The 144,179-nt window shown below is 40.1% G+C and overlaps 1 protein-coding gene across 7 annotated transcripts; it reads right to left on the reverse strand.

Moving 5' to 3' along the window:
- Positions 1-61,102: 61,102 nt before the first annotated feature.
- On the reverse strand, positions 61,103-117,350 carry TRIM36 (tripartite motif containing 36). Of its 7 annotated transcripts, none has more exons than XM_024247636.3 (10): positions 115,767-117,286; positions 99,285-99,519; positions 81,709-82,034; positions 79,115-79,261; positions 75,798-75,893; positions 71,896-72,149; positions 71,532-71,656; positions 68,371-68,658; positions 65,013-65,310; positions 61,103-61,608 (listed from the first exon to the last, which is right to left on the reverse strand). In XM_024247636.3, the coding sequence occupies exons 1-10, from the start codon at positions 115,827-115,829 to the stop codon at positions 61,254-61,256; spliced, it is 2,187 nt and encodes a 728-aa protein (XP_024103404.1). In that variant the 5' UTR covers positions 115,830-117,286; the 3' UTR covers positions 61,103-61,253. The 7 variants fall into 7 exon arrangements, with proteins under 7 accessions (XP_024103404.1, XP_054411802.1, XP_024103405.1 ...); XM_054555827.2 differs by having other exon boundaries at positions 81,709-82,067; XM_024247637.3 differs by lacking the exon at positions 115,767-117,286 and adding an exon at positions 105,417-106,169.
- Between the last annotated feature and the right edge of the window lie 26,829 nt (positions 117,351-144,179).

The raw sequence follows: 144,179 nt of genomic DNA on the forward strand, positions 1-144,179 counted from the left end.
CTCTAGTTACTACCACTGCTAAATATCAGTATCAGAAACCAATACCAGCCAGGTGCAGTGCTCACATCTGTAACCCCAGCACTTTGGGAGGCCAAGGCAGAGGGATCACTTGATGCTAGGAATTTGAGACCAGCCTGGGAAACATAGTGTGACCCCATTTCTACAAAAAAATTAGCCAGGCATGGTGGTTCATACCTGTAGTCTCAGTTACTCAGGTGGCTGAGGCAGGAAGATCACTTGAGCCCAGGAGTTCAGGGCTACACTGAGCTATGATTGTGCCACACTGCACTCTAGCCTGGGCAACAGAGTGAGACCCTGTCTCAAGAATAAACAATTATTTTTTTAATAAAAATTTTAAAAAGAAACTAAGACAGGCACAATGGCTCATGCCTGTAATCCCCACACTTTGGGAGGCTAAGGCAGAAGGATTGCTTGAACCTGTGAGTTCAAGACCAGCCTGGGCAACATAGGGAAACCCCATCTCTACAAAAAAGTAAAAACTAGTCGTGTGTGGTGGCACACTTGTGGTCACAGCTACTCGGAAGCCTGGGAGGTCGAGCCTGCAGTGAGTGGTGATTGCACCACTGCTTCACTGCTTTCCAGCCTGGGCAACAGAATAAGACAGGAGTGAAGGGAAGCAGGGAGAGAGAGAAGGAGGGAGGGAGGTGAAAGAAACTAATACTGAGCCCTAAATATGGTATACATTCCCTCAAGGAAGCCAATAAATCACTTGTTGACAAGTTTATTTCCTTACACACTAGAGAAACAGTGATTCATCTTTACTGGGATGGATGTGTAGTCCAGATAAGATTTGCCTTCTTTGCCTATACTGCCTGTATAAACACGATTATTGGAGGGTTCATAGAGTATGTGACTTACCAGTAACAGGTCCTATATAACATCTACTTGGACTAAGGGACCCACTTTATAACAATGAAACAATGGGCACATGTTCACAGGATCCATTGGTTCTATCATTTACCACTCCAGCCGGAAGGCTGCCAGTGTGACAGAACATTGGAATAACCTGTTAAAGACACAGCTATTGTTCCAGCTTGGGAATGTCACCCAGTTGAGGTGTAGTCCTTCAAGATAAGATATAAACATTGAATCAACACACACGTGGTTAGTGTCCTGAGTAGTTAAAATACATAGGACTAGAAATGAAGGGGTATGAGTAGGAATAACCCCTGATATGGTCTGAATGTTTTTGTCCCCCAAAAACTCTTACATTGAAATCTTACACCTTAAGTTGATGGTATTAGGAGGTGGGGACCTTTGGAAAGTGATTAGGTCATGAGAGTGGCACCTTTATGAATTGGTTAGTGCCCTTATAAAAAAGGCCCAAGAAACCTAGATCATTTCTTCCAACATGCAAGTTTACAGTAGAAGTTGCAGTGTGCAACGAGAAGAAGGCCTTTGCCAGAACTCAATTATGCTGGTAACATGATCTCAGACTTCCAGCCCCCAGAACTGTGAGAAATACATTTCTTTGGTCTGTAAGCCACCCAGTGTGTGGTATTTTGTTATAACAGCCCAAATGGACAACCCCTCTCAGCATCACTTCCAGTGAACCACTTATGTTTTTTGGGATTCCTCTCCTTACCACTTTAGATTCTGAAGGGTTAGAAATTTTAGTCTACGGGCATGAAATATACACAACAGAGTTCTGCTAAACCTAAAGTTACCACTGCTTCCTGATCATCTGGGGATCCTCTATAGAAGTTAATAGACTAGCAGGCATAACTGATGAGGATTGTGATGAGGAGACATGGTTGCTGCTATATAGTGGGAGCAGGGAGAATGTCAGTGGATCACTGGGGTGCCCGTTAATGTTTCCATAGCCTTCCAAGTGCAAGATCACCAAGGAGACAGACTCACCAGGGAAGAAGGTCTGATCATCCCATTAGGTGAGCAACCTAGACCAGTAGAAACATTAACTAAAGAGGAGGGGATTCCAGAATGAACATTCTGTGAAGGAGAGGATGAATATCCCCACAGCCTGGGAACAACTGCAGCAGCATCCCACCAACCACCCTGCTGTTACATCCATCCATCAGGGGTATGATTAAGGCCATTTTAAAGAATTAGTGACAGAGTGAACTTAACATGGGCACGTTAATAAGCAATACAAGGGATGTGCTGTGAAAGATGCACTCATGTCCTGCCCATATCCCCTTGATACACCCTGGAGGTCATCTGAAGACAACTCCCTTACTGTCCACTGGCTTCCTGTGCCTCTCAGCCCACGGGCACTCTCCAGCTCAGGAATGTGCTTGGCTCACACATGGGGCAGGCTGGAAGTACCAGGGAGTTAATGCCTCAGAGACTGTCAACCAGAGTTGAAATTGATAATGATCCAGCTTTCTCACCTCTTGGTGGGAAACGTTGGGATTATTTTCCACAGTTTCTTAGAGGGATCTTAGTAAGACTGAGCTCCAGTCACCCTCAAAAGTAACCCATTATTAGTACAGCCTTAATGGCTTTCTTCCTTTTCCTGTCTCACTTCCCCACTTTCACCCACCGCATCCTGGGATCACCTTCTTATTCAACTTCTTACACCCAAATCCTTGACTAAAGTCTACTTTTGGGGGAAACCCAGGCTAAGATAAAAAGACAAAGAAAATTATCATATTTTCCAACTAACAGAATAATATGTGGCCAATGAAAATATGTACATAGAAATACAGAAAGACAGATGGTTTACAATGTTAACTGAAAAACAATTGTTTGTCTATTCTAGTTACAACTACAAGTAAGTAAAAACAGATCCTTGTGGATGGAAATATACAGGGATGATCATCACTTTGTTGGGGCTGAGGAAAAACATTTTTTAATGAGGGAGAAATTAGAGTGTTAAAGTGCCCAGGGTTCAAGTGAGATAAGCATGACATTACTCCCTGTTATGTTTGGACTTTTGTGCACAGCATTGTTCTCAGCAGTCACAGATCTGCTGGTTGTAGCAAGATCACCACCATCCTGAGTACTGCCAATTATTTTCCCCAAAGCTGCTCATTTACTCACAAAGGAAGGGAAAGCTCAGCTGATTCTGGCTGTGGCTGTAGAAAGCCTAGATTGGAGAAGCCAGACTAGCAATGTGCAATGCTCATAAATTAATCCTGGTTTGGAAGAAAAGCTTGACTTACAGGTTGGGATATTCAGTAGCAAAACCCTGTACCCCACAAACTACAATTAAGTATAACCTGTCTTCTGAGTCCAAGGGGACTGAAAGTGACTAAGCCATAAGAATGACCTTATATGGCCTCTGGCATTGGAAATTTTCCTTTTTACTGAGAAAAAACAATTAGCATATGCCAATGGCCAGACCATAAATGAAAAACATTTAATTATTTACCATATAAAAGTATAAAGCATTTGGGGGGAAACTATACTACAAAAAAGAAAGACAAATCTGGGTGTGGTGGTGTGCTCCTGTAATCCCAGCTGTTTGGGATGCTGAGGCAGGAGGATCACTTGAGCCTAGGAGATAAGAAACCAGCCTGGGCAACACAGGGACACCTTGATCTCAAAGAAAGAAAAACTCAAGAGCTAAACAAGAAACTGGGGGGAAAAAATCTTGCAATATATATGGCAAAGGGTTAATATCCTTAATAAATAAAAAAAGAAGACAGATGGTGAATAATCTTTATTCATCAGCTTCACCAACATATTTGCCCTGAACAGGATTGTCAGCTCTCAGTAGATATCTGGAACTCTATGCTGACTTAGGAGGAAAATTTAAATGCTCTACTGGTAAAAAGAAGTCAGCATTTGTCAGTGGCAGTAGAACTGCTAGAAACTGTAGAGAAATCCGGGAAAAGCATGGCTTCATTTCCATGTTTTTACACTGAGCAAAATGAGGAAAGGAAAGTGTCATATTGGGGCTGAACTGGCACATTTAAAATATAGAACAACTTATAACTCTGTGTTCTGGGGCTTCCTGAAAGTTAACAAAGATCTAGCAAGCTACAGGGGAAATAAATAATAGGAGAATCATTCAATAACGGCTATGTCTTTAATAAAGCTAATGTTTTGACAATTTTATGAGGTTTGTATGGTTTTTGTTTTGTGGTAAGCTCAGAAGTAATCACAAGATATAATATGAAAGCATTATTATGATAAAAATAAGAACAACAAAAACAGATTGAACTAAGAGCAAAGGAAATCAATTCAATACCTTCCATTTCTCAAGGACTGATAGCTACACAGAAGGAGATAGCTACCAATACTGTAATTTGAGTGCCCATAGAAAGGCTCCAGTGGAGATAATTCCTCTCCTTTCCTCCTCTGAAATTCAGCCTTTGAAATTTAATTCGTTAAGATCTCAAACGCCTTTGGTTTCTTATGCTAATAAGGACAAGGATATCAGCCTAAAGTCATTTCCAACTATCACCCTTTCAAGGCCCCAGTAGAAAGAGAATTGAGACTAGAAAATGAGGTGAGAACCCTAAAAAGGGGAAACCTGGGAGGAGGCAAATACACATTTCTAACCATTCTAGTTGTACCAAGCTCAGCATATCTCCCAGGAACACACATCACACAGGGACATCTGAAAGGGAGAGAATTGACAAGGAAACCTGCATAGATTCTAGAGCAGGTGCTCGCTAAGGTGTAACTTGCTGTCTTAGAAAGTACTGGCAAAGACACAGGGTTGCAGACATCGACTTCTTAGCAGATCTCCTCCCACTCACTGCCTCAGCCTTCAGGGCTTCTTCAGAATTTCACAAATGCACCTTTTTGTTGTTGTTGTTGTTGTTGTTGAGATGGAGTTTTGCTCTGTTGCCCAGGGTGGAGTGCAATGGCACTGGCTCAGCTCACTGCAACCTCCACCTCACAGGTTCAAGCAATTCTCCTGCCTCCTGCCTCAGCCTCCCAAGTAGCCAGGATTACAGGGGCCCACAACCATGCCTGGCTAATTTTTGTATTTTTAGTAGAGATGGGGTTTCACCATGTTGGCCAGGCTGGTCTGGAACTCCTGACCTCTGGTTATCTACCTGCCTCAGCCTCCCAAAGCGATGGGATTACAGACTTGAGCCACCACACCTGGCCACAAATGCACCATTTCAAAGAAGTTTTCCCCAAGATGTGTAACTGCCCCAGCGGTGGGCTTCCAACTTCCCTGCAACCACTGCCTGCCTTCTCTGCATTTGCATATCTTGCTGGGTTTTCACAACAAAAAGAGTTGGTCACAGGTGAATCAGCAGCACAAGAAAAGCAAAAACGTTTTTCTGAGAAAATAAAATAAATAAAAAGCTAAAAGCTTGCAAAGCCACCAGATGCTGAATACCTCAGAAAAAGAATTGCTTTGTAATACTGTTTTGAAATGAGCTTTCTAAGCAGATGAGGTTCTCCCTTATTCTAAACCACCTCCCAGCAAACCAGATATTCAGGTCATTCTCATTACCTTCTGGGGATATCTCCATAGTTTAGAAAGCAAGATCACCATTTTTTTTTTTTTTTCTTAGACAGGGAGCTCTGTTGCCCAGGCTGGAGTACAGTGGCAGGATCACCACTCACTGCTGCCTCAGGCTCCCAGGCTCAAGTGATTCTTCCATCTCACCCCCTTGAGAGGCTGAGACTACAGGCATGCCACCTTGCCTAGCTAATTTTTTTTTAATAGAGATGGGACTCTCCCTATGTTGCCCAGGCTGGTCTCAAACTCTTGGACTCAAGAGATCCTCCTGTATCAGCCTCCCAAAGTGCTGAGATTTCAGGCATGAGCCCCCATGCCTAGCCATAACGTCACTAAGTTCCAAAGAAAACTAACATTTATTTAGCACTTACCAATGTCAGGCACTATGAAAGTGACTTTCATGCATTTAATCCTCAATTCACCTCTATTTTGGGTATGAGGATAATTACCCCTGTTTTGCAAATGTAGGAGCTGGTACTTATAGAGCTCAAACCTATGCCCAAAGTCAGCAACTGGGGCAGAGCCAGACAGCAAAGTAAAAAGAAAAGCCTGCTGACACTACAGCTGGAGCCCTTCCCCTTCCACACTGTACTCTCAGATTCACAAATATGGGGAAAAAATGCACTAAAAGGTCAATTGAATAAAGGAGCTAGAAATACTTGGGTGAGCTTTACTGGGGAAAGGGGGGATGGAAGTAAAAAGTGGCTCCTCCACTACTTAAATATCATCAGTACAGTAATTCATGCAACAGGTACTTACAGAGCTCATGCTATGTACTAGACAGTGTTGTGAGCATGGGACATGGACTAGAAGGGGACAAATCAAACCCCTAACCTCATGAAGTTTAGATTGATAATGAAGACATACAACATGGCAGCTGGCAGTGAGAGACAGGACTAGCTGGATTTCCTAGGCCAACTAAGAATCCCTAAGCCTAGCTGGGAAGGTGACCACATCTACCTTGAAACACAGGACTTGCAACTTGGCTCACACCCGACCAATCAGGTGGTAAAGATAGCTCACTAAGAGGCTAATTGGGCTAAAACAGGAAGTAAAGAAATAGCCAATCATCTATCACCTGAGAGCAGAGGGGGAGGGACAATAATCAGGATATAAACCCAGGCATTCCAGCCAGCAATGTCAACCCCCTTTGGGTCCCCTCCCATTGTATGGGAGCTCTGTTTTCACTCTATTAAATCTTGCAACTGCACACTCTCTGGTCTGTGTTTGTTCCAGTTCGAACTGAGATTTTGCTCGCCGTCCAATACTGCTGATTGCTGTTATCACAGACCCCGCTGCTGACTTCCACCCCTCCAGATCTGGCAGGGTGTCTGCTGCACTTCTGACCCAGCAACGTGGCACCTATTGCCACTCCCAGTCTGGCTAGAGGCTCGTCGTTTCTTCTGCAAGGGCTAAGCACCCAGGGTTCATTGTAATCAAGCTGAATAGAGCTATAACACTCACTGCTTTGTCCAAGATTCCAATTCCTTGAAATCCATGAGGCCAAGAACCCCAGGTCAGAGAACAAGAGGCTTGCTGCCATCTTGGAAGTGGCCCACCACCATCTTGGGAGCTCTAGGAGCAAGGACACCCCAGTAACATTTTGGTGACCATGAAGGGACTCTCCAAAGCAGTGAGTAATACTGGACCACTTTCACTTGCTATTCTTCCTATCCTTCCTTAGAATGGAGGAAAATACTGGGCACCTGTTGGCCAGTTAAAAAAATGATTAGCGTGGCCACCAGACTTAAGATTCAGGTGTGAGGCTGTCTGGGAAAGGGCTTTCTAACAACCCCCAACCCTTGTGGGTTGGGAGCATTGATCTGCCTGGAACCAGCTTCTGCTTTCAATTTTCCTGGGGAAGTCAAGGGCCGACTAGAGGCAGAAAGCTGTCATCCCAAACTCTTGGCATTAGTTGGTTGAAATCTTGGCACAGCCAGGAGTCTCTACTCAACAGTCACCCATGCATGTGCCCCTACCTTTCCTTCTGACACATACCTCCTGGGTCCCAAACATGACTTTCTTGAAAGCGTAGCCCCAAAATTCTCCTTACCTCTCAATCTACCTCCTCTGATCCCTGCCTCCTAGGTACTAATTTTTCAGACTTTCACTTCCTCTTCCAAGCATTAGAGCAAGTTGTATCTCCAAAGGGATCTAGGGAAGCTCGATGCTCCATCCTTAGGCATCTAGGCTATGAACCCAGGGAGTCTTGTCCCTGGTGCCCCTCCTAATTTAGGTATACAGCTCTTGACATGGGCAGTTATGTGAGACCCATTCCCCACCACCCTTGTCAGGGCCCCAAGTTTGTAAATGGCTAGGAGGATTGCTCTCCCTTTGTGTAGATGCTCTCCTCCCCCATTTTCTACCCAACTTACCCCACACTCTCCCCTGCACAATACAATCTCCAAGCATTGGCTTCTTGGCCAGGGCCTTAGAACTGACAACCCAGTACTTTAACAACAGGAACTGGGTTATTGACAACATAATAGATAAGGATGAAAGCAAATTGAGTAAATTAAAAGGGAGGCGCATATTCCTATAGTGGTAAATGGAGACAATGAGTGAATGTCCTTCCGCTGTGTTCCCAAAATCCATCTACAAAGAAAAGGGAAGGAGAGACAGAGAGACAGAGAGGAGAGAGAGAGAAAAAAAGAGGGAGTCAAAGAGAGAGAGAGAACATCAAAGAGAAAAAGAGAGATCCCAGTAGTAGCAAATGCTTTGCTAACAGAAGAAAGTAGAAAATTAGTCTTTGGAGGAAACCTCATTGTGAGCACACCTCACAGTTCAGAACTATCCTAACTCAAAAAAAAAGCAAAAATGGCAGCTTACTAACTCAAAAACCTTAAAGTATAGTGCTATTCTGTTAAAAAAGAAAAAAAAGAAAAAAAAAGATAATTTAACATCAACCACTGAAAATTCCCTTAACCCAGCAGATTTCCTAACAGGGGATTTAAATCTTGATTACCATATAAAGGTCTGACCAGAACTAGGAGGAACCCCCTTCAGGACAGTATGATAGATGGTTCCTCCCAGGCTACTGAAAAAAAAACACACACAATGGGTATTCAGTAATTGAGGGAAACTCTTGTAGAAGCAGAGTTAGGAAAACTGCCTAATAATTGGTCTGCTCAAACATGCGAGCTATTTGCACTCAGCCAAGCCTTAAAGTACAGACAGAATCAAAAAACTCTATCTCAATCTGGACTCAAAAAGTTACCCACACCTTCTCTGAAATGAATTTGCATAAGAACTGTTGTTTGTGGGAATGCATCTTGATGGGGCAACTGGGTTATTATGAAATACTCAGGAACACAGCCCAGCTCTAGGACTCACTCCTGAGTACAAAGGCAATGTTGGGCACACTGGCAAAGGACCACTAGAATCCAGCAGCCCAGACCCTTTTCTTTATGGTCAAGAAAGGTGGGAAAAGGGATGCAGGACTGCTACATCGGCAAGCATAACTAATCCGATAAGAAGAGGTCCATGGGTGGTTACAAGCCCTGAAAAGGAATAAGCATTAGGACCATAGAGGACACTCTAGGACTAATGCTCATTGGAAAATGACTAGGGGTGCTGGCATCCCTATGTTCTTTTTTCAGATGGGAAATGTTCCCCTCAAGGCAAAAATGCCCCTAAGATGTATTCTGGAGAATTAGGACAAATTTGACCCTCAGACGCTGAGAAAGAAATGACTTATATTCTCCCGCAGTACCGCCCAGCCATGATATCCTCTTCAAGGGGTAGAAACCTGGCCTTCTGAGGGAAGTATAAATTATAACACCATCTTACAGCTAGACCCCTTTTGTAAAAAAGAAGGCAAATGGAATAAAGTGCCGTAAGTACAAACTTTCTTTTTTGTTAAGAGGACAACTCGCAATTATGTAAAAAGTGCGATTTATGTCCTACAGGAAGCCCTCAGAGTCTACCTCCCTACCCTGGCATCCCCCCAGCTCCTTCCCAACTAATAAGGACCCCACTTCAACCCAAATGGTCCAAAAGGAGATAGACAAAGGAGTAAACAATTAACCAAAGTGTGCCAATATTCCCCGATTATGCCACCTCCAAGTGGAGGGAGGAAGAGAATTCAGCCCAGAGTGCATGTACTTTTTTCTCTCTCAGAATTGAAGCAAATTAAAATAGACCTAGGTAAATTCTCAGATAACCCTGATTGCTATATTGATGTTTTACAAGGGTTAGGACAATCCTTTGATCAGACACAGAGAAATATAATGTTACTGCTAAATCAGACACTAACCCCAAATGAGAGAAGTACTGCCATAACTGCAGCCTGAGAGTTTGGTGATCTCTGGTATCTCAGTCAGGTCAATGACAGGATGAAAACAGAGGAAAGAGAATGATTCCCCACAGGCCAGCAGGGAGTTCCCAGTGTACACTCTCTTTGGGACACAGAATCAGAACATGGATATTGGTGCCACAGACATTTCTTGAGCGCTAGAAGGACCAAGGAAAACTAGAAAGAAGCCTATAAATTATTCAATGATGTTCACTATAACACAGGGAAAGGAAGAAAATCCTACTGCCTTCCTGGAGAGACTAGGGGAGGCATTGAAAAAGCATACCTCTCTGTCACCTGACTCTGTTGAAGGCCAACTAATCTTAAGGGATACATTTATCACTCAGTCAGCTGCAGACATTAGAAAAAAACTTCAAAAGTCCACCTTAGGCCCAGAGCAAAACCTAGAAACCCTATTGAACTTGGCAACCTCGGTTTTTTATAATAGAGATCGGGAGGAGCAGGCAGAATGGCACAAATGGGATGAAGAAAGAAGGCCACTGCTTTAGTCATGGCCCTCAGGCAAGTGGACTTTGGAGGCTCTGGAAAAGGGAAAAGCTGGGCAAAATGAATGATTAATAGGGCTTGCTTCCAGTGCAGTCTACAAGGACACTTTAAAAAAGATTGTCCAAGTAGAAGTAAGGCGCCCCCTCATCCATGCCCCTTACCCTTATGTCAAGGGAATCACTGGAAGGCCCACTGTCCCAGGGGACAAAGGTCCTCTGAGTCAGAAGCCACTAACCAGATGATCCAGCAGCAGGACTGAGGGTGCCCAGGACAAGTGCCAGCCTATGCCATCAGCCTCACAGAGCCCTGGGTATGCTTGACTATTGAGGGCCAGGAAGTTAACTGTCTCCTGGACACTGGTGCAGCCTTCTCAGTCTTAGTCTTCTGTCCCAGACAACTGTCCTCTAGATCTGTCACTATCCAAGGGGTCCTAGGACAGCCAGTCACTAGATACTTCTCCCAGCCACTAAGTTGTGACTGGGGAACTTTACTCTTTTCACATGCTTTTCTAATTATGCCTGAAAGCCCCACTTCTTTGTTAGGGAGAGACATTCTAGCAAAAGCAGGGGCCATTATACACCTGTAGGAGAAGGAACACCTGTTTGTTGTCCCCTGCTTGAGGAAAGAATTAAGTCTGGGCAAAAGAAGGACAATATGGACAAGCAAAGAATGCCCGTCCTGTTCAAGTTAAACTAAAGAATTCCACCTCATTTCCCTACCAAAGGCAGTACCCCCTTAGACCCGAGGCCCAACAAGGACACCAAAAGATTAAGGACCTAAAAGCCCAAGGCCTAGTAAAACCATGCAGTAGCCCCTGCAATACTCCAATTTTAGGAGTACAGAAACCCAACAGACAGTGAAGGTTAGAGCAAGATCTCGGGATTATCAATGAGGCCATTGTCCCTCTATACCCAGCTGTACCTAACCCTTATACTCTGCTTTCCCAAATAACAGAGGAAGCAGAGTGGTTTACAGTCCTGGACCTTAAGGATGCCTTTTTCTGCATCCCTGTACATCCTGACTCTCAATTCTTGTTGGCTTTTGAGGATCCTTTGAACCCAATGTCTCAACTCACCTGAACTGTTTTACCCTAAGGGTTCAGGGATAGCCCCCATCTATTTGGCTGGCCATTAGCCCAAGATTTGAGCCAGTTCTTATACCTGGACACTCTTGTCCTTTGGTATGTGAATGATTTGCTTTTAGCTGCCTGTTCAGAAACCTTGTGCCATCAAGCCACCCAAGCACTCTTAAACTTCCTTGCCATCTGTGGCTACAAGGTTTCCAAACCAAAGGCTCAGCTCTGCTCACAGCAGGTTAAATACTTAGGGCTAAAATTATTCAAAGACACCAAGGCCCTCAGTGAGGAATGAAGCCAGCCTATACTGGCTTACTCTCATCCCAAAACCCTACTAACTGTTGGATGTGCCTGCCCCTGCGCTTCAGGCCATACACTTCATTCCCTGTACCTGAACAATGGAACAACTTCAGCACAGAAATAAACACCACTTCCGTTTTAGTTGGACCTCTTGTTTCCAATCTGGAGATAACCCATACCTCAAACCTTACCTGTGTAAAATTTAGCAATACTATAGACACAACCAACTCCCAATGCATCAGGTGGGTAACTCTTCCCACACAAATGGTCTGCCTACCTTCAGGTATATTTTTTTGTCTGTATTAGCTCAGCCTATCATTTTTTAAATGGCTTTTCAGAATCTATGTGCTTCCTCTCATTCTTAGTGCTCCCTATGACCATCTACACTGAACAAGATTTATACAATTGTGTCATACCTAAGCCCCACAACAAAAGAGTAACCATTCTTCCTTTTGTTATCAGAGCAGGAGTGCTAGGTGGACTAGGTACTAGCATTGGTGGTTATCACAACCTCTACTCAGTTCTACTATAAACTATCTCAAGAACTAAATGGTGACATGGAATGGGTCACCAACTCACTGGTCACCTTGCAAGATCAACTTAACTCCCTAGCAGCAGTAGTCCTTCAAAATCGAAGCGCTTTAGACTTGCTAACTGCCAAGAGGGGGAACCTGTTTATTTTTAGGGAAGAATGCTGTTATTATGTTAATCAATCTGGAATCATCACCAAGAAAGTTAAAGAAATTAAAGATTGAATACAATGTAGAGCAGAGGAGTTTCAAAACACCAGACCCTGGGGCCTCCTCAGCCAATGGATGTCCTGCATTCTCCCCTTCTTAGGATCTCTAGCAGCTATAAGATTGTTACTTCTCCTAGGACCCTGCATCTTTAACCTCCTTGTTAAGTTTGTCTCTTCCAGAATCAAAGCTGTAAAGCTACAGATCATTCTTCAAATGGAGCCCCAGATGCAGTCCATGACTAAAATCTACCATGGACCCTTGGACCGGCCTGCTAGCCCATGCTCTGATGATGGTGACATCGAAGGCACCCCTCCCGAGGAAATCTCAACCGCACGACCCCTACTATGCCCCAATTCAGCAGGAAGCCCGTAGAGCACTCATCAGCCAACCTCCCCAACAGCACTTGGGTTTTCCTGTTGAGAGCGGGGACTAAGAGACAGGACTAGCTGGATTTCCTAGGCCAACTAAGAATCCCTAAGCCCAGCTGGGAAGGTGACCACATCTACCTTGAAACACAGGGCTTGCAACTTAGATCACACCTGACCAATCAGGTAGTAAAGACAGCTCACTAAAAGACTAATTACACTAAAGCAGGAGGTAAAGAAATAGCCAATCATCTATCTCCTGAGAGCACAGGGGGAGGGACAATGATCGGGATATAAACCCAGGCATTCCAGCCAGCAACAGCAATGGCAATCCCCTTTGGGTCCCCTCCCATTGTATGGGAGCTCTGTTTTCACTCTATTAAATCTTGCAACTGCACACTCTCTGGTCCATGTTTGTTCCAGTTTGAACTAAGCTTTTGCTTGCCATCCACCACTGCCGATTGCCATCATCACAGATGCCACCACTGACTTCCACCCCTCCGGATCTGGCAGGGTGTCTGCTCCACTTCTGATCCAGTGAGGTGACACCCATTGCCACTCCCGATTGGGCTACAGGCTCGCCATTGTTCCTGCCCGGGGTTTGTCCTAATCGAGCTGAATAGAGCTATAACACTCACTGCATGGCCCAAGATTCCATTCCTTGGAATCCATGAGGCCAAGAACCCCAGGTCAGAGAACAAGAGGCTTGCCACCATCTTGGAAGCAGCCCACCACCATCTTAGGAGCTCTGAGAACAAGGACACCCTGGTAACAGCAGCATGGGCTATGAAGAAAAACAAGGAAAAGTGGTGTGATTTTTGGAAAGGGTGGCCAGGGAAAGCCTCTCTGAGGAGATGACACTTGAGCAAGAGGCCTACCTGAAGCAAAGGAGTCAGCCATCCACAGGGCTGAGGTCTTGAAGAGTTTAGGCTGAGGCACTGTAAGTGCAGAAGCTCTGAGGAGTTCATCTGACCTGTTCCAGGAACAGCCAGCCAGTAAGCCAGGAGTTCCATGAGTGAGGAAGACTGGTAGGAGAGGAGGTCAGAGAACCAGCTATGGGACAAATAATAGGACTGTGTTTCTCAAATTTTAGCCTGTCTCAGTCTCACTAGCATACTCTGTGTGTGAAAACTCATTTTGCTGGCTACCCCTAGAGTTTCTGCCTCAATAGGTGGGGCCTTTCTAACAAGTTCCCAAGTGATACTGATCCTGCTGGCCTGGGGGCCACAGTATGGGAGCCTTCCAAGTCCTGATAAGACTTTGAATTATGTTCTAAATGTGACTGGAAGCATTGGAAGATTCTGAGCAGAGGATGAAGAAAAGTTATAATGGGGCAAGGGTAGAAACACGGAACCAGAATGGAAGCCATTACAAGAGTTCAGGCAAGATACAGTGATGGTCTAGAATGAGAGCAGCTGTGCTGGAAAGTGGGGAAATGGTCGGACTCAGACTTTCTGAAGGTAGTACTGATGCACTTGTTCATGGACCTATGTGACATGAGAAGCAAAGAGAAATCAAGAGGTGAGTAGGCTGTAGACTGACCTACTGAGTGGAAGCATTTGCTAAAATGGGAAGACAGGTTTGGAATTGGGTTTCATTTTGAACACAATTACTTTGAGATTCCCATTAGACATCCAAGTGGGGTAGTGAGTGGGCAGATAACTTACATGTCTCAAGCCTTGGGAGATGTCCAGGACAGAGGTATAAATTTGAAAGGTATATTTTTATAACCAAAGTGTACAATAATAGGGCTAGATGAGATCATGAGAGAGTGAGTGCAAATGCTCACCCTCTCTTGTCCCAAATACTGAGCCCTGAGGCACACAGAGTAGACAGAGAAGGAACAGCCTATGAAAAAGGAAAAACCCAGGAGAATAGGAAGCTCTGGAAATCAAGAGAAAAGGTGTTTCCATAAGAAGGTCAAAACCCAATGCTGATAGAGTTGGAGTAAGAGGAGGACCAAGACATGACCACTGGAATTGACAACCTGCACCTGGAAACATTTTGGTGAATTAGTGGCCAGAGCTGGATTTACCATAAGGCTAATGAAGCTTAATTTCAAGGCCCCTCACTTACACAGGAGCATCAAAACTTCCAGAAAGGGCACTAGCAAGATATTCACATGTTCATATGTTTTTGTAAAATTTACAAAGGTAAAACTAAGACTTCTATTAAATTTCTCTTTTCACTTTGACTTCCCTTCTGTTAAAAGGCACTGGTGTGGCCAAGGGCACTTTTGGAATCTGGCTAAGGGCAAGTTGAATTGGGGATATATTTATTTTGTGTTTAACAGGGTATATTATATGACTCATGGTCACTTTCATATAGAATAGTTATTATCAGTTGTTCTGGAATATGAGATCTTTGGTTTTCACATCTTCTGGAGTTTTCCATGACTTATAGTAAGGGAGTTGGGAGCTTGGAAAATAGACCAAATGCCACTGAGCATCACCAAAGAACTTGCATCTCAATAGTTTCTCCTGGTGCCTGCCTTACATTCTAATCTCGTGTGGACGTGAGAGAGAATGGGAGGTTCATCAGAAATTGTATTTTAATTAGCTAGGGCACAGGTCTTAAAAGTTTTACCTATTGTTATTTTTGTTGGTATCTGGTTTTAATAGAAAAGCCTATTCAATTAAAATCTTACATGAACACTCATTATTTGCCAGAGACAAAAGCAGTTTTAAAGTCAATTGGGCCTCAGGCATCCTGGTTTCCCCAGGAGCCCAACCAGCCTCTAAGGACTGTACTTTGACAACTGTTTATGTGGGTATTTGGATTTCTCTGACTTGTGTCACAATTACATACACTATTAGAGCAAAAGGAGAATTGTTTGGACTCCAAATTTCAGACGGGCAGACTAAACCTAAGTTTGGCCTTGCCTACCAACCTTCATGGTCTACACAAATACATCACAGAAAAATAGACAAATTTTAGAATATCCAAAGCAAACAAAGAAAATGTGTGCTTAACTGAGAATATTTCTGTGCCAAAGGAAAGCTGATAGCTGAATGATCAGAAAATAACTAAGCTTGTAAGAACTAAGCTGATAGTTATCCCCCTACACACTCAATTTTTCCACCCACCCAAAACTTACCTGATAAAAATGGACAGATATTGATCAGACATCCAGCTTTCCAGGGCCCTTCCCTGGAAATGCTGATTTGGACTGCCTGCAATGAGGCCCAATAATTTGTATTTTAATAACCAAGCAGTTCTTCTCATCAAAGAAATTGTAAAATAGTAGATTTGAATTGTTGCTACTCAAAATGTAATCAGGGAATCAGCAACAGCACAGCATTACCAAGGAGCTTGTTGGAAATGCAGACTATTAGAATCTACCCGAAACCTCCTGAATCAGAACTTGCATTTTCTGAGGTTGCATAGTGCTGAGAATATTGGAAGGAAAAACAAACTAATCCAAATCATAACTTGAAGATTTCAATGCTCCCCTCTCAGTAATTCACAGAATACATAGATAAAAACTCAGCAAGGATATAAGGATGTGAACATCATCATCAACTATCCTGACCTAGTTGAAATTTGTAGTACACTTCACCCAACAACATTCTTTTTAAATGAACATGAAACATTCATCAAGATAAATCATATTCAGCATGATAAAACAAGTCTCAGTATATGGAAGAGTAAAGTCAAATAGAGTCTATTATCACAACAGAAATAAACTAGAAACAATAAAAGAAAAATACTGGAAAATCTTCAAGTAGTTGGTAATTAAGGAAATCACTTCTAAATAGCACATGGGTAAAAAGAAATTACAAGGAAAATTAGAAAACATTTTTAACTGAGTGAAAATCAAACTCAACATGTTAAAATGTGTGGGATGTAGCTAAAGTAGTGCTTAGAGAAATTTATAGTGTTAAGTGCTTGCATTAGAAAAGAATAGCCTGGGAAAAATGGCACAACCCCATCTCTGCAAAAACTATAAAAATTAGCTGGGCTTGGTGGTGCATCCCTGTAGCCCCAAGCTACTCAGGAGGCTTAAGTGGGGGAATGGCTTGAGCCTAGGAGATCGAGGCTGCAGTGAGTCATGATCATGCCACTGCACTCTAGCCTGGGCAACACAGCAAGCCCCTGTCTCAAAAAAAAAAAAAAAAAAAAAAAAAAAAAAAAAAAAGGCATGTTTCCAATACTGAAAAATATTTAAAATATCCTGTATAGTTATTCATTTATTGACTGGGGTCCAAATCCATTCTTCATTGTCTGCTCCATAATAAAAGAGAAAGAACCTGCATCTTCCTTTTGCCAGCTGGCATATTGTTAAGCTTTGTCAGTAGAGCACATGGAAGGAACACAGGGGGAGGGAAAAGCATGCTTTTCAGATTCTGGTGTGCTCCTCTCAGCAGGCTTCTGAAGCAAGCAGCTTCCACCACTCTTGGCTCATACAGCATGTGGCAGCAGGCAACTGGCAGTGCACAGTCTATAGCAGTTCCCTGTAGGCAGCTTTCTCTGACACCCACTTTGGCCCTAAGGCACAATACCTCCTTCTGAACAGCTCCCTTAGCATTTCTTTCTTTTCTTTTTTTTCTCTTCTCTTTTTTTTGAGATGGGGCCTCACTCTGTCACTTAGGCTGGAGTGAAGTGGCACAGTTTTGGCTCACTGCAACCTCCATCTCCCAAGTTCAAGCAACTCTCCTGCCTCGGCCTCCTGAGTAGCTGGAATCACAGGCGCCTGCCAACATGCTCAGCTAATTTTTGTACTTTCAGTTCCTTTTTTTTTTTTTTTTTTGAGACAGAGTCTTGCTCTGTCACCCAGGCTGGAGTGTAGTGGCACGATCTCAGCTCACTGCAACCTCTGCCCCACAGGTTTGAGCGATTCTCCTGCCTCAGCCTCCCGAATAGCTGTGATTACAGGTGCACGCCACCATGCCTGGCTAATTTTTGTATTTTTTAAGTAGAGACGGGGTTTCACCATGTTGGTCAGGCTGTTCTTGAACTCCTGACCTCATAATCCACATATCTTGGCCTCCCAAAGTGCTGGGATTACAGGCATGAGCCACTGTGCCCGGCCTAATTTTTGTACTTATAGTAAAGACAAGGTTTTGCCATTTTGGCCAGGCTAGTCTTGAACTCCTGACCTCAAGTGGTCCACCTGACTTGGCCTCACAAAGTGCTGGGATTACAGGCTTGAGACACAGCACCCAGCCTCCCTTAGCATTTCTAAGGAGTGCCACCATCCTGGCATCTTAGCACCATGGCCACACCCACACCCTCTCCCATTGAGGTCTGAATCTCAGCCAGGAGACCTGACAGGCGGTAGAGGTGGTGGAGTTTGGGGATTTTTTTTGAAATTTGCACCTTTGTTGGTGCTCTCTCTCAGTGCCAGGGACAGTGGCTGTTCCCTGTAACTGCTGTTTCTATATTCTTTAACATTCTCTTTACTTCTTACCAGCCAACTCCCTGTTATTCGAATCCTTGGTCATAGTTAATACTTTAGCTTTTCCTTTTCAAATTACTGTGTGGTTTTTGTCTCCTGGTTGGCCCCCGACCAACACAGGTTGTGAGATGAAGAAGTCATTTTAACTTTCTCTCCCTGATAACAAAACCCAAATAAGCCTTTTGCATGATACCTGGGACAAACTCACATGTTGGCCAAATTTTAAAAACTGCATTCAATATCCTGATGTTGTATACAGAATTTAATACTAGCAATACTTAATACAAGTTATATAAAAAGTATAACAAGCTTATATTTCATGAAAGACAATCAGCTGTAAATCCTATTGGCAAGATTCAAACAGTAAAATTATTAACCACTTACCACAAAAGTGAAAGAAAATCTTCATGAACCAAAACTCTTCACCAAAATGAGCTGCTACTTCTAAAAGTGTCATCACCTCTACTTTATACTTATGTAAGATCACAGTCCCTGGAAGTTTTCCAACTGGTACTCAAAAGGGCAAGAGTTATTGTTAGCTGCAGATTGCCTAACACTGTCTAATATGTTAATTCTTTTGAGCATCTACAAATAAGTCAAATCAGATGAATAATTTGAGTCTTTTGCATAACCATGTATTCAGCTGTGCTTTGTGGGGGTGCTCCTGGTTGGGCTACATTTCAGCACTAGGGGGCAATATCTTCACTTAGAATCTACTCTCCACTTGCATATGCCTAACACATATTTGTTGTTGCTTTTTTCCTCCTAAGTAGGGGATTTCTCAGTTAAAGAATCCAAAGAGGACATAAAATAAAATGCCATCCGAAATTCACTTGGGGGCTGTGGAAAACTTGCTCTCCAATTATTTTTGAAAATTCTCAATAGTAGTTGCTGAATTTGATTTTTACCTGGGCAGTTACAGCTTGTCATTTCCCATGTGAATGATTCTGTAAGCAGAGCCCAGAACTCTCATAGCCTCTGTTGTCATTGCCTATCAACCAGGCATCAAATCAAAACTATTTTTTTTCAAGAGTTAATTTCACCCAGATGCTGAATTTAAAAAGGGAGAGGTAATTTCCTTGACATTTCTAGACTTGATTAGACATAGACTAATTCAGTGGTAGGGAATGAGGGAGGATGGAGAATTTGTTAATTAAGCTTCATTAGGGAAAAGCATGAAAACAGTCTTTCTACTTCCCAAATGCTTGAGAAAGACTGTATATTTTTCCAGAGTTAAAGGCCCTCTCTCCTATCTAAAATTGCATATATACAGGTTACCTAACAAACCACTGAACAAAGTCAGATTGCTCTTTGGGAAAACTGTCTTGGGAGAGTAATTATGAGGTTTATGGAAATCATAGTTTATGATAGAGGGATTTGTCCACTTCTCAAAACGAACATTTTTTGAGCGTTTGTTTTTCTTTTTTAAACAACTTTTATTATAGGTTCAGGGGTACACGTGCAGGTTTGTTATATAGATAAATTGTGTGTCATGGCAATTTGGTGCACAGATTATTTAGTCACTCAGGTAGTAGGCACAGGACCCAGTGGTAGTTTTTTCAATCTCTCTCCTCCCACCCTCCACCCTCAAGTAGGCCCTGGTGCCTGTTGTCCCTTCTTTGTGTCCATGTGTACTCAATGTTTAGCTCCCACTTATAAGTGAGAACATGTAGTATTTGGTTTTCCGTTCCTAAATTCACCTATGATAATCGCATCCAGCTCCATCCATGTTGCTGCAAAGGACATGATCTTATTGTTTTCTATGTCTGTGCAGTATTCCATGGCATATATGTATCACAATTTCTTTATCCAGTCTACCGTTGATGGGCATTCAGGTTGATTCCATGTCTTTGCTATTGTGAACAGTGCTGTGATGAACATACGTGTGCATGTGTCTTTATGGTAGAACGATTTGTATTCCTTTGGGTATATACCCAGTGATGGAACTGCTAATGGTAATTCCATTAGCAGTAAATGGTAATTCCAAGTACTTTGAAGAATAGCCCACATTGCTTTCCATAATGGTTGAACTAATTTACATTCCCACCAGCAGTTTGTAAGTGATCCCTTTTCTCTGTAAGTTTACTAGCATCTGTTATTTTTGTTTTTGACTTTTTAAAAATAGCCATTATTAAAAATGGCTGGTATGAAATGTTATCTCATTGTGGTTTCAGTTTGCATTTCCCTAATGATTAGTCATGTTGAGCATTTTTTCATATGCTTATTGGCCATGTATGTCTTTTGTTCATGTCCTTTGTCCACTTTTTAATGGTTTTTTGTTTTTCTTAATTTAAGTTCCACATAGATTCTGGATATTAGACCTTTGTCAGATGCATATTTCACAAATGCTTTCTCCCATTCTGTGGGTTGTCTGTTTATTTACTCTGTTAATAGTTTGTTTTGCTGTGCAGAAACTCTTTAGTTTAATTAGGTCCACTTGTCAATCTTTAGTTTTGTTGCAATTGCTTCTGTCATCTTTGTCATGAATTATTTGCCAGGGCCGTTATCCGGAATGGTATTTCCCAGGTTATCATCCAGGGTTTTTATAGTTTTTGGTTTTATGTTTAAGTATTTAATCCATCTTTAGTGGATTTTTGTATATAGTGTAAGGAAGGGGGTCCAGCTTCAATCTTCTGCACATGGCTAGCCAGTTATCCCAGCACCATTTATAGAATAGGGAGTCTTTTTCTCATTACTTGTTTTGTCAACTTTGTTGAAGATTAGTTGGTGGTAGGGATGCAGTTTTATTTCTGGGCTCTCTACTTGTTCCATTGGTTTATGTGTCTGTTTTTGCATCAATACCAGAGCACTTATTTTTCTGCTAAACATGTTACTCATTTTACCTTCACAGCAATGTGAATTCCGTGAGGCAATAACTTGCTCAAGGTCATTTCAGTTGAATGGATAAGTGAGTAGAACAGAGTCTGACACTAAAACTCACATGATAATCTCTATATTATGCTGTCATTCAGAAGTCTTAAGAGACAGAGAATGCTAAAGCACAGGGACTTCCAAAAGCAGGGTCTAGTGAAATTTCATCTTCAAATGAACTCTCACGCAGAATCTCAAATTTAAAAAAAAAACTTAAAAGGTAATGTTCTTAGCTGGAGCGGGTGAGAGAGGAGACCTCTGGACTCACCCATTCAGCAGCAGCCCCACCCTGCACCCACTTCCCAATCATTTTGTTCTGCTAACCCTGAAGCATCCCTGGGCTTCCTGCCAGCAAGTTACATAAACTGTAGTTCCAGCTCAACTCCTGTTTTGAAGATGAGGAAACTGCTCTTTCCAGTCAAGTTGTATTTAAAAACACAATAGAATCAACAGAAAATGATTCCTCAGGCTGGTACAAAAAGTTAAACTTCTCCAACAGGAAAAATTGAGGCTCTGTATATTTTAAGCTCATCTGCTTCCTAGTACGTAGCTCATCTTTTGAGTGGATAGGAATTTGGATCCATATCATGGCAATTACATTAAACATTTACTATATGCCTAATGTCAAGGCTGCTACATGGTTCTACAATTTACCCCACAGCAGTACTCAGCTCAGCAGAATGAGACAGGGACCCAAAACTCAGCTATTGCCTCTGCCTGGAAGGTGTACCTTTTTAAATTGACAGTGGCTTTGTCTGTTTTCCAAGCTGTGTACCTTCAAGCCCAACAGTGTCTTGCAGGAGGAGGTACCTCTCTAATTCACACAAAAGTACTACAGGTGCAGACTGAGGCCCTGGTGGTACAAATGCCTTTCATGCATTATCTGATTTTAGTCCTCATTTAATCACTACAGTCCTATGAGGCGGCTCATCTGAGCCCTATTTCACAATTGGGGAAACTGCCTAATTCTAGGTTTCCCATGTTATATAGCAGTAAAGGGGAAAAAAGGAGAAACTGAACTCAGGTGTCTTTATTGCCTAAGCCACTACCAGGATGTCCTGGTACAGTGAACAGCCCTGTGGTTACCAATGTCACATGTGCACATATAGTCCCAGTGATAACGGTTGCCATATAATCTTTCCAAAGTCCCATAGGCATCTTCCTCTCACTTATGCTCCAGAATAAGTATATAAAAACAAAATCAAGTGGCCAGGCACGGTGGCTCATGCCTGTAATCCCAGTAATCTGTGAGGCCGAGGCAGGCAGATCACAAGGTCAGGAGTTCAAGACCAGCCTGGCCAACACGGTGAAACCTCATCTCTACTAAAAATACAAAAATTAGCCCGGCGTGGTGGCAGGCACCTATATCCCAGCTACTCGGGAGGCTGGGACAGGAGAATTGCTTCAACCCAGGAGGCAGAGGTTGCAGTGAGCTGAGATCATGCCAATGCACTCCAGCCTGGGTGACAGAGCAAGACTCCATCTCAGAAAAAAAATAAAATAAAATAAAAGTCTATTGCATTAGCTATTTCTTATGAAATATTACACAGAGGAAAAACACAAAAACAAATACACACTTTAAGGAATAAATTACAGTGAACACTCCTATAATCATCATCCAGATTAAGAAATTACCAGCATCTCAGAAGATACTCCCCAGTTAGTTGCTTCCCAGACACAGCTTTCTTTCTCATCCCTAGAAATAACTCTATTTTGACTTTCCTTTTTTTTTTTTTTTTTTTAAGATGGAGTTTGGTTCTTGTTGCCCAGGCTGGAGTGCAATGATGCCATCTCAGCTCACCGCAACCTTTGCCTCTCAGGTTTAAGTGATTCTCCTGCCTCAGCCTCCTGAGTAGCTGGGATTACAGGCATGTGCCACCGTGCCCAGCCACACTATTTTGACTTTTATGGTAATGGGGCTTTTCAAATATTTTTTGTACCTACAAATACATTTCTAAATAATATAGTATGAAATTCCCCGGGACATATACATTTGAGTAGAATTGTTGGGTCACTGGGTGTATCAGTCAGGGTTCTCTACAGGGACAAAACTAATAGGATAGATATAAAGGGGTGTTTTTTACATAGTATTAACTAACAGGATCACAAGGTCCAACAATAGGCCATCTGCAAGCTAAGGAGCAAAAAAGCCAGTTCGAGTCCCAAAACTGAAGAACTTAGAGTCCAATGTTCGAGGGCATGAAGCATCCAGCATGGGAGAAAGATGTAGGTTGGGAGGCTAGGCCAATCTTGCCTTTTCACATTTTTCTACCTACCTTATTAGATTTGCTGGCAGTTGATTAGATGGTGCCCACCCAGATTAAGGGTGGTTCTGTCTTTTCCAGCCCACTGTCTCAAATGTTAATCTCCTTTGACAACACCTTCAAAGACATACCCAGGATCAATACTTTTCATCTTTCAATCAAGTTGATATTTAATATTAACCATCACACTAGGTATGCAAATCTTCAAATTTACAAGGTAATAAACTATTTTCCAAAAATGGCTGTATCAATCTATACTCCTACCAGCAATGTATGAGTTCCTATTGATCCAAATTCTTCCAAATACTTGGCATTGTCTGACTTTAAAATTTTTGTCACTCTGGTGTGTTGCTATCTCAGTGTGATCTTATTTTGCATATCTCTGAATGTTTATTGGTCTTTTGAATTTCCTCCTTTGTGATATACTCAAGTCTTTTGTTCTTTATTGTATGAGTTGTCTTACTATGTTTACAGCTTTGATACATGGTATACAAAATATGTTTACCAGCCGAAAGAAATGCTCTACCTCTTCAGTGTGACTTTTTCCCTACAAATCAATTTAATGTATATTTTTGTGCTGCGATTTTTCCACTAGGCTCAGGTTTCTACACTGAGTTGGATGAAGTGAGCTGAAGTCACTCTAAACTTGATATCATTTTGAAAGAATATTCAGCTATTTTATTTGAAAACAAAATCCTTCTCAAGATTTCAAAGGGTAGTAAATGCTGAGATTTCCACTTCATCACTTAGTAACTGGAAAGGCATGGTTGCTTTGACCCTCACCACTCCAGACACAAACTACTACTAGGAAGAATCGTCTACACTGAAGGAATAAGGATTTGGAGTGACCTCCTAGCATTCTACTCATGGAGCAAGACAATGTCTTTCGAGATAGTGTATTCCTACTTATGACTTTAGAGACATTTGAAACTTACATGGTAATATGAGCTTCGATCAGAAAGCCATGGTATGTTCCAAGATGATTTACACATGTAAATTCTGTGTACTCTTTTAGTCTGTTAAATGCAGTGGCATTTACATGAGTGAACTAGTATTGGTTTTCAAGCCAAAGTAACTCATTTTGGGATTCTTACAAGACTTCTGGAGGAAGACAGATTACTAGAAAATTTTAAGAGAAAAATTTAAACTGCGTAAGTCTTTTTTTTTTTTTTTTTTTGAGATGGAGTTTCACTCTTGTCGCCTGAGCTGGACTGCAATGGTGCCATCTCAGATCACTGCAACCTCTGCCTCCCGGGTTCAAGCAATTTTCCTGCCTCAGCCTCCTAAGTAACTGGGATTACTGGTGTGTGCCACCATGTTTGGCTAATTTTCTGTATTTTTAGTGGAAACAGGGTTTCACCATGATAGCCAGGCTGGTCTCAAACTCCTGACCTCAGGTGATCTGCCCACCTCATCCTCCCAAAGTGCTGGGATTACAAGCATGAGCCATCACGCCCTGCTGTTAAGCTGCCTAAGTCTTAATGAGAGTCATCATTTAAAAAAATCTGTTAACACTTTATCATTGTTTTAGTCTTCTACCTGTCCATGCAAATATCCCTACACAGCTCAAGTAAAGATTCCAAATATAGATGTTAGGGAATGTGGTTGTGAGGAGCCCATGAGTTAAAAGATAGAGGGCTATTGTGGGTTGAATAATGGATCCCCACAAAAGATATAATGAGGTCCTAACCCCTAGTACCAGAGAATGTGACCTTATTCAGAAATAGGACCTTTACCAAAGTAAACAAGTTAAATGAGTTCATTAGAATGGGCCCTAATCCACTGACTGGTGTCCTTATAAAAAAAAAGGGGGGTGGAATATAGACACTGATATAGATGTACACAGAGGGAAGATGATGTAGAGACACAGAGAAAAGAGGGCCATGTGACGAGAGTGATGCTACCACAAACTAAAGAACACCTGGGGCTACCAGAAACTAGAAGAAGCAAAAAAGAATCCTTCCCCTACAGATTTCAGAGAGAATATGGCTCTGCTGACACCCTGATTTCGATAAATTTCTGTCATTTTAAGCCACCCGATTTGTGGTACTTTTTTACAGTAGCACTAGGAAATGAATAGAGAGGCTTTTAGACTTTTGAAAATCTAAGGAAGGAAGTAAATGGATGGTTGGCTTGAGGGCAGGGAGAGGAGAAAGAGGGATATGTAATACATTTCTTCTATTTCCTTCCCTGCTAACCCCAACTGAAGGATTGTCTTAAGCCTGGACACAAGCAGCAATGACTCGGGACCCAGATAGTCAAATATGACAATAGCTGGAGAGAGGACCAGCTGCACTCTACTAAAAGCTACAGTGCAGAGTAGCTGAGCCCAGCAAGGAACGCAGCATTTTTCTGGTGTCACTGACAACAAAAGTGGACAGGGGTGATAGAGCAAGGACACAAGCAAATCCAATCCTGAGGATATGTCTGATAATTCTGGGAACTCCCAGTCTATGGTTAAGAGTCATTATAATTTAGTCATTAATATTGACATGATGATAGTTGTACCATAGGCTAATGAGACCTGGCATTTCCTGAGCAATTATTATATGCCAGAAACCATGCCAAGCAAGCTACCAAGAGCATGTACCTCAAAAAGCAGCTCCAAGGTAATTGTCAATAGAAGCAACACAACAATCTAAGGGCAACTTTTTAATCATCTAATCCAATATATTGGTGTAGTTCAAAAAATAAAATTGTTAAATTACTAGAAAAATGTATTTTTTTGTCATTGCTTTGGGCATAATCCATATTAACAGAACACTTACCACCAGAGAACAAAAAAACAAAAAACAGGGAAACACTCTTCAAATCTAACAAGGTCAAAGGAAGTGTTCATATTATTAGTAAGCACCAACAAGTAAATTCCATCCTGTGAGAGAATTATAAAGAAACTCAAGGGCTTCTAGAGGAATTGAAGCCTTGTGAAGTTTATTCTCAGTTTGAAAAGGCGGGAAGGGGGCTGGGTGCAGTGGCTCACACCTGTATTCCTACCACTTTGGGAGGCAGAGGTGGGTGGATGGCCTGAGCTCAGGAGTTCGAGACCAGCCTGGGCAACATAGTGAAATTCTGTCTCTAGTAAAATACAAAAAAATTAGCTGGGTGTGGTGGTACACTCCTGTAGTCCCAGCTACTAGGGAGGCTGAAGCATGAGAATTGCTTGAACCTGGGAGGTAGAGGTTGCAGTGAGCCAAGATCGTACCACTGCATTCCAGCCTGGGTGAGGAAAGAAAAAAAGAAAAGAAAAGGTGGGAGGGAATTAACATTCACTGAGTACTTATATGCCAGGCATACATTATTTAATCTAATCTGCAGAAATCCCACAAGAAAGGTATTTTTCCCATTTTACAAATGAGGAAACCAAGGCTCTGAGGGGTTATGAAGCTGCCAAGGTTATTCCTTAATAAATAGTGGAGCTGCAATTTGAGTTCAAGTCTAGCTTGCGTCAAAGTTCTCCATGTTGCACCACAATCCCTAGAGAGTGGATTCAAAAAGAGTGCCAAATGCAAAGCTGGCAAAATCTAGGGGAGCAATTAAGCCAAAATTTAAATGACACTGATGAGGTGGGGGACGGGAGATAATCTACCATAGAAGCTGTTATTCTTTAGATTTTCAGAAGTGGTATGGCAAATTGCTGACACAATTTTCTGATGTACTTTGATGAGTGACTGATGATACCAAAATGACCCTATATCAAAATTATCTTTTCAACCCACTATTCTAACTCTTAGAAGATTTTTAATAGCTCTTTTAACAACAAATTGCCTGAAAATTAAAACCACCATTCGATACGACCTTACTCCTGCAAGAATGGCATTAAAAAGTCAAAAAACAATAGACGTTAGCATGAATGTGGTGAAAGGGAAACACACTGCTAAGGAGAATGTAAATTAGTACGAACTCTATGAAAAACCGTATACAGATTCCTTAAAGAACTAAAAGGAGATCTACCATTCGATCCAGCAACTTCACTGCTGGGTATCAACCCAAAGCAAAAGAAGTCATTATATGAAAATTACACATGTACACTTATGTGTATTGCAGCCCAATTCACAATTGCAAAGATATGGAACCAACCTAAATACCAATCAACCAATAAGTAGATAAAGAAAATGTGTGTTATATACAATACACACACACATACAACATACACACAATGGAACATTACTCAGCCATAAAAAGGAATGAAATAATATATTTTAAAGCAGTTTGGATGGAGCTGGAGGCCATTGTTCTAAGTGAAATAACTCAGAAATGGAAAACCATATCGCATATATTCTCACAAGTGGCAGCTAAGCTATGAATATGCAATGGTATACAGTGATACAATGGACTTTGGAGACTCAGAAGGAGAAGAGTGGGAAGTAGGGTGTGAAATAAAAAACTACATATTGGGTACAACATATACAACTCAGGTGACAGGTACACTAAAATCTTAGAATGTACCACTATATAAGTCATCCATGTAGCCAAAAACCACTTGTACCCCAAAAGCTACTGAAATAAAATTTTCTTTTAAATGAATTGCCTGGCTGAGAGGAAAGGTCAAGAGCCCTTGGAAATAAGTTTCATTCTGAGGCACCATTGAGACATCCAAGTGTCCATGCAAAGTTGGTGGTTACATAAATGGCCTTGGGGCTCAGAGGAGAGGTTGAGGCTGGAAACATTAAATTGTAGAGCAATTGGCAAATAGGTGAAGGCAAGTGCAAAGATAAGAGCATCCAAGGGACTAGGATCATCCAAGCGTGAGGGGTCCACAATGTTGGTAGCGTTAGTTAATATACTGGAATTATGAAATCCTAAAACTCCAAAAGCAAACACAGATGGTGTGAAATGACTAAAACTCTCTCACAGAATGTTAAGATGAGAAAAATGCAATGCTCCAGATTCTCTAATCTTCCTCTAAAGACTTAACTCATCTGTCATCTGTTTATAAGAGATCTGATCTTTAAATATCAGATTTCCTCATATTTGCAATCTAATCGCTTAGTAAAGAAGATGAGGACAGCCAGTCTATTTCAGTTAATATGTTAACAGCACATGTAGGAACCTAATCCTTCAGTCTGAGTTACCCCGTCATACTGCATCCATCTTTTCTATTAATGCTACTTTAGATTCCTCAGATGTCTAGATCCAAGTTAACAACCATCCAAATGTCAAAGGTCATCTAATGACCTTATTCACAGGGATTCTAGATTGCAAATACTTAAAAATATCTTTAGTATTGTCAGTTGGAGGAAAATTGTCAGTTGGGGGAAAAGGGCCAAGTAATTGATTATCATAATGTAAGAATGGTAAAAAGTCATACATTGAGTCTAAATGAGTGAATTTAATTTCTAGATTAATTTAGGAACTAACATAATTCATTTACATAATTAAACTTTATTTCACTTCTCTCCATTAACAAAATAGTTTGGACAATGTTCAATGTGATTACTTCTTTGAAATCAATGCTTCTTAGATTTCTATTGACCCTAAATCAATAGAAATGTAATGAAGTGGAATGCTGGGATACGGAAATAAGAAGGTCAGTATAGACTGAAAACCTTTGTAGTTTCATAAACAACCTTTTAAAGCATTACATAATTTTAGTTCTCAAACTACACAAATTGTGGACAGGCTCAAACCTGCCTTGAAGGCTTTTAAGTCTACTTAATTCTCTCTTTCTTACCTGGATTCTGGAAGTAAAATAAATAATAGTTTTGGAGAGAGATTATTGTGGCTCTTGGTTAAATTAAAACTGACAAAGCAGGCCAGGCATGATGGCTCACATCTTTAATCCCAGCACTTTGGGAGGCCAAGGCGTGCAGATCACTTGATCTCAAGAGTTCCAGATCAGCCTGGGCAACGTGGCGAAACCCCATCTCTACAAAAAATACAAAAATACTAGCTGAGCATGGTGGTGCATGCTTATAGTCCCAGCTATTTGGAGGACTAGGGTGGTAGGATCGCTTAAGCCCAGGAGGTCAAGGCTGCAGTGAACTGAGATCATGCCACTGCACTCCAGCCTGGGTGACAAAGTGAGATCTTGTTTCCAAAAAAAAAAAAAAAAACTGATAAAGCAAAATATCTTTGGGGAACTCAGGAAAATTATCTCAAACAGACTTCAAATGAGACTACTCACACAATAAAATCCATTCTTAATTAATTTCTGTGTTAGTGCAAAGGAAAACAGTGAAGAGTGTAATAAACTAAGCTGATAATTATGACAGATTTGGGAGCACTGTCACCAAAGTGCTGCACATCTCTACTAATGGCAGACAAGGTGCTTCTGAGAACAATTCTACACCTTGTAGATAATGGGGTTTTTCCTAGCTAGAATCCAGTAACTCCATCCATTTTAGAATGAATCATCTAAATCTGAAAATGGCCCACGAAGATGACTTCTGATCACCAGGCTCCTTGTCAATTCATCTGCATTACCACTTTACAAGTTTCCTTTGAAAATGCTTAAGTCTACTAAAGCTACTGAAAAGATGGAGAATTTCTCATTTTCCCAGTTAGCTATAGAGTAGTCCCCATTATCTGTGGTTTCACTTTCCACAACTGAAGTTACTCACAGTCTTCAGTCTGAAAATAAGTGGAAAAATCCAGAAATAAAAAATTCATACGTTTTAAATTGCTTGCCATTCTGCGTAGCGAGATGAAATCTTGTGTCATTCCTCTTTGTCCCACCCAGGACTGAATCATCCCTTTGTCCAGCATTTCCACTCTGTAGACACTACACACCCTTAGTACTTAGGAGCTATCTCTGTAATCAGATCAACTATTGAGGTATTGTGCTTACATTGAAGTAACCCTTATTTTACATAATAATGGCTCCAAAGAGCAAGATTAGTGATGCTGGCAATTCAGATATGCCAAAGAAAAGTTGTAAAGTGCTTCCCTTAAGTAAAAAGGTGACAGTTCTCGATTTTATAAGGAAAGAAAAAAATTGTATGCTGAGGTTGCTAAGATCTACAATAAGAACAAATCTATGACGCTGTGAAGAAGGAAAAAGAAAATCATGCTAGTTTTGCTGTTGCAGTTCAAAACTGCAGAAGTTACAGCCGCAGTGAGTAATAAGTGCTTAGTTAACATGAAAAAGGCAGTAAGTTTGTGGAATATGTGAACAGAAATGTTTTCCAACTGATGGCAGTGCTATTCGTAGTTTCAGGCAAACACTGGGGGTCTCGGACAATATCGTCCTAAGGATAAGGGGGAACTACTGCACATCTCTTCAAACTCTATGTGAGTTTGAAACTCAGGCTTTCAGAGGCAGAGCAAGTAACAAAGGCACGACCTGAGCCTGATGCTGAAGAGGGTGTGTCCTGCCGGAAAGTAGAAAGGCATTCAAATTGACGCTTTTTTTTTTTTTAACAAGGTAAGTATTTTTCCCATTTACAGGTGAGGAAACCAAACATATACAGATATATTCCTCCTAGAATAGCCACTTTGAAACTCCTATACCAACGACATTCTTTAAAGTATTATTTATGAGAACAAATTCTAAAAAACCTAATTATCCAACAATGAAATCCCATGCAGTTATTTAAATCTTTTCTTCTAAGAGTTAATGGTAGAAACAATTTTTCCAATTATTATTACTGTTATATTTAGCAAACACTCCTCAATATTTACATGGTTTTAATAGGAAGGTTGGATAATTGTTCAAAGTTTAGATTTTGGGATAAATTTCGGATTCAAATCCCACTTATAAGCTTTGAGATCCTAGACAGGTTATTAACCACTTTGATCCTCAGTCTCCTCACCTGTAAAATGGGTAAAATGATACACTTAAGATATAAGAACTAAAATAAGATCTACATAAAGCAATTTGCATAGTTCCTAGAATACAGCACTCAACAAATAGTAAACTTTTGAAATAATAAATCCTAAACTGGGCACAATGGCACAGGCCTATAATCCCAGCTACAAACTGAGGGAGGAGGATCGCTTAAGCCCAGAAGTCTGAGACTGAAGGACGCCATGATAGTAGTGATAGTACTTGTGAATAGCCATTGCACTCCAGCTTGGGCAAGGAGTTTTTTTAAGACCCTGCCTTTAAAAAACAACAACAACCAAAAAAAAAACCCTAACAAATCTTTCAGCTAATTATGGATGTATTCTGCAATTGACTCATTCTAGTATCATCAAAGACAAAGGGTCAGAATCACTTAAATTCTATCCAGCCACATTCTGGAAGATCCATGCCGAGATTGCTTGGTTTGTTTTACACAGTTGAGGTGATTTATAATCCCTGCACTTAATTTGAGGAGTCCAAACTCTCTCCTTTATGCTGTATGACATAGTATCTTAGGAGAGTCAATTAAATGTTTGCCCAAAAATCCAAGCCGATTCAAAGCTTAAGAAACAACTTTGGCCTTACCGATAAATATCACGAGGGCTATCTCAGATGACAGTTTTCCTTTCAGTTGATCCACTTAATTTTCTGAGTAGTCCAGGCGCGGTGGCTCACGCCTGTAATCCCAGCACTTTGGGAGGCTGAGGCAGGCGGATCACCTGAGGTCGGGAATTCAAGACCAGCCTGACCAACATGGAGAAACCCGACTCTATTAAAAATACAAAAATTAGCCGGGCATGGTGGTGTATGACTATAATCCCAGCTACTCAGGAGGCTGAGGCAGGAGAATCACTTGAACCCAGGAGGCGGAGGTTGTGGTGAGCTGAGATCTCACCATTGCACTCCAGCCTGGGCAACAAGAGCGAAACTCCGCCTCCAAAAAAATTTTTTTTCCTAGTAAACTAAAGTGTATGTTCCTATACCTCCTATTCTGGCTCCCCCTTCACACATGCGCAGAGCAACATTTCTGGTTTATAAAGCCCAGCTTCACCTGGATGGAGCTTGTTAGAAATGCAGACTCTCAAGCCTGCCTCAGGCCAACTGAATCATATTTGCATTTTAACAAGAATCCCAGATGATCTCTATGCATGTTAATGTTTGAAAAGCACTGCTCTGTAGTACACGCTGCTTTTTAACTAACAAGACTATCAGCAGTTTCTAGGAGTCACTAGAGAAATGTGTCATGAGCTAAGTTTACTTTAGATACTAATACTTGACACAGAGCCTATAAATCCTTTTCTTTTGCATTTTATGAGCTCTTGTTCATTGTTATGTAATATTAAAAACACAACTGGATCATAGTATCTTGATCTCTCAGAAAACAGGATTTAATTTTTACCTGATGGATTAAATTATACCTCAAATTAATTATTCATATCACTCCATTTTTGTTTTGGTCACGATAAACTAATAATAGCCGTTGAATATACTGACGATTTCCCTAGCCCAACTTTCTATTCAAACATATAATCATTTCTAAAAAGCTATCTTATGGGGGTTACATCCCATTTTCAGAAATGCTATTTATTTTTGAAACAGGGTCTTTCTGTGTTGCCTAGGCTGGTCTCAAATTCCTGGGCTCAAGGAATCCTCCCACCTTAGCCTCCTGAGTAGCAAGGATTACAGGCAGGTACTACTGCACCCAGCTCCAGAAATGCTATTTGAAAACAGAATATTTATGTGAAGCCACCGTATAGTGACTACCTAGTATCCACAACACAATGCTTTGTACACATTATCTAATTTACTTACCTAAAGTATATAGCACTAGAACTATTTTACAGTTAAGATGGAGCTCAGAGGTTAATAACATGTGTAAGTTCCCACAACTATTAAGAAACAAAGCTCAGATATAAATTCAAAACACTTAGGTATGAATTCATGTCTGACATTCAAACATATCATTTGAATGTTTTCCAACTGATGGCAGTGCTATTCACAGTTTCAAGCATCCACTGGGGTCTTGGATGCCTAACTACCAGTGTGGTAACCACTACTACTGTTATATTTCCACAATGTGTTCCACAGACTGTTCTGTTAGATTTAAAGCCAAATGGGCACTAAATGCTGTAAGAATTCCTGCAGTCAAAACTAAAAGAAATATCTAATTTGCCTAGCTGAATATCATCCCAAACTTATTTGCTCATGGAATCCTCTCCCTTTCTTAAAACCTGTATACTACTGAGATCAACCTTTTAGACATATACTGCAATGTACTAACATTCACAACCTTTTTTTTTTTTTTTTTTTTGAGACAGTCTCACTCTGTCACCTAGCCTGGAATGCAGTGGTGCAATCTCAGCTCACTGCAACCTCTGCCTCCCGGGTTCAAGCGATTCTCCTGCTTCAGCCTCCCAAGTAGCTGGGATTACAGATGCACACCACCATGCCTGGCTAATTTTTGTATTTTTAGTAGAGACGGGGTTTCACCATGTTGGCCAGGCTGGTCTCGAACTCCTGACCTCAAGTGATCCACCCACCTCAGCCTCCCAAAGTGCTGGGATTACATATAAGAGCCACCATGCCTGGCCACCTTCACAACTTTTTAAGAAGTTTTTAGAATTCCCTATCACCCAATGACTTTAAGGCACTTAAGATATACTCCAAAAAGGAATTTAAATACTTGCATGTAAAAGCTACAGGCAGAATTGGTAACACAAGAAATTTTACTAGGAAAATAATTTCTGGACTACAAATATTTCCACATAGTACAGATATGCTTTGCTTAAGAAATGCAAGGACAATCTAGGGTATAAATAATCCAAATAACAAAGTGTTATGCAGCACCTTGAAACTCTCAAATTTTATCCAATATGAAATCCCCTGACCAAATATGTTAACCTAAAATAATCAAAAGGGTGAAAATCTAATTTAAAGGTTTATTCAAGCAAAATATATGAGGATGACTCATCTGGAAACACCAACTCCAAAGGAATGGAGTCAGCGATCTACAGTAGAGAAGTTAAAGTTCATTTATGTAGGCAGAGACAGAGGAGTTTTTAGCAGGATTATTACATTATTTATACAAGGTTGGTGCATAGTTACAGGAATATTTATACAAGGTTGGTGCATAGTTACAGGAATATTTGGTTACAGGCAGTGTTTCTTTTTGGGAAGGGTACACTTAGCATTTTTTACAGAGGGTGTAATAGTCATGAGATTTCTGTCATCTGGTCTAAACAAAGGACAATAAAGGGGATCTATAACAGTCATTAAAAAGGCAGGAAGTTTTTGTCCCTGACATCATTTAATTCTCTCTGGTCATTGTACAGAACCAGAAAAATAAGAAGGCAAGTTAATCTGTCATCTGAGAACAGAAGTTGTAACCATATGTGACTCAGATCACAATCACTTCTCTCTCAAGGCTTAAAGTATTTGAGGTACTTTCAGTAGCTTTTCAATTTTATTTATTTTCACAAATAGAAGTCCATTTTATAATTGATTATCCAAGAAAATATATCTGCCAAACATAAGGAACATCTACACCCTGTACTATATCCATCATTTAAAAAATAACTACAAAAAAAATTGATATTGCTTTTGAAGAGTCAAAGAACTATTTCCTAGGGTGTGATAAAATGAAGATCTAGAAAAGATACTGATTATGAATCTAATGAATAAATATTATATGTCATTTCTTCTAGCAAAAATAATCATTTCAAAACTACTTTGTTCAGTTTCAAGATGGCAAAATTCTATCCAACTTTTTCCTCTTCTTGAAAGTCATCCTAAAACAAATTGAATGAGAAACTGAAACTCCAACTACAGTGCAACTAGGAGACATCTGTAACAGTAAACTATAATGAAAAGAGAGCATATGGGGGAATGGCAAAAGATTTAGTGAGGAAAAGTCAAATCCAAAAGCTTGCAGAGGGAGAAACCCAGGAGAAGCAAGTCAGTTTACCAACGCAGATCCTCTGTCAGTCTCAGGAACTGCAGGTACTCAAGTACCACCAAAGGCAGAGCTAAGTCACAGGCTGGTAACCAAGGGAGATTCAAGATGCTGGGATCCAGCAGTGATAAAAACTGGGTTAAAATTCTGCTGTTGTAGAGCTTGCATTTTAGAGGATGCAGACAACAGTGAAATTTAGAAGTCCTATGGAAAACAAAGCAGGAAATGGAGAGTATGTTGGTGGCAGGGAGATGTAATTTAAATACAGTAGTTATGGCCTGGGCGGCATGGTGGCTCATGCCTGTAATCCCAGCACTTTGGGAGGCCGAGGTGGGTGGATTACTTAATGTCAGGAGTTCGAGACCAGCCTGGCTGACATGGTGAAACCCCATCTCTACTAGAAATACAAAAATCAGCTGGACATGGTGGTCAGCACCTGTAGTCCCAGCTACTTGAGAGGCTGAGGTGGGAGAATCACTTGAGCCTGGGAGGTGGAGTTTGCAGTGAGCAAAGGTCATGCCATTGCACTCCAGCGTGGGTGGCAGAGGGAGGCTCCATCTCAAAAAACAAACAAACAAACAAACCAGTAGTTAGATGGTTCTCATTGAGAAAGTGCCATCTAAAAAACACAAAGGTGGTAAGGGATTATGTGGATATCTGGAATAGCCGGGGTGATATGAAGTGACTTACATATTTATAGAAGGATCACTCTGGCTTTCAAACTGAAAATGGAAATTAATAATGCAAAGGCTTGAGGTAGCAATTGTTAGTGTTCAACCATATCTAGTTCTCTTCTTCCTGGGTACTCACAAGGTAACATTCCAATGCCTGTGAGTTAGCCTCAGGTGATTAGTCTTAGCCAAGGAAATGTGGATAGAAAAGATGTGCTGAGGCACTAATAAGTATTAACAGCTGTTGGGACTCCTCTGTACTTTTTCTGTTGTAATAACTTTAAAAACCGTGTGCTAAGGTGCTGTCACAAAATGTAGGGAGTCTGGAGACTTTCATCGCTGGTGGAGCAGCTTTTACTGATCTACAATAGATTTTGTGAGAGTAAGAAATACATTTTGGTTATGCCCACAGGATTCAGGGTGTGTTAACAGAAGTTAGCTATACAGCTACTGCAGGGAAGAAAAAAGGAGACTTGTTAGGAAGCTATTACGATGATCAGATTGGAATGTTGGTAATAACATCACAGGTGGGAGAAGTTGAACTCTGGATATATTCTGAAAATACAGCCAACCGAGACAGTTTGATAAGGAGCAGTTAAATCCTGCCCCTCCAGTTTCCCAGCTCCACCCACCCCCCATTATCAGGTGATTACCCTTTCTCCCACCTCTCCTCTCCACCTGACTCATTACTACCACCACCATCAATAACTTCCAAACAAGATAGGAGGTGGAGTTTCTGAAGAATACTGGAAAAGTTCCTCATTCAGGGACACTAAGTACATAGAGCAGATAAGTAGAATAAGAAGAGTTTACTTACTGAATGGAGAAACACCAGCCTAGTTCCCAAATTTCTGAGGACCGCTATACAGACAGAAGATTGAAGCATCTTCCTTTACAGAAAATAAGTATCTGCAGAGAAAAGACCTACAGACACTGACTTGTGGGGAGGATCCAACAAAAACCATTTATCCCTTGATCATGCCACAGTGAAGTCCAATGGTCAATAAGCCCTACTTACACACAGCATTTAGTGCTTCAGTCTTTAATAGAAATGGCAAACAAACGAAAAGCCTAAAAAGGGAACACAAAATGGTACAGCCACTTTGGAAGACAATTTGGCAAAAAACGAAAATATATAATCCACCAGTTGAGTTCCTTAATACTGTACCCAAAGGAGTTGAAAACTTACATCCACACAAAAACATGCATATGGATGTTTCCTGCAGGTTTATTCATAATTGTCAAAATCCAGAAGCAACCAAAATGCCCTACAGTAGGTGAATGGATAACTTGGTACACTCTGACAATTGAATATTACTCAGTGTTAAAAAGAAATGAGCTATCAAACCACAAAACACATAGAATTTAAATGCATATTACTACATGAAAGAATCTGATATGGTTTGGCTCTGTGTCCCCACTGAAACTTCATGTTGAGATGTAATCCCCAGTGTTGGGGGAGGGACCTGGTGGGAGGTGATTGGATCCTGGGGGTGGATTTCCCCCTTGCTTTTCTTGTGATAGTGAATTATCACAAGATCTGGTTGTTTAAAACTGTGTAGCACTGCCCCCTTTGCTCTCTCTCTACTCCCGTTATGTGAGGGTACCTGCTTCCCTTCACTCTTCTGCCATGACTGTAAGTTTCCAGAGGTCTCCCAGCCAGGCTTCCTGAACACCTGCAGAACTGTGAGTCAATTAAACCTCTTTTCTTCATAAATTACCCACTCTCAGGTAGTTCCTTATAGCAGTGTGAGAACAGACTAATACAAAATCCAATCTGAAAATGCTACATGATGTACACAGACAGTAAAAGATCAGAGGTTGCCAGAGATTGGGGGAGGCAGGATAAATAGGGAGCACACTGATAGAGTTTGGCTGTGTCCTCACCCAAATCTCACCTTGAATTATAATCATTCCCAAAGTGTCAAGGGCAGGGCCAGGTGGAGATAATTGAATCGTGGGAGTATTTCCCCCATACTGTTCTCATGGTAGAGAATAAATCTGACAAGATCTTATGGTTTTATATAGGGGAGTTTCCCTGCACAAGCGCTCTCACCTGCCACCATGTAAGACATAATTTGGCTCCTCATTCGCCTTCCACCATGATGGTGAGGCCTCCCCAACCATGTGGAACTGTGAGTTAATTAAACCTCTTTCCTCTATAGATCACCCAGTCTTGGGTATGTCTTTATTAGCAGCATGAGAACAGACTAATACATTAAATTGTTACCAGGTAGTGAGGTGCTGCTGTAAAGATACCTGAAAATGTAGAAGTGACTTTGGAACTAGGTAAAAGGCAGAGGTTGGAACAGTTTGGAGGGCTCAGAAGAAGATGGGAAAGTTTGGAACTTCCTAGAGACTTGGTGAATGGCTTAGACCAAAATTCTGATAGTGATTATTAACAATAAAGTCCAGGCTGAGGTGGTCTCACATGGAGATGAGGAACTTGTTGGGAACTAGAATAAAGAGAATGGCAGCATTTTGCCCCTGTCCTAGAGATTTATGGAACTTCGAACTTGAGATAGATGATTTAGGGTATCTGGTGGAAGAAATTCCTAATTGGCAAGGCATTCAAAAGGAAGCAGAACATAAAAGTTTGGAAAATTTGCAGCCTGATGATGTGACAGAAAAGAAAAACCCATTTTCTGGGGAGAAATTCAAGCTGACTGCAGAAATTTGCATAGGTAACAAGGAGCCAAATGTTAATCACCAAGACAATAAGGAAAATGTCTCCAGGGCATGTCAGAGACCTTCACAGCAGCCCCTCCTATCACAGGCCTGGAGGCCTAGGAGGGAAAAATTGTTTCATAGTCCAGGCTCAGGGCCCCATGCTCTATGCAGTCTGGGAACATTTGGCCTTGTGTCCCAACTGCTTTTGCTCCAGCTATGGCTAAAAGGGGCCAACATACAGCGCAGGCCATTGCTTCAGAGGGTATAATCCCAAAGCCTTGGCAGTTTACAAATGGTGTTGGGCCTGTGGGTGCACAGAAGACAAGAATTGAGGTTTGGGAACCTCTGCCTAGATTTCAGAGGATGTATGAAAACACCTGGATGTCCAGGCAAAAGTTTGTTACAGTTGCAGTGTCCTCATGGAGAAACTCTGCTAGGGCAGTGCAGAAGGGAAATGTAAGTTTAAAGCCCCCACAGGGGCACTGCCAAATGTTGCTGTGGGAAGAGGGTTACTGTCCTCCAGACCCCAGAATTGTAGATCCACTGACAGCTTACACCATGTGCCTGGAGGAGCCACAGACAATGCCAGCCATGAAAGCAGCTGGGGCAGGGGGGCTGTACCCTGCAAAGCCACAGGGGTGGACCTTCCCAAGGCTATAGGAGCCCACCTCTTACATCAGCGTGACCTGTGAGACATGGAGTCAAAGGAGATCATTTTGGATCTTTAAGATTTGACTCCCCCACTGGATTTTGGACTTGCATGGGGCCTGTAGCCCTTTCATTTTGGCCAATGCCTCCCATTTGGAATGGGTGTATTTACCCAATGCCTGTACCCCCATTGTGTCTAGGCAGTAACTTTCTTTTCATTTTATAGGCTCACCAGCAGAAGGGACTTCCCTTGTCTCAGATGAGACTTTGGATTGTGGACTTTTGAGTTAATGCTAAAATGAGTTAAGACTTTGGGGGACTGTTGGGAAAGCATGATTGGTTTTGAAATGTGAGGACATGAGATTTGGGAGGAGCCAAGGGTGGAATGATATGGTTTGGCTGTGTTCCCAAATCATATCATTTGGCTCCTCATCTACCTTCTGACATTATTGTGAGGCCTCCCCAGCCATGTGGAACCATGAGTCAATTAAATCTCTTTCCTTTATAAATTATCCAGTCTCTGGTATGTCTTTTTTTTTTTTTTTTTTTTTATTTTTTTTTTTAGGCAGAATCTTGCTCTGTCACCCAGGCTGGAGTGCTGTGGTGTGATCTTGGCTCACTGCAAGCTCCACCTCCTGGGTTCATGCCATTCTCCTGCCTCAGGCTCTTCAGTAGCTGGGACTACAGGTGACTGCCACCATGCCTGGCTAATTTTTTGTATTTTTAGTAGAGACGGGGTTTCACCATGTTATCCAGGATGGTCTCAATCTCCTGACCTCATGATCCGCCCACCTCAGCCTCCCAAAGTGCTGGGATTACAGACATGAGCCACCATGCCTGGCCTCTGGTATGTCTTTATTTGCAGTGTAAGAACAGAGGATTTTTAGGGCAGTGAAACTAATGTGAGGTACTACTGTGAATGCATATGTGCATAAGATTTTACATTTGTCCAAACTCATAGAACGTATAAGAGTGAACCCTAATGTAAACTATGGACTCTGAGAGATAATGATGAGTCAATGTAGGACACTGTGACAAGTATATTACTCTGGTGGGGGATGTTGATAATGGGGGAGGCATGCATGGGGCTAGGGGATATATGAGAAATCTCTACACCATCTGTTCAACTTTGTGGTGAACCTAAACCTTCTCTTAAAAAATAAAATCTCTTTTTTAAAAAACAGCTTAAGCACTTGAGAAAATTCTCTAACATCAAAGGCAAAAACAAAACAATGGAAAACCTACAGGAATACTTAAAGGAAATGTAGGGAGAAAAAATCAAATAAATATAATAAAGTCTAGGGGTGGTAAGAAAAAATGTGGCATCAGTGAAACAAAAACAGCATGCTTCAAAATGGTAAGGATATGAAGCAGTCTAATATCTAACCAGTAGGAGAGTTTTAAAAAGGTAGTGGACTTGAGGGAAAGAACTCACCAAAGAAATAATATAAGGAAACTTCCTAGAACTGAAGGGAAGGACCAAGTGCCCAAAACACAGAATGCAGAAAAATAACTCACACTAAGAAATATTATAAAATTTCAAAACATCAGAGATAAAAATAGAAGCTAAAAGTTTCCAGAGAAGAATACAGTTCACATCCAAAGAATCAAGAATTAAAATGGCATCAGACTTCACTAGCAAGACTGGGTGCTAGTAGATAACAGAACAATGCCTTAAAAATAAGAAAAAAATTTTGAACTGTTAAGTGGAAGTTAGAGCAAAGAAATTTTAGAACATGCAAAATTTCAAAAATTCTACCTTCTCTGAATCGTCTCTCAAAACACTCACTGGAGAATATGCTTTACTAAGACAAGGACATAAACTAAATAAAACACAGACATGGGGTCCAGGAAATAGGATTTGATTTGGAAGAGAAGGAAGGGTTATTCCTAGAATAAAAGCAAAAGAAAGCCTCAAGAGCTATGTAGCAGGCCCAGGAACCAACCAGTCATACTGAAGTAGGATGACAGTTATAAGAGAGATTCCCCAGGAAAAACAAATAGAAGTATGTTTGACCCTGTAGAAATGCCTTATTAGAGGCATTTATAGAGCTTTTGGAAAGCATAGAACCACTTAGAGATTCAAAGAAAACTCAGTAAGTGAAATAGGTATTCATTAACTCCAAGAAAGAAAAAAAAATAGAAATGTAATCATAATACACCTACCTGGCTGAATATCAAACAATACTTAGATGCTAAAATCCTCATTTAACATTACATAATGTTGATAAATAATAACTAATATTTAGTAGAAAATGAATAGTATTAATATAGATGTCAATGCAGGAGAACAATGTTGCTGACTGAGGGGCTTGTTGGGGGTAGAGATGGGGGATGAGAAATCTGTTTTTATGAGTCTTATTTGACTTTATAAACTCTTGCATTTATTATCTTGGAGATTTGCAGATGTATGTATATATTATTAATATTTTTAAGAGATTATAAAATACTTTTATAGTGGCTAACAGTGTTCATCACCCTACAAGGAAAGAAAAACAGAGTTACTTCAATGGTCTTAAGATCATAAGACAGGCATAGTATTCTGAAGGATATTATCTTTGCACTTAGAAGATTCTCATGTTAGGAGATCAAGACTTGAAAGATTAAAAGGAAAAGCACACAGCTATCCATAAGCAGTCATATAATCTGCCCAATCTGCATAAACTCAGACTGTATTTGAACCACATGTCAACATAACCACCAAGGAACTTTTTAAGGTCCTCCCAAAGCATGCAGTGGTGGCATTTAAAACTCATATGGAGGGCTACCCTCTTTGGGTCCCCTCCCTTTTTATGGGAGCTTTGTCTTCACTCTATTAAATCTTGCAACTGCACTCTCTTTTGGTCCATGTTTGTTATGGCTCGAGCTGAGCTTTCACTCGCCATCCACCACTGCTGTTTGCTGCCCTTGCAGACCCGCCACTGACTTCCATCCCTCTGGATCCAGCAGGGTGTCTGCTGTGCTCCTGATCCAGTGAGGCACCCATTGCCACTCCTGATCAGGCTAAAGGCTTGCCATTGTTCCTGCATGGTTAAGTGCCTGGGTTCATCCTAATCGAGATGAACACTAGTCACTGGCTTCCACAATCCTCTTCCTTGACCCACAGCTTCTAATAGAGCTATAACACTCACCACATGTCCCAAGATTCCATTCCTTGGAATCCATGTGACCAAGAACCCCAGGTCAGAGAACACAATGCTTGCCGCCATTTTGGAAGTGGTCTGCCAACATCTTGGGAGCTCTGGGAGCAAGAACCCCCCGGTAACATTTGGCAACCATGAAGGTACCTCCAAAGCAGTAATATTGGACCACTTTCACTTGCTATTCTGTCCTATCCTTCCTTAGAATTGGAGGAAAATACCAGGCACCTGTTGGCTGGTTAAAAATGATTAGCGTGGCCACTGGACTTAAGACTTAGGTGTGAGGCTATCTGGGGAAGGGCTTTCTAACAAACCCCAACCCTTCTGGGATGGGGACATTGGTCTGCCTGGAGCCAGGTTCCACTTTCAATTTTCTTGGGGAGGCTGATGGCAGACTAGAGGCAGAAAACTGTCTTCCCAAACTCCCAGCATTAGCCGGTTGAGATCATGGTGCAGCCAGAAATCTCTACTCAACAGTGGCCCATGCAGGCAACCCTACCTTTCATTCTGACCCATACCTCCTGGGTCCCGACCATGACTTTCTTGAAAGTGTAGCCCCAGAATTCTCCTTACCTCTGAATCTGCTTCCTCTGATCCCTGCCTCCTAGGTACTAATGGTTCACACTTTCATTTCCTCTAGCAAGTTGTATCTCCAAAGGGATCTAAGGAAGCTCTATGCTGCACCCTTAGACATCTAGGCTATAAACCCAGGGAGTCTTTTCCCTAGTGTCCCTCCCAATTTAGGTATACAGCTCTTGACATGGGCAGTTATGTGTGACCCGTTCCCCATGACCCTCGCCAGGGACCCAAGTTTATAATGGCTAAGGGAAGGAGAGAGAGAGAGATGGAGGGGAGAGAGAGAGATGGAGAGAGAGAGACAAAGAGGGAATCAAAGAGAAAAATAAAGAGAAAGATAGAAATAGTAAAAAAAAAAACAGTGCACCCTATTCCTTTAAAAGCCAGGGTAAACTTAAAACCTATAATTGATAATTGAAGGTCTTCTCTGTGACCCTATAACACTCCAATACTACATTGTTGTCAATGTAAACAAGGGTGTAGCCTGAAAACACTGAGGCCACTAACAACCAGTAACCTTCCTATCAAAAATCCTAAAGCCAGAAACCCACGGGTGGCCCAAATGCATTAAGTCTATATCAGCAACTGCTTTGCTAACAGAAGAAAGTAGAAAATTAGCCTTTAGAGGAAACCTTATTGTGAGCACACCTCACTAGTTCAGAACTATCCTAAGTCAAAAAAGCAAAAAGGTAGCTTACTAACTCAAAAATCTTAAAGTATGCCATTATTCTGTTGGAAGAAGGTAATTTAACAGCAACCACTGATAATTCCCTTAACCCAGCAGATTTCCTGACAGGGGATTTAAATCTTAATTACCATACAAAAGTCTGACCAGACCTAGGAGGAACTTCCTTCAGGACAGGAGGATACATGGTTCCTCCCAGGTGATTGAGGAAAAAACCACAATGGGTATTCAGTAATTGATAGGGAGATTCTTGTGGAAGCAGAGTTACAAAAATTGCCTAATAATTGGTCTGCTCATTTACGGGAGCTGTTTGCACTCAGCCAAGCCTTAAAGTACTTACAGAATCAAAAAATACTCTCAATCCTAACTCAGAAGGTTACCCACACCCTCTCTGAAATGAATTTGCATAAGAACTGTTGTTTATGGGAATGCATCTTGATGGAGCAGCTGGGTTGTTATGAAATACTCGGGAACCCAGCCCAGCTCTAAGACTCACCCCTGAGCACAAAGACAATGTTGGGCATGCTGGTAAAGGACCACTAGAATCCAGTAGCCCAGACCCCTTTCTTTGTGGTCAAGAAAGTCAGGAAAAGGGGTGCAGGACTGCTACATCAGTAAGTGTAACTAATCTGATAAGCAGAGGTCCATGGGTGGTTACGCACTCTGGAAACGAATAAGCATTAGGACCATAGAGGACGCTCTATGACTAATGCTCATCGGAAAATGACTAGGGGTGCTGGCATCCATATGCTCTTTTTTTCAGATTGGAAACATTCCCCCCAAGGCAAAAACTCCCCTAAGATGTATTCTGGAAAATTCCGCCCAGTCAGAGTATATGTACATTTTTCCCTGTCAGACTTGAAGCAAATTAAAATAGACTTAGGTAAATTCTCAGATAACCCTGATGGCTATATTGATGTTTTACAAGGGTTAGGACAATCCTTTGATCTGACATGGAGAGATATGTTACTTCTAAATCAGACACTAACCCCAAATGGGACAAGTGCCACCATAACTGCAGCCCGAGAGTTTGGCAATCTCTGGTATCTCAGTCAGGTCAATGATAGGATGACAACAGAGGAAAGAACAATTCCCCACAGGCCAGCAGGCAGTTCCCAGTGTAGACCCTCACTGGGACACAGAATCAGAACATGGAGATTTGTGCTGCAGACATTTGCTAACTTGCATGCTAGAAGGACTAAGGAAAACAAGGAAGAAGCCTATAAATAATTCAATGGTGTGCACTATAACACAGGGAAAGGAAGAAAATCCTACTGCCTTTCTGGAGAGACTAAGGGAGGCACTGAGGAAGCATACCTCTCTGTCACCTGACTCTCATGAAGGCCAACTACTCTTAAAGGATAAGTTTATCACTCAGTCAGCTGCAGACATTAGAAAAAAACTTCAGAAGTCTGCCTTAGGCCCAGAGCAAAATTTAGAAACCCTATTAAATTTGGCAACCTTGGTTTTTTATAATAGAGATCAGGAGGAGCAGGTGGAATGGGACAAACAGGATTAAAAAAAGGCCACCGCTTTAGTCATGGAACTAAGGCAAGTGGACATTGGAGGCTCTGGAAAAGGGAAAACCTAGGCAAATCAAATGCGTAATAGGGCTTGCTTCCAGTGCAGTCTACAAGGACACTTTAAAAAAGATTGTCCAAGTAGAAGTAAGGCGCCCCCTCTTCCATGCCCCTTATGTCAAGGGAATCACTGGAAGGCTCACTGACCCATGGGACAAAGGTCTTCTGAGTCAGAAGCCATTAACCCAGAGATCCAGCAGCAGGACTGAGGGTGCCTGGGGAAAGCGCCAGCCTGTGCCATCACCCTCACAGAGCCCCGGGTATGCTCGACCATTGAGGTCCAGGAGGTTAACTGTCTCCTGGACACTGGTGCATCCTTCTCAGTCTTACTTTTATGTCCTGGACAACTGTCCTCCAGATCTGTCACTATCCAAGGGGTCCTAGGACAGCCAGTCACTAGATACTTCTCCCAACCACTAAGTTGTGACTGGGGAGCTTCACTCTTTTCACATGCTTTTCTAATTATGCCTGAAAGTCCCACTTCTTTGTTAGGGAGAGACGTTCTAGCAAAAGCAGGGGCCATAATACACCTGAACATAAGAGAAGGAACACCCATTTGTTGTCCCCTGCTTGAGGAAGCAATTAATCCTGAAGTCTGGGCAACAGAAGGACAATATGGATGAGCAAAGAATGCCTGTCCTGTTCAAGTTAAACTAAAGGATTCCGCCTCCTTTCCCTACCAAAGGCAGTACCCCCTTAGACCTGAGGCCCAACAAGGACTCCAAAAGATTGTTAAGGACCTAAAAGCCCAAGGCCTAGTAAAACCATGCAATAGGCCTTGCAATACTCCAATTTTAGCAGTACAGAAACCCAACGGACAGTGGAGGTTAGTGCAAGGTCTCAGGATTATCAATGAGGCAGTTGTTCCTCTATACCCAGCTGTACCTAACCCTTATACTTTGCTTTCCCAAATACCAGAGGAAGCAGAGTGGTTTATAGTCCTGGACCTTAAGGATGCCTTTTTCTGCATCCCTGTACATCCTGACTCTCAATTCTTATTTACTTTTGAGGATACTTCTAACCCAACGTCTCAACTTACCTGGAATGTTTTACCCCAAGGGTTCAGGGATAGCCCCCATCTATTTGACCAGGCATTAGCCCAAGACTTGAGCCCATTCTCATACCTGGACAACCTTGTCCTTTGGTACATGGATGATTTACCTTTAGCCACCCGTTCAGAAACCTTGTGCCATCAAGCCACCCAAGCGCTCTTAAATTTCCTCGCCACCTGTGGCTACAAGGTTTCCAAACCAAAGGCTCAGCTCTGCTCACAGCAGTTTAAATACTTAGGGTTAAAATTACCCAAAGGCACCAGGGCCCTCAGTGAGGAATGTATCCAGCCTATACTGGCTTATCCTCATCCCAAAACCCTAAAACAACTAAGAGGGTTCCTTGGCATAACAGGTTTTGGCCGAATATGGATTCTCAGATACAGCGAAATAGCTAGACCATTATATACACTAATTAAGGAAACTCAGAAAGCCAATACCCATTTAGTAAGATGGACACCTGAAGCAGAAGCAGCTTTCCAGGCCCTAAAGAAGGCCCTAACCCAAGCCCCAGTGTTAAGCTTGCCAACAGGACAAGACTTTTCTTTATATGTCGCAGAAAAAACAAGAATAACTCTAGGAGTCCTTACACAGGTCTGAGGGACAAGCTTGCAATCCATGGCATACCTGAGTAAAGAAACTGATGTAGTGGCAAAGGGTTGGCCTCATTGTTTATGGGTAGTGGCAGCAGTAGCAGTCTTAGTATCTGAAGCAGTTAAAATGATACAGGGAAGAGATCTTACTGTGTGGACATCTCATGATGTGAATGGCATACTCACTGCTAAAGGAGACTTGTGGCTGTCAGACAACCGTGAGGAAAGTAACTAAAATGATAAATCCCCATGGCCCTCCCTTATCATATTTTTCTCTTTACTGTTCTCTTACCCCCTTTCACTCTCACTGCACCCCCTCCATACTGCTGTACGACCAGTAGCTCCCCTTATCAAGACTTTCTATGGAGAATGTGGCTTCCTGGAAACATTGATGCCCAATTGTATAGGAGTTTATCTAAGAGAACCCCCACCTTCACTGCCAACACCCATATGCCCCGCAACTGCTATAACTCTGCCACTCTTTGCAGCCATGCAAATATTCATTATTGGACAGGGAAAATGATTAATCCTAGTTGTCCTGGAGGACTTGGAGCCACTGTCTATCGGACTTACTTCACCCATACCAGTATGTCTGATGGGGGTGGAGTTTAAGATCAGGCAAGAGAAAAACACGTAAAGGAAATAATCTCCCAACTGACCTGGGTACATAGCACCCCTACCCCCTACAAAGGGCTAGATCTCTCAAAACTACATGAAACCGTCTGTACCCATTCTTGCCTGGTAAGCCTATTTAATACCACCCTCACTGGGCTCCACGAGGTCTTGTCCCAAAACCCTACTAACAGTTGGATGTGCCTGCCCCTGCACTTCAGGCCATATGTTTCAATCCCTGTACCTGAACAATGGAACAACTTCAGCACAGAAATAAACACCACTTCCGTTTTAGTAGGACCTCTTGTTTCCAATCTGGCAATAACCCATACCTCAATCCTCACCTGTGTAAAATTTAGCAATACTATAGACATGACCAACTCCCAATGCATCAGGTGGGTAACTCCTCCCACACGAATAGTCTGTTTACCCTCAGGAATATTTTTTGTCTGTCATTGTTTGAAAGGCTCTTCAGAATCTATGTGCTTCCTCTCATTCTTAGTGCCCCCTATGACCATCTACACTGAACAAGATTTATACAATCACACCGTACCTAAGCCCCGCAACAAAAGAGTACCCATTCTTCCTTTTGTTATCGGAGCAGGAGTGCTAGACGGACTAGGTACTGGCATTGGTGGTATCACAACCTCTACTCATTTCTACTACAAACTGTCTCAAGAACTAAATGGTGACATGGAATGGGTCGCCGACTCCCTAGACACCTTGCAAGACCAACTTAACTCCCTAGCAGCAGTAGTCCCTCAAAATTGAAGAGCTTTAGACTTGCTAACTGCCAAAAGAGAAGGAACCTGTTTATTTTTAGGGGAAGAATGCTGTTATTATGTTACTCAATCTCGAATTGTCACCGAGAAAGTTAAAGAAATTTGAGATTGAATACAACTTAGAGCAGAGGAGCTTCACAAACTGGACCCTGGGGCCTCCTCAGCCAATGGATGCCCTGGATTCTCCCCTTCTTAGGACCTCTAGCAGCTATAATATTGCTACTCCTCTTTGGACCCTGTATCTTTAACCTCCTTGTTAAGTTTGTCTCTTCCAGAATCGAAGCTGTAAAATTACAAATCGTTCTTCAAATGGAACCCCAGATGCAGTCCCTGACTAAGATCTACCGCAGACCCCTGGACTGGCCTGCTAGCCCATGCTCCGATGTTGATGACATCGAAGGCACCCCTCTTGAGGAAATCTCAACTGCACAACCCCTACTATGCCCCAATTCAGCAGGAAGCACTTAGAGCAGTCATCGGCCAACCTCCCCAACAGCACTTGGGTTTTCCTGTTAAGTTGGGGGACTGAGAGACAGGACTAGCTGGATTTCCTAGGCTGACTAAGAATCCCTAAGCCTAGCCAGGAAGGTAATCACATCCACCTTTAAACACGGGGCTTGCAACTTAGCTCACACCCCACCAATCAGAGAGCTCACTAAAATGTTAATTAAGCAAAAACAGGAGATAAAGAAATAGCCATCATCTATCACCTGAGAGCACAGCAGGAGGGACAATGATTGGGTTATAAACCCAGGCATTTGAGCCAGCAACGGCTACCCTCTTTGGGTCCCCTCCCTTTTATGGGATCTCTGTCTTCACTCTATTAAATCTTGCAACTGCAAATAAAATAAAATAAAGTAAAATTCATATGGAATCAAAAAGAGCCCAAATAGCCAAAGCAATCCTAGGCAAAAATAACAAAGCCAGAGGCATCATATTACCTGACCTCTTACTATAGTATAAACCTTCAGTAACCAAAAGAGCATGGTACTGGTACAAAACTAGACACATAGGCCAATGGAACAGACTAGAGAATCCAGAAATAAAGCCACACACCTACAGCCATCTAATCTTTGACAGAGTTTACAGAAATGATCAATGAGGAAAGGACTCCCTATTCAATAAATGGTGCTGGGATAACTAGCTATATGCAAAGAAAGAAACCATTCCCCTTTTACCATATACAAAAATTAACTCAAGATGGATTAAAGATTTAAATGTAAGACCTCAAACAGTAAGAACTATAAAAGAAAACCTAGGAAACACCACTCTGGATACTGGCCTTGGGAAAAAAATTATGACTGTATTCTCCAAAGCAATTGCAACAAAAACAAAAGTTAAAAAATGTGACCTAATAAAGAGCTTCTGCACAGTACGAGAAACTATCAACAGAGTCAACAGAAAACCTACAGGTTGGAAGAAAATATCTGCAAACTATGCATCTGATAGAGTTCTAATATCCAGAACCTATAAGAAACGTAATTGAACAAGCAAAAAACAAATAACTTCATTAAAAACATGGACAAAAGACATGAACAGATACTTCTCAAAAGAAGACATACAAGCAGCCAACAAACATATGAAAAAAGGCTCAACATCACTATTCATCAGAGAAATGCAAATCAGAAACCATGATGAGATACCATTTCAAAGCAGTCAGAACGGCTATTAAAAAGTCCAAAAATAACAGACGCTGGCGAGGCTGCAGAGAAAAGGAAATGCTTAAACACTGTTGGTAGGAATGTAAATTAGTTCAGCCACTGAAGAAAATAGCTTGGAGATTTCTCAAAGAACTTAGCTACATTTGACTCAGTAATCTCATTACTGGATATATGGTCAAAAGAAAATATATGATTCTATTAAAAAGTCACATGCACACATATGTTGACCACAGCACTATTCACAACAGCAAAGACATGGAATCAACATAGATGCCAATCAACAGTGGATTGGATAAAGAAAATATGGTACATATACACCACGGAATACTATGCAACCATAAAAAAGAACAAAATCATTCCCTTTGCAGCAACATGGATGCAGCTGGAAGCCATTATCAAAAGTGAAATAACACAAGAACAGAAAACTACTGCATGTTCTCACAAGTGGGAGCTAAATATTGGGTACTCATGGACATAAAGATAGCAACAACAGACACTGGGGACTAATAAAGAAGAGAGGGAGGGAGGGGACAAGGGATGAAAAATTGTTGGGTACTATGCTCACTGTCTGGGTGACGAAATCATTCATATCACAAACCTTAGCAACACACAACATACCCATGTAACAAACCTTTACACCTACCCCCAAATTGCAAATAAAAGTTAAAATTACAAAAATAAATAAAAAGAAATAAGCCAACTACTGAGTTCAGATAGGTTAAAAAAAGGAATCTAGGGAAAAAGAAGAATTTTATTCTGAAGGACTTTTAAGTTATCCATAGGTATTCAGACTATACTCTATAATTCACATATGGCATATTTCAAATTATTTGTATTTTGACAATATTGTACAATCTTTCAGGTCAGAGTCTAGCCAGAATTTTAAGGATACTCTTTTTTTTTTTCAACTGTAACAATTATTCTTCTCTATTGCAAAGAGAAGACTGCAGATAAGAGGTATAAACTCAAGAGAAGCAGCAGCTCCATTAGTCTCACAGATTATCTCAGCATGGAATGGCCAGCTGGGAACAGAAATACCAGAAAGCTGAAACAAAAAGCTGCAATAGCTTTCCAAGTCTTCAAAAGTTCCTTTTGAGTTGTTCTAACATCTTGGAACATTATAAATACCCTTATTTAAGCAGTCAGCACAATGTCCATTTTCCAATTTATAACACCCCCTCAGCCACCATCACATATATTCTTCCCCTTTTCTCCCCCAGGAAGATAAATCCTGCTGTCTCCATCCCTAGAGAGCCCTTTTGGCTGGCTTCCAGTTGGGTTTGGCCAATAAACAGCACCAGTAGAACAGGTGGAGGATGGCATCACTTCTCTGGCAATAGCTGCCTTTCATGGAGACCTCAGCTCCTGCCAGGAAATCTTTCCTTAATCTTCTAACTCTGAGATCCAAGAAACGTGATATTTTCCTCTTGTCCTTCTTCCCACATCACTGCTACAGAGGCAATAATGGCTCCAGGCTGTTGCTAGTCTTAAGTGTCTCACTAGTGCTTGCTGCTTCTTTCCTGCTGCCCATATTGTTAGGCAATTCTTTCATGAACTTTTCCTTTGAACCATATCTGGTGAATTCTATTTCCTGCCAGAACCCTGAACAATTCACCAGCCTAAATCCTTTTTCACACATATTTTTCATGGCAGTTCCTTCACGATCAGGTGTCAAATTTACAACATCTTCCTTAGAGGGGTTACCCTCACCACCAAATCTAATGCCAATTCCCATCTCCAGCAGTCTGTAGCCCCTTCCCTGTTTTACCTTGCTAGAAGGTAAATTGCATGAAAACAGGAACCTAGCAGGGCTGTCTTGTTCACTTTGTGCCCACTACATAGCACTATACTTTATAGACAGCAGCAGTTAAAAACTTTTTGTGAAATGAATGAAATAGTTCCAAATTAAACTTAACAAAACGAAATATCTTCAAGTTTATTTTTAAAGCAAAAGACTCTCAAGAAAAACTCTAATTTTAGGATATTCCCATAAACAAGCAGAAAAACTCCTTTAAAATGAATGCAAATCTCTCTGGTAGAACATAATTTCTTTCTTAAGAGTATTCTTGCCTATAATACTGTAGCAATACAATTGATTATATTTCCACATGAGACACACTTCCAGGGCCTAATCGGATTATGGGCTGTGGCAAAAGATTTAACAGGCCCAGATTGTGTTCAGTCCCTAAAAGGAGATAGCTCTGACTCATACTATTTTCAAGAGAGCAACTGTGCGCATGACAATTAAGTTAGTATCAAGGATCATAGGGATAGCCTTGAAAGAAAAAACTTTAAGACCCATCAAGCATTAGTAAAGACTCACTGTGATCCACAAACCACCACAACTACCAGAATCACAGATCGAAGAGTATGAATGTGAACAAAGGACCGCTCATCTGGTCAAAACCTGATCTATCATGTATCAGAAAAGAAATATTAAACAATTTAATAGAACATACCAGGGAGGTTCCAAGATGGCCGAATAGGAACTGCTCCAGTCTGCAGCTCCCAGCATGAGTGACGAAGAAGACAGGTGATTTCTGCATTTCCAACTGAGGTACCGGGTTCATCTCACAGGGGCTTGTCAGACAGTGGGTGCAGCCCATGGAGGAGGGCGGGGCATTGCCTCACCCGGAAAAGTGCAAGGGGTTGGGGAATTCCCTTTCCTAGCAAAGGGAAGCCATGACAAACAGTACCTGGAAAAACGGGACACTCCCACCCTAATACTGTGCTTTTCCAATGGCCTTAGCAAATGGCACACCAGGACATTATATCCCGCGCCTGGCTCAGAGGGTCCCACACCCACGGAGCCTCACTCACTGCTAGCACAGCAGTCTGAGTTCAAACTGCGAGGTGGCAGCGAGGCTGGGGGAAGGGCGTCCGCCACTACTGAGGCTTGAGTAGGTAAACAAAGTGGCCAGGAAGCTCAAACTGGGTGGAGCCCACCACAGCTCAAGGAGGCCTGCCTGCCTCTGTAGACTCCACCACTGCGGGCAGGGCATAGCTGAACAAAAGGCAGCAGAAACTTCTTAAATGTCTGTCTGACAGCTTTGAAGAGAGTAGTGGTTCTCCCAGCATGGAGTTTGAGATATGCCAACAGACAGACTCCCTCCTCAAGTGGGTCCCTGACCCCTGAGTAGCCTAACTGGGAGAAATCTCCCAGTAGGGGACGACTGACTCTGCATATGGCAGGGTGCCCCTCTGAGACAAAAGCTTCCAGAGGAAGGATCAGACAGCAACGTTTGCCGTTCTGCAGCCTCTGCTGGTGATACCCAGGAAAACAGGGTCTGGAGTGGACTGCCAGAAAACTCCAACCGACCTGCAGCTGAGGGTCCTGACTGTTAGAAGGAAAACTAACAAACAGAAAGGGGATCCACACCAAAACCCCATCTGTACGTCACCACCATCAAAGACCAAAGGTAGATAAAACCACAAAGATGGGGAGAAACCAGAGCAGAAAAGCTGAAAATTTTAAAAATCAGAGCGCCCCTTCTTCTCCAAAGGAACGTAGATCCTCGCCAGCAATGGAACAAACCTGGACGGACAATGACTTTGATGAGTTCAGAGAAGGCTTCAGATGATCGGTAATAACAAACTTCTCCGAGCTAAAGGAGGATGTTCGAACGCATTGCAAAGAAGCTAAAAACCTTGAAAAAAGAGTAGATGAATGGCTAACTAAACAGTGTAGAGAAGTCTTTAAATGACCTGATGGAGCTGAAAACCATGGCACAAGAACTACGTGACGCATGCACAAGCTTCAGTAGCCAATTCAATCAAGTGGAAGAAAGGGTATCAGTGATTGAAGAGCAAAGGAATGAAATGAAGCGAGAAGGGAAGTTTAGAGAAAAAAAGTAAAAAGAAATGAATAAAGCCTCCAAGAAATATGGGGCTATGTGAAAAGACCAAATCTACGTCTGATTGGTGTAACTGAAAGTGATGGGGAGAATGGAACCCAGTTGGAAAACACTCTGCAGGATATTATTGAGGAGAACTTCCACAACGTAGCGAGGCAGGCCAACATTCAAATTCAGGAAATACAGAGAACGCCACAAAGATACTCCTCGAGAATAGCAACTCCAAGACACATAATTGTCAGATTCACCAAAGTTGAAATGAAGGAAAAAATGTTAAGGGCAGCCAGAGAGAAAGGTCAGGTTACCCACAAAGGGAAGCCCATGAAACTAACAGCAGATCTCTCAGCAGAAACTCTACAAGCCAGAAGAAAGTGGGGGCCAATATTCAACATTCTTAAAGAAAAGAATTTTCAGCCCAGAATTTCATATCCAGCCAAACTAAGCTTCATAAGTGGAGGAGAAATAAAATCCTTTACGGACAAGCAAATGCTGAGAGATTTTGTCACCACCAGGCCTGCCTTACAAGAGCTCCTGAAGGAAGCACTAAACATGGAAAGCAACAACTGGTACCAGTCACTGCAAAAACATGCCAAATTGTAAAAACCGTCGATGATAGGAAGAAACAGCATCAACTAATGAGCTAATGAACTAATAACTTCATAATGACAGGATCAAATTCACACATAACAATATTAACCTTAAATGTAAATGGGCTAAATGCTCCAATTAAAAGACACAGACTGACAAATTGGATAAAGAGTCAAGACCCATCAGTTGCTGTATTCAGGAGACCTATCTCACATGCAGACAGACACACATAGGCTCAAAATAAATGGATGGAGGAAGATCTACCAAGTAAATGGAAAACAAAAAAAGGCAGGGGTTGCAATCCTAGTCTCTGATAAAACAGACTTTCAACCAACAAAGATCAAAAGAGACAAAGAAGGCCATTACATAATGGTAAAGGGATCAATTCAACAAGAAGAGCTAACTATCCTAAATATATATGCACCCAATACAGGAGCACCCAGATTCATAAAGCAAGTCCTGAGTGACCTACAAAGAGACTTAGACTCCCACACAATAAGAATGGGAGACTTTTACACCCCACTGTCAAGATTAGACAGATCAACGAGACAGAAAGTTAACAAGGATATCAAGGAATTGAACTCAACTCTGCACCAAGAGGGCCTAATAGACATCTACAGGACTCTTCACCCCAAATCAACAGAATATACATTCTCAGCACCACATCACACTTACTCCAAAACTGACCACATAGTTGGAAGTAAAGCACTCCTCAGCAAATGTAAAAGAACAGAAATTATAACAAACTGTCTCTCAGACCACAGTGCAATCGAACTAGAACTCAGGATTGAGAAACTTACTCAAAACCGCTCAACTACATGGAAATTGAACAACCTGCTCCTGAATGACTACTGGGTACATAATGAAATGAAGGCAGAAATAAAGATGTTCTTTGAAACCAATGAGAACAAAGACACAACATAACAGCATCTCTGGGACACATTCAAAGCAGTGTGTAGAGGGAAATTTATAGCACTAAATGCCCACAAGAGAAAGCAGGAAAGATCTAAAATTGACACCCTAATGTCACAATTAAAAGAACTAGAGAAGGAAGAGAAAACACCATCAAAACTAGCAGAAGGCAAGAAATAACTAACATCAGAGCAGAACTGAAGGAGATGGAGACACAAAAAGCCCTTCAAAAAAATCAATGAATCCAGGAGCTATTTTTTTGAAAAGATCTACAAAATTGATAGACTGCTAGCAAGACTAATAAAGAAGAAAAGAGAATAATCAAATAGATGCAATAAAAAATAATAAAGGGGATATCATCACCGATCCCACAGAAATACAAACTACCATCAGAGAATACTATAAACACCTCTATGCAAATAAACTAGAAAATCTAGAAGAAATGGATAAATTCCTGGACACATACACCCTCCCAAGACTAAACCAGGAAGAAGCTGAATCCCTGAATAGACTAATAACAGACTCTGAAATTGAGGCAATAATTAATAGCCTACCAACCAAAAAAAGTCCAGAACCAGACGGATTCACAGCCGAATTCTACCAGAGGTACAAAGAGGAGCTGGTACCATTCCTTCTGAAACTATTCCAATCAATAGAAAAAGAGGGAATCGTCCCTAATTCATTGTATGAGGCCAGCATCATCCTGATACCAAAGCCTGGCAGAAACACACACAAAAAAAGAGAATTTTAGACCAATATCCCTGATGAACATTGATGCAAAAATCCTCAATAAAATACTGGCAAACAGAATCCAGCAGCACATCAAAAAGCCTATCCACCACGGTCAAGCTAGCTTCATCCCTGGGATGCAAGGCTGGTTCAACATATGTAAATCAATAAACATAATCCATTGTACAAACAGAACCAAAGATAAAAACCACATGATTATCTTAATAGATGCAGAAAAGGCCTTTGACAAAACTCAACAGCGCTTCATGCTAAAAACTCTCAATAAACTAGGTATTGATGGGATGTATCTCAAAATAATAAGGGCTATTTATGACAAACCCACAGCCAATATCATACTGAATGGGCAAAAACTGGAAGCATTCCCTTAGAAAACGGGCACAAGACAGGGATGCCCTCTCTCACCACTCCTATTCCACATAGTGTTGGAAGTTCTGGCCAGGGCAATCAGGCAGGAGAAAGAAATAAAGGGTATTCAATTAGGAAAAGAGGAAGTCAAATTGTCCCTGTTTGCAGATGACATGACTGTATATTTAGAAAACCCCATCATCTCAGCCCAAAATCTCCTTAAGCTGATAAGCAACTTTGGCAAAGTCTCAGGATAAAAAATCAATGTGCAAAAATCACAAGCATTCCTATACACCATTAACAGACAAACAGAGAGCCAAATCAGTACTGAAATCCCATTCACAATTGCTTCAAAGAGAATAAAATACTTAGGAATCCAACCAACAAGGGATGTGAAGGACCTCTTCAAGGAGAACTACAAATCACTGCTCAATGAAATAAAAGAGGACAGAAACAAATGGAAGGACATTCCATTATCATGGATAGGAAGAATAAATACTGTGAAAATGGCCATACTGCCTAAGGTAATTTATAGATTCAATGTCATCCCCATCAAGCTACCAATGACTTTCTTCACAGAATTGGAAAAAACTACTTTAAAGTTCATATGGAACCAAAAAAGAGCCCACATTGCCAAGACAATCCTAAGCCAAAAGAACAAAGCTGGAGGCATCATGCTACCTGACTTCAAACTATACTACAAGGCTACAGTAACAAAAACAGCATGGTACTGGTACCAAAACAGAGACATAGACCAATGAAACAGAATAGAGTCCTTGGAAATAATACCACACATCTACAACCATCTGATCTTTGACAAACCTGACAAAAACAAGTAATGGGGAAAGGATTCCCTAGTTAATAAATGGTGCTGGGAAAACTGGCTAGCCATATGTAGAAAGCTGAAACTGGATCCCTTCCTTACACCTTATACAAAAATTAATTCAAGCTGGATTAAAGACTCACATGTTAGACCTAAAACCATAAAAACCCTAGAAGAAAACCTAGGCAATACCATTCAGGACATAGGCATGGGCAAGGACTTCATCTCTAAAACACCAAAAGCAATGGCAACAAAAGCCAAAATTGACAAATGGGATCTCATTAAACTAAAGAGCTTCTGCACAGCAAAGGAAACTAGCATCAGAGTGAACAGGCAACCTACAGAACGGGAGAAAATTTTTACAATCTACCCATCTGACAAAAGGTTAATATCCAGAATCTACAAAGAACTTAAACAAATTTACTAGAAAAAATCAAACGACCCCATCAAAAAGTGGGCAAAGGATATGAACAGACACTTCTCAAAAGAAGACATTTATGCAGCCAAAAGACACATGAAAAAATGCTCATCATCACTGGCCATCAGAGAAATGCAAATCAAAACCACAATGAGATACCATCTCACACCAGTTAGAATGGCAATCATTAAAAAGTCAGGAAACAACAGGTGCTGGAGAGGATGTGGAGAAATAGGAATGCTTTTACACTGTTGGTGGGACTGTAAACTAGTTCAACCACCATGGAAGACAGTGTGGCGATTCCTCAAGGATCTAGAACTACAAATACCATTTGACCCAGCCATCCCATTACTGGGCATAAACCCAAACGATTATAATTCATGCTACTATAAAGACACATGCACATGTATGTTTATTGCAGCACTATTCACAACAGCAAGGACTTGGAACCAACCCAAATGTCCATCAGTGATAGAATGCATAAAGAAAATGTGGCACATATACACCATGGAATACTATGCAGCCATAAAAAAAGGATGAGTTCATGTCCTTTGTAGGGACATGGATGAAACTGGAATCCATCATTCTGAGCAAACTATCGCAAGGACAGAAAACCAAACACCGCATGTTCTCACTCATAGGTGGGAAGTGCACAATGAGAACACTTGGACACAGGGTGGGGAACATCACATACTGGTGGGGGGGAGGGGGGAGGGATAGCATTAGGAGATACACATAATGTAAATGATGAGTTAACGGGTGCAGCACACCAACATGGCACATGTAAACATATGTAACAAACCTGCATGTTGTGCACATGTAGCATAGAAATTAAAGTATAATAAAAAAATAAATAAAATCATTCAATAATTGGTTATTGTGCCAAAAAAGACTTCCCTGTCAGTGAAACTGAATAGTTCTAGAGAAAAATGCTTTCTCAACTATACATCCATCAACCAGAAGAACCCATGCTTGGTTTTAAAGTTAAGGATAGGTTTACTTTTTATTACCCTTTTGTTTGGTTTGAATATTTCCAGTGATTTCCAGGTCAAATGTTTACTTTGTTCATCACCATAAAAAAATCCCAAAACACATAGATTATACCAGGGCAGTCTTCTAGTCGTCTAGAAATCAAATACTGAAACCCTAGGGAATCTGGTTCCATTCTTAGGCTTTATGTCCCATGTTGAATCCTAACAGCATTTGAAAGCCTACTATGTGCAAAACATTGTAGGTTGTTAATAACTGCAATAGTAACATTGCATGTAAAAATATTACAAACTTCAGTGGACATCATGCACTATGGATACATATTCTACTAGAAGGAAGGATGTTTTCATATTCTCTTGCATAAACTTGCTGCTCTAGCCTATGGACAGATTATTTCATCTTAAAAGATAATTAAAACAAAAAAAATTAATGGAATGTTTATAAACATATGCAATTGCCAATATGGTTTGTTGTTTTATTTATGTTTGTTTTTTTCCACAGGAGAGCAGAAGAAAAAACTTATGGTTCATAAATGCTTAATCAAGTGTCGTTGATTCTCTAAAATTTCTCCTCAAAGATGCCTGGCAAAGTATCTCCAAGAGCTTTTAGCATTCTATAATCATGCATTCTGATTTGTTGCACTAAGGGAAAAATAAAATCTAGAATTGCTTAGACGGTAGAACTATTTACAATATTTTATAAAATTGAGGTATATTAAGTACAGTGTTATAAGGTGGTTACTATATTGTACTATTTAGTAGATACTTTCTGATGTCTTATATACCGTTTGGTTTAAAGTATTTTTTGAATATATTAATTATAAATACAGCATTTTGCTAACTATTAAAATGTTGACCCTCAGATCCTTAGTCAAGATATAACTTTTACCATATTTTTCCTTTGAGGATAAAAGAACAAACTTGCACTATTATTATTAGCTTATGTAATAAAAAAATAAAATTTTATATTGTTTTATATTAAAAAACAATTTAATATATGAAACAATTGAAGTTTTATGTTAAGCTTCTCTAATAATCACTTTTGCAGAAATTAAGCTAATAAATAAATGTTCAAAATGATTTCATATAAAACTGTAGCTCTGAGTTAATATGTACAGCTAATCATCTTTTCATAATCAGTTTGTTTCAACTTTTCATGTAAACATACTAAAAATTCCTGGAATGCAGATTTGAATAATTACACATGAATTCTTTTAAATTTTTTATTAAAAATGAAAGAAACACAGCTAAACAATTTATTTACAATTGTACAAGGTTTGAAACGGCTATCCTATTCCTGTTAAAGCTTCATATTTAAAAATGTCTACATGATATGTGCTTGTACAAGGCTTGAGTATCAAACTTAACCACAAATGTGACTTTAGCAGCTTTATTGCACAATGATCCACATAACGCTGCATTATTTGCTTAGTTTAGCCTACATCATAAAGTGCTATTCATAGATGGGAAATTAACAGCCTGCTAAACACTGAAGTTCTCCATGATATTTGCTACTTGAGTTGAGGGTAAAAAGCTAATTTAATGCTACCAGCCTGAGTAACAGATTTCCATTAAAAATATACCAACAAGGACAACCAAAAACAACAGGCCTAAAAGTTTTGGTTACCCTGTTAAAACATGTCAAAAGCATTCCATAAATGATTACTGCTACAGTGCACAAAAGTAGTTTCTGAACATTTTAACCTCAAAAAAAAAGTACTTTAAATAAAAACAACCTACTTGAAAGCAACACCCTTCAAAAACAGACACACAATTTAGATAGAATGTAATTCCTCAAATTAAAAGATATTTTAAAGGGTACACAGTCATTGTGATCTTAGTTATCATTTCTAAGTAATTAAATTTGTATTTTTACTGGCTTATATTAGAAATGCTTATTACCAATGAGAAATAGAAAATGCCACGTCAACAATTAAATGTTTTAAAAATTTAAAATATATGTAACGCTACTAAAATATACAATGAACTTTTCAAACATGTAAATATAAACCAGGAAAACCTGATACGTAATAATTGGGCCAAAAATGAAAATCACAAAACACAGTAAGGGGGTAAAAGAATAAATATGACTTTAATATCAGTCCATCTTTACCAATATATCTGAAAAATAATTCTTTGATATAAGAACAAATATTTTCACAGAATAAGAAAAACTGAAGATAAATTTCTCTGAAAAAAAGTATATAAAGTGAGAAGTTTAATGTGTTAGCTGAGAACTTTGTGTTTTCTGCAAGAAACCATGCTTACTACCCATGCTGTTAAATGAGTGGTACGGCTAAGCAGACTCTTAAAATGTCCTTAACAATACAGTTTGTGGTCTTAACAAAACAAAACAGTAGTATTCCTTTTCCAGGCAATATAGTTTTAATAGTTACACACTTTAAAATACATAATTTTCCACTTAAATATACTACCACTTTTAAGTGTTTTTTACCTATCTAGAACTTTGTTTTCCTATTGAAAACAAATGCAAGACACATTGCTTAGCACTAATTCCTATCCATAAGGCATTTAAAAAATATCTTCTCTTAGGACATAAACATGATATAAAAATGAAAAATCAAACACAAGAGAATCATAATAAATACTTTTGTATCCCCCCCACCATAAGGAAAGTGTCAGCAACACCAGCTGACAGAAATAAATTAGATATCCTGTACATAAAGTAAAAGACAATCCAGTTGCAAAGTTAACCACCTCAGTATTAACTTGGAAAGCACATCTTCACTTTCATCATTTGTGAAAGGCAGAACAATGACATGGAAGACACAAGGCTGTTTAGATTTTCTGTATTTCAAGAAGAATCATACTCAAACACAAGTGGGGTGACAGAACACTCAGCGATATGTAATTAGTTACGAAGGTTAACACTAAGGCATTGCTTTGTTTACAGTTTTTATCCTGAGTCACATCAGATGTTTCAACTACATGTCCTCTTGGTATTCCAGATATTTTGCTGTGATGGGTTCTTCCAGCTGAATTCCTCCACTGCCCATTAATGCAAATGCTGGATACAGTGTATGTGAACAGTCCACTTGGCGCTCATAAAGGCATTTCATCTGATCCATATCATAGAAATTTACTTTGCCTTTATCATAGTCAAGGAAAATCCCAATACTTGTTGGCATAGGGAGAACTCTATTTTCAGGTTCATTAGAAGAAGTAGGTGACTTGGGTATAAAAAATTTCTTCATGCCTATAGTAACTAAGGTAAACGGTTGTGAAGAATCAAAACAGGCATCCTCACTTCCACTGTCATGCCCACTGTCTTGCTCATATCTGAAACATAATACAAAGTATCTGTATCTTCAACCATAGATCTAAGTATCTTCAAAACATTTTCACAGGATAATATACATTGATGTAAAGTTGAAATAATTTTTACATCAAAAGCTTTCTATTAAAACAAAATCAAAAACATAAAAATGACACATTGCAATTTAGAATTATACCACAGACTCAGCCCCAAATTCCCTGTCATTAAACACTACTTTAGTTACATACATAAGTGAAACCCTAGAAAATCATTGATAATTTTAGCCTTCCAAAAAGTGAGGGAGCGGGCAGTGAAGGAACTGGTCAAATGTTAAATTTTTATAGCACACAATCATGTACAATCATGCACCACATAACACTTCAGTCAACAACAGACTCATATACCACAGTGGTCCCATAAGATTATAACAAAACTAAAATATTTCAGTTCGGCGCAGTGGCTCATGCCTGTAATCCCAGCACTCTGGGAGGCCAAGGCAGGAGGACCACTTGAGGCCAGGAGTTCCAGACCATCCTGGCCAACATGACAAAACCCTATCTCTACTAAAAATCCAAAAATTAGCCAGGCATGGTGGTGTACGCTTGTAGTCTCAGCTACTCAGGAGGCTGAGGCATAAGAATCACTTGAACCCAGGAAGCGGAAGTTGCAGTGGACTGAGATAGCACCACTGCACTGCAGTCCCGGCAACAGAGCGAGACCCTGTCTTAAATAAATAAATAAATTAATTAATTAATTCATTCATTCATTCCTATAGCTTAGTGACGTGGTAGCCACTATAAGGCTGTAGCATAACCCGTTACATGTTTGTGGCGATACTGGTGTAAACAGTGCTTAAAGTTGTTACACAAAAGTGTAACACATACAATTATGTACATTATGTAATATTTAATAAGTGACTGTTACTGGCTCATGTATTTATTATACAATGCATTTATTGTTATTGTAGACTTACTCCTTCTACTTATTTAAAAAAATGTTAACTGTAAAACAGCCTCAGGCAGGCCCTTTAAGGAGGTTTTCCAGAAGGCAGCACTGTTATCCTAGGAAATGACAGCTCCATGCATGTTACTGCCCCAGAAGACCTTCCAGTGGGACAAGACATGGAAGTGGAAGACAATGATATTGATGATGTTGACCCTGGATAGGCTATTATGTTTCTGTCTTCATTTTTAACAAAAATGCTTAAAATGTTAAAAATTTAAAAAATTAAAAAAAAAAACTTGTAGAACAAGGCTATAAAAAAAATTGGGGGGGCCAGGAGTGGTAGCTCACGTCTGTAATCCCAGCACTTTGGGAGGCTGAGGAGGGAGGATCACCTGAGGTCAGGACCAGCCTGACCAACATGGGGAAACCTCATCTCTCCTAAAAATACAAAATTAGCTAGGCATGGTGGCACATGCCTGTAATCCTAGCTAATCGGGAGGCTGAGGCAGGAGAATTGCTTGAACCCAGGAGGTGGAGGTTGTGGTGAGCCAAGATCACACCATTGCATTCCAGCCTGGGCAACAAGAGCAAAACTCCATCTCAAAAAAAAAAAAAAAAAAGTATATAGATGTACAGTGTGTTTGTGTTTTAAGCTAAGTGTTCCTACAAAAGAGTTAAAAAGTTTAAGTTTATAAACCTAAAGTTAATTTCTTAAGAATATATTTAAATAAATTTAGTGCAGCCTAAGTGTATAGTGTGTTTATAAAGTTTACAGTAGTGTGCAGCAATGTCCTACGCCTTCAAATTCACTCATGGATGCACCCAGAGAACTTCCAGTCCTGCAAGCTCCATTCTTGGTAAGTACCCTACACAAGTATACAATTTTTTATCTTTTATAACTTATTTTTATTGTACCTTTTCTATCTTTAGATACACAAATACTTACTGTTGCATTAAAACTGCCTACAGTATTACAGTACATGCTGTACAGGTTTGTATTCTAGGATCAAAAGACTGTTTTACATAGCCTAAGTGTGTAGCGGACTATTCCATCTAAGTTTGTGTAAGAACACTCTATGATGTTCTCGCAACAATGAAATTGCCTTGCAATATATTTCTCAGAACATATTCCTGTTGCTAAGCTAATACATAACTGTATAAGAAAATACAGGCCAGGCGCGGTGGCTCATGCCTGTAATCCCAGCACTTTGGGAGGCTGAGGCAGGTGGGTCACCTGAGGTTGGGAATTCGAGATCAGCCTGACCAACATGGAGAAACCCCGTCTCTACTAAAAAAAATTAGCCAGGTGTGGTGGTGCATGCCTATAATCCCAACTATTTGGGAGGCTGAGGCAGAAGAATCGCTTGAACCCTGAAGGCAGAGGTTGCAGTGAGCCAAGATCGCGCCATTGCACTCCAGCCTGGGCAACAAGAGCAAAACTCCGTCTCAAAAAAGAAAAGAAAATACAAAGATAAGATGTATGCCCTAAACCAAGGAATTACCAGGCTAAGTGAAATATATGAGCACTGTAAAATAACGCAAGAGAAAAAAAGCATGTTTCATTCTCATCCTAAGAGCTCTATTTCCTGGTTGGGATTTCAACACGGATGTATGAAGCAAACAAAGATTATGAAGCTTTTTCACCTTTATCATAAAACAATAAAACATATAAAATTTTGAAACATGTTCCCCATTTTTTTCAATATGCCTATGTTGCTTTTTATATATTTTGGATAATAATGCATCAACAATGTTTATTAGGTTTCTCCACTTCTAATATTTCTAATGTTATGAACTTTTTAAACATTAATACTAACTTTCTATCAAGTGGACATGTCACTATGTTTTACTGTTACAATTTTCAGCATTATATAAATTTTTCATCTTTCTGCAAAAAGCTTTTCCTGTCATTCAGACTGTTAAGCTGGGATACTGTTCACATGAGTGGTCAAAAATTATTTTTCAAAGCTAGTTGACCTTACTCCATCTAAAAGAACTGAACTGTACAATCTTCATTAGTCAATCTCTTAAGAAACTGGAAGTCTTCGCTGTGGAAATATGTCTACCACGACCCAATTTTGAAAAGGACCTACGGGAAAGTTTAAAGAAACTGTGTCCCATAAGAAAAGAACAACTTAATTGTGAAGTATGACAATCAGAGGCACTGTATTATATACGTGGGTAATTTTTATGACATAATTGAGGCAACATGTTAAAGACTTTCAAAATTTAAAACTGTGAAGCTATATCATAATTAAGAGATCCAAAACAGATTTCCTCATGATATTAAGAAGTAACTGCTAACTCTCCTTATTCAATGTGTGATTACAAGAATACCCGGCTCCTTTTCTCAGTCAAGCCACAGCCAAAATACTAGAATCTAAGAAATAAGAAATGTATACTCCAAATGTAACAAAGCCAAATCTATTTTCAGGCTTACTTTTAAAAAATTATCAAGTTCTAGATCAATACGAAAACCTACCTTGGACTAACTGCATCCCGGGGAGAACGGAGCCATTCTTGTAGTTTATCGCTAGAAGCAACTCCCACTTTTACCAGGTATGAATACGGTTCCACACGGAAGGCCCAGAAGTGTTTTCCTTTTGTAATGCCAGTATCTCCAATGATGTAGTCTAAGCTTGTGTAATAACCCACTTGGATGCGTTCTGCAGCAAGTAGAAGATTAAATCCGGCTCTGCTCTCTACACGGTCTCTCTTCAAGTTCAGCAGGAGGTGTTCATTATTATAGCCACATTTTTCATCAAAGAGGAAGCTGAAAACTAAATGGAGCTTAAAATTAATATCAGGCTAAAAATTATCATTGCTCTAGTTTGTTAAATCTGATAGGTTTTCTTACAGAAATTACTGAAAAGAGACAGGAAGCGGGAAGGAGGTGTCACACTACCCCAGACAACCATGACAAACCAAAACCCAACTTAGCAATATATCTTACCCAGTATATTCTCTACTTAAAAATCTTCAGAAGTCTCAAAAAGCAGATGAAAATATTTTAAATATATGTGAAAATTCATAAAAACAGCTCTTTGGAATACAGATAGCAAATCTATCACAGGTATTTCACACTATTGAATTTGTTCTTTTATCTTTATTAAAGATAAAAAACAATAGAGAGTTGTATATTTTCATAAATAGCTATTTTCTTATTGTATAAGTTTTGTTAATTTGGGACATTTTAGCTATTTTAATAAAGCTTTTTCTGTATCAACCAACATGGCAGACATAAGAAACATGGGACAGTGTAAAAAAACAAAAACAAAAACACAGCTTTTGGGTTGAGAGAGACCTGGGTTTGAATCCTGCTCAAGCATTCAACTAAAGTTTGATCCAAACTTTAATTTCTTCATCTGCAGAATGATGATACCACTCCCATAAGTCTACATCAACTCAAATATATTAAGCATAACATTGGCTGCTAGCCAATGGGGAAACAACGGAAAGTCCATCAACAGATGAATAAAGAAAATGTGGTATATACATACAATGGAATATTATTCAGCCTTAAAAAGGAAAGATTTGGATACATGCTACAACGTGAATAAATCTGGATACATACATTTGGATACATGCTACAACATGTATTGATAAATTTCAATACATGCTACAACATGGATAAATTTGGATACATGCTACAACATGGATAAATAAGCCAGATGTAAAAGGACAAATATTGCATTATTCCAGTTATATGAGATACCTAGAACAGGCACATTCATAGAGGCAGAAATTAGAATCGAAGTTACCAGCCTCTGGGGAGAGGGGAAATAGGAGTAACTGTTTAATGGGTACAGGGTTTCAGTTGAGAATAATGAAAGTTAAGGAGGTGATATTTTTTAATCACTTTAATATTTAAAGTGGTGATATTTAAACAATACCGTAAATGTACTTAATGCCAATGAGCTGTATACTTAAAAACTGTTAAGATAATACATTTTATCTTTATTATAAAATAATACATTTTATCTTTATTACACCACAATTTAAAAAATGACCCTGAGGCATCATAGTGCACACCTTTAGTCCTAGCTACATGGGAGATAGGAGAATTGCTTGAGTTCAGGAGTCTGAGGCCAGCAAAGGCAACACAGTGAGACCCCATCTCTCTCTCTCTCTATCTATCTCTATATATACATATACATACACATATATATTTTATATATATATACATATATGTGTGTGTGTGTATATATATATATATATTTTTAAACAGGCTGCTAGCAGCTGGGCGTGGTGGCTCATGCCTATAATTCCAGCACTTTGGGAGGCCGAGGTGGGTGGATCACTTGAGGTCAGGAGTTTGAGACCAGCCTGGCCAACATGGTGAAACCTGGCTCTACTAAAAATACAAAAATTAGCCAGGCATGCTGGTCTGCATCTGTAATCCCAGCTACTACTCAGGAAGCTGAGACAGAAAAATTGCTTGAACTCAAGGAGACAGACATTGCAGTGAGCTAGTGAGCTGAGATGGTGCCACTGCACTCCAGCCTGGGTGACAGAGCCGGACTCCACCTCCAAAAAAAAAAAAAAAAAAAAAAAGGCTGCTAGCAAACTACAGCCATTACCCACATGTGAGCTGACCATTCTTCTTGCTAATGCCTCTTTTCCTGGCATGATTATTTGTGCTTGCTCTCAAATCTCAAAAGTCTCCCAGTTTGCAAAATAAATTTAAACGGTCACCCTAGTCATGCATCTTCTCTCATAAAAAGGAAGACAACTGTTAACACTTCCTCTCCTCCCTTCCCCTCCACTATGTGACTGAAAACAGCAGTTATGTCCAGGTTTTTCTTCCACTTTCAGGCAGAAAGACTAGAAAAGGAAGCAGAAATAGCATAAACCATAAAATACTTACTTAATACTTGCAAATTCATCCCAAAACTCTCTATTGGATTTGATTAAAATTTAAGAAACATAATTTTAGCCAATCTTATATGTTTGTATTCCAGTTTTTTAAAAGCAACACTGTGCATGAAAAACAAATTGTGCTTTTCTATTTTGAACAAAAAAGGAAGAAAGGAGAGAGTGCAGAAAATATGGGTACATAAGACACTAAAAACATGCAGGGGGCAGTGGACCTAAAATCCAATTAAAGGTATCTCTGAGGCAGTGACTGAAAGGGGAAAATGTTTTCCTGTTAACCAGGCTGAGCACAACTTTGGTTCTAAATATCCTTTGTTCATGCAGACGTCATAGTGAACATCAACAAACCTTTAAAGTCATTCACATTCTATAAAAATCTTTAGGCGCTCTATATGTAGTATCAGTGGTTTTTAACTTGGGAAGGGAGGGGGCGATGACTGGGCATAAGGAGCTTTTAGCGTGGGAGGAAAAGCTATTCATGTGGTTCTAATATATGGCTTCCATCCCTATTAGCTGAGAAGCGCCAAGTTAGATAAAAAATCCAGACAAATCAGAATTAGGTTAAATCAAAATTATATTTTAGGATATTACACCAATAAATTTAAAAAATTATGTTTTAGAGATTTCCATAAACTAACCAAAAATACAGAATTATATATTTAAAACTTTTGAAGTAGCATTTATGCTATTTAAATCCCAACTTAATAGCTCTGCTCACCCAAATTTCTTCCATGTTTTTCTCTATCTGACATCAGTTAAAACCTAATCCTGTTCTCAGCCTACAAGGTAAAAATTCAAGTACTCAGTTCATTTCTAAAGCCCAGCTGGGATAGAAGCTACTTTTCTGGAATCTTTTAAAAACAAGAGCTGGTTTCAGTGCAGGTCTACATGGAGATACTGACTAGTTTATTTTATCAAGGTCTGTTGCAACTCTATGCTTTTTTTATTCCTGATATTCACCATACCTGGAGCTGGAGGAGTATGAAGAATCAATTCTCTGCTGCAAGGACTACAGATTGAACCCTTGTAAGCTCTTACTCTGAAAGCATAGGTACTACTGTTTTCCAAGTCTTGAATTATTTTACTTGTTCCACACACTTCTATCTCATTCCATGACATTTCATCATCTCTATTGATTTTCCGATATTCAAGAACATAGCTATCAGCTTTATCCTTCTCTGGATGGTGCCAATTTATCAAGGCATTGTTATAAACTTTGCTCTGTTCCTCATTGATCTCTGGCACATCTATGCCTGAAAGAATTATGAAATAGAAAACATTAAAATACTGACATTTGAAAACCAGTGTTTTTCCTCAATAAAATGACATATAAACAATATTTAATGATTTCTATACTGTCCAGTAATTTTCTAAATTTATAATACTATATATAAGAAAGCACAAAAATTAAATATATTAAATATGTTTTATCTATTTTATATTTAAAAGGTATATCTATATTTGTAACTGAAAGGAGAAACAAGAGCAAAAAAGACAAAAACTGACTCAAAGCTACAAGTAAATTTTTTGTAACCACATGCCTTCTACCTACTGAATAACATAACAGCCCAGGACTTGAAATTTTTTTACCTATGTCCTCCCCTAAACAAACTATTATTTTAATATTTTAAAATCTAAGTCTGGTAAGAATATCAAACTCTCAATGATTTTTTTTTTTTTTTAAATGGAGTGTTGCTCTGTTGCCAAGGCTGGAGTGCAGTGGCATGATCTCAGCTCACTCCAGCTTCCACCTCCCAGGTTCAAGTGATTCTCCCGCCTCAGCCTCCCAAGTAGCTGGGATTACAGGTGCGTGCTACCACACCTGGCTAATTTTTTGTATTTTTAGTAGAAACAGGGTTTCACCATGTTAGCCAGGATGTTCTCGATCTCCTGACCTCGTGATCTGCCTGCCTTGGTCTCCCAAAGTGCTGGGATTACAGGCATGGGCCACCACGCCTGGCCTCTCAATGAACATTTTATCATTTCTTTGCATAGTTTATTCTGTAGAGTTGCAAAGCAAATTAACTTTTCTAAATAAAATCATGGTACATATTTTTGTAAGGAAATCAGAAACTAAAAAATACACATTAAAAGATTTTAACTAACTCAAGGGTAATTACTATAACCTTTTTGTATAGATCTTGCCAGTATTTTCCCCCTCAATGGTATGCTACCTACATGGACATATCAACATTTAACTGCTTAGTTTTGGAAATAGGTTTCTGGTTTTTCACTAAAAATAAAATGATTCTAAATCTTTGTTCATATGCATAGTCCTTTCTATAGAGCCAATTCCTAAGCTTAACTGCTGGAATCATATGCTAAGAACAATACACTATAAAAGCTACAAACACACATTTATGACAAATCACAGTGAAGGACATGAATAAGAAGCAGAAGTCTCTCTCCTCTGCTTATTCCCCAATGTATAAGCATGTCTGTGTATGCTGCATTTATACAACTGAATGTTATGCAGCCATAATGAGATCTGGAAAGTTATCCAAAATACATTTTAAAATTAAAAAAAAAAAGTTACAGAATAACAAATAGTATGCCCCCTACCTCATACTTTTTTTCTATCTTTCTTTTTTTGAAACATAGCTTACTAAAAAAAAAAATGCATGTAGCAAAAAATGAGGGGAAGATCCATCAGCCAGAAGCTAGGTGACTACTAACCCATTCTCATCCATCTGTTTTAGTGGTTCCTTGCTATACAATGGTATAACCCAGGATCACCCACCCTCAACCTCACCTTTCCAGCAACCATTTTGGGATCCACAGGGAGGGAGGACCTAGGACTCACAAGTTAGCAAATATCTATTTGTATATATACTATTCAAGCATACATTTTGGAAACACAGTATTGTGTATGAAATACAATCAGCATTTTAAGTGATGACAAATATCTATTTGAAAAAATAAGATAGTCATAATAAATAAGTATCAGATTCGGGTATAGATTTGAAGAGGAGGTCACAGGAATCCTTCAGAGTTTTAAACTTTTAACAAGACAAATTTCCTTGTATTAATGTACAAATCTACAAATCTGCACCTATAAAGTAATTATACTATAAATATATCTTTCTAGTGTTCACCATCCCTAGAAGAGAAATCTTAGGGAGAGGAATGAGGTGAGAAGAAGAAAAAAAGGCAAGGAAGACCTCCCTGCTAGGAAGTAGCAAAATACAAACATAAGCAAGTGTTATGGACTGAACTGCATCCTTCCCCAGTCCCCCAGACCCCAGCCCTCGCCCCTGGAAATTCACATGTTGAAGTCCTAACCCCCAGTACGTAGCTCAGAATGTGACTGTATTTTAAAATAGGGTCTTTAAAGAGGAAATTAAATTAAAATCAGGTCATTAGAAGGGGCCCTACTCCAATATGACTGGTGTCCTTATAAAAAGAGGAGATTAGATCACACACCAACACACAAACGGAAGACCATGTGAAGACACAGGGAGAAGACAGCCATTTATCATTTATCAACCAAGAGAGGTTCAGAAGAAACAAACCCTGCCAACACCTTGATCTCTGACTTCTAGTCTCCAGAAATGTAAGAAAATGAATTTGTATGAGTCACTCAGTCTATGGTACTTTCGTCACTGCAGCCCAAGCAAACTAATACAGCAATGTAAACAGCCTGCAGATTCCATCCCTAGGCTTCTGTCCGAGAAACTCACATACACTTGCCCAAAAAATTCTGACAAGGATATGCGATACAGCATTGCTTATAAAAGAGGAAAAAAATGGAAAAAAAAGTCTCTTAGTAGGAAAATGATTTATTTACTTATGAAATATGGTAAACAATTAAAATATTGCTTTAAACCAAAATTTCATATATTAACAAATATTTATGTTAATTTTCTAAAAAGCAATTTACAAAAATACATACAACATAATGCTATTTATGCAATGTTTAAAAACACACAAACTAATGGAACATAGTTTTTGTGCATAAAAATATAGTTTTAAAAACATAAATAGGATATGATTTCAGGATGCTATGATAGTCCTGGGCAAGTGAGATGTTGCTTTATAATGTCAAATTTAAGAGAATTTGTGTTTTCTTCCACACAATATAAATTCAGACAAAAAGAATGAGGTTTTTGCCTTCATTAAGACTTACCACTAGAGAAAAAGGATAATTCTCCAAGAAGTTCTGTTTGTTTAGAGGTATTAACAACATAGTCTTCAAAAGAAGTCTGAGCTGCAGGTCTAAAGCTCTTCAAAGATTCTGTGGCTTTCTGTATTCTGCAGACAGATATTTTATATAAAAATGATTCTTTAAGAAGGCAAATCAGACTAAATATCTACAACATGATGAACAAAATAAAACCCACACTTCACTCAAAATTAAAGTTAAGAATGAGGCAAGATGTACCTCACATTAACACAGCATTATGGACCACTCAGAGCTAAAGTGAGAATACACAGCAGCATTTAATAACATTGCTCAATAGGTTCTAAAAGTTAGAAGTAAAAGAGAATACCTAAGGTGGAGCTGCTTTGCTGTCTGCACAAAGCAAGACTGATCTGTCTCCTTTAGCACTTCTTGAGCATATCCCACAAGTCCATTGTTCTCTAGAAGTCCCTGGTACTCTTCCATTTGAGTCTGAAATTTGTCTAATCTTAGTTTCTTAGAGGAGTCAATTGCTTTCAAAACAGATGATTTCCTCTCTTCCAGAACTTCAAAGAGCTTTTCAAAATGTGTAATTGCTTCTTCTTTAGCCCTCTCTCCATTACACTATGAAAAAACAGTATCTCCATTACACTAAGATAAAACAAAGAATTGCCTCTTCTGCTAAACCGAAATGGCTTTCCACAAAGTTCTACATAATTACATTTCATCTATGTGATGACAACATTATCAAAATTCGATAAAACCAACCTACATATTATAAAGAAAAAAAGTTTTATCTGACTCTGAAATTTTCAGAACAGTATTTTGGCATCAAATACACTTAGCAAAGAACAACTGACAACTTTTATTCAGATTTACTTTGTAATTTTGTAATATTGTACTTCCTTAAGCTTTTCATCTCCAAAGTCTGGCAATAAACAACTTAGTCAATTAAATAAGAGAACAATCTTTCAGTGGTATATAAAGGAATATGAAGGAGAAATGAACTGATTTAAACAAAAACAGGAAAACATAATTCCAGAGCTTTGAATTCATTTCAAATTCAGAAATGTTTTCACCCTTTCTACGCTACTCCAACTTTTTGAAAAGTTGTTTTTGTTTTTTTGAGACAGAGTCTTGCTCTGTCGCACAGGCTGGTGCGCAGTGGCGCGATCTCGGCTCATTGTAACCTCTGCCTCCTGGGTTCAAATGATTCTCCTGCCTCAGCCTCCCAAGTAGCTGGGACTACAGGCACGTGCCACCACGCCCGGCTTTTTTTCCATATTTCTAGTAGAGATAGGGTTTCGCAGTGTTAGCTAGGATGGTCTCGATCTCCTGACATCGTCATCAACCCGCCTCGGCCCCTCAAAGTGTTGGGATTACAGGTGTGAGCCACCGTGCCCAGCCTAAAAAAGTTTTTAGCCAGAAAACTCTAAAATATGACATTCTTTACTAAGATATAAAAATAAAAGTATCCTCTTCACATTAATATAATTTAATTATAATTAAATCCTGACTTAGCTGTGTGACCATATGCTAATCATTTCACTTCTCTTTCTGTTTTTCTCTTCTGAAAATAGGGGAAAAGAAAAACTATTTAGGTTTTTGTGAAGAGATTTTAAAAGGTTATTTACATAAAGTATATACCACAATGTCACATACTGTAAATAAACATTCATACAAACTGTCATAAAATGACCCTAGTGTTTGTTAAACATTCTGAATTCCTATAAAATCAGAGCTCATGATTTTGAGAAGACTGGCAAACACTCCTAAGCACTTATTAGAACAGACTCACAGACAGCAGCCAACAGAAAAAAAGTCTTCAAGAACATTCTTTTTTTGAGACAGAGTCTCTCTCTGTCGCCCAGGCCGGAGTGCAGTGGCACAATCTCAGCTCACTGCAAGCTCCACCTCCCAGGTTCACGCCATTCTCCTGCCTCAGCCTCCCGAGTAGCTGGGACTACATGCGCCCACCACCACACCCTACTAATTTTTTTTTGTATTTTTAGTAGAGATGGGGTTTCACCGTGTTAGCCAGGATGGTCTCGATCTCCTGACCTTGTGATCTGCCTGCCTTGGCCTCTCAAACTGCTAGGATTACAGGCGTGAGGCACCGCACCCGGCTTTTTTTTTTTTTAAACGGAGTCTTGCCCTGTTGCCCAGGCTAGAATGCAATGGAGTGATCTTGGCTCACTGCACCTCCGCCTCCCAGGTTCAAGCGATTCTCCTGCCTCAGCCTCCCAAGTAGCTGGGATTACAGGTGCGCACCACCACGCCAGGCTAGTTTTTTGTATCTTTAATACAGACAGGGTTTCACCATGTTGGCCAGGCTGGTCTTGAACTCCTGACCTTGTGATCCGCCTGCCTCAGCCTCCCAAAGTGCTAGGATTAAAGGCGTGAGCCATTGCGCCTGGCTGAGAACATTCTTAAAAGCTGACAATATATGGCAGAAGTGTACTGTGCATTCTCCATTGGCTTCCAGCCAACACCTATAATGAAAGGAAATTTTTTCCAGATCTCCTGTTTCCTAACCCCGACAGCCACATATTTTTAAAAGAGAAAGAGCAGAAGGTAGTGACATTTTGATAGTATTTCACTGACAAATCACAACATTCAATTCAGAAATATCACTATAGATAGATTTTTTTCCAGCTAAGTATAATTACAGATAAAAAAGACAGTGTCTCCATCATCACTAAGTAAATGTCGAGAATGGAGGCAAGTTATCTAGCGTAAAAAAAATTCTTATTGATAAGCCTACCGATACAGCTTAGGCAAATGATACAAAACAACTCAATAATATCCCCACTATCCCAAGGAATCAGTGTCTACGTAAATACTTGACACCTAAGTTCCTCAATTTTTAACCTATTGATGACAAACCCCAAAACAGACTCTTGGTCTTTATTTCAGAAGTGAAGGGCAGGAGGCCTGAGAGGACCAACAAACAAAGCTATTAATAAAATGACCAAAGATGCAACACTTGAAGCAACCTACTAAGGTGATCATCTGCCTTGTGTTGAGACAGTCTGTCACTTAATCCAACAAAAATATGAAAAAGAAAACCCCAAACTGCATGGAAAAATGACTGACTTAGGGTGGTGAATCAGTAAAGATCAGGAAAATATAATTAAAAACAAAAGCACTGCTGGTAGTGGTGTTAATTTACGTGATTTCTCAGTAATTTCAACCTATATTGGAAAAAAATTTCTTCAAGTAACAGTGTCATACTAGCTGGGATATTTTTATATTTAATTACTAAAAATCAGGAGTAATGGCTCAACTTTGTTTCAAATGGAGAAGAAAAACAAGTGTACAACAAAGTCAATAAAGAATATCTGGACTTTTAAAACAACCCAATCCAATCCCCTTTTACTATTATTTTAAAAATGCTGTTATCTTTTCTAATTTTTTATTGAAACATAATACACAAATGGAAAAATGTACACGTAAGTATAAAGACTAATGAATCTTTACCCACACACTCAATATAACCAGCATCCAACAGAAAATCCAGATTAGATAAAAGAACATTACCAGTATCCCAGAAGCCTCCACATAATCTTTCCAGACACTAACCTACCCCTCCTCAACTCTAACCACATCATCTAGTTTCACCTTTTTTGGTACTTTTTAGAAATGTAATCACATCGTATGTATTCCTTTGTATATGGCACCTTCCTTTCAACATTATTGCAAGATTAATCTACACTGCTGTGTGCAGCTGCAGATCACTCATTCTTATTGCTATTTTTATTCTACTGTTAATGGGCATGTGGGTAGATCCCACTTTGTGACAATTACAAACAAGGCAGCCACCAACATTCTAATATATGTCTTTTGGGGAACATATATAGGGTATACACTCAGGAATACCGGGAATTTAAAATAAACCTGGCCCAAACTGCATACAGCGCATTTTCCAAAAGTGATCTATTAATTTTTAAAAATATAATAAAAGTAAGTAAAACCTATCATTTCCCTCATGCTACTATTAAATACTTTTGAGATCTTGTTAGTTGCCACAGTCATTTTTTCCCTCTGTGTTCCAATATCATCTAATCACTAAGCTCTATCACAGCAGTGACCACACAACATTATAATTCATTTTTTACATTTGTTTCCATAGCCCCAGAAAAGCAAGGGTGAAATCTAACACAACTTTGTATTCCAAGCTCATATAATACTCTCAGGATTTTATGAACAAATGAATGAATGTCTAGATAAAATAATAATAATTTAAAATATGCAAGCTAGTTTATCACTTACCTCTGTTTCTTTCATTAGCAAGTTTAGTTCAGATATTTGACTCTTCACCTGGCTTTCCTTACCAATAAGGTAATCAATATCCTTTGAAAGCTTTTCCTGTTGAAACATATTCATAACACAAATGGACAAAACGGGAGTTTAGCAAAGACTCTGCAGAATTTTTTTTTTTTAATTACACAGGACTCATCCTCTTCTACAGCCTCTGATAAATAGATAATAAAATCAACTATGGCAATTATCATTATTAACCCAGAGTAAACAGTTAATGGCCTTAGGCACAGAGGGCCAAAGGATGTATGAAAGATTAGAATCAGTTGGAAAAAAGAACAAGGTAATAATGGTTAAATTAGTCAAAACTTTTGAATATAAAAATAGTACATTTTTATTGTTTCACTATCATTCCTAGAGCTCCTGCTCCTAAGGCTTCTAAGTAAATGGAAGAGCAGCAATTCAAATAGTTTTGTCTTCAGATTTTATAATGTACTCTCACAAACACCCACGTGCACACACACACACACACACACCTATACACAATAAGAGTAGCAACAAAGCGACTTCCAAAATAATACTGACAGTCCATCCCAGCCTATTAAATAATTACACAATAATGAAGATACAGTTTTATAAAAATAGGCAATTTCCAGAGCTCATTGAATAATCTGTCTGTAAGGCAGACCTTTTCAAATAAGTATAGTTTCTTTCCCACAGAAATACCATCATAGGTTTTGGTGAGATCCCTGGTCTTGCCCAGAAAACCTACTCTGAAATACACAAAAACCAAAACACAAAAGCCCCGAAACACCACGGGGTAAAAAGTTGTAACAGAAAAATGTATTGAGAATCTAAATAAGAATAATAACATCCAGAAAACGCCTTTCAATCTGTAGCCCTTAAAGGCCAATCTGAGCATTTCAGGCTCAGTTACTACCAATGACTTGAAAAGAAAAGGGTGCTCAACAAGAGGGCACTGTTAAACACCAAACACTATTCCACAGGCTGAGAGGTACGTCTCAGCACCAAGCTGAAAGTAAAATGGCAATTCTGATAATACCATCCCTAACAGGCCTATGTGGAGATCAGAAGTACTAGGTGCAAAGTGGTGGTACTCTTTTTTAACTAGGGTAGCAATAAGATAAATTTGGCCATTTAAATTGAAGTAAGGCTTAGTTGTATGATGGCAGCTTAAATTAGAACTACAAGATAGGAAAAGATAAGTTAGTTGACTCAAAGAGGTAAGGACCAGAGAAGAATAGATGGTAGAATTCAGACGCATGATATAAAAGCACCACACTCTCTGAGTTTTAATGCTCAAAGTATCTGGCCAACTATATGTTTATCTGAGAATAGCTTTTATCTGAGACAGCTCCAGTCATAATAGTCCCCTCAAATCTAGCCAGTTTGTTTTAAAAGACTAGATCAGTTTTAACCAAGGATCAGGATGTCCATTTATTCACAGGTCTCCAAAAAGTATATGTACCACACACTGAAAATAAGCACTCAAGATTAAAATGTAAAAAGACAAGGCCACCTCTAACTCCTATAGATAAATCAGGACCCCAGTTCTTTAGGAACTAATCAGAGGCTAATTTCTCAGGGACTTCAAAACTGCTCAGAAGCTTTCCTCTGGATCAGTGGTTCTCAAACACTATTGTATATCAGAGTCTCCTGAGAGCAAACCAAGAACCCTGAGGAGATGCAGCTGAGTCCAAGGAGGCCCTAGGTTGTAAGGCATGTACCATAGGCTGTAAGGCATGTACCTAAGAAGAGACTGTTGTAAAGAGAAAGAACTCCAGAGACACAAACAGTCTCCCTTACATATTCAGCAGTCCTCATCTTGTGTGTGAGGGAACTGTCCAAGCCCAGGCAAAGAATCACCCTACAGGTTCAAGGAAACAATCCCAGGAGCTTACACAAGGCTGGGAAGAGTGCTTGTTCCCCACCAGCCAGACAAAAAAAAAGAAAAAAAAAAAAATCTCAAAATTCACGGGGCATTGGAAAGAGTACTCAAAGGCTTTTACTTCAATAGTCAGATAAAATCAGCCCTTAGAATTAAATGCTGTTCTGTCCTGCCTCACAAAAGACCCAAACATTTCCAAGTAACTTAATCACATACTCAAAGAAAATAGCATTTGTAGGAATGCAAAACTATCCAATAACTGGCAGCCAATCAAAAATTACCAGGCATGCAAGGTAGCAGAGAAATATAAACTCTAATTAAAAAAAAAAATCAAAACTGACCTAGTAGTGAAACAGATGAGAGAATTAGTAGGCAAGAATAATTATACAATTATACTTGTATTCCGTATGTGCAGAGAAGATAGAGCACAACATAAATATAAAATGCAAAACACAAAACAGTTTGCATATATGCAATTAGACAGAGGCAAAAAATACATACACATATTGTTAAAGAGAGCAAAGAAACAAAATGGGTAGTAGGTACATAGATGATTTCTTTTAAAAATATTGTTTAAAGGGAAAAAGAACAAAACAAAAAGTAGTGTACCGCTGCCTGCTTTGCTGTTGATTACGAAATTTGAAAGTTTTAAACATCATCAATAAAGCTAACACAAAGGAAGTAATTCAGGCTTGTTTTTTTTTTTTTGAGACAGAGTCTCGCTCTGTCGCCCAGGCTGGAGTGCAGTGGCGCCATCTCAGCTCACTGCAAGCTCCGCCTCCTGGGTTCACGGCATTCTCCTGCCTCAGCCTCTTGAGTAGCTGGGAGACTACAGGCGCCCGCCATCATGCCCAGCTAATTTTTTTTTGTATTTTTAGTAGAGATGGGGTTTCACCGTGTTAGCCAGGATGGTCTCGATCTCCTGACCTCGTGATCCTCCCGCCTCGGCCTCCCAAAGAGCTGGGATTACAGGTGTGAGCCACGGAAGTAATTCAGTTTTAAATGGTAAGCGTGCCACCAGAATGAACAAAATACTAATTCTACAGTCAAGAAATAAGAATCAAGTGTCTTAAAACAGCCACAATCCTTTAAAGTATGTCAATCCTACGTATACATCCATTATCATAGACATTGGGCTCATTTGGGTATCATGATGAAGTGTCCTTCATCCTTCTCTCTTCCCTCAGAATTCAGAGCTAATACAACATAGGTGTCAATATATGCTGGGCCTTATCAGTACCACAAATAATTGTTGATCAGAAATACTAACAACCTAATATTAGTAGATCACTAAGTAACACTTTAACTCATTTTAGTACAAAAGAGACCATATAACACACCATAATTTTATAAATGAAAAGTTAAAGGCATAAAGTAAAGTTACAAAGAATCAAAATTCTGTTCCAAAAATAAGTCCTACCTTTAAGGTTTTGTAGGCACTGCTCATAGTGGTTACACGGTGGTTGGCATGATTACCACCCAACTTACATAGATGGCAAACTGGCCTCCTACATAATTCACAGTACATGTTTATTCTCTCTGTTTCATGTTCTGGGCACATTAAAATCTATTGAGTAAAGAATAAAAGTGTGATTAAGGATCTAGGTTTCAAGTAATCTGACCAATTACCAAAATACAAAGATTTGCTTTATAAAATCACTAAATAAAGCCATTTAAGTGAATACGAATGTAAAAAGAAAAATGGTTGATACATCACATGAAAATTCTCTATATCGGAATTACTATTTTTCAACTGAGGGTTCAAATGATTAATATGTAGATGTTGTCTACGGCCATACCCCTCTGAACATGCCCGATCTTGTCATAATATGTAGATGTTATTTCTCCCAAACTTGTTAAGTTAGAGTTTCATTCCTATCAGATTCAAATGGAATGAACACTTAACCAAGTTAGAAAGGCCATCTGACCACACTGATAAGGCAATTCTTAATGATCAAAGTCAATATTTTTAATGAAGTACCATAATAATTTATGAGACTCATGGCCTCAGTAACAGAAATCTGTTGCTAAAAGAGTCTCAGAAAACTTTATAAGCTTCTAGATGTGTTTCCTTTTACAAATTAATTACAAATGCACTGACCAAATTTGGAACTGTTTTTCTGATTTGATTGTCTACCTTTTGATTTACTTTATTTACCTCTATTATCATAGAGGATTAAAAGCTATCAAATAACATAAAATTTTATGTAAAATAACTGTTTTCATTTGAAAGAAAGAGGAGATTCCTTTAAGTTAGTAAGTTAATAAAATCAAAAGTTGTTAAAGATTCCAATAGATTAGATTTTAAGCAATTGTAACTTGTCTGATAACTTATAGACATTTATTTATTTATTTATTTATTTATTTATTTATTTATTTATTTATGAGACGGAGTCTCGCTCTGTTGCCCAGCCTAGAGTGCAATGGTGCGATCTTGGCTCACTGCAACCTCCGCTCACTGCAACCTCCACCTCCTGGGTTCAAGCAATTTTCCTGCCTCAGCTTCCCAAGAAGCTGGGATCACAGGCATGTGCCACCATGCCCAGCTAATTTTGTAACCTATAGACATTTAAAAGGAACAAACAAAAAGTACAATATAGAAAGTCCTAATACCAATATATAGGTTCAGGAGAAAAACAATTGGAAAAGGTTTCAACTTTTTCAGCATGTCCAAGTTTCTACATCCCCAAAGCCATTACATTTAAAATAAAATACAAAGTTTGTCCATCTGCAAGAAATGATCAAAAGAACTCAACGTTATAGGCAAATATTCCATAGCAATAAGGGACACCATTTTGGACACCGTTTTAGAATTTTACTATATTGAGTAGCACTAACTACTTGAAAAAATGAAATGTTTCTCAGTATAACCTATCCGTGTTTCTTTGGTCTTATCAATCTTTTATAGAAACTGTAAGGCTATGCTCAAAATTTCCTTAAATCTTTAATTCACAAAGACCCAAGCCTAATAAAATTCATTTAATCAAAGGTTATTTCATGGTAGAAATCAATTTAATCATTTAAAAGAAATATTAAAATATCAGGTTGAAGTCACAAATTTTTAAAAATTGATGGCCTTGAGCATTTAAAATGAGGGACATAATACAGGATTAAAAGCTATCTGATGAATCTACTGCCAGACTGACACAGTTTGAGAAAGGTCATTCAAAATGTGATAGCATAGCTTGTTTTTGCTTTAATCTACCAATCCTTCACTGTTTAATATAAGAAATAGCTCATAGTTTCAAAAAGACTTTTGAGATTTTTTCCCCCATTTTTTATTACAAATTAAAGGTTTTACACTTAAGAATGCAAGTAGATTTTCATACAGAAGTAACTAAGTTATAAGGAGTAAGAACTTCGAAAAACTCAACCATTGGTTTTTAAAATCTATATACATCAGAAAGAAGTGAAGATATCAAAATATCAGTTTCTTTCCAGGCACACAGCAGGGCAAACAATACATAAACTTCTTTTGAGCAATATTAAAGAAATTACTCAGAATGTTTAAGAAATGCAAATTCTACTTCAGATAACATGTAACCATTATATCACAAGCTACAAAATATTAGGCTGTAATTACTTTTATTCATTGTACAATTTTAGCTAACTAAAACAAAAATATGTTTCGCAGTCAAACCTTTTAAGCAATTATGGATTTATGACACTAAAGCACAAAAAAGCTTTTTAACTTTAACCATTTCAATCTTAAAGAGTATATATGAGATAACCTTTCTGTAATCAGAGTTATCATTACAAACATGCATTTATTGTACTATATCACACTGGATTATAATAGAATAAACCACAATATTGCCCTCCTTTGGTGGGGATGTTTAGCCCCATAGTAAGTAACTCCAGCCAACTAGGCCTTAAGTTCTTATACCTGCTTTTAAAGTTATTTCCTTTCTGTCAAGTTCTAGACTTAATAATTTATTTCATAATATTAAGTACATAAAAGCTTCATAACATTAAGTTAAAATAACATTCTAACTTAATAAAAACTTCACTTACCTTGGGTCTAAAGTTAGTAGTTGGACCAACATACTCATGTTGAGCTTTTATAGTACCCCAAGGATGATGAATTTTGAAGCATTCATTGCAGTAACTTGCACTACAGTCCATGCAGCTTTTTGTGGATTCTTGAGGTGGTGGTTTACAAAGGTCACACATAATGGCTGTGGCTGCCCTAGCTGCCTGACGATATCTTTCCACAATAGTTTCCAAAGTGAAGTTTCGAAACAGACCATTGATTCCTCGTTCTCCAAGATCCACATCATGCTCACAGCCAGGGCAAGGGAAAATAGTTGTCCTCGGGGTCAATGAATTGCGCTTCCAGCCTGTGTAATTATTAAGTCTTTGTTTAGTTACAGCTGTAGGAAAATGATTAGAATGAAGAAAAGAGGAGTCATGTCTTAGAGACATATCTACAAATGTATCACAAAAACAGTGTCCGAAGTGGCTCCATGTGAAATTTGTATTGTGAAAATGTTTTTAAAAATTTTTCCTTAGTATACAAAAGACAAGCCCAAGTTATCAAATCAAATAGTTATCAAATCAAAAAGGAAAATATTCTATAGTAAACCCACATAAAACCCGTATTAAATCAAACATAGATATAAAGATAAAACACATAATACAATACTACATGGGGTTAAGATTTTTTAAAATTCTATAATTCGCATTTATAGTTACTTTTATACACCATATACAAAGGCATTTAAAAGAACAGTCTTTGCTGACTGACAGGAAATGAATCGATACATAAAAGAGCAGGGGTCCCTAGCACAAAGCCCATGAAGAGGCCCAGGCAGATCCATGAACTGTTTGAAACTGTGCACAAAATATTCCATCTACATACATATGCATATTTACTGGTAAAAACCCACAGCTTTTATCAGATTTTCAAAAGAATATGTGATGTGACCACAAAATTTTTAACAACACTACAATAGAAGGTTTCTCACGTAGTATTGTTTTAAGTGGAAAAATTCAGTAGGGAAGATCATTAGTTAACTGAGTGCCATCTACAGAAGAGTGAAAAATTCATTCATAGACCTATAATTTAGTGATTTTTAAGAGGGACCAACCATTTAATATCTTCTTATGACCTGAAACAAAGAATCATTAAGATTACTTAATTCAGGAAGCCAAAAGTTACCCCAAAAACACTATAAATAATTTTACAACATATATAAAACAATGAATGACCTTAAACATGACATTTTTGTTCAGTATTATCCCAATTTTAATAAATCAAGAAACCAGTGCATGACAGTCCTTACCCACTGGTTCACAGGAATCCAGGGCTGTCCATTTACCACAGGTGCATGCATACCACATTCCCCCATTTGTAAATCTGTTCTTTTTTTTTTTTTAAGACGGAGTCTCACTCTGTCACCCAGGCTGGAATGTGATCTCGGCTCACTGCAACCTCCGCCTCCCGGGTTGAAGCAATTCTCTGCCTCAGCCTGCCGAGTAGCTGGGATTACAGGCACCCACCACCACGCCTAGCTAATTTTTATTTTTTTAGTAGAGATGGGGTTTCGCCATCTTGGCCAGGCTGGTCTTGAACTCCTGACCTCGTGATCCACCTGCCTCGGCCTCCCAAAGTGCTGGGATTACAGGTGTGAGCCACTGCGCCCGGCCGTAAATCTGTTCTTAAGAGTATGTAGTCTTAGTTGCCCAAAAAATAACTCCCTTAACATAAACACAAACTTCTTAACCTACACCTTCTTTCATACTACCATGTATCCAATACCAAAAATGAATGGGTGAATTTGGTATACCATATTACAAAAGGTCTTTAAACAGCTACATCAATATACCCTTTGCATATAACTGTCATCACTCAAAAGAATATCTTCAAAGATGTCTGACATGATATCAGTTCAGATAAAATTTAGCAATCAGACCGTAATATTACTTATTGGAAGTGATGTTAATAGCATGCTATATGGCATTGGGCCCCAAAATCTACTTATACAACAAACATGCAGAATATTTTTAATATCTTCATTTAAAGATATTTTAACCTTTACATTTTTAAACATTAATGCATACAAAAAAGCTGCCCCCAAAAATTTGAAAATCCTAAAATATATTCAGGTAATAATTCTAAAAACATGCAATACAATCCAAACTCTTTCACACCACAGCAGGCATATCATGAAATAAGCAGCAAAGCTACTTTTAAATCACATGCCAATGAAAATTTCATTTAGGAAAGAAAACAAGCCAAACAATTCTGGAAATGGTATGGTGCAGTGGTCAAGTTTAAACAAATGGAAATTCATATATAATTGCAGGTTTCCACACATGAAATAGGTGATAAAAATTTAGATAAATAGAAAACTAATCTCAAAAATGTTAAAAAATGAGTTATTTTTGGTTTTATGAAGATTATGACCAATTAAAGTAATGGGATAATGAAAAGTAAATAATGACAACAAAATCAAGCTTTAACATGTATGCTGGTGACACCCAGAATTGGGTCCTCAGAAATTTGGAAAAAAAAAAAAAAAAAGTTTCATCCCTTTTCTGTATACCTCTGCTAATGTGTTTTTACAGTAAAAAAAAAAAAAAAAAGGTGTGAAACACTAAACTTCTTAAATCAGATATTAAATTAAGACACGTAATTTTTCACAACTCATTCAAATAGATATCTTGGCTATCTTTCTAAACAGATCTTGAAAGCTCTTTTTTTTTGAGACGGAGTCTTGCTCTGTTGCCCAGGCTGGACTGCAGTGGCACGATCTCGGCTCACTGCAAGCTCTGCCTCCCAGGTTCACGCCATTCTCCTGCCCCAGCCTCCCGAGTAGCTGGGACTACAGGTGCCCGCCACCACGCCCGGCTAATTTTTTGTATTTTTTAGTAGAGATGGGGTTTCACCATGTTAGCCAGGAGGGTCTCGATCTCCTGACCTCGTGATCCACCAGCATCGGCCTCCCAAAGTGCTGGGATTACAGGCTTGGGCCACCGCGCCCGGCCGAATGCTCTTAAATATTTCTTACAAATGCTAAAGAACTTTTATTTCATCTGTCTTATACTTCTTTCATTGCTTTCATAAAAACAAACAGTAGATGTTCAGAGCAATAAATAAAACGAGAATCTTAGGATATTCTGGGAAGTAATATCCTTAATGAAAAAATCAAGGCAATGGAATTAAGAACAAAATGGAAGAGTCAACTTTCTAATTTCCATGGCTGTGTCATCTGACACAGTAGCCATTAGCCACATGTGACTTTTAAAATTTAATTAAAATTAAATAAAATTTAATATTCACTTATTTGGTTACCATAGCCATATTTCAAATTCTCAAGAGACACATGTAGCTAATGGCTACCATATGATATGACACAGGGTTGCACATTTCCATTATAGTAGAAAGTTCTATTGCATAGTATTGCTCAATTGCATTAGACAATGAAAAAGAAAAATAGAGGGATCATCGCAAACTAGATTGAAGGACTATAACTAGAGGAAGGACTAGATTACAGCTCTGACAGAGCAGCATGTGGAGGCTAGCATTGTGAAATTTTGCTCCAGAACGACTACAGAAATAAGTTAGGAAAGCTGAGAGGACCCACAGACCCCCTGAAGGAAGCAGATTGCTCCTACAGGACCTGGAAGACACCCTAAATACTTCAAGGGCCCAAACTGTGGAAATGGAAAAGGGAGATTGTCTGCCCCCGAACACACCTTCACTGGGGAAACTGAAGGCCTGGAAAACAGGAGATTTTGACCTAAACTGGAGCTGAGTCAATTTAGAGAGCTAAGTGAAATACAAGGGTAGAGGAAGCAGTGGGAAAACCCCTGGAAGCTCACTGGGCCCCCATCAAGTCATTTTTGCCTGACCTCACAAGGGTCCTTCCAGAGAACGGCCAGAGGCTCTGGGAAAAGGCCACAGGGAGAAGGAAACCTCCAGCTGAAGTTTGTAACAATTTGAACTGATGGAGAAGCCTCCTGGCCAGAACTTGGGGGAAGGTGTAAATCTGGTGTGCAGACTCCACAGGCGGGAGAAGGAAAGCCATACTTGCTTTTGCAGCTGGGAGGCGGGTAGACTGGGGCAAGTTCTCAGCCCTGCTCACCCACTGCTTGGAAACAAACTTGGTACTGTTGTTGGGGGCACAGTGGAAGTGGGACTAGCCCTTCGGACTGCGTGGGAGCTGGGTGAGGCCTGTGACTGCCGGCTTTCCCTCACTTTGCTGACAACCTGCATGACACAGCAGAGGTGGCCATCATCCTCCTAGGAACATAACTCCATTGACCTGGAAACCTCATCCCCCAATCCCTGTAGCAGCTGCAGCAAGAGCTGCTCAAGGAGAGTCTGAGCTCAGACACGCCTAGCCCTGCCCCCACCCAGTGGTCTTTCCCTACCTACCCTGGTAACTGAAGACAAAGGGCATATAATCTTGGGAGTTCTAGGGCCCTGCCCACTGCCTGTTCCTCCCCATACCACCACAGTTGATGCTCTCTAGAAAGTGCCACCTCCTGGCAGGAGGCCAACCAGCACAAAAATAGTGCATTAAACCACCAAAGCTAAATAGCCTCAAAGAGTCCATTTCACTGCCTGCCACCTCCATCAGAACAGGTGCTGGTGGTATCCATGGCTGAAAGACCCAAAGATGGTTCACATCACAGGACTCTGGGCAGACAACACCCAATACCAGCCCAGAGCCTAGTATACTTGCTGGGTGGATAGATCCAGAAGAGAGAACAATCACTACAACTCGGCTCCCAGGAAGACACATCCATAGGAAATGGGAAAGAGTACTACATCAAAAACAATCCATGGGACAAAAGGAACTGAATAGCAACCTTGAGCCCTAACATTTCCTCCGACAGAGCCTACCGAAATGAGAAGGAACTAGGAAACCACCTCTGGTAATATGACGAAACAAGGTTAACACCAGCAAAAATCACACTAGCTCACCAGCAAGGGACCCAAACAAGAAGAAATCCTTGATTTACCTGAAAAAGAATCCAGGAGATTACTAAGCTAATTGAGGCGACACCAGAAAAAGGCAAAGCCCAATGTAAGGCAATCCAAAAAACGATACAAGAAGTGAAGGAAGAAATGTTCAAGGAAATAGATAGCATAAATAAAAAACAATGAAAACTTCAGGAAACACTGGACACACTAATAGAAATGCAAAATGCTCTGCAAAGTCTTAGCAACAGAATTGAACAAGTAGAAGAAACAAATTCAGACCTCGAAGACAAAGTCTTCGAACTAACCAAGTCCAACAAAAACAAAGAAGAAAGAATAAGAAAATATGAACAAAGCCTCCAAGAAGCCTAGGATTACGTTAAATGACCCACCCTAAGAATAATCAGTGTTCCTGAGGAAGAAGAGAAATCTAAAAGTTTGGAAAACATATTTGGGGGAATAATCAAGGAAAACTTCCCCAGCTATGCTAGAAACCTAGATATCCAAATACAAAAAGCACAAAGAACACCTGGGAAATTCATCGCAAAAAGATCACTGCCTAGGAACACTGTCGTCAGGTTACCAGTTAAGACGAAGGAAAGAATCTTAAGAGCCGTGACACAAAAGTACCAGGTAACCTAGGGAAAACCTATCAGATTAACAGCAGATTTCTCAGCAGAAACCCTACAGGCTAGAAGGGATTGGGGCCCTATCTTCAGCCTCCTAAAAAAAATTATCAGCCAAGAATTTTATATGCAGCGAAACTAAGCTTCATTTATGAAGGAAAGATAAGAGTCTTTTTCAGACAAACAAATGCTGACAGAAGTCACCACTATCAAGCCTCCTCTAAAAGAACTGCTAAAAGGAGCTCTAAATCTTGAAACAAATCCTGGAAACACATCAAAACAGAACCTCTTTAAAGCATAAAACACACAGGACCTATAAAACAAAAATAAGATTTAAAAATAAATAAATAAATAAATAAGGTATACAGGCAAAAAATAGCACAATGAATGAAATGGTACCTCATATCTCAATACCAACTGAATATAAATGGCTTAAATGCTCCACTTAAAAAAAGACAAAGAATTGCAGAATAAGTAAGAATTCACCAACCAACCATCTGCTGCCTTCAAGAGACTCACCTAACACATAAGGATTCACAAAAACTTAAGGTAAAGGGGTGGAGAAAGACATTTCCATGTGAATGGACACCAAAAGCCAGCAGGAGTAGGTATTCTTATACCAGACAAAAAAAACTTTAAAGCAAACCAGTTTAAAAAGACAAAGAAGGACATTATATAATGATAAAAGGCCTTGTCCAACAGGAAAATATCATAATCCTAAACATATATATACCTAACACAGGGGCTCCCAAATTTATAAAACAATTACTAACAGACCTAAGAAATGAGATAGACAGCAACACAGTAATAGTGGGAGGTGTCAATACACCACTGACAGCCCTACACAGGTCATCAAGACAGAAAGCCAACAAACAAACAATGAATTTTTTTTTCTTTGAGATGGAGTCATGCTCTGTCACCCAGGCTGGAGTGCAGTGGCATGATCTCAGCTCACTGCAATCTCCACCTCGTGGGTTCAAGAGATTCTCCTGCCTCAGCCTCCCGAGTAGCTGGGATTACAGGCGGGTGCCACCAGGCCCGGCTAATTTTTGTACTTTTAGCAGAGACAGGGTTTCACCATGTTGTCCAGTCTGGTCTTGAACTCCTGACCTCAGGTGATCCTCCCACCTTGGCCTCCCAAAGTGCTGGGCCACCATACCTGGCCAGAAACAATGGATTTAAACTATTCCTTGGAACAAATGGACCTAACAGTTACATGCACAACATTCCATCCAACAACCACAGAATATACATTCTATTCAACAGCACATGGAACTTTCTCCAAGATAGACCGTATGAGAGGCCACAAAATGAGCCTCAATAAATTTAAAAATATTGAAATTATATCAAGCACTCTCTCAGACCACAGTGGAATAAAACTGGAAATCAACTCCACAAGGAACCTTCAAAACCATGCAAATACATGGAAATTAAATAACCTGCTCCTGAATGAGCACAGGGTCAAAAAAAAAAAAATGAAATCAAGATGAAATTTAAAAATCCTTCAAGCTGCATGACAATAGTGATACAACCTATCAAAACCTCTGGAACACAGCAAAGGCAGTGCTAAGAGGAAAGTTCACAGCCCTAAACGCCTACATCAAAAAGTCTGAAAGAGCACCAAGAGACAATCTAAGGACACCCCTCTAGAAACCAGAAAAACAAGAACAAACCAAACCCAAACCTAGCAGAAGAAAGGAAATAAGCAAGATCAGAGCAGAACTAAATGAAATGGAAACAAATGAAGAAAAAAAAACCCATAAAAGAGAAATCAAAAAGCTGATTCTTCGAAGATAAATAAAATTGATACACCATTAGCAAAATTAACTAAGAAAAGAAGACAGAAAATCCAAATAAGCTCAATAAGAAATGAATCAGGAGATATTACAACTGACACCACAGAAATACAAAAGATCATTCAAGGCTGCTATGACTACCTTTACGTGCATAAACCAGAAAACCTAGAAGAGACAGATAAATTATTGGAAAGATACAACCTTCTTAGCTTAAATCAGGAAGAATTAGATACCCTGAACAGACTAGTAACAAGCACCAAGATTGAAATGGTAATTTAAAAATTATCAACAAAAAAAGTCCAGGACCAGATGGATTCACATCAGAATTCGACCAGACATTCAAAGAACAATTGGTACTAATCATATTGACACTATTCCATGAGATAGAGAAAGACGAACCCTCCCTAACTCATTCTATGAAGCCAGTATCACCCTAGTACCAAAACCAGGAAAGGACATAACAAAAGAAAACTACAGACCAGGCTGGGTGTGGTGGCTCACAATTGTTATCCCAGCACTTTGGAAGACTGAGGCAGGCAGATCACCTGAGGTCAGGAGTTGGACACCAGCCTGACCAACATGGAAGAAACCTCGTCTCTACTAAAAATACGAAAAAAAATTAGCCAGGCGTGGTGGCGCATGCTTGCAATCCCAGCTACTCAGGAGGCTGAGGCAGGAGAATCACTTGAACCTGGGAGGCAGAGGTTGCGGTGAGCCAAGATCGTGCTGTTGCACTTCAGCCTGGGCAACAAGAGCAAAACACTGTTTAAAAAAATAATTAGCCAGGTGTGGTGGTGTGAACCTGTAATCTCAGCTACTCAGGAGGCTGAGACAGGAGAATCGCTTGAACCAGGGAGGCACAGGTTGCAGTGAGCCGAGATCGCACCACTGCACTCCAGCCTGGGCAACAGAGCAAAACTCCGTCTCAAAAATAAAAATAAAAATAAACTACAGACCAATATTCCTGATGAACACAGAAGCTAAAATCCTTAACAAAATACTAGCTAACTAGATCCAACAACATATCAAAAAGATAATCCACCATGATCAAGTGGGTTTCATACCAGGGATGCAGGGATGGTTTAACATATGCAAGTCAATAAATGTGATACACCACATAAACAGAATTAAAAACAAAAATCACATGATCATCTCAATAGATGCTAAAAAGGCGTTCGACAAAATCTAGCATCCCTTTATGATTAAAACTCTCAGCAAAATCAGCATACAAAGAACATACCTCAATATAATAAAACCCATCTATGACAAACCCACAGCCAACATAATACTGAATGGGGAAGAGTTGAAAGCATTTCCTCTGATAACTAGAACAAGACAAGGATGCCCACTCTCACCACCCTTCTTCAACATAGTACTGGAAGTCCTAGCCAGAGCAATCAGACATAAAGGGCAAACAAATCGGTAAAAAGGAAGTCAAACTATCACTGTTTGCTGATGATATGATTGTTTACCTCGAAAACCCTAAAGACTCCTCCAGAAAGCTCCTAAAATGGATTAAAAAAATTCAGCAAAGTTTCAGGATACAATATTAATGTACACAAATCAGTAGTTCTTCTGTACACCAACAGCGACCAAGCTGAGAATCAAATCAATAACTCAACCACTTTTACAATAGCTGCAAAAAAACCCCAAAAACCAAAAAACTTAGGAATATACTCAACCAAGGAAGTGAAGGACCTCTACAAGGAAAACTACAAAACACTGCTGAAAGAAATCACAGAAGACACAAAAAAATGGAAACACATCCCATGATCATGGATAGCTAAAATCAATATTGTGAAAATGAACATACCGCCATGAGCAATCTACAAATTCCATGCAATCCCCATCAAAATACCACCATCATTCATCACAGATTTAAAAAAAAAATTCTAAAATTCATATGGAACCAAAAAAGAGCCCGCATAGCCAAAGCAAGACTAATAAGCAAAAAGAACAAATCTGAAGGCATCACATTACCTAATTTCAAACTATACTGTAAGGCCATAGTCACTGAAACAGTATGGTACTGGTATAAAAATAGGCACATAGACCAATGGAACAGAATAGAGAACCCAGAATACTTACAGCCAACTGATCTTCAACAAAGCAAACAAAAACATAAAAGTGGGTAAAGGACATCCTTTTCAACAAATGGTGCTGGGATAATTGGCTAGCCACATGTAGGAGAATGAAACTGGATCCTCATCTCTCACCTTATACAAAAATCAACTCAAGATGGATTAAAGACTTAAACCTAACACCTGAAACTATAAAAATTCTAGAAGATAACACTGAAAAAAACCATTCTGGACTTTGGCTTAGGCAAGGAGTTCATGACCAAGAAGCCAAAAGCAAATGCAATAAAAACAAAGATAAATTGCTGGGACTTAATTAAACTAAAGAGCTTTTCCATGGCAAAAGGAATAGTCAGCAGAGTAAACAGACAACCCACAGAGTGGGAAAAAATCTTCAAAATCTATACATCTGACAAAGGACTAATATCCAGAATCGACAATGAACTCAAACAAATCAACGAGAAAAAACAATCCCATCAAAAAGTGGGCTAAGGACATGAATAGACAATTCTCAAAAGAAGATATACAAGTGGTGAACAAACATATTTCAAAATGCTCAATATCACTATATGATCAAGGAGATGCAAATCAAAACCACAATGTGATACCACCTTACTCCTGCAAGAATGGCCATAAAAAAAAAAAAAACAGTAGATGTTGGCGTGGATGCAGTCAACAAGAAACACTTCTACACTGCTGGTGGGAACGTAAACTAGTACAACCACTACAGAAAAGAGTGTGGAGATTCCTTAAAGAACTAAAAGTAGAGGCCAGGCATGGTGGCTCACACCTGTAATCCCAACATTTTGGGAGGCTGGGGTGGGTGGATCACCTGAGGTCAGGAGTTCGAGACCAGCCTGACTGACACGGTGAAACCCCGTCTCTAGTAAAAATAGAAAAATTAACCAGGTGTGGTGGTGCTCACTTGTAATCCCATCTACTTAGGTGGCTGAGGCAGGAGAATTGCTTGAACCTGGTGGGCGGAGGTTGCAGTGAGCTGAGATCACGCCATTGCACTCCAGCCAGAGCGACAACAGCAAAACTCTATCTCAAAAAAAAAAAATACTAAAAGTGGAACTACCATTTGATCCAGCAACCCCACTAGTGGGTATCTACCCAGAGGAAAAGAAGTCATTATACAAAAAAAGATGCTTGCACACATATGTTTATGGCAGCACAATTAGCAGTTGCAAAAACGTGGAAAAAACCCAAATGCCTATGAATTGAGTGGATAAAGAAACTGTGGTATATATACACGACGGAATACTACTCAGCCACAAAATGGAATGAATTAATGGCATTCACAGTGACCTCGATGAGATTGGAGACTATTATTCTTCGTGAAGTAACTCAGGAATGGAAAACCAAACATCATATGATCTCACTCATAAGTGGGAGCTAAGCTATGAGGATGCAAAGGCATAACAATAACACAATGGACTCTGGGGACTCAGGCAGAAAGGGTGGGAAGGTGGTGAGGGACAAAAGATTACAAATAGGGTGCAGTGGATACTGCTCGGGTGATGGGTGCACTAACACCTCGCAAATCACCACTGAAGAACTTACTCATGTAACCAAACACCACCTGTACCCCCAATAAACTACGGAAATAAAAAAATTTTAAAAATAAAATAAAGAAAGAAAAGTAACGATGGCTTGAAAAGGTAAGGAAGTAATGTAGACCAAGAAATGCAATTTTATATATCAAACTGAATCTGTGGGGACAATGATATTTGCAAATTATGTGAATACTAGCACCTTACAGAATCTATTCTTTTTCCCACAAATCTTTCCTTTGAAGGTAGATTAAAAAGTCAGCAAAATTTTAAAATAAAGACTCTAAAAATTTTCAAATTGGTTTATAGCAAATCCCCTAAAAAAGTCAGCTTTCAGTCATTCATTTAACCATTTAAATATCAAAGAGAAAATAAAGTATTTCAAAACAAAGAGAAGAGAGTCAGTTCATAACTAACAGGTTCCAAACTTCTGCCGGTTGCATCCTCTCCCATATTCTGGCTGCGACTTCCCCATCTCTATCCCTGGACAGTTCATGAACTGCCTCTCCCAGTGGTGGACACTACTGTTGGGCTTTTGGTGTTTGGCAGTGGCCTGATATCTTATGCTGCCACCTTAATGCTTCTTTTGGTACAATCTGACTATTTGATGCCTATGAGTTACATTCACCTTTTGGGTATTATATCAGCATTCTTCACCCTGTAAAATTTATTTCTCTCAACTACTCTCTGAATCAAAAATGGGTAGTAGCTTTTTTAAAGCAAACTGCTCCTATCTCTCCTTCTAATTACTAAATTTCAACACTTAAAATTTATATTCTCAAAAGCCTGTAAGAAAAAGAATTATACACGGCTTCTAATCGTGGCTATAAGATTTTTAAATTAAGAAATGCAGAAGAAAGAGAGAAAGACAGAAAGGGGATAAATTTCAGGTGTTAAGTATTCTCCCATGAAATAGACGGTGGTATCACCAGCATTCCATTAAAAAGCAGTCAATGTTATTTTTAAAGGTCAACTGGAGTAAAAATAAATTTTAATAAGATAGGTTGCCCCATCTTTTACATAGAATCAAATATTTCAGAAAGTCTAAAAAAGGAGTGTACATTTACCCACAAGTGGTTAAGACCTCAATCCTAAAACTCTGATGCCAAGTACTTTAAAACATCAACAAAGAAAAGACTCTATATGTATAAAACGAGCAAAGATATCACTAAACAGAAAAATAATCAATACCTTTAATCAAATTTTTCAATACATAAGAAAGCATTAGCTTATTTAACCTTTTAAATGTAGCAATATCAAGCTTTGTTCACTAAGTAAATGTAAAGGATTTTTTTAAGATATCATATACGAAAAAACAAAAGCGGTATAAATAATTTTCTTCAAAAATATCTTGTCATGTATATTGACAAAATGCAAGCACCAATAATCAGTGTTTTCTTTTAAAAACATCAGAACTTGCTTGGAAATTTAGTCCTGTTGACCTTTAAGTCGTTTCAGCCCAATTTGTTCACTCTCTACACAATTTTGAAGACTTGACCACTGATGTTTAAGAACCTTACATAAGATTATTTAATTTAAATCTAACACTATATTGCCTGCGGCCACAAAAGCAATAAAACATTTTCTACCTCTCCACCCCACAGATCTCCGTTGTGATGCTGTGAACAATGAACAGAAAGCTGGATTTAGAATTTAATTTCAAAGAGAAGATTCACAACTTGTTAACAAAAGAGAAAGCGGTAACTGTGTCCTGAAAATAATACAATTATTGAATTAACAGTAAAAATGTGTTTTTCCTGGTACACATAGTATTTATGAAGCCAGTAGTATAAAACATACATCAAGCAATCTTATTATAATCATTGTGGGTACAGCACTTAAGAGACAACACTTTGCCCTATATAGATTTGTATTTTTAAACAATCATACTTACAGTAAATGTTGCAAAAACAAAGTGAAATCAAACATCTTTTGTTTGACTTTTTACTGACCTAATAACTGTCAAAAAAAAAAAAAAAAAAAAACTAAAACTGAACATATTCAGTTTAGACAACCAGAAAATACAAAATGGGGGGAAAGCTTACTGTATACTTTATGATCAAAAGTATACAGCAATATGGCTTTTATTTGTATATAATTTAATATGCTATTGTGTTATGCACACAAATCTTACTCTCCTTTCAAGGTACCCTTTAAAAAAAACTGTCAAAAATCTAATGCAAAATAATCCAAAAGAAATATATGAGCCAAAACTACAATATACGTAAGTTTAAATTTTCCAGTAGCCATATTAAAAAAAATTGAAATTAATTTTAATAATGTTATTTAACCCACTATATCCAAAATACTATGATTTCAAAATATAAACAATATAACAATTATTAAAGATCATTTCACAGTCTTTTTTTATTCTGTGTATTTTAACTCACAGCATATCTCAATTCAGACTAGCCACATTTCAACCACTCAATAGCCACATGTGGCTAGTGGCTACCATACTGGACAATCCAGGTTTAATTAATCCCTTTATTAGACCAGTGGCAAAACCAGACTGGGTGCAGTGACTAACGCCTGTAATCCCAGCACTTTGGAAGGCCAAGGCACAAAGACTGCTTGAAGCCAGTAGTCTGAAACCAGCCTAGGCAACAAAGTGAAACCTTCACCTCCACAAAAAAAAATTTTTTAATTAGCAGGGTGTGAGTGAGTAGCACGCACCTCTAGTCTCCGGCACTTAGGAGGCTGAGGCAGGAGGATCACTTGAGCCTCAGAGTTAGAGGTTACAGTGAGCTATGATCAAGCCATTGCACTCCAGCCCAGGTAACAAACAGAGTGAGACCCTGTCTCAAATAAATGTCTAAAGGATAAAAACTTAAAAAGAAAGTTGTCCGAAAAAAAGGAATATTACTCATGAATCTATCAAAAAAAGAATTATATGGAAATGCCCAATAAATAGATGGCAAGTAACATCACATTTGCACTGCAATGACTTCTACTAGTTTAAAACTGGTAAAGGACAATCCTAAAATTTGCATTAAAACCTCCAGGAATGATTTCCATACTTGCAGCACTCTCACCCTTTGGGTGCTCTCTCTTTGTTAACTTGCTCTGTATGTGTTCTTGATAAAGGACTATGCTCTAGTAATTACATCTGTTATAAAGCTTTTCATAATGCTAAGGGGTGTGTGTCTTTAAAAAAAAAAAAAAAAAAAAAAAGAAGGTGGAAGGTGGGTCTATCTTGCTCATTGTTCTTAACCATTTAGCCATATCTGGTAACCAGCAGGTGCTCAAATATTTGTTGAATGAATGAATGCCACTGGTATTTAATAAGGCATAGAACTTCAGTGCTGGAGATATGGCATGTGATAACAACTGGCCCAACCTACCACCCATAGCAGAAATATCCTCAGCATTATTGCAGACAGTGGCCGCCCACCCATTGTTTTAAACAAAGTCTGCAGATACTGATGGCCCAAATGCTGCATGGGTCACAGCCAAAGATATGTTTTGGCTGTCCTGCCCTATTGAGCTGGTGTGGTATTTTTAAATGATCTGAATTGAAAATATTTAAAAAACAGATTTCACATGGAAACCACTATCAAGTTTTTGTGAAAAACCAATGAATCTGACAATCTGGCATCTTCAACCCTGATAGTGCCAAGTGGTTACTGCCCCCTTTAACAAGGCATACGTTTCAGTCTCCACAGTCCCAAACCACACCCTACTTCTCCAACAGGGAGTCCTAAAATCAGTTGGCTGCTGTCACTTTGGGCTGCTGGCTTTCTTATAGTAGTTGAGCTAAAGGGAAAATCAAATATTTATTGTCTCCATATTCACAGCAAAAAACTAAAATGAAGGAGAGTCCTGTATTTATTATGCCTGAGGCTCTCTTCATTAATGCACCTGTTTGGCCCTGCAGCATCTAAATTTGACACCTGATGTAAACACTTTTAGTGGCAGGAGTCTGATATACTTAGCCCATTTCATTTCTGGACAGCCTTAGTGGGGGGTGTGTGTGTGTCTTCTTTCATGCTAAGTTAAATCTGCTTTCCTATTCCATCTACTCATTGACCTGGAACCTCTGCTAGAGATATCCAGCATACTCATTCTATCCATAACTATCATATTCTGCAGTCATCCCTTCTCATCTCCTGTAATTGTTCTTTACAGAGAAAAGTTTTCAAACTCCACCATTCTAAGTTTCCCCTCTCAGGACATAATCTAACTTCATAGCGTTCTTCCTAAGAGGGAGAAACATCCCAGTAATTCTATTTCGGATCTAGACAGTGAAATGTATGGTGTAATGGAGCTCATATTCCAAAAGACAAATGCCATTATTACTGAATATAAGCCATTGTGGCACGCTCTGTACAAATCCTGTGGCAGAGGTTTCTCATTCAACATCCATTCAACAAATATTTATTAAGCATCTACAGAGTACCATGCCAGGTAAATTCCTGAAAACAGAAAATCATTCATCTTGTTCTTCATATGAATCACATAAAAAACTAGCCAAATCTTAACATTAAAAGCCTACAGAATTTTGTGAAATATGTATATAAGTGCAATCTAATTATAAGGAGAAATATCTAGTACATAACTAAAATTTTATTTGTTTCTGCTAAATATTAATATACAAAAAGTTTTCTTTGGTCAATCAAGCAGGGGTTCCCAATTAGCCAATGAAGATCTACCAACAGAATATCAAGTTTTATCTAGTAGGACTGATTTCAAGCGCTGCTGTCTTTCCCTTCTCAGTGCGCCAGATTGGTAGCAAGGGAGGAAACATAAAGGTGATGACTTCACAATGATCATGACCCTTTATAACTTCATACTCTCTGAGCTTTGTTTGCCTGATATGATGCTGCTTGTTTTTTTGTATATACATACAATTTCCACATGTGCAAAACATCATCCATGTAACTAGTGATTGCCATTTTGCCATTTAAAAAAAAAAAACACCATGTTTTAAAAACAGCATATCTACTCTTCTCCACTCTCTGATGGAGCACACATAAGCATCACCCAAGGAGACTCCCTATCACAGAGAGACCAAAAGATAACATTCTCTAAAATATAACTTAGATTTCTTTCTGAAAACTTTTTTTTTTACAAGATTAAAAAGTTACTCCTATACTTTAAGAGGGAGAAACTGACAGAGTGGACAAAAAGATTAAACTTGAAACCTCAAAGCCCAAAATGGGAAGCGCCACTCTGAAGTCTGATACTTAGGACCACCACTGACTCTCCTCCATAAGGACATGCCTAACATGAGACTGTGTTGTTTCCACTCACTTTGGTCCCTGCAGCTGACTTCTGTACTAGTATTTGGCCCTGAATTTCAGTGTCTCCAATGATTTCAAATTAATTTTGTTCTACATGAATCCTGCAATGTCTGTCCAGAAGAAAAAGTAACATTATCCCAACAAGAAACAATTTAAACATTGGCCATGTAATAAAGATACATATGCTGTACGTCAATTTCATTTTCTATACATTACCACAGAATTCTACTACTATTTATGATGTTCAAAATCCTTCTTTTAAAAATAGACAAAAATGGATAGAGAGGATGGACGCAGTGGCTCATGCCCATAATCCCAGCACTTTAGGGGGCCAAGGTGGGCAGACTGCTTGAGCCCAGGAGTTTGAGACCAGCCTGGGCAACATGGTGAAACAAAAATATACAAAAATTAACTGGGCGTGGTGGCACCCGCTTGTAGTCCCAGCTACTCAGGAGGCTGAGGTGGGAGGATCACTTGAGCCCAGGAGAGGGAGGCTGCAGTAAGCCAGTACTGGACCACTGCACTTCAGCCTGAGAGACAGGGAGAGACTGTCTCAAAAAAAAAAAAAAGATGAGAGATAAAGAAAATAAAACCCTCAAACGGGGCCAGATGGGACAAAATGACAAAAAATTATTCCCTTTTATCTAGGACTAGCCATTAGGTAGTCCCACTCCTTAACTCTGCAGTATTTATTTACCTATTACCATATATGAATGTTTTCCTAGTTAGTATTTCAGTAGTACATTATTCTATGTATCAAGTACATCACACAGTCAGAATACTTCCTAAAGACAAACATAGGTTTTTTTTTTTTTTTGAGACAGAGTTTCACTCTTGTTGCCCAGGATGGAGTGCAATGGCGCAATCTCGGCTCACCGCAACCTCCGCCTCCCAGGTTCAAGCAATTCTCCTGACTCAACCTCCCAAGTAGCTGGGATTACAGGCACACGCCACCACGCCCAGCTCATTTTGTATTTTTAGTAGAGACGGGGTTCTCCATTGTTGGTCAGGCTGGTCTTGAACTCCTGACCTCAGGTGATCCACCCGACTTGGCCTCCCAAAGTGCTGGGATTACAGGTGTGAGCCACTGTGCCCAGCCTTACAAACACAGTTAATAGGAGTTTAACACAAAGTTCATGTTCAATATCCAATATCTACTTCAAGTATGTATCAAAAGACAAGAGTTCATTTTGACATTTTAACAGTGGGGAAGGACCCTTTATAACTATAGTTTTAATTTATTCACCTGGAAAAATTAACTCTCAAGATGACAAAAATAATTTTCCTTCCAGTTACCACTGAATATATATCTATAAGCTTACCCCCACTACCATCCCAGCCCACAGTTCTAACACATACCTGGTCTGTTAATTCGATCAATTTTATCCATACTAGGGGAGGGGAGCCGAAGTCGAGGACTGCTTTGATTGGAGTTGTCTGATCCCACATCGTTGAATGAATCATCAAGAGTCAGCAGGAGTTCTTTTACGCATTTATGACAGATACTATGTTGGCAAGGGAGAATCAATGGGTGGGTAAACAGCTCCTTGCATGCGGGGCAAATGAGCTCCCTTTCGATATTCTTAATGGTAACCTTGAGAGTAAAATAATCCAAGTTAAAGGCTCTTAGTGGGTAAATATATTAACATTCTTATACCTCTTGAATAAGTACATGTGTTTATTTTTCCAAAAAGAATTAAGAAAATTATTTTTTAAATTTTAAATTTCTTTTCCCCAATAAAATTTGATACCATCAACTGCCCTCAACACCCATAACCCAGAACTGAAGGAACATGAGATAGTAAAAGGCAAAAATGAAGAGAAAAATTATGTAAAATATTAGGGGACCATGATATTTTATCAAAAATTATAAAGCCATCATTCGAATCTCCATCACCAGTGCACTGATTTAGGACTTCGGTGAAATCCTAAAAGTAGATCATGTCAATAAAAATTTTGAATACCGCACTAAGAGTAAGACTATATTCTTATTTAGTGAATTAACACTGTGACTGACAAATAACAGGAGCTATTAAACACTAGCTGAGTCAGTATGTTCATGGAACCCTAGTTGGTATCTATTTACAAGCTGAATTATCAGCAATTTTCTACATTAAAAGTGACCATTTTTCATTAATGCCTGAGGTTCTCATGCTGTATATCAAAGCAATTATCTTAAAAGCACTTTATGAATATGTATTAGTCCATTTTCACACTGCTATAAAGAAATACCTGAGGCTGGGTAATTTATAAAGAAAAGAGATTTAACTGACTCACAGTTCCACATGGCTAGGGAGTCCTCAAGAAACTTACAATCATGGCAGAAGGGGAAGCAGATCTGTGTTACGTGGTGGCAGGTGAGAGAGAGCAAGAGCAGGGAAACTGCCTTACAAAACCATCAGATCTTATGAGAATTCACTATCACAAGAACAGCATGGGGAAAATCTACCCCTGTGATTCAATCACCTCCCAACAGGTCTCTCCCTCAACACCTTGGGATTACAATTCAAGATAAGATTTGAACCTAACCATATCATTCTGGCCCTGGTCCCTCCTAAATCTCATGTCCTCACATTTCAAAACCAATCATGCCTTCCAAACAGTCCCCCGAAGTCTTAACTCATTTCAGCATTAACTCAAAAGTCCAAGTCCAAAGTCTCATCTGAGACAAGGCAAGTCCCTTCTGCCTAGGCACCTGGAGAATCAAAAGCAAGTTAGTTACTTCCAGGATACAATGGGGGTACAGGCATTGGATAAATGCTCCCATTCCAAATGGGAAAAATTGGCCAAAACAAAAGGGCTACAGACCCCATGAAAGTCTGAAACCCAAAAGGACAGTTATTAAGTCATAAAGCTCACAAGTGAGATCTCCTTTGACTCCATGTCTCTTATTCAGGGTACGCTGATCCAAAGGGTGGGCTGCCATGGCCTTGGGCAGCTCCACCCCTCTGGCTTTGCAGGGTACAGCCCCCACGCCACCTGTTTTCATGGCTGGCGTTGAGTGTCTGCAGGTTTCCCAGGTGCATGATGAAAGCTGTTGGTGGATCTACCATTCTGGGGTCTGGAGGACCATGGTCCTCTTCTCAGAGCTCCACTAGGGAGTGCCCCAGTGGGGACTCTGTGTGGCGGCTTATATCTCACATTTCTCCTTTGCACTGCCCTAGCAGAGGTTCTCCATGAGAGCTTTGCCCCTGCAGCAGACTTCTGCCTGGACATCCAGGTGTTTCTGTACATCCTCTGAAATCTAGGCAGAGGTTTCCAAACCTCAACTCTTGACTTTTGTGCACTGGTAGGCCCAACACCATGTGTAAGCCACCAAGGCTTGCACCCTCCGAGGCAATGGTCTGAACTGTACCTTGGCCCCTTTTAGCCACAACTGGTACTGGAACAGCTGGGACACAGGGCACCAAGTCCCAGTGATGGCAGCTGCAGCCCATCTGGAGCAGCTGCTGCAAAGATGCTGGCTGCAGTTGGGAAGGCAAAGCCGGACCTGCTTGCTCTGCAGAGCCAGCGGGACCCAGGAACAGGCAAGGGACCCTTCTCCCTTCCGAGTTGGTACGGAGGGAGCCCCATGCTCTTGGGTGCAATTTCAGCCACCCTGCTGTGGACTAGGGCATTCCTATGCTCTCGGGGGCCCAGGATGCCCCTCTCCCCCGGCATGCTCAGAAGTGCCTGCTCCTACTGCTTGGCCTCTCCCCATTCCCAGTGCCCACTCTGATTTTGGAGAAAAGCTGTGGCCAAGCCCGGGCACTGACATGACCTGGCCAGGCGTGTGTGTACTTGAGGAGATGCTGACACACCAGCCCCCTGCCACCTCAGCCCCCTCTGGACTTTGGGCACTGATGAACGTGGGAGGGAGGCCAAGGGCAGGGCTGAGGGTGACTCAACGTGGTACTGCAGGTGTCCCTCAGCTGAAACAGTCTGGGCACCATGAATGGCAGTGGGAGGGAGAAAGGCTCCTGGGAGGAAAGGGACAGGTCCCTGCTGAAATCCCACCTTCAAGCCAGGGACAGCCTGAAGCCTAGGGTCCAGGCTGCCAGTTCCACTGACTGGAGTGAGAACTTACAGTGAATTTTCCAGGCCCACCCATGGCCACCCATGGGCCAATCAGCACACACTTCCTCCCCTCTGAAGCCCATAAAAACCGCAAACTCAGCCAGACTCTGGTAGATGATGGGACCACCCGCCTGCAGATAAGATCTACCCACTCGGGTCTCCTCTCCACTGAGGGCTGCACACTTGACCAAATGACCTGCCTGCAGAGGAGGTAACCACTCTGGGTCTCTTCTCTGCTGAGAGCTGCACTTGTTGGGAGGAACTGCCTGCAGAAAGCAGCTACCCACTACGGGTCTCCTGAGAGCTATTCTTTTGCTCAATAAAGCACCTCTTCACCTTGTTCACCCTCCAGTTGTCCATGTAGCTCATTCTTCCTGGACACAGTACAGGAACTCGGGACCTGCCAAATATTTGGCAGGACCAAACAAGCTGTAACACAAACTGGGCTAAAATACACCCTGCTGCTCGCCATGTTGTGGGTGACGAGGAGGAGACAAGAGAGGAGAGAAGAGCTGCAGCCGTTCAGGGAGCCTGGACTTAGGAGCTCCCCAAGCCAGGGCTGTGACATCCTCTTTGTGGCTCTACAGTTCCTGGCATCTCCAAGTTTCTGGGTGCCACCATGTTCCACAGTGCTTGTAGTGGGAGCCACTTGTGGTACACCTGTTCCAGCCACAGCAAGGAGCCGGCGCCCATATTGGCACCTGGACCTGCCTGCCCCGCCACAGCCACCATGCCTGGCTGTGCACACTGTACCCCGTGCTCGCTCACTCATGCACCCCTTGCTGCACTGCACCTGGCTTGCCCTTGGCAGCCGTGGGATATGGACCAGTAGTGAAAGCCAAGCACAGCCTGCCGGGCCAAGTGGGCAGAACAAGCCCAGTGGGCCTGAGCAAAACTTGGGCAAAGGCAACACTTGCCACAGAGGTTTCTGGCTGGCGAAGCGACACCCTAAGGATCCTGTGATACCGAGCCTGCACACAGCAGCAGGGCCCTGGGCCCACTCCACTAAACCATTTTTCTCTCCTAGGTCTCCAGGCCTGTGATGGGGCTCTCTTCATTAATGCACCCGTTTGGCCCTGCCAAACGGAGGGACTGCTGCCAAGATCTCTGACATGCCCTGGAGACATTTTACCCATAGTCTTGGCGATTAACATTTGAGTCTTTTTTACTTAAGCAAATTTCTGCGACTAGCTTGAATCCCTCTCCAGAAAATAGGTTTTTCCTTTCTACTCCGTGGTAAGGCTGCAAATTTTCCAAACTTTTATGCTCCACTTCCCTTTTAAACTAAGTTGCAATTTCAGATCATCTCTCTCAAGTTCAAAGCTTCACAAATCTCTAGGACAGGGGCAAAACACTGCCAGTCTCTTTGTTAAAGCATAGTAAAGAGTCACCTTTACTCCAGTTCCCAACAAGTTCCTCATCTCCATCTGAGACCACCTTGGCCTGCACTTCTTTGTCCATACCACTAGCAGAATTTTGGTCAAAACCATTTGACAAGTCTCTAGGAAGTTCCAAACTTTCCCACATCTTCCTGTCTTCTTCTGAGCCCTCCAAACTGTTCCAATCTCTGCCTGTTATTCAGTTCCAAACTTGCCTCCACATTGTTGGGTATCTTTACAGCAGTGCCCTGCCCACTACCTTGGTACCAATTCTCTGTGTTAGTCCATTTTCACAGTGTTATAAAGAAATACCTAAGAGTGGCTAATTTATAAAGAAAAGAGATTTAATTGACTCACAGTTCTGCATCGCTGGAGAGGCCTCAGGAAACTTACAAATATGGCAGAAAGGGAAGCAAGCACGTTTTACATGGCAGCAGGCGAGAGAGAGTAAGAACAGAGAACACTGCCTTATAAAACCATCAGATATTGAGAGAATTCACTATCACAAAAACAGCATAGGGGAAACCACCCCCATGATCCCATCACCTCCCACCAGGTCTCTCCCTCAACACCTGGGGATTACAATTCAAGATGAGATTTGGGTGTGGACACAAAGCCTAACCATAACAGAATATTAAACGAGTGTAGGGGACCCTTTAAAAAGGTGTATAAGCACCACCACAAATGCTCTCAATACTACAGGCTTTCATTATTTTAAGTGAGAAGCATTTTAGACTCATCACAACTAAAAAAGTTTGATGACCTCATACCAGTTTCCCCATCATTTCTCTACGTAGTTTTTTCCATGTATCCCAGACTTCATATATCTATGAATCCTATAGTCAGCATCCCTGCAATTTTAAAGACAGCCTCAACTTCAAAGTACTTATAACCTTGTACAATCATTTCAGCTACTAGAAATACATAGAAAATTAAAATTGATTTAACTAAATGTAATGAAATTTTAAAATGTATGCTAACCTATTCTCCCTAAAGTGACACAAAGTGCTTCAATAATCTCTGACAATTTTGCATTGGAGTCAACTGGTTTTATCACTGTCAGTGGGTGTTTAGATGCAGTCTCTTGCTGCATCACTCAAATACGTGATGAAGAGCCATATCACTTCCCAATTGTTCACAGATTTGGAAATAAGATAACCAAACCTCACAATTCACATCAAAGAATACAGAATATTCACATCCTATCTCATTTCACAAAGGGTTTGGCACCTAATTCAAAAGAAAATCTTGTCCGGGATATCCAAAATAGGTTCTTACATTCCATTTTATGTATAAATATGGTCAGTTAAGGTTTACTTCTCACTGGGGGAAGATCTAAAATCATTTCCATTTTCTTGTACATAAAGCAGTGTCTTGAATCTGACTTTTTAATCACAATGGACATAAAGTATTTCTTACCCAAGAGAAAATTTAGTTCATCTGTCATTGAGGGAGAAACAAACTGATTAAGTGTGATGTGGCGGCTCCCTCAATTAAGCAGTTCCTCGGGAAACTTCGGAAGAATTGCACATTCGACACCTTTAAACAAAAACACTTGTAGGCTGACAGCTGCCGGGGCCCCGGCCCGCCACCCGCGGGCAGGCGAAGCCGGGGAGGAGCCTCTGGCCCAGGCGGCGGCAGCCGGCCGGGCCCGCGGGGGTCAAGACGCCTAGACAAAGGGCGGCCCCGCAAGCGCGAGGCACGCGCCCCAGCTTTCTGCCCGCACCCGACTGCCTAACGCTAATTAATTCTACCGCTTGAGATCCATTAGAGAGACCCTCCATGATTCCCCGAGGTGCTCAGGTGGGCAACCATCGGATTTGCGCTCTTCTCCGGCCCAGGGGACCCCACGTCCGGCTCTCGAGGATAGAAAGGGGACGCCCCGGGTTGCAGAACCTAGCCCCGGGCGGGAGAAGGCGAAGAGGAAGCGGGATCCCCACCGCCTGCCCTTGCTTTCCCAGGAGGAGGCTCCCTCCCGGCTCTCGGCGGAGGAAAGAGAAAGCCGCGGTCGGCACACCGCCCTCGAGGTGGGGGCGGCGGTCCCCTCCGCACTCACCGGCGAGTCTGAGCCATCGCCCTCCATGGCTGCCTTCTGCCAGGTGTCATCAGCGGCACGTTCCACTCAAACACACCGGCTACCCAGCGCAGGGTCTGGTGGGCGGGTCCCTGCGGCGGCCGTGGAGCCTCGGTCCGAAGCTGGAAGACGAGCTGGTCAGCTGTACCTGGCCAGCGGACCGGCGCGGGGAGAAGTAAGCCGGGGCAGGCAAAAGCACAGGCGCGGGAGAAGCGAGCTTTGCTCCCAGCGACTACCCCGGGAATCCCGCCCAGCTGCCGGCTGCGGCAGCGGCTCCTGCGGACTGCGGCTGGGAAGGGCGCCGCGCAGAGACCTGGGCGGGGCACCGCGGGGCGTAGCCGGGGCGTGGCCTGGCCGTTGCCCAGGCAACAGCGCCTGCCGCACAAAAGAGGCGGGGCCGCCTGGGGCTGGTAGGCCGGGTGTCTGAGCCGTAGGCTGAGCGGGACTCGGCTGGGCGTGGGTGTGGCATGCGGTTGGGACTCGGCGCCCTCCGCCGCCACCTTCCCCCTACGCATCAGTCCCTCACTCCCACCCGGGTAGCCGCCCGTCGCCCTATGCCAGGCTGGGGGGGATCTGAGGAACGGAAGTGAGGGCAGCCGGGAGCGGTGGGCGGGTGCCCAGGGCGGCGCCCGGGTGGGGAGGCTCCGCTGCGGCAGAGCAGCCGGCTGCAGCCCTGCCCCTGGCCCCGCGCTGCCACTCCGCCCTTCAGTTTGCTCTCAGTGCGCTTTCTTCACTAGCGATTCGAAGCCCCGCTTCCAGGCTCAGCACAGGACGGTGCGGGCGAGGGCGAGCCTAAGCCACCTTCCCTGAATGGCCGCGGCGAGCACGGTAGAGCTGCGAGAGGCGACCAGAGTGAGACCCCGCCCGCCCCCTCCGCCGTCCCCAGCCAGGCGCGGCTTGGGGTTCCCTGGCCCCGCCCGACTCATCCGCGTTCTCTTCTGGCTTCACTTGCTGGGTGAACTTAATAGTCCCTGAATGGGCACCGAGCAGTCGTATCCCGCTTTCTGCTTCTATACCCCCAAGTCGCGATGTCACCGCACGTTCTTGCCCAGTGGCGCGGGGACCGCCTGCAGGGTGGAGATTCCTCTCCCGGATGCTGGCCAGGGACTGAAGTTAAAAGGCCGCGGCAAGGGAGCGACCCCCGGCCACCTGGGCCTACGCTTTCGTTCCTGAGGACCAAGATAGAGGGTCCTGAGCGGCTCCGGCACTCCCGCACCCCCGCGGGGAGTGCTGCTGAACGTTAAGGCGCGCGCCAGCTCAAGGACTGGCGGCGCACATTTCACTTGCCACGGCCCAAGTGTGTTTCTTGTGTTGTTTTCAGGACACACGGAGAACAAATTAACTTAAGATTATTAGATCACGCCACTGCCTTCCTTGCTAGCTAAACAATTGATTCCTATGTATTAGGCTTTAAGAACAGATGCCCTAAATTGCTGGGTAAGTAGGGACTACAGAGCTGTAGCGAGACATCTCGCTTAGGTTTTAAAATGCTTCCCACTTTTATTTCCTGTTTGGGAGAAGTCTGTCGCTGTGGCAAGTTCCGCCGTCTTCCCACAGCCCTGTCTGCAGCGGTAGCCTCGTCTCCAATCCGGCATCTAAATAAGGAGTGTAGAATTAAGAACACTGAGGGACTACAGCAATTTTCTCTAATGGAGTACCCTCCATTTACAGATGAGGTGAACAGAGGACGAAAGCTTTGCCAGGTAGTAATGCCTGGGCTGTTCTGATCCAGATTAATGCCCGTTGCGTGGCCGCAGGTGCTAGACTTGCGAAGGCTTCCTTCCCACAGGTTCTGAAACGTGCTAATCAGGAGGAGACTAACAAATGCCTGCGTGAATTAGGTGCCTATATATATACATATATTTAAAGGCTCAACCATTAGAAAGCATTATAAGTCTTTCTCATACTGGCCTTTGAGCTAAATAATTCCCCTTGGGCTGTAATTTCACATCAGCACACCTGCTTTGATCCAAAACTTATTAGTTGACACAGTAAAAGTGATTAGAAGGCTCCATTAACAGGAATTAAAGATAAAATCTGTATAGACAATATTTTGGTGAAACTACATTGCTATGGCCTTCCATTTTGCAAATCGACTTCACTGAGCTATCATTTTCTACCTGATCCACAAAATTCAAACATGATGTTAATACACTTGGCAAGTGTTAATACACTTGGCAAAACTGTGTCTACAAAAAAATAAAAATACTTATGCAGTGGGCACAACCTTACCATTATCACCCCAGCATAGGTTTTAGTTGTGTGAGCAACTATCTATTCATCCTTCTGAAACAGATCATTTTTGTTTTGGTCCCATGAGATGTTTAAGATCTTATATTAGTCTAGATTTGAAGACTTTCTAAGCCTAATTCTTTCACAGTATAAGTGTCTTCTTGTTTTAATTTTGTGTTTGTAAAAATTTTTGAATATTTTTGTGCCTCAAAGATGTTCAAAGTTAAAATAATAATTCACCAAGTAATGGTATCATTGCCTATTTCTCTATCAAAAATACAAGATTTACAAAGCCTCTCTTATTTTGCTCAAACCTTTTTGTGATATCGTATGTTGGTACAGCTTATCTGAAGGGACATTTTACAAATCCTATCAAAAATTTTAAATATTTTTACCTTTTGACTAAGCAATTCCACATCTAAGAATGTTCCTACTGTAATACTTGCATGTGTGCACAAAAACATGTAGATAGAGCTTACTGAGACCTTATTTATAACCAAACATCATCCATAATATACATTCATACCATGGAATACTATGCAGCAGTTAAAATAAATGTACTGATGAGAAAGGATTTCTAAAATATAACGTGCGAGGTAGCCCACACCTGTAATCCCAACGCTTTGGGAGGCCAAGGCGGGTGGATCACCTGAGGTCGGGAGTTCAAGACCAGCCTGGCCAACATGGTGAAACCCCCTCTTTACTAATTACAAAAATTAGCCCAGCATGGTGGCACATGCCTGTAATCCTAGCTACTCAGGAGGCTGAGGCAGGAGAATCACTTGAAACCGGGAGGCAGAGGTTGCAGTGAGCCAAGATTGTGCCACTGCACTCCAGCCTTGGCGACAGAGCGAGACTGTGTCTCAAAAAAAAAAAAAAGTACAAAACCATATGGATTCTGAATGCTGCCACTCTGGCCAAAAGACTAGGTATTATCTGATTACAGGCAAACAAAAATAAGCATCTGGAATAGAGCACAAAATATGATAACCATTGTGGAGAAGTAAGGGATGCAGTCAGGTATACAAGATTTAACTCTTCACTCACATTGTATTATCTTTGCATCTTATATGTACATGTTATACTTCTAAAACTTTTTAATGTTAAAAACCCTTTCTATCCATAAACTTTTAAAAACAAAAGGTGAGGGGAAGAAGACAAATACGAAAACTGCCATTTTTAAACCACTGCTTTCCCAGTTGCCTGATCATTTCTGTCTCCCTGGGCTGCCATGCTTTGTGTCAAGTCATCAACTTCTCTGTTTCAACATCCAAATATCCCAGCCTCCCAGGATACCAAGACCCTTCCCAGTTCCTCAAGTTAAAATCCTGGTGGGTTTTGTTTGCTTGCTTTTTATCTTCCTTTCTTCTTCCCTGTATATCTCTGGTCAGCCTTAAATCATAGTTTGTTATTAGATTCTGTTCTTTCTCATCCTCACAGCCGATTCCAGTGCCTACTCTAAGCCCCCTCTCCACATGCCTAGATTACAACAGTAGCCTATAAATTCAGTATTTACAGATGACTTTCCATATGTGTAGCCCTGTCCTCATGCCTCTATTTGCACAAGGAGCAGAGTAAGCTACAGTCCTGGACCACAGGCAGCTTGATATTGGAACATAAGGGGGTGACAGGGTGTGTGGACATGTGTGTGTGAGTGTGTGTATGTGTGTGTGTGTGTGTGCACGCATGTGTTGGAGAGCAGGAGTTAGAGGGTGGTAAACTTGTAACAAAATAAGTCTGGTAAAGTATGGAAGGCCTCTATGCTTTTGTAGATGTTCAGCAGCTTTTGAAGGCTTTTTAGCAGGAATGGCATGAAATATCTGAACTTTAAAAAAATCATTATTCCCCTATTTTACATTGTATATGCTATCCCTTGGTGCCTACTCCTCCCCAGTTTGGAGTACCCTAGCACCTCCTTTTTCAATAGTTTATTTTAAAATCTGGGTTAAAATACAAAACAAGAAAACCTATCCCATTCTTATCCCCCTAAGTCCACAGACCTTCAATACTCTTGCCTTCATTGTGATATCTACTTTTCTACTTCTGGTGTTACTTAATTGCTCTTCTATCACAGGGGCATGAGCTCTCTCACATCCATCTACTTCATGACGTCCAAAAGGTCAAGTTTCCCCTCTCCAAACACACACAATTCAGGCTTTGATAAAACAGAGCCTCAATCAATGTTCATTGCTTAATATTTAAAATATAAACCCCTTACCCTATAAATCGTATACTACTCCATAAGCTGACTTGGTCTCTTTCCATATTGATTCCTAATAGCCAACAAGAGATTAAATTCCTGGCTGGGTCAAGTCCTAATGACCATGGTGCATACTAATTGGTTTGCTCTGAGATCAGACAGGCAGGGTACCACCATTCTATTAGTATATACTAAACAAGCAATAGAAACAAGGTAATATGGCCACTTATTCCCTAAACTCTGCCCCCTTTTGGAAACCCCTAATAATTAAGCAACCATAGGTATAAAATCAAGAGAGCCCCCGGACTTATAGAAAATAAATGTACGGAAATAAAGTAAATTACAGGGTTTTCCAGTAGATTGGCACACGGACCACCTATACTGCTGGGTATCAGGAGGTTACCAGTGAAGGGATAATGAATGGCATTGTCTATCAATTATTGACTCAAGGTACTGACAGGCCAAGCTTACCAGTCATAAAGTGTTTCTATGGGAACAAAGTCAGGGGAGAGGAGTCCAGAGAGCCAGCAAGTTCGGATTTCCACTACCTGGCCAAATCCTCCTCATCTTTCAAATTGCACTTCTGGAGCCTCCTTTATTAGTTTTGATTTCATTGATTATCTCCCTTTATTCTGAATTCTTTTAGCACTCAGTTTAACACAACTACCTAGTCTTTGTACACTGATGTTTGATGTTTTGTCTTCTCGACCATTTTAGCTTTTATTTAAGACAAAATCTAGTAAGCATGTATCTACTAAACAGTAGCACCAGAGCAACAATTTGCAATTAGGAAGATGAGAGTAAGCCAGTGCTGCTCTCACAGACATTTTTCCATTAATGATGAGTGTATTGGCTGCATAACTAGTGGGCAAACAACTTTTCTGGCCAACTTGAGGTAAACAAAATTGGTAATATTTTGAGGCAATCTAGCAGGTCCCTCTCTGTTGACCACATCTTATTATTCTTCCCCGTAGGGTTACTAGATTTAGTAAATAAGAACACAATACACCCACTTAAATTGGAATTTCAGATACATGATAATTTTTTAGTATATGTTCCAAATATCACATTGCACATATTCTAAAAAAAAAGAGTATTAATCTCAAATTCAAATTCAACTCTACATCCTGTATTTTATCTGTCAGCCCTACCTCCACTTCTTAATGATCACAATGTGGATATAAGGTGTCTCAAGGCCCAACCCTGTTATCATAAAAGCTAGAAGTAATAGCTTTCATTTATTGAGGGCCTATGATGTGTCGGTAACAGTATTAGGAAACCTGCATAAGAGATTCATTTAACCCTTGCAGTAACCCTGTGAAATAGGTATAATTCTTTTCAGAGAAGACATGTAACAACTAAAATTCCTCTCCACCTCCACCCATAGATTAAGTAATATGCTTTATCTATGGGCTATATACTACATGTCTATATACTAAAAAGCCAGGATTCAAACCTGGGTCTCAGGCCAGCATCCTTATTGCACTGCCCACAGTAAGTATACAACACAGAATTTACAATTTCACTAAAAATCTGATTTAAACATCCTTTTACAAAGTAATTTAGGAGACACCTTTTTTTTTTTCAAATTAGCGCAATATAGTAAAAAAAAATCAGAGGAAAATTATATTTATGAAAGTAGCTCTTTTCAAATGATATTACAAAAATCTAAATCTTCTGCCTGCCTTCCCTACTCCCCACAGCACATACATTTCACCCAATTTCAATATATATATTTTAAAAACCTTTAAAAAATACTTTGTAGGCCGGACACGGTGGCTCACCCCTGTAATCCCAGCACTTGGGAGGCTAAGGTGGGTAGATCACTTGAGGTCAGAGCTCGAGACCAGCCTGGCCAACATGGCGAAACCCTGTCTCTACTAATAATACAAAAAATTAGCCGGGCATGGTGGCGTGTGCCTGTAGTCCCAGCTACTAGGGAGGCTGAGGTAGGAGAATCGCTTGAACCAGGAAGTGAAGGTTGCAGTGAGCCTGAGATTGCACCACTGCATGCCAGCCTGGGCAACAGGCTGTGTCTCAAAACTGTGTCTCAAAAAAAATAAAAATAAAAATAAAAATGCTTATGTAGTGGGCACAACCTTACCATTATCACCCCAGTTTAGATTTTAGTTGTGTGAGCAACTATCTATTCATCCTTCTGAAACAGATCATTTGGTGGTATTTTGGTTTTGGTCCCAGGAGATGTTTAAGACCTTTTATTAGTCTAGATTTGAGGATTTTCCAAGACTAATTCTTTCAGAGTGTAAGTGTCTTCTTTTTTTAAGGTAAAGTTTGCGTTTGTAAAAATTCTTGAATTTTTTGTGCCTCAAAGATGTTCAAAGTTAAAATAATTCGCCAAGTAATGGTATCATTGCCTATTTCTCTATCAAAAATTAAATATAAGATTTACAAAGCCTCTCTTATTTTGCTGAACCATTATACTCCTTAGATGTGCCTGAACAGTAATTATTAAATTATGGGAACCGAATGTACTTTCTGGCTATTTACACATAAATGTAAATATGCTAAATATACAAAATAACAAAGAGATATACTAAAATTTGAATTCTATATTCCTTGTCATCAAATCTTCATTATATGATTCCAGAAGAGTGTATGATGGTGATAAAAAATTAGTGAGGCAAATCTTTCAAGAGACCAAAACAGTTGGAAAATACTGCTTTGAGTAACCTTAGATATTGACCACAGATTTGGAAACCTCTCTTTTAATCCAAAGAGATTAGCTGCAAAAGAAACAAAAAGACAGCTTTCAGAAATGGTAAAAGTTTCACTGCCAGTGAAATATAAGGAAATACATTTTCATTTTGAAGCCTCTTGAGAATGATCGTAAGTATTAACTACACTTACGCAGTATTGTTTGATGAGCAGAAAGGTCACAATGGCAGATATCACTGTGTACTTTAAATATTAAAGTAGCCATCACAATAGAGTAAATAAGCTGATCCAGTTTGTCCTGTAGGTTTTAGGTTACCCTGAGAAAAAAGGCTCACTTCCCACATTTCAGAGAACATATGGTATGCTAATTTAATTTGAAATAGACACACAAACTGCTGCCACTGGGGAAGGAATGAGATTGGAGGTGGGCACGAACTTAGACTTTTTACTCTGTAAAACTTTCTGTGAAGTTTGAATATTTTACAACAAGCATATATTCAGGTATTAAGTTTGTAAAAATGTAAAGCTATGTATTTTTAATTATGTACAGAGTTTGAGAAGTCCAGTACAAGGATGAAACAAATCTGGGGGAAAAGTGAGAGAAATTAAGAGGATGGTCAACTCAGTGGTCTCAACTTTGAGGGATGGTGGGGCGGAGGGCAGGCCAACTACCAGGCCTCTGCTCTCTTCGCTCTCATCATTAGACCAGTTTCCCATTATTCTTTACATTACAAACCCGAACTGCAAAGTGGAACCTAACCCCACAGAGGAAAATAAAGCAAGTCAGTCTCAAAGGTCTGCTATTCCATGGTTAATATTCAGTGTTCAAATCCTGCATAATCACACACAAAACAGGGGTCTTAAATGGGCTAGTGCTGGGCTGCGGGGCGGGGCAGGATTTGAGCCTGAGGAGAGTGAGTAGGAAATAAGTTTACGTTGAAATGGTTACGAGGCTACTCCTGACCAGCTCTCCCCCTCCAACCCCCACAAAACAGAGAGAGGAACTGTCCTAAGTTCTTCTTGGGAGAGACTGCTTTCCAACCTCAGAGATTTCAAAGGGACAGCGGGCCTCTCCACCTTTAGAAGTCAACCGGGAATGCTCATGGGTTTGCTGCAGGCCCATTGCTGAAGCCTAGTGGAGACAGAGACAGAGAGAGAGAGCAGAGAAATCCAGTAAATGAAGCCAGAAAGTTAGTTTGTGTTTTTTCATTATAGTGAGCATACTGTAATGAACCCATTGCTATTCTGAGAGGGTTTTGTTTTTGTTTACCTGACTTGATTATAAGGAGTTTTAATGGTTCTGCCCTACTTCCCCATTTCGTGTTCATGGGACATCCATCAGTCGGCTTCATGGTCACCTGGGCTGTTCTTCACATGCAAATCCCTGGGTCCTACCCCGAAATTATTCTCTCAGAATTTCACGATTTGTCTGCTATTGTAAGCATAGCCAACTAATACAATTCTGGCTTACTTTGAAGAACCTATCTGAGCGCCTTTGGACAAAATTCACCTATCAATCATCTTATTCTCCATCCTATCAAGAGTAGTCCATTTATTTTGTTCAACCAAAGGCATTCTTTTTCCTCCCTGCCCCCAGCCCCTCATCGTTCCCAAACAGATGCCCCTGTTAGGCATTCCCCTAGACCTGAGCAGTCGGGGTCCTGCTGCACCTCTCGCTCTTTAGAGGCCATGGTTCTGGCCCTCCTCTGGTTGCCTGCCTCTTTGCTCAGAGCCAGCCTTTTCTCGGGGACTTCTCTCCCCAGGGTCCATTCTTCAGAGGGAAGGGTGGGCCGCAATATGCACCCTAGGCCCGAAGGGTGGTCAAGGGGCTGCTGCTGGGGCGACAAAGAGCTCGGATATACTGGACAGTGTGTGCTGAAGGCCCCTTGAGATGCAGGATGGAGCCTGGGCTTGGAAGAAAAGTGGAAGGAGGGTTCTCCATTTGTACTTCTGGCCCGGGGTTGTAAATGGTAGCGGAGGCCCAAGACACAGCTCCACTTTCGAAATGTTAATGAATATTCTGTTTCTGATGAATGTATTCAGTGCCTGTAGAACAAGAGAATTCAGAGAGGCGTAGGGTTCATTTGGGACTTTTTAGGTTAAGACTGCATTAAACCAGCTCCCCAGCCCTGGGGCCATAGGACTGTCGGGCATGAAGCTAAAACTACTCCATATGCTCTATCTGCGGCGTTGGAGTTAGTGGGGTGTGGGACTCCAGGGTTTCGGGTGCTCACATCAGGGCTACAGAATCATCCTCCTTTCTGTTAACCGCGCACAGGGAGTCTAGCGCTCCTTTGTGCCATCACCTCTTCTCGAAGCTCCAGGCGCAGAGGGCAAACGCTGACGCCCTTTCCCGCCTTCTCTCCGTCTGCGAGTCCCAGAGGGCAATGCACTGTGCAGCCTCCGTATTTCCCGACACGTTCCGCCTGCAAACCACTTAGGAGCTTCTGCCGGCAATTTCTCGGATGCAGCGCGTAGCCCAGCCTCCCGCACTGACTCAGGCCGGGCACCACCCCGCCCGCTGAGGGCGTGGTCGCGGGCGCCACCGACGGCGCCAGCCTGGGTTCCTAAAGGCTCCGGGACAGGTGTGGGGCTGAAATCCCGCTCCTCCAGCATCTTCCCCTCCCTACCAAAAGAAGGCTGCTTTAAATATTCCCGGCCTGGAGCAGCAGCAGCTAAGGACCTGGAAAGAGGCCTGAAAAGGCCAGGGCAGGGCGAACGAAGTTGCTGTCCCTATTTACTGGCCACACGCTCTGACTGCGGGCTGACCCCGATCCCACACTCCGAACCTATTCACTCGCTGGGCGGACCCTCCCTCCACGCTTCGCGCCCAGGCAGGCGAGGTCACCCACTCGAAGTCACAATGCTTGAGTAGCCCTGGTTGGTGGGAGAGCGCCCCCTTGGCCAACGCCCCGCCCTCCTCTCCATCTTCCGACGCTGGTCTCTCGCCCTTCGGCGTCCGGGAGCCCCTATTGCTGCCCAACTGGCCCCAAAAGCGTCCGAAAGTCCCCTCTTGGCTTATTTCAGAGATGCCACGCAATAAAGAAAAGGCGGCTACTTTGCATTCCGCAGCTGCTGGGACGCCCGGGCTGCGAGCGCGGCTCCTGCATTCCAGCCTCCCGCCCTTCCCAGGCGCTGGAATGGACACGGACGCCCACAGTGGCGGGCCAGGTAGTGCCGGAGTCGGGGGCCCAGGCCGCGGCGCCCCGCGCCTCATCACTTACCTTGCCTTTAGCTAGCAATTCCATGATGTAGCCAAATTCACTCATCTCCCCAGACTCCGACATGTTTACGCCCCTTCACAAACTCTGGAGGACCGACGCGGGTGTATCGAATTTGTCCTTTCTTTTCTCTTTTTCTGTTTTTAGTCTGAGTTTTGCCGAGCTCCCCGCCCATAGACTGTTAACCAGGAAAAGAGGGGAAGCGCCGGGGAAAGCAAAAAGCGGGCTTGGGTGGAATGAAGGCCATCAAGGGCTCCCGGGCAGCCTCGCCCGGCTTGCTAGGATCTGGGTGTAGCGGTCGGAGCTGGGCGATCTAACGGAACAAACGAGGGCGGCGGCGGCGGTGGCGGCGGCCGTGAAACCCTCACCAGGCGGAGCCGGGCGCGCGGAGGCCCCGCCTACTCGGGGGTCGCGGCCGCGGTCGGACCGCAGCGGAGAAAAACAAACGCGCACACAAAGCGGGTCCGCACTCGGCGCAGCGCGGCCCCAGCTAGACATTCCCCGGCCTTTATCGCATGCCGGCAGGTTGGCTGTCCGCGGCTCTCGGCGCGAAGATCTGGAAAAAAGCCCCATCGCACTGTCTGGAGGTGCGAGGGCAGACAGAAATGAATACAGAGGAGGCGCAACAAAGGGGCTGGCTGCCAGCGCCGGAAAATAAATAAATAAATACATAAGTGAAGGCCAGGAAATGGCAACGGCGCATCTCAAGTCAGCCTTCCTGAAATCCAATAGGTAATAAAGACCAAGCCCCACGCTTCTGAGTTGAGAACAAATACAGGGATTGTATTTTAAACACTCTTAAGTGTGTAAGGTCTATTGTATCTCCATATCCTTTTGATACTGAACTTTCCTTTAACAACAAAAAAAAGAAAAAAGAAAAAAAAAGAAGAGGAAAGAAGAGAAAAGGAAAAAAATATTGCCAGCCAGGTTCCTGGACACTCTCACCGTTAGTTACCACAAGTCCACTTTTCTAATTATTTGTTTCGTTGGTTGAGTTAAAGCATTCAGTGCAGGCTTCTCACATTTCTATACTTCTTTTTATAACAGCAGCTTCCCTAGGAGGCTACAGCTGAAATGGCCTCAGACCATACCTGACAATCTTTGCTTCTCTTCAAAAGAAAACTTGGCTGAACAAAGTCAGTCCCAGTCTATCACTCTGCTCTAGGCAGTCTTTGCGATTAAAGGCTTGATGTTTTTTCTTTTAAAAAAAAGAAAAGAAAAAAGCTGCCAGCAATAATTAGATTAGACACGAATAAGATTTACTACAAGGTTCGTGAAACCACTTTCCTTAAGCAAGTTGGCAGAGTTTGCGTTGCGCTCAGCACCAGTGGGCAGGGTGGTGTGTCGAAATGACCTGTTTTACAGGTGTATGAGAGTTTTGCACGCTTAATGAGACGTGGGGGTTTTTCTTCTTTGCCTCTTCCTTTTGTCATTTTCTAATTTCTCCACTTTGGTCCAGAAATCCAGAAGCATATACATTTCTTTCTTTTTTCAGCACACCTCTCCGTAAAGCTCCAATAGTGTTGCTCTGTAACTGTTGTTCTACCAGAACTTTGCTTCTTCAGTGTGTTACTTTCCTTTATGAGCTAGTGCTGAAACCCTCTTAGAACAAGCAGCAAAAGTTAACATGCTGATGTTCACAGTTAGGGCTCTGTAGGAGGCAAGACACAATCATAATGCTTCTTGGATATACAGCTAGAAGCTTCTTGTCCCTCTTAAGTTCTATAGAACTTCATGTATACTCTTTGCGTCCATAGGAAAACTAGCAGAATTCAACTAAGGTCTGTAGCATCCATAAATGGGTTCTTGCCTACTATTAGCAACACTTGATGGAGTACCAGAGAGATATTGCTCTAAAAATGAACATTTTTTTCACACCCAGAATGGATTCTGGCACCTGATTAAAAACCACAGTGTTAGAGCTGGACAACTAATCTTACGTCTGCATTACAAGCAGGAGGGAGGAAGGTAGAGACAAAAGAGCACACAAGGCATTTGTTTCCCCTTAAAAAGCTTCCCCCAACCCCATCCAGTTACCTCCACTTACACCTTTGTGAGAAATGGGTAATATGCATCCCCTAGCTCCAAGGAAGGCTGGGGAGGTGATTATTTTGTTCTGGGAACATTGCCACTTTAAACAAAATCAAGGATTTGTTACTAAGGAAGAAGAGGAGACAGATATCGGGTAGAAAGTTGTTAGTTTCTATTAACCTTGAGTAAGTCCATTCAACTTTCAGAGTTTCAGTTTTCTCTTCTATAAAATGACTGGTTTTGACTAAATGGTCTCTAACCCCTTCCTGTTCTTAACCCTAAGATCTCTGATCTGAGGATCCCTTTGCCATCTGGCAGCATTAGCTGCCATTCTCCTCCCTGAAAAAATAGCTGTTAAAAAAGGGCTGTCCACCTGATCACTTGCTACTAGAAAATACTCCAGGCAAAATATCCTTATCAGTTGCCTAGATTCCTACCCAAGACCAAGAAAGGGGTGGAGGCAAGAGTTTTAGAGAATGTAAGTTGGGTCCTGAGCATTTATTTACTCCAATGCCTGGTGGTATTTACCACTCTTTATTGTCATTGTGTGAAGGACGCTCTGGAGCATTAGAGACCTTTCAAAGAAGATAGGCATACAAAAATGAAGACCACATTGAAATTTCTTCTGAAATTCTATGCATGCACTTCAAAGATACAGGGTCAGACTGTCAATAGGTACCAAATACAAGTTGCTTTATTATTTCCCTTTCTTCTAAAAAAAGATTAAAATCATATAAATTTAAAACTTCACTCCCTAAAAGAACCAAAATTAAGAAAAATGTTAATTCATATTTCTCTAAAAATAAGAATGAAATTAACATGACAGATGCTGCTTCACAGGGGACTTCCCCACCTAAGAGGAAGATATTTAATAGAGGGATTATATGATGTGTGAATTTTTCACACTGAGAAGACCAGCAATATTAAAGAGTCCCTTGCTATGGAAAATCTGCTAATTGCCAACTTTCATCAAATGGAGAAAATTCTTCAACTGCTCTATTGCCATGTCAATTATTGAAATAAGTATAACTTACAGAGATTTACAACATTCTATTTTCTCCTTCTGATGGTAACAAGCATAACACATAATAGCTTTAACAAATAACATCAACAAAATACACAATCCAAGTTTTCTTTTTAATGGTGACACATAAATTGTATTTTTGAAGGTTTTGATTTTAAAATCTGTGATGAAGAATATTCAGCTTTTTAAGAGTTAGAGACTGAAGAAACCTAAAATATCTTACTTTTAATAAACTCTCACATTTTCTTAGTTTTTAATTCAAAAATGTAAACCTAAAATTTGACTGATACCTGTACTCAAAAAGGTCATTTTAAAAAAAAATCTTATTTTTTGAATAAGCTTTATTGAGGTACAATTTATATACCACAAAATTCACTAATTGTCAGTGTACTGCTTAGTTATTTTTATTAAATTATGGATTTCTAAAACCATCTTAAAATCTGGTTTTACAATATTGGAATATTAATTTATTGAGATTTTCTTTAATTTTTCCAAGCAATGTTCTATCACTTTTAGTGTTCAGATATTGTACTTACTGTATTACATATTGCAAGGTACTCCTTTTAATATTATTGTGAATAAAATTGATTTCTTAGTGTCATTTTTTGGATTGTTAATTACTGTTATATAGAAACACAACTGATTTTTGCATAAGGTTGTGTTTTACAATGGGGCAAAATTCACTTATCAATTCCAGATTTTATTTTCAGATTCCTTATAATATCATCTGTAATTAAAGACAATTTTATTTCTTCCTTTCCAGTCTGTATGCCTTTATTTTTCTTGCCTTATTGCTCTGGTTAGAACCTCCAGTAGAACCTCCATTGAATGCATGCAGCAAGTGTGGGCATCCTTGCCTTATTCCCAATCTTGGGGAAAAAAGCATTCATTCTTTCACCATTAAGTACTGATTGGTTTGGCTACATTCCATGACTTTTGGTATTTTTTAAAATTAAGTTAGAAATATTTTTAAAATTTCCTATTGTGATTTTTTTGACCCATGGGTTATTTACAAATGTGTTAATTTCCAAATTATCTCAAATTTCCAAATAGTTTAGATTTTCTATTTTTATGTGTGTTGATTTCTAATCCAATTCTCTTTTGAGCAAAGATCATCCTTTGAATGATTTTAATGTTTTTAAATATATTCAGGCTTTTTAATGGTCTAATGTGAAAGTCAGCAACTTTTTCTTAAAGGGTAAGATATTAATGAACATTTTAGACTTGAAGCCATATAATTTCTGTTACTACTTGTCTTAGTCTGTGTTGCTACAAAAGATTACCCTGGGACTGGATAATTTATAAGGAAAAGAGGTTTATTTGGTTCATGGTTCTGCAGACTTTACAGGAAGCATGGTGCCAGCATATGCTTCCAGTAAGGCTTCAAGAAGATTCCACTTATGGCAGAAGGTGAAGGGAAGCTGGCATGTCACATGGCAAGAGGGAGCAACAAAGAAAGGAGAGGGGAGTCATGTTCGTTTTAATAATCCGTTCTCATGAGAACTAATAGAACAAGAACTTAACTCATTCCCACGAGGACAGCACCAAGATATTCATGAAGGATCCACCTCAATTACCAGAATAGCTCCCACTAGACCCCACCTCCAACATTGGGTATCAAATTTTAACAGTAAATTTGGAGGGGACATATATCCAAACTATATCACTGCTCAACTCTGCTGTTACAGGATGAAAAGGACCATTGACAATAGGTCCACAAATGACAATAGGTCTACAAATAGGTACACAAATGAATGTGAACATGTTTCAATAAACACTTATTTATGAAAATAGGCAGCTGAATAAGCATATGAAAAGATGTTCGACATTATTAGTCATTAGGAAAATGCAAATCAAAACCACAATAAGATACTACCTCATACTCACTAGAATGGCTAGAATCAAAAACAGAGAGAATAACAAGTATTAATGACAATGTGGAGAAACTGGAACGCTCTTAGAATTCTTAGAACTTAGAATTACCATATGACTCAGCAATTCCACTCCTAGTTATATACCCAAACAACTTGATAACAGGGACTCAAACAGATACTGGTACACCAGGGTTCATTGCTACATTTTTCACAATAACCAAAAGGTAGAAACAACTCAAGTATCTGTCAACAGATGGATAAACAAAATATATATACATATAATGGAATATTTTTCAGCCATAACATGTAATGAAGTTTTAACATATGCTACAATATGGATGAACATTGAAAACATTATGCTAAGTGAAATAAGCCAGAAATAAAATGATAAATATTATATAATTTCACTTATATGAAATATCTAGAATAGATAAACTCATAGAGACAGAAAGTAGAGAGGCTGGAGAGAGTCTGGAATGGATGGTTTAATCGATAGAGTTTACATTGGGAGTGATGAAAAAGTTTTGGGTATAGATAGTGGTAATGATTGTACAACGTTTTGAATATAATTAATGTCACTCAATTGAACACTTAAAAATGGTTTAAAAAGAAATTAGGCAGCTGGCCCTTGGGCTGTAATTTACTAACCCATGGCCTAGAATATCACCTATTTTGGATGATATTCCATGTGTGCTTAAAAAGAGTGTATATTCTGCTGTTGTTGGAAGAAGTATTCTACAAATGTCAGGTAAAGTTGATTATTTCTCTCTCTCTCTCTTTTTTGTGACAGGGTCTTGCTCTGTTGCCCAGGTTGAGTGCAGTGGTGCAATAACAGCTTACTGCAACCTCCACTTCCTGGGCTCAAGCCATCCTCCCACCTCAGCTTCCAGAGTAGCTGGAACTACAGGTGCCTGCCACCACACCCAGCTAGTTTTTCTTTTTTTTTGTAGACGTAGGGGGTCTCACTATATTGCTTAGGCCAGTCTTGAACTCCTGGGCTCAAGCAATCCTCCAGCCTTGGCCTCCCAAAGTGCTGGGATCACAGGCATGAGCCTCCATGCCCAGCCTTAACAGTGTGTTTTCTCCAGAAATTTATTACACACAATCTTTGGCCCAAAGAGAGCAAGAAAATTCCTTGGGATTGTTTGTGTCACAACAATGGATCACTCCTTGTCTTGGAGTTGCTCAAATGGTAAAATTAGAACAGTGTGCACATATCCTAAAGCTATCCTCATTCTCAGGGGATGATATTTCTCTAGCAAGCAAGACTTTGCCCAGGAAGAAGCCCAGGATGGCCAGCCCAGTCTATCACAGGAGCCAGTGGCCTCCTAAGACATGCTGTTGAGCACATGGCCTTCATGGCCCTCTGTGCCTGAATCTCAACTAGATCTATGGAATCCCAATGTGCCAATAGTATTCATTCATTAAATAGTCCATTAAATATAAGTCACCACCTACTGTGTGCCGGGCAGTGTCTGGCAATGGAGATTCAGCAGTAAACAAAATAAACGAGACTTTTAAAATACAAATGTCCTTTTAATACCATGCTGTGTTTTGAAAGCTTTTATTTTGTATTGGGCTTTTTGATGCTAAGGCAATATGATCTTGGTAGGTAGGGCAGAAACTTTATTTCCCTGCAGGGTACACAGTGAAATGATACACCATTTCTTTCCTAGGAAATGAGATACGTGGAGATAATCAGTTTGTTTGTCATTAGATATAGTAGAACTATATTGGATAACCAGTGTTCTCTTAACTAAGGTCCTGACTAGCTATTCACCCATTCCCTCCCCCCATTTCTCTCTCCATCAACCCCCACACTTTCACATTAGGTCAAAAATTCTTTGGGCGATTATCAGGGGACCTGCCCCGATAATCACGTAGGTTCTTTTCTATTTTCCTAAGCATCGGCTGACTTGAGAAATAAAAGGACAGAGTACAAAAGAGAGAAATTTTAAAGCTGGGTGTCCAGGGGAGACATCACACATTGGTAGGATCCGTGATGCCCCACAAGCCACAAAAACCAGCAAGTTTTTATTAGGGATTTTCAAAAGGGGAGGGAGTGTGCGAATAGGTGTGGGTGACAGACATCAAGTACTTAACAGGGTAATAGAATATCACAAGGCAAGTGGAGGCAGGGTGAGATCACAGGACCACAGGACCGAGGCGAAATTAAAATTGCTAATGAAGTTTCGGGCACCATTGTCATTGATAACATCTTATCAGGAGACAAGGTTTTGAGATCAACCGGTCTGACCAAAATTTATTAGGCGGGAATTTCCTCTTCCTAATAAGCCTGGGAGCGCTATGGGAGACTGGTGTTTATTTCACCCCTGCAATCTCAACCATAAGAGACAGGTACGCCCTGGGGGGGCCAGTTCAGAGACCTACCCCTAGGTGCGCATTCTCTTTCTCAGGGACGTTCCATGCTGAGAAAAAGAATTCAGTAATATTTCTCCCATTTGCTTTCGAAAGAAGAGAAATATGGCTCTGTTCTGCCCGGCTCACCAGTGGTCAGAGTTTAAGGTTATCTCTCTTATTCCCTGAACAATTGCTGTTATCCTGTTCTTTTTTGAGGGTGCCCACATTTCATATTGCTCAAATACACATGCTGTACCATTTTTGTAGTTAACGCAATTATTACAGGGTCCTGGAACGATATACATCCTCCTCAACTGACAGGATTAAGAGACTAAAGTAAAGACAGGCATAGGAAATCACAAGGGTATTGATTGGGGAGGTGGTAAGTGTCCATGAAATCTTTACAATTTATGTTTAGAGACTGCAGTAAAGACAGGCATAAGAAATTACAAAAGTATTAATTTGGGGAACTAATAAATGTCCATAAAATCTTCATAATCCACGTTCTTCTGTCATGGCTTCAGCCGGTCCCTCTGTTTGGGGTCCCTGACTTCCGGCAACAGGCAATGACAACTTCTATAGGTACAAGGAAAGTAGGGTTAAGACAGAAATCTGCCTCTGATCAATACAGCTGCAGCATCATCATAAATAATTTAACCACTTACTCTGTTTTTAGTTTCTTTGATCTGCTTCTCTCATCATGCCTGGTTGTGTTACTGCCACAAAAGTTGGCTCTTTGAGAGGATGAAGAGCCTTCTAGTCATACCTCAGTCATCATCCTGGGGCAAAGGTCCACTTTATATTATTCCTCCTGCCTCATGCCTCATAGCTAAGCATTAATGTTTTTTACCATTCTGAAGGTTCCTGGGTGTTGCTTTGAAATGTTCTAAACCAGAAATAAATGAAGTTCTTATTAGGCTGACCCTAAGAGCTATCATCCTGTTGTTCTTTATTTATTTTAGAAGATTGCTTGTTATGTGGGTGTAGAGGGAGGCAAGCTAGAGAGAGGAAGAGGGATAATTTATAGGATCTCAGATTCAGTTCGAGTATTCCTTTTAGGGGCAGTGAGTGAGGAGATAGGGTATATTAGGAGGTAGTAATTAGTATAGGGTTGGCTACTGTCTGATGGACAAACATGGAGTTCATTGGCTCCAGCAAAATGATAAATCATGTCTATTTTTCTATTTTGCCACTCATACATATTTTAAAAACCTTCTTGTTGTGCCAGGGTTCCTCAATAAAAGGCACAGCTCTTATCTCCATTAAATCAAAATTTAAAATGTTAATAACACCAATATATGCTACTGACTTATTGATTAAACTGAGTATTTGGTAGAGCTTGAGCACTGTTGTTCTAGCTCTACCAAAAAGAGGAAAATATCTGGGAAGAAATTCACAGAGTAGAAAAAAAGTGCTAAGAAAGGATTCTATACACATCACACCATAAAAATAACATGACTTTGAGAAGCAGGAAGGACAAGTTCTTGGCAGAGAGGCCAGCATCTTTTCATCTGTCCCTAAATTACACAATAATCAGCCAATGCAAGGTGGGGAGCTATGACTTTTTTTTTTTTTTTTTTTTTTTTGAGATGGACTCTCACTGTGTCACCTGGGCTGGAGTGCAGTGGCGTGAACTCGGCTCACTGCAACCTCTGCCTCCCAGGTTCAAGCAATTATCCTGCCTCAGCGTCCTGAGTAGCTGGGATTACAGGTGCATGCCACCACGCCTGGCTAATTTTTGTATTTTTCGTAGAGACGGGGTTTCACCATGTTGGTCAGGCTGGTCTTGAACTCCTGACCTCGTGATCTGCCCACCTCAGCCTCCCAAAGTGCTGGGATTACAAGCGGAGCCACCGCGCCCAGCCATTTGTTTGTTTTTAAATCACTTTTTTTCTGAGTAAAATCAAGGGCACAAAGGGGAAAGTATGTTGAGAATTGTATTTATTAACTGATTTTCTGCCTAAAAAAAATAACTACCATATTCTCCTCCTAGAGAACTATGTTTTTCCAAGTCTTGCTGTTCTTGATGCTTCCCTTCTCACAGACTCTGCTTTACTTCATTAATTTCTTTTCTGAATCCATATTTGAAATGGAGGCTTCTGTGTCTTTTATAATTTTAAGTGAATATACACTATTTTAAGGACTCAAACCACTTTTATGGCTCCTTTCCCCCAATGCCCACATCATTTAAGCACATCTCTGACTGGTGCTCTGCAGCTCCTAGGTGTTCTGAAGTTCCTCCCACAGCTCTGTTGGCTGTGCACTCTGGCGATCAAAGATGAAGAGCTCAATAGTTTAAATGGCTTGTCTAGGGTCAGAAGGTGATAGAAATAATAACAGACTGAATATAACCCACAACAGCCCAGCCACAGCTTGAGGCACTTTTTCTGAATTTATGCCTCTTCATTTACTGTGACATGCATGGTTTTGAATGCTATCAGGAGAAACATTTTTATTATATTTTCCATTGAAGAAGAATCTTCTACTATGATTTTCTTCTCAACACATTTCTGGAATGCAGTAGCAATATTTATAAATATTCCCTTAGAGAAATGATATGGATACATTAATATAAGTGAGAAGCATATTTTCTGCAAATATATCTATTTCAGCATTTCACCAGCTTGCTAGGGGAGAACTTTGTGTTTCACAAGGCATTTGTTTACTCTTGAAAGGAAAATTGTTGACATTTTCCTTCCAATATGCTTATCTTTAAAGATTTATAATATAAAATATTCTCTGTGTGATATGTATTTATTTGAACTATTTGAGTTTCCTATAATTCCAAAAGGAATTTTACCTTTCTTTTTCAGTATTCTATTGAGACAAATTTGGTTTACCCTTATGAAAAGAAACACTTTTTATTTAACTGTAAAAGTACTCATTGAGTAAGAGTAACAAGCTTTAAATCATTTGTTACATATTATCCCATTTTTTGGTTAATAATGAAACAAAAATGACTATCAAATATAAAGTATTAATATATAACACATATTTGAGTCCAAAAAGTGTTTACTCAATGAATAAATGAACAAATGAATAAATATACTTACTTTACAATGGGAGAAACTGAGGTCAAAAGAAAAGTGTTAGCCACAATCTAGTATACTATAATCCAACTAAAAACTAACCATCTAATTCAAATATTGTTTTCCCTTGTTTTATTTAGAAGACAAATGAAAGCTTTAGTACTGAACATTTTGAAAGAGAAACCCGAGAATAATGCCTTGTGGGGAGAAAAGCTTCAGATTAAAATTTCAGAATAGAAATAAGGAGAAAAATAATTTTACCCAAACACCACTTTGCCTTTCCTTTACTCTTAAATTCAAGAGTCTCAAATAACCATTTAAATACTATGAAGTTAAATAATTTTCTTAATTATAAATAAATTGTGCTTAAGGGAAACCTGGAAGCTTTAGTAAGGTTCTAATTTTTAAAATTATGTGCACCACCTTATTTATATTTTCTAAATGACTATTCCAAGTGGGAAATAAATACAGTGATACAGTTATGTCTTCACCTGCCAACCAACACCACAATTATAGTCCAAGAAACTGTATTTTATGGTACATAGGTTCAATATTCACTTTTCCTCCTTCTTTGTAACAGAACTTTGAGAAATGTGCCCAACTTAAAAAAAAAAAAAGGAAAACTCATTTTGCAGCTTTCTTTGCAAAAAGGGTTGACCGATGAGGTATCAATGTGAGTTTTTATGTCTAGCTTCTGGGACAGCCCTTTTGCCCTCTCTTTCCTTTCCTTCTAACTGAAATACAGTTCTGATACCTGGCATCTAACCACCATCTTGGACTACTAAGGAGAATCTGAGGATAGAAGTCATTCACTAAAATGGCTGGAGAGGAAAGAGGGAGGAGCCCGAATCTAAGGATGGTTGAGCTTCCATTCCAACTGTTGGCCACCTACCTTCTATCTTCATTTACTCCAGAGACAATTAAACTATAATTTGATTAATTGATTAAACCATGTTATTTGAGTTTTCTCTTACATACAACCAAGCCTAGTCACAACTAATATAGCCATGTTATAGCTATGAGACTTTTAGCAACTCATTTCTCTATACCTCAGTTTGCTCATCTGTAAAAATGGACCCAATAACAGTATTGACTTGGAGAGCTGTTATAAGGATTAAATGAGTTAATATACGTAAACAGCTTAGAATTGTAGCCAACACAGACTAAAGGCTCAATAAATCCTGTATTGTTATTATTCACTTGTACCGCCTATAATACCTGCAGAATAAATGAGAAAAGGAGTATGAAGAGGAGAAATCACATTTGTTTCCCACCGTCTTCTTCAGAGATGAAAGACCTGGGTAAAGAGCATAACGGAACACATAACACATCACACTTCTCAATTAAAAGCACTTTGCAGATTACAAGTCATTCTGTAAAGATACTCGAGTTGTTCTAATCCTTACCAGAGCTCCGAGATGAGGACGAAAGTTGAAACTTGCTTGAGTCATTTGCTTGCTGGCTCAAGAGCTGGAGCCCCAAGTTCACTGTTCCAATAAAGGCCAAGTTGGCTTGGTTCTAGTTCATGACCCTAGACACTACAGTATACTTAGCTTTGGTTAATTGTCCTCTGAATAGGATTCTAAATTTAAATCATGTGGGAGAAGACATGAGGAGGTCTGAGCCATGCTCCTGAGAAACTCCAGGCATCTTCCTTCTCCTGCTGTGACTGGCTCCACCTGCCAGCAGGTGTGTGGGGCTTGTAACTAAGCCTTTTTGTTTGTTTTTTAAAGGGAAATTTCCTGAATTTTTTCCAGAAATCTATTTTTTCCCCCAGCTAATTTATTTAAAAGCCTTCTGAGCCTTTGGGTCTTAACTTTAGGATGACTCCCCAGTGAGCTCTGTTCACATCTTAATATAATAATGATAATAGCTAATATTTTTTAAGCACTCATTATAGGTGCGGCACCATTTTAAGTGCTTACTCAGATCATCCTACTTAATCCTCACAAAACTCTGCAAGGTACTATTCTATTTGCCTTTTAGAGATAATCACCCTGAGGCACAAACAGTGGAGTGACACCTACTTACTCAAAGTCACTAGGAGGGGTGGTGGCAGAGCCAGGTGAGACCCCATGGTCCTAGCCACCACCCACTACTCTTATCTCATATTTAAAAACTCTCCACTATCTGCCTTTACTTTTCAAGCCTCAACCACTCGGAAGGGCCTGGGTGTGTTTCTTTGCTCAGGTGCCTTTGATTGTGGTCATATTTGAATCTTGTTATTCCACATGCCAGTCTTGCATTACTCACCAAATATAATAAAATCCCTTAGGTGATGTCTTCCACTGCATCAGCTACCCAGGTTGTTCTGTAACCTCAAACTCCTGGGCTCAAGCACTCCTCCTGCCTCAGCCTTCTCAGTCATGGGGTATTCTTTTTCTTCCCCAAGCATTGTAAATTTACCCCTAGACTCCATTTTTTAAATCCTCGTCTGGACACTAGGGCCTTTTCATTGTGTTAGGGAGACTCAGAAAAGAAAATGTTATAAAAGACCAGTTTCCCCTGATGGCTAAACAATTAGTGGTGTAATTTACCAAAGAATTGTAGCCTGTGAGACACAAGGTGCTGAATAAAGCCAAGCAAATACTTTCTCTACTCTTCTTAGCTTAGGAAGGAGGATATGAAAGGAAGGATGTTAACTGTCTCAGGATATGTTGTGGGCATTTGCCTTTGACAGAAGGACCTCCTAGGATGAGGGAAGGGGAGGTGGTGCTGACAGCAAGCAGCAGGAGAAGAGAACCCAACAGCTGGCTGCTCTTCATCCCTCAGAGAATGGCATGGCAAGAGAGCAAATAATTTCAAAATATATGGAAAAACATTTAGATAGCACAGGCAATTTATTTGGAACCTCCATATCAGGAAATTGCTTCTCTAATGCAGTGACTTACTACTAAAAAGAAAAAAGTCTCTCATGTTTGCAAAATGGGTTTTGTACAGTGCCTCACACTGAGACCTGGAGGTCTAATGAGAATGTGGCTTACTAAATTTCTCACAGGGAGGAAAGGGGCCCGGGAAGTGTCTCCCAGATCTGGTTCACAGCCTAAGGAAAAAATGCCTCTGCCTTACTATCAAAGGGTAGAAGAAAATAGCATTAATCTCCATTGTCCTGATTAATCACTCCTAAAGGTATAAACAGAAAATACAGGTCGGTTACCACCCTCCTAGGAGTGCCAGCATATTTTACAGTCCACAAAATCCGGCGCAAATCTCCCTTCCCCATTCATACCTCAGACACAAGAGTAAGCCAACTTATTTGAACTATGATTTTGCTATTCATATATATCAAAGTGCTTTCATGTTCTCACAAAACTTGAGTCCCCGAAAGTAAGATTTATGCCCTGCCAGGAAAACTGGCTTTAAAGTAGTCCCACTACTGCTATTGAGTAAACCCTTCAGAACAGCCCTCAAGGCTTAAGAAATCAGACATAGCAGAGCCCTTACAGAACTAAAACACATTTCCCCCTAACCAGGATTCACCTGCACTTCAGGCTGAGACTTTTTTCCTAGGGCTCAATACTCACCTCCTGCCTGGTGAGGTATCTTTCCTCCTAAGCTCCCTCAACACCTTTTACACATCTGCCATGATACATAACTTCTTGTACTGAAATTGTCTATTGATACATTTGTCTCTCTCCAATTACACCACACTGTCCTTGAGCAGGAAACAGAATCTTTTTCAGTTTTATTAGGTTGGTGCAAAAGTAATTGTGGTTTTGCACTGCAATTACTTTTGCACCAACTTAGTAGCTTCCCAGTGCTTACAATACATAGTAGGTGCTAGTTAATATTTGTTGAATTGAATGGAATTGAATTCATCTGGCCAGTTTTCCTGCCCAGCCTGGAATGGCACTGGAACAGGTACCATACAAGGCTCTGCACCCAGCTATGCTGCCATTCTGGTGACCTTTGGTAAGCCCTTCCCTATGGCAGATATCATTATTGTATAACCCAGGAATCATAAAAGTTGCCACCTGGATCAGTAGAAACAATAAGAACATATATCCCTGTCTATAAAGTGCCCTAAGCTCTTCAGAGGAGAGAAGGATGTGTTTGGTTCAAGGTTTCTATAAAGAAGATGGTATATTAGCCAGCCCAGTAGAATCTCACAAATAGGACAGGACTTTACTACATGGTGTATACTTTTTTTTTTTAAAAAAAAATCTTTTTAATTTAGAGAAGTTTTAGATTTACAGAAAAATTGCAAATATAGTACAGAGTTCCCAACTATTCTGCACCAGTTTCCCCTTTCATTGATATCTTACATTAGCATGGTAAATTTGCCACAATCAATGAGCCAATACTGATGCATTATTATTAACTATATTCAGATTTCCTTAGGTTTTACCTGGTGTCCTTTTTCTTTCCAGGATTCCATCCAGGATACTACATTACAAATAATTCTCATATCTCTTCTTGGCGGTGACACTTTCTCAGGCTTTCATTGTTCTTGATGACTGTGACAGTTTTAAGGAGTACTGGTCGGGTATTTTGTAGGATGCCCCTCTTTTTTCTTTTTTGAGATGGAGTTTTGCTCTTGTTGCCCAGGCTGGAGTGCAACGGCGCGATCTCGGCTCACCGCAACCCCCGCCTCCCGGGATCAAGCGATTATCCTGCCTCAGCCTCCTGAGTAGCTGGGATTACAGGCATGTGCCGCCACACCTGGTTAATTTTTTTGTATTTTTAGTAGAGATGGGGTTTCTCCATGTTGGTCAGGCTGGTCTCGAACCCCTGACCTCAGGTGATCTGCCTGCCTCGGCCTCCCAAAGTGCTGGGATTACAGGCGTGAGCCACCGTGCCCGGCCAAGAACATGATTTTTAAAGTGGACATAGACCAGCTAGGAATTAGAAAGAACTTCTTAGTATCTAAAAAAAAAAAAGAAAAAAAGACAGTGACCAATATCTACATTTTTGGAGGCTAAAAAGCACTGAACAACAATTTATTAGACAGTGTTCATATCAGAGGATGTTTTCTTCCATAACTTATTTTGACATGATTTAGTTCCTCATTGCTATCACTTTATTATATAAACTAACCGTTAAAATACATTAAATCTTGAAAAGATGGACCTTGATTTTATATCTGGTCTGAGTGGTAAGAAATGGATTTATATGCTCTCCGGCATTTTGTGAAACTGGCCACAAATCAGAGGACTACAAACAATTATTTTGAAATGACTTATAAATATTATATACGTTATTGTTTTTAAGAGGAAGTAATTTTCCAGCAGAAATGGCCAACAAGATTACCTGATTTCTCCAATAAGCATGAATTGCATACCTATCATGTACTGTGTTTACCTCCTAGAAATTAAAAAATGAGTAAATCAAAGATACTGACACCAAGAGCTCAGAGACTGCTTGGGAAAATAGGGAATAAACAGAATTATGGTACAATGTGGTAAGTACCGTAATAAAGGCACATAGAACTAAGAAGCAAGAGGAAGGAAGGCTTTATAATAGGCTGGTCACTCCCTCTGCCTAGATCTGCTAGGGCAGGTGAAGCTTGACTTTTAAATTGAGAGTTGAATGATAAGTAAGAGTTCAAAAGGACAGGTAAAGAGAATTAATTCTAGGCTAAGAATCACCTGTGCAAAGGCACTAGGGTAGAGAGTACAGTGCCTTCAGGTGTTAGATACTTTACTATCATTGGGTTGGAGAGAGGCAGTTACCAAAGATGAGGCTGGAAGAGTAGGTAGGGAGTAGATCTCCAAGGCCTTTTAAAGCATGCCACGGAGGTAGACATTACCCTGTAGACCAACACTTCTTAAATTTTAATGCTCATACGACTCATTTGGGGACCTTGTTAAAATATAGATGCTAGCTGGGCACAGTGGCTTGCACCTGTAGTCCCAGCTACTCAGGAGGCTGAGGCAGGAGGAGTGCTTGGGCCCAGGAGTTCAAGGCTCTATTACACTATGATCATGCCTGTGAATAGCCACTGCACTCCAGCCTGGGCAGCATAGATAGGTCTCAGGTGGGGCCTGAGCGTCAGCTTTTCTAAAATGCCCCAGATGATGTGTTGCTACAATAAAGTTGGTCTACAGACCGTGTGTTAAGTAGCAAATATTTACAAATTACAAATTTTATTACCTGGAATGAATTCTATGTACTAAGACATACCTTCAGCCCTTGAGAGGAACTGGGACACGATTCAACTAGAGCTTCCAGGGTGGTGAATTCTGCCTATAAGTTGCCTTCTGGGTTTACTGTGGGTGCCCTACAAATGCAATAATTTTTTTCTACATGTTCTATGATGTGAAGACAGTGGAAAAGCAATGTAGCACAAATCATCCAGTCAGTACTATAAGAACCACAATTTGGCTTTTTCGGCTGTGGGGCGAGGAGTGCAAACAGTCCCGGTTACCCAAAGCAGCTGATATTCATTGTCAGCATGGCCCAGAGCCTTTTTCCCCCAGTAGTAATCATTTGGAGATTGAAATCTTGGCTCCAGTTCACCTCTGCAGTGGGACTTAATTCATGCCAGACTGTGGTGGTTTCTGCAGCAGTCCAACTCTGCCAAGGCTCAAAGTCCAAAGATTCTGTCATGCAGTGGCAACAAAGGAGGAATAGAATTAAAACATAAAACTCTTGTTCTATGATCTTTCAGTTATTATTGCTTAATTATTTTTATGAGATTATAAGTCATTTTGCCAAGTCACTCCTTGGCCCTTTTTCAAACTGTGACAATGATTATTAACTTGGTCACTTTTCCTAATAACCTATAATAGATATTTGGAATAGGAAAATGTCAGACGGTATCAAATGAAAGAAATGTGAATTTCTGTGGAGTCAGTTGGTCTTTAGGTTAACATTGTATATAAGTATTTGTGTAGGAACATAGTCACACATATGAGATTGTACCTGCAAGTCAATTTCTAGAAAAGAAACTGCTCACAGGTGTTGCCTCTGGAGAGAAGTGGGGAATGGGAGAAGGGTCAGCTCTGCGAGATCTTTTGGGCAATAGTACTTCTTTTATTCTGTTTTAAATTTTTTTTCTAATATGATGGCTTAACTTAAAAAATACAAAAGAAAGAACTGTCTCAATGACTGAAAAGTATGATAATACTTGCAGGTTTGGGTAATATAATACCTTTCCTCTGGGTCATCTAGTATTGAAACTCTTTTTGTACTGTGTTTAAGGAGAAAAGATTAATGCCTTTAGGTCTCCTGAAGTTTAAGCCCAGTTTAAGCTAAATTACCTAAAGTTTGTTAGTAAGGAAACCAATTTTTGAAATAAAAAAATTCCCCATAAGAATTTTTTTCAGTTGTTTTCTCAGTTGATGATTTTTGCCCTCTCTTCAGACAATAATGAAACATAAAATGAGATGCAGCATTACAAAACGAAAAGAATTGGAGGGAAAAACATTTGTTTTTAATGCAGTCAAGCATCTTCATTGATGCCCCTCTCTCCACCTTCTCTCTCCCCCAACTATAATATCATAGAATGCTGAAGGAAAGCACATTCCAGATACATGTTGTATAGACTAGCAACATTTAATGGATAACTTCCATTATGCTATTATAAATTTACAAGCATAGAAGAAGCATTATCTTCCACAAATACTATGAGTATTAAACATTCAACAGTCATAACCCAGTTTGCAATCTCCTATGACTTACATAAAATTTCATCTTAATAAACTGCAGTGAAAATAGATGGCACACGGGAGGTAGGACTAAATTGCAGCTCCAACTCAGAGCAGCATGCAGAGGCTCTCATCGTGAATTTTGCTCCAGAACGACTGCAAGAACAAACCAGAAATCCAGAGAGGACCCACAGAACATCTGAAGAAAGTGGACTGCTCCTGCAGGACCCAGGAGACACCCAAATACTGTGCTGGAATCCATGGCTGAGAGACCTATAGACAGTTCACATCGCAGGACTCTGTGAAGACAACCTGAAGTACCAGCCTGGAGCCGGGTAGACTTGCTGCATGGCTAGACTCAGAAGAGAGATAACAATCACTGCAGCTCAGCTCACAGGAAGCTGCATCCATGGGAAAAGGGGAAGAGTACTACATCAAGGGAACACCCCATGGGACAAAAGAATCTGAACAGCCTTCAGTTCTAGACTTTCCCTCTGACAGAGCCTATCAAAATTAGAAGGAATTAGAAAACCAATTCTGGTATATGGCAAAACAAGGCTTTTTAATATCCCCCAAAATCACACTAGCTCATCAGCAATGGCTCCAAACCAAAAATTTACCTGAAAAAGAATTCAGGAGATTAGTTATTAAGCTAATCAGGGAGTCATCAGAGAAAGGCAAAGCCTTTCTTTCCTTGCATTGCAAGGAAATCCAAAAAACGATACAAGAAGTGAAGGAAGAAATGTTCAAGGAAATACTTAGCATAAAGAAAAATTTAATAAAAACTTTAGGAAACATTGGACACACATAAAAATGCAAAATGCTCTAAAAAGATTAGCAATAGAATTGAACAAGTAGAAGAAAGAAATTCAGAGCTTGAAGACAAGATCTTGGAATTAACCCAATCCAACAAAGACAAAGAAGAAAAGAATAAGAAAATATGAACAAGGCTCCCAAGAAGTCTGGGATTATGTTAAATGACTAAACCTAAGAATAATTGGTGTTCTAGAGGAAGAAGATAAATCTAAAAGTTGGGAAAACATATTTGGGGGAATAATTGAGGAAAACTTCCCCAGCCTTGCTAGAGACCTAGACATCCAAATACAAGCAGCACAAAGAAGACCTGGGAAATTCATTGCAAAAGATCATTGCCTAGGCATATTGTCATCAAGTTATCTAAAGTTAAGATGAAGGAAAGAATCTTAAGAGCTGTGAGACAAAAGTACCAGGTAACCTACAAAGGAAAACCTATTAGATTAATAGCAAATTTCTCAGCAGAAACCCTGCAAGCTAGAAGGAAGGGATTGGGGCCCTATCTTCAGCCTCCTCAAACAAAACAATTATCAGCCAAGAATTTTGTATCCAGCGAAACTAAACTAAACATCATATATGATGGAAAGATACAGTCTTTTTCAGACAAACAAATGCTGAGAGAATTTGCCACTACCAAGCCACCACTAAAAGAATTGCAAAAAGGAGCTCTAAATCTTGAAACAAATCCTGGAAACACATCAAAACAGAACCTCTTTAAAGCATAAGTCACACAGGACCTATAAAACAAAAATACAATTTAAAAAGCAAAAACAAATAACAAAAAACACAAAGGTACACAGGCAACAAAGAGCAGGATGAATTCAATTGTACCTCACATCAAAAGTTGTTTGAAAAGACTTAAAAGAGTGCTTCCTGAAACTCATTTTTCTACTTATATACTATAATCCTCCCATTTAGAAATTACTTTTTAAGGTTTCATGTATAAGGAAGGTAGAGATAAAATATAAACGTTTGGCTGGTCATGGTAGCTCATGCCTGTAATCCAAGCACTTTGGGAAGATGAGGTGGGTGAATTGCTTGAGCCCAGGAGTTTGAGACCAGCCTGGGCAACATGGCAAAACCCTGTCTCTACAAAAAATACAAAAAATTAGCCAGTGTTGTGGCATGTGACTGTGGTCCCAGCTCAAGAAGCTGAAGTGAGAAGATCACTTGACCCTCAGAGGTCAAAGTTGAAGTGAGATGAGATTGCACCACTGCACTCCAGCCTGGGCAACAGAGCAAGACCCTGTCTCAATCAATCAATCAATAAACGTTTTCAATATAACTAACATTGAACCAACCCCACTTCATAATTGTTTTCAATAAAAACATCTTCCTTCTCCAGTAATGAACATAGCAGTCTAGTTAGCTAGGCTTGAAGTAGACAGTCAAGAGCTGCTGGTCTTTACTTTTTTTTTTTTTTTTTTTTTTTGATCTTAAGGCTTCCTATTACTGAAGAACTTCCTAGGAAAAGAATACTTTTGACAGAAACCTAACTGCCTCCTAAAGACACTGCTTCAAACCACTATTTAAGATGCATAATACACATAGTACAATAATTACCAGCCTGAAGTCACCTTAAGATCATGGACTCTCCATGTTAGAAAGGGCTTTATGAATTCTTTAATATAGGGATTCCTAAACTTGGCTTCTTATCACTATTACCTGTAGAACTTAAAAAAATTTTTCTATCCACCATAGCCTTCTGAATAAAAAGCTTCAGAGGTGAGGCCTTGGAATCTGTATGTTTTATAAATTTACTAGGTGATTCTAATGAAACTAACCTTTCATTGTGCAGATAGATGTTTAGAAATAATCAGTTCAAAATTTTAGCTGTTACATAAACTTACATGCCTTCAGTGGTCAGCCACTTAACAGAAGTGTGAGAGGCAGCCCTGTAAAACTCAAGAAAGTGGTAAAACTGAGAATGATGAGAGCCTGGATTTTAACACAATCAAATTAATATTTTCAAAACTTTGCAGTTATCAGAGTTTTCAGAGACAATAGTATAATGGTTGCCCATTCATGCAGATCACAGATAGAACTATTAACAATATTTTGCCATACTTGTTACATCAATCTCTTTTTTCTTCTCTCTAATTCTGTAGTCATTTAAAAAGACATCTTCACTGGGTATAGAATTCTCAGCCAACAGTTTATTTCTTTTAATACTTTAAAGATACTCTACCACTGTTTTCTCACTTGCATTGTTTCTGATGAGAAATCTGTCATACTTTGTTCTATACATAAGGTATTTTTCCTCTGGCTGTTTTTAAAATTTTCTTTTTATTACTGGCTTTGTGCAATTTGTTTCTTGTGCTTGGAGTCTGCAGGATTCTTGGATCTGTGGACTTATACTTTTTAATAAAATTTGGGAATATTTTAGCCATTTCGAATATTCTTTTGAAACTCCAATTACATGTACACTAGGCTGCTTGAAGTTGTTCTGTAGCTCACTGACGTTTTCACTTTTTAAAAAATATTTTTTCTCTCCATTTCATTTTACATAGTTTCTATTGTTATGCCTTCAGTTCCTCTAACCCTTTCTTCTGCAATATCTAATATCCTGAAAATACCATCAGTGTACTTTAAAAATCTCAGACACAATAGTTTTAACATCTAGAAGACTGATTTGGGTCTTTTTCATATTTTCCATGTATCCACTTAACATGTTCAATCTTTCTTCCAGCTTTTAAAACATATGGAATATAGAAAAATGACTATGTTTGTGTCCTTGTCTTCTAGTACTAACATCTGTGTCATTTCTGGGTCAGTTTCTATTGATTGATTTCCCTCCTCATTTGGGGTCATATTTTTCTACTTTGTATGTCTGACAATTTTTGACTGAATGCCGGAAACTGTTTTACCTTGTTGAATACTGGATATTTTTGTATTCCTACAGCTATTCTTGAGCTTCGTTCTGGGATGCAGTTAAATTGCTTGAAAACAGCTTGGGTGTTTGGTGGCTTATTTTTGAGGTTTATTGGGTGGAACTAGAGTAGCATTTAGTCAATAGCTAATTATTACCACCACTGAGTCAAGATCATTTGGAGTGTTCTACTCAATTCTCTGAGTTTGGAAGTTTTCCAGTCAGTCTGGTTGGAACAGAAACTATTTCTGGACCTGGGTAAGCTGTAGGTAATGTTCCTTTTCTCTCTGGTCTTGGGTAGTCTTCTTCCCCCACACACTGAATTCTCAAAAAGGATGCCTTGCAGATATTCATATATACTCTCTGTGCAGCTTTCTCCTGACACTTTGCCTTGTGAACACTAGCCACTTTGGATTCCCAGAACCCTTAGCTTCACCTTCTCTATCTGGGGTTCTTAGCCCTGTATTATGGCCTAGAAAATCTCTAGGCAGTAAGCTAGGGCAATAATAGGGCTTACCTCATTTTTTCTCTGTCTCTCTGGGATCACTTTCCACTTCCTTATGTTCAATGTCTTGATAATCACTGGTTTATGTATTTAATCCAGGTTTTAATTTTTTTTTTTTTTTTTTTTTTTTTTTTTTTTTTTTTTTACAAGGGAGGAAAATCCAGTCCTGCCACTTCATCTTGGTTGGAAGTGGAAGTTCCACTAAAGTCTTTGAAGTAAAGCTACGACATCATGCCAGTCCAAATTCTGAATGTTTCTAAAAATATGAGAAAATTTTCTTATATAATAGAAATGACTATAACAGCTAACAATTAAAAACAATTCTTTAATACCTAATAGCTAGGTCATATTTACATTTTCTTAATTATCTCAAAAGTGTTTCAAAAGTTGGTTCAAATTAGGACCCAAACAAAGTCAACATGTTGTATTTCATTGCTGTGTCTCTTACATTTTTAGAAAAGTCTACCTTACTCCCCTCCATTTCTTTGTCATTAAGTCGTTGAAGAAACCAGACTTGTCTTTAGCAGGTCTGCCTTTAGGATATGGCTGATAGCTTCCTCATGGTGTCATTTTACTTGTTCCCATTTCACTTGTTAGATCTAGACCAAACTTGTCAAACCCACACCTGCGAGCTGCATGCAGCCCAGGATGGCTTTGAATATGGCTCAACACAAATTCATAAACTTTATTAAAACACTGATTTTTTTTTTCTAGGTCATCAACTATCATTAGTATCAGTATATTTTATGTGTGGGCCAAGACAGTTCTTCCAATGTGGCCCTGGCAAGCCAAAGATTGGACATCTCTGATCTAGATGTTAGATCTATCAGACTGACTAGATTCAGTCTCAACTTTTTTGATAAGGATATTTTATAGATGACCTTGTGTACCTCACATTGCATTATAGCAGGAGGCATGCAATGTCTTGAGTCACTTTTAGAGATGGCAGGATTGATCAGTGGATTCAGGTGGTGGCAGCTTGAGCCTTCCACTTTTAAGTTCTCCATCATCTTTTCTCCTGATGGTTTCAGTATCCATTGATTGTTGTAGCCTAAAAATCTATTAGCATTTGCGAGAGTTATTTTCTAACCCCATTATTGCTTCTCCATTTATGAACTGAGACTTTTTGAAAAAGGAAACTTCCCTTATCATTAGGATGATTTGTTTTCTCTGCAGATGCAGTTTCTTTAAATATAATTTTTTTTAGAGAAATGAGTTGATGCTGTATAGCGTGTGTGTGTGTGTGTGTGTAACATTGCCCTGCCAAAACCAAATGCCATCTGAAAGTGAGTCATGCCTGCAGTCTTCATGCTGTTTTCCTGATTTCCAGAATGAGCCTCACCTTCTCCAGCAGCAGCAGTAGCAATGGAGAACTTGCTGTGGCTACTCATTCCGGCCTCATGCAGCTCTAACGTTGCAAAGTTCTTTATAGTTCTTAATATGAGTTCATTTATGAATTCCTTTATTCAACAAATACTATTAGTTGTACATGCTACACGTTTTGAGAAGTCCAGTTACTGACGAAGCCAAAGTGTGGCCATGGAAGGATGTACAATTAAGATTAACCTGTAATCTTCACCTGCTCTCTCAAAAGCCACCTCAAATACACAATAAATAAGTACAGTTATATGCAAATCACCTTCACGGCAAGCCCTCTAAGCCTCACTTTCTTACTGATGGCCACCCCTAAGCCCCTCCTAAACAGAAATTCTAAAGTTGCCACTGACTGTAAACTTTCTTCCAGAGAACAGGCCTTTATATATTTGAATGTGAAAAATATGGTCCATTTCTCCTTGCCCTCCTGGAAAGCCTGATCTTCTCTGACCTTTTTAATGTGTGGCACCTTGAACCTATTGTGGTACCCGGACAGTACAGAGGACAGTGGGTATCATCACCCTCTTCATTTTAGCTACCCTACTTCTATTAATTTGGCAGGGGTACTAAATTTGAACAATTCGAATGTGCATTTTACCTCTGCATTTCCCATTCCATCAGAGGCATTCATTTACCTTGAGAGGTGTAGAATATTACAGCAAGGATAAAGTGAGGAAATATGCAGCTTCTGAGTTTGCAGCAAAACAAGAATCATAGTCAGACTTTGTCTCTTGAGAAAGGATTTTTTAAGTTTCTTAAACTCCAATTAAAATGAAAATCAGTAGTAGAGAGAACTCAGGAAATGGAGAAAAAGGAAGAGGGGAAATCCTCCTACACCCACCCCTGGAAAGTGTGGTAAGGATGAAAGATGGAAAGAGGAGAGGATACGTGTGGAAGTAACAAGGTCTAGACAGGCATGAAGGAAACTAAGAACATAGAGGCTGGTGGCCTGCCAGTGCTGCCCTTAGATCTGGGCAAGAGGGTCTCCTGCACTTAAGAGGATGCCATTCTGGTGCTTCTCTCCACAAGGTAAGGAATCAGTGGGGCCCCTTTCTAGACTCTGCCCCACGTACCAGAGATCCTGGAATTCCCTATCTCAGTCCACTTACAGAACCTGGATGGGCTTCTTCCCTGGGTCATTTTTGATTAGGCTGCCAAAGTATGTGGACCCCTAGGTCCAAGGTATGATGAAGGAGCAGTTTGGGGGAGCTGGAGGTAATATGGAGCTCAGACAAAGGGGTTAGGATTCCTTCACAAATGTAAGGGAGCTCTCAAAGCATGGAAGGGGTTCTTGGATGGGAGTACAAGGGCCAGCAGTGGGCTGGGAACTTTCTAAGGCCAAGATTTCTAAATGGGAACCTGGCCTTCTAACTTCCAGTTCCTTTAAAGCACCTGAAAGGGTGACATTGGTGGGGGCTGGAGGCTGGGCACATATTGTGAGTGAAGATTGCCTGACTCGGGCTGGGTGGAGTATAAAGAAGCCTGTGCTCAGATGGAGAGGGTGCAGGTGGGCAGAGAAGACTAAGCAGGAGAGAAGGGACCACACCACTGCTCCCTCTATAAGAAGAGAAAGCATATGTTTATCTTGTGGATATGCCCAGTGACTGTAGGGAGCCAGGGCTGGCAAGTCAACAAGCCAGGGAGAAATCTCTTCCCTTTGTCTACTCTGCTCCAGCCCAGCAGCAGCCACTGCCAAATCATGGCCTAAAGTGGAAAATGCAGTTAATTTTGAATTTGTGCTATTCACAGTTATTTGATATGATTTGCTATTTTTTCAGTTGTCATTATGAAGATATATTTGCCAACCTAAAAATATAGAACATAAGAATTTGCTAGTTTTATTTGTAACTTAAAAATTAAAATTTAGACATGGTAATGTGGGGTGGCCTTGTGACCTGCTTCTCTAGGCATCGCCTAGAAAAGGCTGTGTGCAGTCCTAAAAGAATCAGACTTTTGGCTTATATATCCAGAGTGTCCAGGTAGCATTAAAGTGGGAAGGGAGGTACCTATAGGAAGAGGAGACAGTGTTCAGGCATAAACGAGATCTAATAGTTTCTGCATTTGCCAGATAGTAAATGTGCGTGGGGAGGGGAAGTGGGGGAGAGCAGAGGATACCAAGATGGAGTCACTAAGATCCGTTGGATAGAAAGAGGCCTGGGACTGGAGTGAAGAGGTCATAGACTTGAAATCAGAGGCAAAGAGTAACCCACCTCAAAAGGCCACACTAGCAGCAGACACCTCAGTAGGCACCAGTCCAGGGACCAGACCAGAGCAGCAGTGTGCAACAGAGACCCTCTCATGCCCCACAAAGACTCATATATACCCAGACAGCAAGGATCAGGAAAAAAAGACACTGTTGAAACCGGAAGAGACTGAGATTGTTAGCTAACACATTCAAATGGCCCTTTTCCTTAGCCTCCCCCCATCCCTTAACAGCCAAAGATATGGGTAAATAAAAATGAAATCCATTTGAGAAAACAAATGTTATATTTTCTTTGCATATCTGAGTATTTATTATGTTTTCGATCCTGCTACCACACACTACAATCACATTAGTTCTTTGGGGGTAGGAGTAAAGATCACATTGCTGAATTATACAGAGCTTACTGTTAAGAATCCTATCTTTTTAAAATATAAATTTGCAAATAATCAACTGTTTCTACCCAAGCTGCTTTTTCTCTATTAGTGATTGGTTCTCAACTTTGAGTATGCATTGAAACCACTTGGAGGGCTTGTTTAAAACACAAATGTCTAACCCTACCCCCAAAGTTTCTAATTCAGGAGGTCTAAGGTACCGCCAGAGAATCTGCACTTTCTAACGAGTACCCAGGTGATGCTAATGTTTCCATCTGTAGACCACATTTGGAAAACTAGTGCTCTAAGTCCTGCTTCAGTGGAGAGACGTTATTCCGATTTCACTCTCACAGGCATACAGTTGGCATTAATTCATACAGCACATATAAAGAATTAACCTCCCCCCAAACTTATTAGAACTTGATTTGCACACATTATCAATAACGGAATACCATTTTCACCCACCTAGAATGAAAAAACTTTAAGCTTGATAAAATCCAGTGTCACAAAGGATATGAGGAAACAGGCACTCTCATACCTTGTTGTTGAGATTATGAATGGCTACACTGTTTCTGGATGGCAATTCTTGGCAGTAACTACCAATATTTTTAAAGCATAAATCCTTTAGTCCAGGAATTTCTTTCTAGGAACACCGTAAAAATAAATAAGTGAATAAATGAATGACGTTCATAGCAACGTTTATGAGTTGTAAGTAACCTAAGTTTCTCTTAATATGATAAATATTAAAATGTATCGAGTCATAAAAATGAAAAGCATCTTCTGATTATTTCTACAAGTTAACCACTGAATAATTGTCTACAGTATGTTCTGTAGTAGAAAAAAGATACTCTGTAACAGAATCTCATTTGTGGGTGTTTTAGTGTGGTACTCAATTGCTGAAACTTAAATGACAAGATGAAAATCCATTAACAGGCTAGCATACTACTTCGTTGCACTTTATCAAATCGATTTGAGTGATTGTTTTCCTTCAATCTTTAGAGATTTCATAAAGCTCTACCAAACTCCTTGACTTGCTCATGTAGGATTAAATGAGAGGGAAATTGGCTTTGAGCCTAAATTCATAATCTTTTACTTTTTCACAATTTCTCCAGTGAATTATATGTCTTTCATGATCTCACCCATACTTTAAGAAAACTTTTTGACTCACAAGTAGATGCAAACATACATGAGTGAGGTCCCACGTACCAATCACCAACTGCTTTAATGAGGATACCTTATATACTGGTAGTGCATTACCAGTTGGTTCAGGGAATCCCACATACAATTTTAATGGCCACCCTTAATTTAGTTAGAGCCTCAAGATATTTAATGAAAAGTTAGAACAAACATGGAAAAACATGGAAAGAAGATGGTGGAGAATGATCACCTCAGTTAAAAAAATGTGGCATAAAAAGAATGTTATTTCTGGAGACAGAAAACATGCACTCTAGTTACAGTACTGCTACTAATTGTTAAAGATCTTGTGTGAGTTAATTCATATTTGGAGCTCAGATTTATAATTTGTAAATGAGTTTGAGGAACGAAGCCACAAAGGTCTTTTCTAATGCCACAATTATTACAAGTAGACAGTTTTACTATCAGAAACCCATTTTCTGATCATATTTAAAATCTTAGTGTCAAGATAAAAGTGTGCATTAGTACAACCTTCTTAAAAAGCAGTTTGGCAAAAACAAAACCAAAAACATCAAATTTAAATTGTGCACACTTTTTGCCCCAGTAATTCCTTATCTATAAAGAAACATGCAAACGGGCAATTATACATTTTCAAGGATCTCACAGCAATATTTTTGTAGTTGTGAAAAATAAGGCACTGATTAAATATAATCAGTACCTCATTTGCCATTAAAATGGTAAAAAATGCAATTACTTTTGCACTGACCTAACATGTTTATGCAATGTGATACTATGCAACTATTAAAGTATGGCTATTGAAAGGCATTCATAATATATTGTTGAATGAAAAAAATACCACGGAATATTTAGTACCTCAGATCTTCACGTATAGTATACATACATATATCTATTTGTATAAGTATATATTGTATTGGGATGAGTAATACTTAAAATGTACAGATATTTAAAGAATATTCCCTATTTTTATATCTCTATATACAGAGATTAAAGATCTGAAAGATGTATGCAACAGTGGTGTTTACCTCCAAGAAGTATAGGCTGTGGGTATAGCATAGGCTGGGATGAGGAGAGAACTATCACTTTTTCTTTAAATTATAAAACTAAATGTCCATTTTAAAAAAAGGTTCAAAGTGAAATAAGCTATATATTTTTTTAAAATGTAAATATATGAATAATTAAGCACCAGTAATCTCAATAGCACTTACTTAAAAGTTCATT

The sequence above is a fragment of the Pongo abelii genome, chromosome 4 (genome assembly GCF_028885655.2).
Source record: "Pongo abelii isolate AG06213 chromosome 4, NHGRI_mPonAbe1-v2.0_pri, whole genome shotgun sequence".
Classification (NCBI taxonomy): Eukaryota; Metazoa; Chordata; class Mammalia; order Primates; family Hominidae; genus Pongo; species Pongo abelii.

Coding starts and splice junctions, on each gene's coding strand:
- TRIM36 (XM_054555827.2), bottom strand. CDS start 115,829: ATGTCGGAGTCTGGGGAGATGAGTGAATTTGGCTACATCATGGAATTG. Junction 68,659..71,531: donor ATTATCCTTTTTCTCTAGTG/GTAAGTCTTAAT, acceptor TAATTCTTTCAG/GCATAGATGTGCCAGAGATC. Junction 61,609..65,012: donor CGGGATGCAGTTAGTCCAAG/GTAGGTTTTCGT, acceptor ATTATGTTTCAG/ATATGAGCAAGACAGTGGGC.